This window comes from Anolis sagrei, chromosome 1 (genome assembly GCF_037176765.1).
Source record: "Anolis sagrei isolate rAnoSag1 chromosome 1, rAnoSag1.mat, whole genome shotgun sequence".
In the NCBI taxonomy this organism is placed as follows: domain Eukaryota; kingdom Metazoa; phylum Chordata; class Lepidosauria; order Squamata; family Dactyloidae; genus Anolis; species Anolis sagrei.
The window spans coordinates 229,469,322-229,594,333 of record NC_090021.1 but is presented as its reverse complement, the minus strand read 5'-3'; the positions used below and the strand labels follow the sequence as shown (position 1 = coordinate 229,594,333).

At 44.2% G+C, this 125,012-nt stretch overlaps 2 protein-coding genes across 2 annotated transcripts; both read right to left on the bottom strand.

Annotated features, from left to right (window-relative positions):
* Nucleotides 1–8,893: 8,893 nt before the first annotated feature.
* LOC132765441 (motor neuron and pancreas homeobox protein 1-like) lies at nucleotides 8,894–28,511 on the bottom strand. The gene is made up of 3 exons (XM_060759755.2): nucleotides 28,151–28,511; nucleotides 11,047–11,207; nucleotides 8,894–9,205 (listed from the first exon to the last, which is right to left on the bottom strand). Exons 1-3 carry the CDS (start codon nucleotides 28,509–28,511, stop codon nucleotides 8,894–8,896), a joined length of 834 nt encoding a protein of 277 aa, XP_060615738.2.
* A 36,658-nt stretch (nucleotides 28,512–65,169) lies between these two features.
* On the bottom strand, nucleotides 65,170–100,774 carry IHH (Indian hedgehog signaling molecule). Its single transcript, XM_060773281.2, has 3 exons — nucleotides 100,201–100,774; nucleotides 77,437–77,698; nucleotides 65,170–69,191 (listed from the first exon to the last, which is right to left on the bottom strand). The coding sequence occupies exons 1-3, from the start codon at nucleotides 100,534–100,536 to the stop codon at nucleotides 68,542–68,544; spliced, it is 1,248 nt and encodes a 415-aa protein (XP_060629264.2). The 5' UTR covers nucleotides 100,537–100,774; the 3' UTR covers nucleotides 65,170–68,541.
* Between the last annotated feature and the right edge of the window lie 24,238 nt (nucleotides 100,775–125,012).

Sequence of the window (125,012 nt, the reverse complement as noted above, 5' to 3'; positions counted from 1 at the left end):
ATTCGAACCGTCGACCTTTCGGTCAGCAAGGTCAGCAGCTCAGCAGTTTAACCCACTATGCCACCAGTGGGCCACCCAGTAAACAATTCCTAATTTTCGAGCATTTCGGGAATTCTGAATAAGTATTGTTGAAGGCTTTCATGGCTGGAATCACTGGGTGGTTGTAGGTTTTTTGGGCTGTATGGCCATGTTATAGAAGCATTCTCTCCTGAAGTTTCGCCTGCATCTATGGCAAGCATCCTCAGAAGTTGTTCTAGAAGCATTCTCTCCTGACGTTTCACCTGCATCTATGGCAAGCATCCTCAGAAGTTGTGAGGTCTTACAACTTCTGAGGATGCTTGCCGTAGATGCAGGCGAAACGTCAAGAGAGAATGCTTCTAGAACATGGCCATATAGCCCGAAAAACCTACAACCACCCAATTCCGAATAAGGTATTCTCCACTTGTATCTATTTTCTACAGAAGGTCAATAAAGACTTTTAGTAAAATAAACACACACTAAAACCTTAATACTCCTCCTCCTCTCACCAGCGGCGTCGCTGCTATGGAAACCGGACTTGGAAGCCGCGAGGACGGTTCCCCCAGCAACCAACTACGGCTCTCCCAGAGAGACATTCTTTTCACGATTGCGAAAGAAAACGGGCATGAAAGGGGCGGAGTCCACAGGAGGAGAAATAATCCAGGGAGCTGTGTTGCAGGCTGTGCATCTCCACCATAGAATTAATACAGTTTGTTACCAGTTTAACTGCCATGGCTGTATGCGGTGGAATTATGGAGTTGTAGTTTTACAAGGTCTTTAGACTTCTTTGCCAAAGAGTGCTGGGGCCTCACCAATCTACAACTCCTAGAGTTCAATGAGCCTGGCAATTAAAGTGTCAAACTGCAATAATTCTATAGTGTAGTTTAGGCATGGGCAAACTTGGGCCCTCCAGGTGTTTTGGACTACAACTCCCACCATTCCTAACAGCCTCAGGCCCCTTCCTTTTCCCCCTCAGCCGCTTAAGTGGGAGTTGTAGTCCAAAACACCTGGAGGGCCCAAGTTTGCCCATGCCTAATGTAGATGCATCCTTCTTCTCTATGCCTTGCATGGGAGGAGTAAGAGAGAGAGAGAGAATAAACAGATACATTGACAGTCAGCCTTCCCTCAGCCTAGCCTAATACTAACTAATTGGTCCTTATTGAGGACTGCAGTCTTGAACAGTGTGAAGTTGACTTCCAACAGTTATAGTGCAAATAACAGCTCAATCCGTACCTTTGAACATCACTATTCAAGCACCTTTATTGTGTGATCTCTCCACGACTTCCCTGCAATGTTACTTTTTAACATTTTAAAAAACATTTTATATAGTATTCGCCATTACTATTACGGTACAATGGCATAATAATTATTTTTTTAAAAAAAATTAAATTAATTAAGTAATTAATTAAAAAGAAATCAATCGTGATAGGGGTTCCATAAAAAATTGAAATCAAATTTAAAATGGATTTTAAAATAAAACCACACAAGACGAATTAATGTAAAGTCTCTGTAGTAGCTATTTTGTGCTACAACTATTTTTATCAGGTAGTTATTAGCTACACATTTCAAAATTTTACAAGAGTGATTCACACACAGTCAATCTTTATTTGTATTTATTTAACCAGTCCATACTTCAGGAAATAAAGCCCGACTGCTTATTGGAGGGAAGGATAGTAGAGACAAAGTTGAAGTACTTTGGCCACATCATGAGAAGACAGGAAAGCTTGGAGAAGAGAATGATGCTGGGGAAAATGGAAGGAAAAAGGAAGAGGGGCCGACCAAGGGCAAGATGGATGGATGGCATCCTTGAAGTGACTGGCTTGACTCTGAAGGAGCTGGGGGAGGTGACGGCTGACAGGGAGCTCTGGCGTGGACTTATCCATGAGGTCACGAAGAGTTGGAAATGACAGAACGAATGAACAACAACAACAAACAACAACTGCTTTTCTCACCCCACTGGAGCCCCCAGTGGCGCAGAGGGTTAAAGCACTCAGCTGCTGAACTTGTGAGTTCAAATCCAAGGAGCGGGGTGAGCTTCCGCTGTCAGTCCCAGCTACTGCCAACCTAGCAGTTCAAAGATATGCAAATGTGAGTAGATCAATAGGTACCGCTTCTGCGGGAAGATAACGGCACTCCATGCAATCATGCTAGCCACTTGACCTTGGAGGCGTCTATGGGCAGCACCGGCTCTTCGACTTAGACATAGAGGTGAGAACCAGCCCCCAGAGTGAGACACGACTGGACTTAATGTCAGGGCAAAACCTTTACCTTTACCTTACTCACCCCTGGGGGGACTCAAAGCAGTTCACATCAAATAAATAGCAAAAATTCATTGCCTCACATACCATAAAAACAGTATATCACACTATAAATTAAACCATTAAAAACTAAAAAAAAATTAACATTGCACTGATCCCGAGGTTGTCACCCATCTGCTACATTATTGTTGTCAACAAATGCTTGTTTGTATAACCAAGTTTTTTGTTGTTTTCTAAATGCCAGGAGGGAGGGAACCAATCTAATTTTGCTGTGGAAGGAGTTCCATAGCCGAGGGGCCACCACTGAGAAGATGACCGTGTCTCTCATCCCTACCAATCGTACCTGCGACGGCAGTGGGACCAAGAGCAGGACTTTCCTAGCTGGTCTTAATCGTCTAACTGGCTTATAAAGAGAGATCCCTTCAGACAGGTAAGCTGGACCAGCGTCTAGGGATTTATAGGCTAAAGCCAGCACTTTGAATTGTGCTCAGTAGCAGACTGGCAGCCAGTGGAGCTGACACAATGAGGGGTTGTATGCTCCCTGTATGCTGCCAGTGAGGAATCTGGGTACCGCCCGTTGGACCTCCTGAAGCTTCTGAACAATCTTCATAGGCAAACGCACATAGAGTGCATTGCAGTAGTTCAAGATGTAACAAGAGCGTGGACCACCGTGGCCAAGTCTGACTTCCCAAGGTACAGGTGCAACTGGCACACAAGTTTTAATTGTGTGAATGCTCCCCTGGCCACCGCTGACACCTGAGTTTCCATGCTTAGCAATGAGTCCAGGAGAACTCACAAGCTGCAAACCTGCACCTTCAGGGGGAGTGTAACCCCGTCTAACACAGGCTGTAACCCTATACCCTGATCTTTCATGTTAATTTCTTTTTCATTCTTATTGCAATTTTTTAGTCCATGTAGGTCTATTGAAGGAAGAATCAACACTAGAAGGAAGGATTAACACATCTGAGAAAAGGGAAGTCTATTGGAGGAGTACAAAGGGAAGCAAAATCATGGTCAAGAACAGCAGCATTTTGCTGTTAGAAAGGAAGCCTACAGGGAAAAGTGCATTGGAGACGGGACAGTTTGGGGAGCAGATTGAATGCAGGGAATAAATTTGAATTCGACACTGTGAAACAATCAGACTCTTGACTATAATTTTCTAATCACAATTAAACATGCCTACAATGGTGTGATTTAGGGCCCATCTACACTGACAGTTAATATAGCTTCAAAATGGTATTGAAGAAAGTGGATTTGCTGTGCAGGTGATTATATAGGAAATCCGGGAGCCAATTTGAAGCCCGGATAGTGAATACACAACACACAGAGTATGGATGTACATGTAGGGCTTTTTTTTTTGTGCAATTTTGTGGGAGTTTGTTGCCTGGCCACTGCTGTTTGAAGCAACTTTGAAGTGTATTGAATGGTCAGTGTACGTGGAGCCTTTGTCTTCCATGTATCAAAGCTGTGATGCTTTTTGCTTTTTTGAGATGCTCCTGGAAAGTGGAATTTCTTTAAATGGCTCATAGTTTGACACTCCATAGCAATTTCCTACTAGGTTTCCTGCTATGATGGCAAATACCGAAACCACGTTGCTTAGTCCCCTGTCTGAGAGAGAAGGAAAAATGGATTCTGGAAATGTCCTTGACGTGCCCTTCGTGTTGTAAAATGGCACTAGTTCTGAGATAGGCAAAGAAGAGAAAGAAATGTATCCTTAATGCAGTATGTCTGTTTACATTCTGAATCATGTTGCTAAATGACTGTAAATCATCTCCATTTCCTCTCTCTCCTACTATCGCTCCTTCCTCAAAACTGGGCAGATGCCCAGATGCAGCAGGAAAAATAATCTCATAAATACAAGCCACTAAATAACATGCTTGCTCAATGGCAAGGAGCCACAAACAGATTCTGCATGCGCCAAATGCCACCATCCATCACTTTAATGGGTGTACTCTGGAAATTAAACCTGTCATGGCCTATCAATGAGAATGTTTCGACCTGTGACACCCTGATATACTCACTTCTTGCATCTTTTTCTCTGCCACATGCCACTTACCCCATATGCTTCTACTTAGGTTGCAACTTTTTATATCCTGGGACTCTGGTGGTAGGGTTTTTTTTTTCTAACCAAGGATGTGATAAGCCAGGGATTTCCATCAAAATGCAGTATGGGGTTCCTGAGACCCCAATTCTTTGCTACCTGTCTTGTATAAATACAAAGCTAGAGAATTGGTTTATGCTAAAGAGGGCAGGTTGATTGTGCCAATTTCGTAAGAACAAGGCCTATCCACCTTAAGAATACCAAGGAACCATGGCTCCGATTTTTTCTGTGTGCCCAATGATGATAAATAAAGGACGTAAAGCACACGGCTTCAAGGAATCTCAACTGCAAGCTTGTTTACCGCTGCTCAGGAGACTAGGCTCCTTCCACACAGCTGAATAAAATTCCACATTTTCTGCTTTGAACTGGGATATATAGCAGTATGGATTCATATCCCAGTTCAAAGAAGATATTGTGGGATTTTCTGCTTTGATATTCTGGGATGTATGGCTATGTAGAAGGGCCCTGGGACATGGAGCAACAGATTCAAATTGCAGGAAAAAAAGATTCCACCTAAACATTAGTAAGAACTTACTGATGGTAAGAGCTGTTCATCCAGCCTCTGCTTAAAAACTTCCAGAGGAGACTCCATCATGCTCTGAAGTTGAAGGCCAGAACATCTGGGGACCCACAGGTTGAGAACCACTGACCTAAAGTCTTATGGGAGGTATTTTTCTAAATCTTTTTAAAATTATGTTAGCATCCAACCTGGCAAACATGAGATATAAATCTAATCCCACAATATATGGCATATTCAGTGAAACTCTGCATTCTACAAAACATTTTAATTATCTTTTAGGCTGCAGAGAAAGGTCGGATATAGATGGCCCTGCAGATGTTGTTAGATATCTAATACAGAGCTTCACTAAGAGAATTTCCTCTGTTAGAACTCTGAAGTAATGGTTTAACGACACTGAGCTATGTGTGACAGCCAAGATTTCAGGGGCATTTTATTTTAATAAATGTTATTCTAAGGTCTTGAAAGAAAGCCAGAAAATAAAGATGAAATTGCAGAAATGTATTTTTAATATAGAGCCAGTGTGGTGCAATGGTCTGAATGTTGGAGAACATGGTTTGAATCCCCACTCAGCCATGGAAATCCTCTGATTGACCTTAGGCAAGTCACACACTCTCAGCCTCAGAGGAGCCCCTGGTGGCGCAGTGGGTTAAACCCCTGTGCCAGCAGGACTGAAGGTCACAGGTTCGAATCCGGGGAGAGGCGGATGAGCTCCCTCTATCAACTCCAGCTCCTCATGCGGGGACATGAGAGAAGCCTCCCACAAGGATGATAAAAACATCAACTCATCCGGGCATCCCCTGGGCAACGTCCTTGCAGACGGCCAATTCTCTCACACCAGAAGTTTCTCAAGTCGCTGCTGACATGACCAAAAAAAAAGCCTCAGAGGAAGAAAATTGCAAACCACCTCTGAACAAATGTCGCCAATGACAGGGTCATCTTTGGACCACCATAAAGCCAGAAATGACTTGAAGGAACACAACAAGCATTATTTGAGCCCATACCTCTAACACACCACTTTAATACACATTGAGCTGCAGTTGCTCTCTGCAGTCTCTGTGTGTCACTCTCGTTCTTCAGAACTTCTGTGTGTTGCTACTTGGAGCAGGTGGCCAACAAGTGTGTAATAAATTCATGTCATGCGATTTTAGGGTAGGAAACTGAAGATATTCATAAGGAAGGTTCTTCCCACTTTTTTCATGTCCCTATTATACTACATGGCTCCCTCACCAAGTTCCACATCATTTGCTCATTCAAATGAAAAGATAACATAATCATAATAGTGTTAGGAAGACACAAACTGGGTTATGGAAGAGAACTGGAAAGGTTTCCACTGAATCAAGTTCTGTATCAAGCTGGATCTACACTGCCCTATATCCGAGGATCTCATCCCAGATTATCTGGTAGTATAGACTCATATAATCTGGGATAAGAAGATAATCTGGGATATAAGGCAGTGTAGATCCGGCCAGTCCCATTGAATCAGTTCCCCCTCTGCCCCACTCAATATGCTCACCAGCCGTTTATACTGTACAATATTTCAATGTTAGGTCTCCATTTTACTTGAGGTCTTATAGCATTGAAGATCTCTTCTTTTGATATGCTGAATTTTTTGCATCCCTTCTGAGAAATGCAGCATTCACCTTCACCAGTATGAATACAGAATACATATCAGGATTCTTTGAGGCACAACTGTCTGTGCTCAGGACCTTGGGGTCAAACTACATGTGTTTTAAATGTGACAGTGTAGATCCAAATTTATTCAAAGGTTTGTCTGCCTTCCTTTTTGAATGAGAGAATCAGACATACCCAAGTTTGCCCCCATGGGTATCATGGCACACCTCTTATCATATTAACAGCAAAATCAGTCTGAAATCTACTTTTTATCAGGTTGATATTAACAACCAAGTTTCTGGATGCCACACCGAGAAAGAAGCAGTGTGTTAAACAATACTGGCTCCTTCCTTTTGTGCAGCCTGATCTGATGTATGTTTACAGTGTCATGTTTAGGTTACTGCCTTTGTTTGGAAACTGGAAAGCTGGTCCAGAGAGCTGTTGACAGACTGTTAATGGGCTGGCTACAAGGAGCACACAACTTCCTGGATGGAGCAGCTCCCTTGGCTGCTGATCTGTTTCTGGACACAACTCAAAATGCTGCTTGCAATTGATAAAGCCAGGATATGTTTAGGATTATTTACCCATAAGAATCTGCCTGTATTCTGAGATCTTCTGGGTGGCTCTTTTCTCTGTCCTAACATTGTCACTGATACAACTGGTAGGAACATGGGACAGGGCCTTCTGAGGCCCCATCAACACTGCCACACACCTGCTTTAAATTGGATTATTTGGCAGAACAGACATATAATCCAATTCAAAACAGATAATCTGGATTATCTACTTTGATAATCTGGATTATGTGGCAGTGTGGAGCCAGCATCAGCAGCTGCTCCCAGGGTTTGGAATTCCTTTCTGAGGTCCCTTCTACACTGCCAAATCCAGATTATCTGTTTTGAACTGGATTATATGGCAGTGTAGACCCATATAATCCAGTTCACAGCAGATAATGTGGATTATATGGCAGTGTATAATGGGTCCTAGAGAGAATAGAATAATCCTTACCTCAGCAGGTGACAATCTGTTTGATTCAGCTGGAATTTGAATGCTCAGTGGTGAAGGGGTTATCATCATGTGTTGTGTTGCTTATATTTGTTGTTTTTGTTTTCAGTCTGCATCCTTTTCATTGCTTTTAATTCTGTTGAGTTTTTATTTTTATATGATGCCAAACTCACTTTGTTTTAATTTTTGTAAGACACCAAGAAAAAACTAAAATTAAAAGAAATAGAATAGTAGTAAATCTGGCTGTTGTGGCTTGCTCTCTGGGATATGTGTACAACACTGTTGTGTGGTTCATCATGGAAGTCGTCCTAACAATATCATGCAGACAACTGAGTACATAGAGTTTAATCCACTCCTATTACAGCTGTTCATAGCCATGATTTGATAATACCTATTCCCAGATTACTGTTGCCACCTTACAGGCTGAAATATCATAGCCATTCTATACCCAATGTGTGAACATGTCTGGTTCTGGAATGTCTTTCCACTACCTGTGACTCTACCTGGGGTTTTTTTCCCCCTGCTTTTGAAAAAGATACTACCCAGAAGGGTGGAAACTGCCATGGTTCATACCAACTGGCATAAACAAAGATTGATCTTCATCAATAATGGCTGAAGAGCTAGACTGGATCTACACTGCCGTATATCCCAAGATCTGATCCCAGATTATCTGGTTATGGCAGTTGTTGTTGTTGTTGTTTTTTTCGTGTCAGGAGTGACTTGAGAAACTGCAAGTCATTTCTGGTGTGAGACAATTGGCTGTCTGCAAAGACATTGCCCAGGGGACGCCTGGATGTTTTGATGTTTTCCCATCCTTATGGGAGGCTTCTCTCATGTCCCCACATGGGGAGCTGGAGCTGACAGAGGGAGCTCATCCATGCTCTCCCTGGATTCAAACCTGTGACCTATCTCAGATTATTTGGCAGTGTAGACTCATATTCAAAAGCAGATGATGTTCAAAGCAGATAATTTGAGATTGGATCCTGGGATATAGGGCAGTGTAGACCCAGCCCTAGAGAACTGGTATTATATTGCAAGGTGCATGGCTTTTGATGCTGATTCCTCAAGAATCAGTTAATAACTTTGACCCAAAATACCTTGAGGCTATTGTCAGCCAAGCAATTCACAGCCTGCTGATATTCTGTAGTACATGTCTTTATACCAATGTAAGGGGAATGCCGGGATAGGTTTCCACCTCAGTACAATAACAATTACAAGATAAATATATTCCAAACACACATAAATTAATTGGCACAGTTTCAGCAGGGCATCAGCCCAGGAAGTGTCTCTTTAAAAGTCTGTTAGCAGGACATGGAAACAAAACGGCTTTTTGATAGGTTGAAGCTGATTTCCAGATGCTCTTGCTGCTCTGCTTTTGAGGTCTCATAACAGCTGGCTCCTCTCCCTGTGAGTGGTGCTTTGCATTTCTTCTTCCACTTCCGACTCTGAGAGATCAGGACTGTAGCTGAAAGTCTCGGCTTTGTGGTGCAGGAAGCGTGTGCTGGCCCTTTGCCTTGTACATTCGTCATCAATGTCCCCTTCTTCATTTTCTTGCCCTCGCACTTCTCCAGGGAGTAGTTTCTCTGAGCCCTTGCTGACTCCCCTCTGTTTCTCAGCCTCAGCTCCCATCACCTGCTCCTTGGCCTTCCGACTCCGCTTCCATTTCATTCTGCGATTCTGAAACCAGATCTTCACCTGTGAGAGATGGACCAACAGATGGTGACTCAGATCATGTGGGATTTTCTGCCTTGATATTCTGGGATATGGGGCTGTGTGGAAGGGCCTGTAGACTCATAATCCAGTTCAAAGCAGATGATGTGGGTTATCTGCTTTGATGAACTGGATTATATGGCAGTGTAGAAAGGACCTGAATCTGTCATATTTCTTATAACCCCTAGATCAGTGACTCTCAAATGTTGGTCCTCCACAGTTCTTGGACTTCAGCTCCTAGGAAGCTCAGGGCCCTTCCACACAGGCCTATATCCCAGAATATCAAGGCTGAAAATCCCACATTATCTGAGTGTGGACTCAAATAACCCACTTCAAAGCAGATATTGTGGGATTTACTGCCTTGATATTTGGGGATATAGGCCTGTGTAGGAGGGCCCTCTATTAATTGGCTCTTATTCAGAAATGTGGAGTTGGCCAGTGGAGGACAGCCAGGGGTTTAGTATAGTCCTAGTGGTAGCAAGAGAGCAGGGGTTTGCATTATCATTGGCTATTCCCAGGCATAACAGGTGAGTAGGAGTCTGTGTTACTGGTTAGGATGAGATGCCACAGGGCTCTCCTCTTAGCCAGATTGTCACGCTTTGACTGTGGTCTCTTGTTCTTATCCTTTGACCATTACCATGACCTGCAGGTGTCCCAACCCCTTTCAGACTCACAGGGTCTTTCTGGCTGATGGGAAGAAGGTGCCTTGACCCAGCCTTGACCTTACAGTTCCTGGCCTAGCAGCCAAACCACAACCTATCTCACAATGGCACATAAGGAATGAACAGTGCTGGAGAACGAGGTTGGCACAGACAGAGCACAGCAGAGCACAGTCCCTGCCCCTTCGGGCATTAATGTGGACTGTGCTGCTTTGTAATCTCCTGAACAGTGCTTTGTAGCCAAGTAATTAAAAGGTACTAGGCTCACCGCTTCTAGCTCCCTCAGCCAGTCGAGCCAAAGGTTAACACTTCTGGGAGATGAAGTCCTAAACATCTGAAGCATCAACTTTCTTCCAGGGCATGTTATTAACTTTGCCTTATTTGTGCAAATTGACCCATTATGTTCCATTCAAGGACAGAAGGCCGAGAAACGGAACTTTGTACAGAACTTTGCTATTGTTTATCAAGCAAAAGAACAACATCTACACTTCTGCATGTGTTAGGTTCTCATCACACCACTGTTTTAATTTTGAATCCTGATAAGTTTCAACTATGGTGGACTATGTAAGAAAAAAGGACACTCCCCCCCCCCCCCCCCACTCCCCGCCAGTCAAATCAGTGCTGGGAAAAACTACTTTATGGACCACAACTTCCATAATCCCTTAGCCTGTATTGTCAGTAGAGAATTCTGCTGGAGAATCCTAAGCAGCCAGTGGCCTTTAGGGTCCTTCTACACAGCCAATAAACCAGAATATCAAGGCAGATAATCCACAATATCTGCTTTGAACTGGGTTATCTGAGTCCACGCTGCCATATAATCCAGTTCAATGTGGATTTTATATAGCTGTGTGGAAGGGGCCCAGAAAATCTACCGTACATTTTCTTATATCCCGAATGCTTTTTATAACTGCATACCTATTGTTCCCACTTGGACCAAACCTGCCCCCATTATTAACAATATGCATGGCAGTGAAGCTATTTTCTCACTTTAGCCCTTAATAGTTCTCTGCAAGAATCCCTGCCATTTTCATCAGGGAATACTGACAGATACAGGTCTTCAGTTTATTTAAATAGCTACATGCATGGTTGATTAAAAGCCATGGCAGCTTGACCTCATTCTCTTGAGATTTCTGAAGTTCATTCTCAATGTCTCCCATTGGACTGTACCTGTGTCTCGGTAAGCATCAGTGCTGTGGCCACCTCAAAACGCTTGGGCCGTGATAAGTACTTGTTGATCTTGAACTGGTTCTCCAGCTCCAGAAGTTGCTGGCTGGTGAAGGCGGTCCGAGGGCGACGACATTTGCCCATCAGGCCAGACTGTGGGCCAGCTGAAAGGGAAAGCAAGAGTCACACAAATGGCTCAGAAGGATGAAACTACATTTAACTGGCAGCATAATATGTACCTACCTGCACTGGAGCATTTGCCTGAGATAGAATTCATGTGCACAATTTTGTAAAAAAACAACCCTTTGCCATCAGAGACAAAGGGTATGAAACAGCATTTATTCTACAGTGTAGATACCCAAAGTGCATAACTGTAGGGTGCAAATTAGCACTGAATAAAACAAGCAAATTTACACTGAGGCCCCTTCTACACAGTTGCATAAAATCTAGATTATATGCTTTGAACTGGACTATATGGCAGCGTAGACTCAGATAATCCAGTTCAAAGCAGATAATCTGGATGCCCCCAGATGTTTTGGTCTTAAACTTCCAGAAATCCTAATAGATGGTAAATTGGCTGGGATTTCTGGAAGCTGTATGCCAAAATACCTGGGGACCCACAGATTGAGAACCACTGGTTTATGGTTATGTGAAATAGGAAAGGTGAGCAGCTTTAAATATAACTCAACTTGTACTAAATATCTTCAATTTTTTTGCAATCAAAGTCATGTTTTTAATGGAGAAATGTATCCACCAACCCTCCTAGGCCCCCTCCACACAGCTGTATAAAATCCACATTGAACTGGATTATACGGCAGTGTGAACTCAGATAACCCAGTTCAAAGCAGATATTGTGGATTATCTGCCTTGATATTCTGGGTTATATGACTGTATGGAAGGGCCCTACTCACTTTCATCTTTCATCCTTGTTCAATTCCTGTTTGCTACCTATTTGACATTTGATTTATTGCAGTTTTAAATGCAACAGACACACTTCTTCCCAGCTAGTCAGAGATCACATCACCAACCTGAGGACATTATGCCAGGTATCCCCTTCAGTTCCAATGGGAACTTTTACATCTGTGTATAGACAACCCCAAACCCTAAATACCCTAAAGTCATCAGATCCCTTCAGATCCCCCTTTAAGCCTTCCTTGCCTAAGAAAACCCCACAAAATCCATGAGGTCACAATGTCAATAGGTTATTTGAAGGCACACACACACACAAATGCATGAGAAGATCATGCATTTTGTAGAGTGATAGCTTTCCAAGAGGAAATTGTTATTTTGGGTCATCCATAAATGCCTGCATCTGTCTTTAAGTCATCTGTCAATTATTGCTGACCCCATGGTTTGCATAGCATTCAAAGATTAATTAAGCAAGGAACATTCAAAAATACTTTGCATGACCTTCCACTGATAGCCTATAGCATCTGGTGTTTGTTGTTGTTTATCCATTCAGTCACTTCCGACTCTTTGTGACCTCATGGACCAGACCACGCCAGAGCTCCCTGTTGGCCATCACGACCCCCAACTCCTTTAAGGTCAATCCAGTCACTTCAAGGGTCCCTTCCATACATCTTACCCTTGGTTGGCCCCTCTTCCTTTTTCCTTCCATTTTCCCCAGCATCATTCTCTTCTCCAAGCTTTTCTGTCTTCTCATGATGTGGCCAAAGTACTTCACCTTGGCCTCTACTATTCTTCCCTCCAGTGAGCAGTCAGGCTTTATTTCTTGGAGTTTGGACTGGTTGGATCTTCTTGCAGTCCAAGGCACTCTCAGAACTTTCCTCCAGCACCACAGTTCAAAAGCATCTATCTTCCTTCGCTCAGCATTCCCTAAGGTCCAGCTCTCACATCCGTAGGTGACTATGGGGAATACCATTGCTTTAACTATGCGGATCTTGGTTGCCAGTGTGATGTCTCTACTGTTCACTATTTTATCGAGATTGGTCATTGCTCTCCTCCCAAGAAGTAAACGTCTTCTGATTTCCTGGCTGTATCTGCAGTAATCTTTGCACCTAGAAATACAAAGTCTGTCACTGCCTCCACATTTTCTCCCTCTATTTGCCAGTTATCAATTGGTCTGGTTGCCATAATCTTGGGTTTTTTAACTGCACCCCAGCTTTTGCACTTTCTTCTCTCACCTTGATTAGAAGGCTCCTCAGCTCCTCCTCGCTTTCAGCCATCAAAGTGGCATCATCTCCATATCTAAGTTTGTTAATGTTTCTTCCAGCAATTTTAACTCCAACTTTGGATTTTTCAAGTCCCGCACATCACATGATGTGTTTCGTGTACAAGTTGAATAGGTAGGGTGAGAGTATACAGCCCTTTCCCAATCTTGAACCAGTCTGTTGTTCCGTGGTCTGTTCTTACTGTTGCTACTTGGTCATTATACAGATTCCTCAGGAAACAGACAAGGTGATTTGGTATGCCCATACCACCAAGAACCTGCCACAATTTATTATGATCCACACAGTCAAAGGCTTTAGAATAGTCTACAAAACAGAAATAGATGTTTTTCTGAAACTCCCTGTCTTTTTCCATTATCCAGTGGATATTGGCAATTTGGTCTCTCGTTCCTCTGCCTTTTCTAAACCCAGCTTGTATATCTCTCTCTCTCCATATATTGCTGGAGTCTTCCTTGCAGGATCTTGAGCATGACCTTACTGGCATGTGAAATAAGTGCCACTGTACGGAAGTTTGAGCATTCTTTAGCATTTCCCTTTTTTGGTATGGGGATACAAGTTGATTTTCCCCCCAATCTGATGGCCATTCTTGTGATTTCTATATTTGCTGGCATATGGCATGCATCACCTTGACAGCATCCTCTTTCAAGATTTTAAACAGTTCAGCTGGGATCCTGTCATCTCCTGCTGCCTTTTTATTCTCGTATCTCTTGGCAAACCCCAGTCGATTTGCTATCTAGGACTGACCTTGATTAGTTTCCAAAATGAGATGGGACCTGGCACCTTGAGAGTATTTTGGTTTGGCACAAATGGCTACTCCTCTCATTCATTCCTCAGGAAATGTCCACCCAGCAAAAAGGATCATGTCCAGTCAGGGATGTGAATCTTCTGCCCACCCCCACGCCCACATCCAGTTTTGCTGGACCCCAACTCCTGTCAGCCTAGCCCATGGCAAAGGAGGCTGGGAGTTAAAGTTCAATAACACTTAGGTGCTGTGTATGTTCCACCCCAATCTATGATCATATTCCCTTTCTAGCACTGCGGTATTTGATTATGTACATGAAGCCAAAGAAATTGCAAAGAAACATAAGCTAGACACACTGAGCCTGTTGCCTTCCCTCCAGATAATGATTTTATTGCCCGGTTGATATTAGCTTGCTTGATACCTTATCAGTGCTCATTTTAACCATCACAATCAATTCCGTTGGTGAAATTAAACCTCCTTTATTAGCCTAAGGTGTATTTAATTACCTCCAGCTGTTTCATGCCATGATAAAGGCAGCCCTCCTTCAGAGGGGCTTAGGTGCTCCTATCTCTCTAATGAGCCTTTATCGAGCAACTGCCAACTCTGGGAGAGAGAGAACAAAAGGAGCTTTGAGGGAGAGGGTGGAGCAGGGAGGGTGCCCCTTGATTCCCCAATTATCCTCAACTTTATGGGATGCCTCCAGGATTAACTTTTACTGCCCTTGACTAAATAGAGAACAGACATTTAGTGGTGAAAGTAGGCAGGGACAGGTAGATACAGAATACCACAAACAAATAAAAAATAACATTATGAGAGTGCTTGACAAACATGTAATCTACATGGCTCACAGCACACATTCTAAACAACACATATGGGCCTAGAGAACTGACCAATGATATGGCATAATAAATAAAATGCTGGATCAGAATTTGAAAGATTCAGAATCAAGACCCCAATGAGCCCTGAAATTCATAGGTTAGCCTTGGGCATGTCTCTCTTGCTATCTGTCTATCTGTCTGTCTGTCTGTCTATCTATCTATCTATCTATCTATCTATCTATCTGTTGAGGAAAATGAAAGCCACATGTGCCACTTAAGCTGAAAGGAAGAAAAGCTGGAAGACATATGTAACCGATCAGTCACCATAAGTGGATTGCTGTGAGTTTTCCGGGCTGTATGGCCATGTTCCAGAAGCATTCCCTCCTGACATTTCAGTTAAACCCTTGTGCTGGCAGAAGTTCAAATCCGGTGAGAGTGCAGGTGAGCTCCCTCTATCAGCTCCAGCTCCCCATATGGGAGCATGAGAGAAGCCTCCCACAAGGATGGTAAAACATCAAAACATCCAGGCATCCCCTGGACAATGTCCTTGCAGACACCCAATTCCCTCACACCAGAAGCGACCTGCAGTTTCTCAAGTTGCACCTGACACAAAAAAAAAACCTCACATCTATGGCAGGTAACCTCAGAGGTTGACCCCTCATAGTTGTGGGCAAAACGACAGGAGAGAATGCTTCTGGAACATGGCCATACAACCTGGAAAACTCACAGCAACCCAGTGATTTCGGCCATGAAAGCCTTCAACAACACAATCACCATAAGTCTCATCTCACTGTAACTGTCACACATTTCATTAAACCGGATGTCAAAGATGAAGTCTTCATTTGCAGGGTCTGGTCTAAATTCATCCAGGTGTTCAGTCTTGCCAAGGCAGCAAAAGGATGCATCCAGAAGCAGACAACAAAGGGACTGACTACTTGGCATCTAGTCATTCTTTTAATTCTTAGGCATCAAGCATGTAAACTCCGTACAGTTACATCACAGATCGGAATTACCAAAGCATGTTGTCAACAACAGTTCAGTACTAAATATTACCTCATGTCTAATGTAAAATGTTTCCAAATAATAAATAAGAGGGCCACGGTAGCACAGCGCTTAAAACTGCTAGCTGCAGGAAAAGCTGCTGACCAGAGAGTTAGCAGTTTGAAGCCGTGAGTCACTGTGAGCTCCCGACTGTCAGCCCTAGCTTCTGCCAACCTAGCAGTTCGAAAGCAAGCAGTGCAAGTAAATCAATAGGAACCATCTTGGTGGGAAGGTAAAAGGGCACCCCATGCAGACATGCCAGCAAAAAGATCAGGACAGCAGGCTCCTCGGCATGTAAAATGGAACAAGAGCACCTCCCCATGGCCAGAGTTGAGCATCGCCACCAGGTGCCAGAGATGAAAAAGGGGAAGGCCTTTACCTTATCCCTGTATTATATGTCATTGTTTGTTGTGTAAAAGGCATAGAACGTTTGTCTTATATGTGTACTTTAATCCACTCTGAATCCCTCCAGGGAGATAAAGCAGAATTTAAATAAAGTGTATTATTATTATTATTATTATTATTATTATTATTATTATAACATATTGTCATTGACTAAGTACTGTAAAATACCTTGTACTTTCCTTGTGTTTTGCCAGCTCAGATGCTTTCAATGTCAGCTCTGGAAGCCTCAGATAGCATGGCCAATGGTGAGGGATTGGGGTGTTATAATCCCAAATCTCTTGAGGTTTTTCACCCACTATGGGATAAACCTACCTACTAATTCTTGCCATACATTAATCCACCTCTTCATTCAAGTGCTAGAGAAAGTCAGCAGTGCATGAGGCCATCAGTTCCTCAGCAACTGCTAGCTAGTGATAAGATGTGCAAGATATTATCGGGACTCCACTTTGGAAGAAAATGAATTGGCACTTCTCATCTGATCTTCATGGGCTTAATTGCAGAAGACAGTAGTCATTTCATTTTGAAGTGTATAAGTCTTCCTGGTTTTTTTCTCTTTCAATTAACTGAAGGTACATCTACAGCAATAGTTCCCAATCTGTGTTTTGTGGACCACCAGTGGTGTGCAAGAAGTAAAATATGGTACACGGCCTCACCATTACTACACCATTGCAAAACTCTCATATAGTGCCAAGCATTAACAAGATCCATGGATAATAACACAACACAACAAAAAAATGTCTTGGTGTCTTCATTTTTAGGCTTGTTCCTGGGGTTATTTGGGGTACTGATTCAGAAAATTACATTGGACCACATCAGCTCTAAATTTATAAATATGGTTTTCTGTGGGTGAGCAGATGGCGACTACTGGATGACATATGTTCTGTATCGGAAACATGAGCTGATGTGGTCTATTCAATCCAATTTCCTGAATCAGCACCCCAAATAACCAAATTGAATCTAAAGTTGACCAAAAACTGATTCATAACCCTTTTGATCCTAATGTTGGAGAGTGTCCATGGTCAAAGTGGTCCCTGGTAAAAACAAAAGGGGGGGGGGATTGGGGACCACTGATCTACAGTGTAGAATTAATGCAATATGACACAACAAACTGTAATAACTCCATGCTATGAAATGGTGAGAGCTGTAGTTTGACAAGGCCTTTAGCCTTCTTTGCCAAAGGGTACTGGTGTCTCACCATACTACAACTCCCAGAGTTCCATAACATTGAACCATGGCAGTTGAAATGGTGTCTACACTGTAGATGCACCCTTAAACACCCTGCTTTATGCCCTTTAAAATGGGGTTTAAAGCAATTAAAGCACTATTACCAACTAAAACTGAGTATTTAATGGTCACACAGACAAGAGAGTTGTTTGAGTATCTGAATAAATGGCACCTCAGCTTGTTGAATGCCTGTAGGTTTTGTCAGTTGTCATGGAGAAGTGTACACACCTTGCCATAATAATTAGAAAACACAGCTCTGGGTGTGCCAACATAATGCCATATAAATCAGCTGGGATGTGAACTTTTACAACAAAGTTCACATGTAAGGTAGATGCAAATCTATTGGCAGATTGGATTTAATCCTTTCTGGGTGATTTGCAGCAAATCAGCAAGGATTTCTGACTAGAAGTTGTTGAAAGATGACAACCACAAATTATATTGCTGAGATAAAGAAAAGCTGAGAAACTCAAGGGTAGACACTGACAGTGGTATGGAGGAGTTCTGGAGCTCTTTTAAGTTTTCAGTTTCTATGATTGTTTGATCCTATGTCTAAAACAAATTCCTGGTATCAAGGTCATTGGGACTAAATCCAACTGTTGATCCCTACCAAGCAGACCCATTGAAGCAATTGGGATTTCAACTATTGCTCAATATTTTTAATCCAGATGAGACTTGCAATTGAACTAGAGCAGAGTTTTTCTAACTGCTCCTCCAGATATTATGGACTTCACCTCCCACAATTCCTAACAGCTGGTAAACTGGATGGGATTTGGGGATCTGAAGTGCAAAACACCTGGAGGAGCACGGTTTGGGAAACACTGATCCAGAGTATTACCTACTAAAACCTCCAAATCTTTCTCTTTGCCAATATAAATTACTGTAAAGAGAAGTCATGCTTGTGTCTATGAAGAAATCGCCAAAGAGTTAGTTTCCTGAAAATGGTCAATAGGTGTGAAGAATGTATTGTTTCTGCATGTCTTGAAGTCGACTTGGAGTGATAGCTTTCCTTTCACGGAACATTCTTGACATCATTGCCTTCCTGGGAAGCCGGGAGGGCATGTCACCACTGGATTTCCATGACCAATGCTCCCATTTTGCCCACTCCGCAAAAAAAGAAGAAGAAGAAAAGAAACACTCTTTTCTACATATTTTCTTGCATATGGATTTGAAAATGAAAAATTAAAAAGACTATTATTGGGAGGTCAAAGAGAAGAAAATATTAAAAAATTGTAAAGTCAGGAAAACATGCTACTTTCTTCCTTTCTTTTCCACTTCTGAAAAACATATCTCAGGAATGATAAGGATGTATTAGCATCCTGGTGTTGTTTGTCTATCATCCCCAAACATCTTGGCTTATAGCAGACTGGGCAAACTTCGGTGCTCCAGGTGTTTTGGACTCCAACTCCCACAATTCCTAACAGCCGGTTTTGGATTTCAACTCCTCCAATTCCATCCAATTGGCAGTGTGGGCTCAGATAACCCAGTTCAAAGCAGATTTGTGGGGTTTCCTGCCTGGATATTCTGGGTTATATGACTGTGTGGAAAGGCCCTTGGATAGAGGAATAGTGAGACTGATTCTGCAGTTCAAGAACACGATGTAATAAAATTTGAAAATATTCCTGTTCCTGGCTTGAAAACGTTATTTCCTGTTTAATTGTGCGGCAATTGCTTTGAAAGCAGTTGTTCTACCCCAGAAACTTCCCACAAACTACATTGAATTGGATCAGATGAGGTGAGATAGTCATTGAAAAACTAGAGCCAGGGTCCTCAAACTTTTTAAACAGAGGGCCAGGTCACACAGTCCCTGAAACTGTTGGAGGGCTGGATTATAATTTGAAAATAACATGAATGAATTCCTATGCATGCTGCACATATCTTATTTTTAGTGCAAAAAAACCCTACTTTAAAACAATACAATAATTAAAATGAAGAACACTTTTAAGAAATATAAACTTATTAGTATTTCAATGGGAAGTGTGGGCCTGCTTTTAGCTGATGAGATATGATTGTTGTTGTTATTGTGTGCTTTCAAGTCGTTTCAGACTTGACCCTGCGCGAGGGCTGGGTAAATTACCTTGGAGGGCCCCGTATCTGGCCCTCGGGCCTTAGTTTGAAGACCCCTGAACTACAGCAACATGTGCTGCAGGATGTCCTGCAAAAGCAAAGTTTTTGCCTTTCAATAAACTTTTGCCATGTTTTTCTGATAGCACCAATTAGGAAATGACATTTATTACCCAGGCTCAAAAGTAGTGTAAAAGTAGTGTAGTATTTCCTTTCAGTCCAGTAGCAGTGGCGATTCTGGGCTATTCTGGCATGGGGATGCTGTACAAAACTTTTTGAGAGGAAAGGAGATTTGGGGCCCTTCCACACAGCCCTAAATCCCAGAATATCAAGGCAGAAAATCCTACATTATCTGAGTATGGAAGACAGGAGAGAATGCTTCTGAAACATGGCCATACAGCCTGGAAAACTCACAGCTGAATAAAATCTCGCATTTTCTGCTTTGAACTGGGATATAGGGCTGTGTGGAAGGGCCCTGGGTCTCCAAAGATGGAAATGAATTCCTACACTTTTTTCCGGTATCAGGAGCGACTTGAGAAACTGCAAGTCGCTTCTGGTGTGAGAGAATCGGCCTCCTGCGGAGACGTTGGCCAGAGGACGCCCGGATGTGTTACAATCCTGTGGGAGGCTTCTCTCATGTCCCCGCATGGGAAGCTGGAGCTGACAGACGGGAGCTCACCCCGCTCCCCATTGGAATTACCAAGCAGCCCATTGTGCTACGGGAGGAGGGGGGCTCTTTTCATATGATTTGAAGGCCTGGCAACGGGAAATGTCCTCTATTCCCACACATCATGAACTTGAAACAAAAGTCACCCCCGTTTACTGAATGCTCTCGGCAACCGAGTCACCAACGACCATGGCGTGAACGGAAGGGAGCTGTCAAGGAGTTTATTATTCTGCTCAGGGCTAAGTTTGTCTAGGCTTGCGGATTAATACCTATCGGCTGGTTACAGGAGCAGAAACAATTAGGTGTTTTTGTTTCAGATGAGATGAAATGAAATCCTCCTCATTATTATAAGGGCCCTTCCACACAGCCCTATATTTCAGAATATCAGGGCAGAAAATCCCACACAATATCTGCTTTGAACTGGGATATATGGCAGTGTGGATTCAGGGCTGTGTGGAAGGACCTAGGCCGCAAACTTGGTGGAGTTTCACACATTGTCTTGCAATTTTGGAAATGAGGAGGCTCTGCTGAATTTTGGTGTCAGGCGTGCTGGAACCGGAATGTTGCAAACATTCAACTGCTTGGGTTGCTGTGAGTTTTCCGGGCTGTATGGCCATGTTCTAGAAGCATTCTCGCCTGACGTTTCGCCCCCATCTATGGCAGGCATCCTCAGTGGTTGTGAGGATTGCTCCGAGTGGAGCCCCATTGCACTCAGGGGGATTTTTAAAAAGCTGGGTGTGATATTCCTGCCTCCGTCAGAATATACTCCGTTAATTCGGAAGATTTCAGCCTTCCTTGATGCAAAACTGTTAAGACTCAAAACCTGGAGACTGCTGCGAAAAACACACAATTGGAATAAAAAGGATTCTAAAGTCTTGCTAAGGTCCCATCTACACTGGCCATTTAATTCAGTTCGAAACTACCTTCAAATTGCATCAGCCAGGCAACTGAGGATGGATCAACACTGGCATATATAATGTTTTTTATAACATTCAACGCTGTTCCAACTGCATTATATGCGTCTAGGTAAAGATAAAGGTTTTCCCCTTGACATGAAGTCCAGTCGTGTCCGACTATAGGGATTGGTGCTCATCTCCGTTTCTAAGCGGAAGAGCCGGCGTTGTCTGTAGACACCTCCAAGGTCATGTGGCCGGCATGACTGCATGGAGCGCCGTTACCTTCCCGCCGGAGCGGTACCTATTGACTTACTCACATTTGCATGTTTTCGAACTGCTAGGTTGAGAGAAGCTGGGGCTGATAGCGAAAGTTCACTCCGCTTCCCGGAATCGAACCTGCGACCTTTCAGTCAACAAGCTCAGCAGCTCAGCACTTTAACCCACTGCGCCACCGGGGACTCCTTATATGCGTCTACACTTACTATCTAGTTCCAAACTGCATTATTTGGCAGGGTAGAGCCAGCCTGTGAAAGAAAGCCCTTAATCCGCAGCAGGGCTCTGTGGTTTGTACAATCTCCATCCGGGCCTCAGGATTTCCTATGGAATCATTTGCATAGCAAAACCACTTCCTTTAATACTGATTTGAAAATGTGTTAATAGGTGGGGTTAAGGTAGTGTCGAAGTTCGCATTGCTTGCTTCGCTCATCCATGCATTCCCGGAGTGCATCTACACTATGGAATGAATACAGCTTGCCTCAATCTTCTTCTACGTTGCCCTATATCCCTGTTGCCCTATATCCCTGGATCCGATCCCAGATTATCTGTTTATCCCAGATTATATGACAGGTTTTTGTTGTTTATTCATTCAGTCGCTTCTCTTCGTGACTTCGTGGACCAGCCCACGCCAGAGCTCCCTGTTGGCCGTGGCCACCCCCAGCTCCTTCAAGGTCAAACCAGTCACTTCAAGGATATCACCCATTCATCTTGCTCTTGGTCGGCCCCTCTTCCTTTTTCCTTCCTTTTCCCCAGCATCACTGTCTTCTCTAAGTTTTCCTATCTTATTTCATGACAGGTAGATTCATATAATCCAATTCGAAACTGATAATCTGGGATGAGATCCTGGGAGCCCTTCCACACAGCCCTATATCCCAGAATATCAAGGCAGAAAATCCCACATTATCTCAGTCTACTCAGATAACCCAGTTCAAAGCAGATAGTGTGGGATTGTCTACCTTGATATTGTGGGATATAGGGCTGTGTGGATGGACCCTGGGATGCAGAGCAGTCTAAAAGGGGCCTCAGTGAATGCCATGAAGTCCTGCAGTTGTCATTTCCCAAAGCCTTTCTTTAGCCTTCTCTGCCACTAGTTGACAACTCCAGGATCCCATCGCGTTGAGCCAAGGCAATTCAGGTGGTGTCAAACCGCATTCATTTCGCAGTGTAGATGCAATCCTACTCAGTCAAGGAAACCACAACCCTCAGGGCCCCTATATCCCAGAATATCAAAGTAGGAAATCCCACATTATCTGCTTTGAACCAGTATGGACTCAGATATCCCAGTTCAAAGCAGATATGGTGGGATTTTCTGCCTTGATATTCTGGGATATAGGGCTGTGATATAGTTTGCAAGACCTGAGCCGGGCTGCTGATGCAGACCGTCTTAAAGACCAACAACAACCAAGTTGACAATTCTGGCCATCCTGATGCCCAAGTTGAAGCCGGAGGGATTCTGCCGCTGCGAAGCCTTTTCGTCTAGAGGCAAACCGATGCCAGGCTCCCTGCTTGCCTGCCTGCCTTTCTCCCATGGTGAGCCATTAACCGGGCCCTCCCTCGGCAGAAGGGCCCCGAGGCCTTGGGCAGATTAAAGTACAAACCCTTTTACAACTTCCCCTGGCCCCGCAGGGTGATTGATGTGGGAATAGGCCGCCAGGGGAAGCGGAGTGGGGGGTGGGGGTGCGTGCATGCCAGGCATGGGCCAACTTGGGCCCTCCCTCCAGGTGTTTTGGACGCCAACTCCCACCATTCCTCACAGCCTCAGGCCCCTTCATCCCCCCCCCCCCCCTCAGCCGCTCAAGCCAACTTGGGCCCTCTTATGTCTGTTTAATTTAATTTTAGTTGTTAAGTCATAACTCTTGTTTATTATATTCAGGCCCGTAGCCAGGATTTCGTTTGGGGGGGGGGGGCTAAATTTTTTTCAGGGGGGGTTCGGGGGGGGGGCTGAGTCTGAGTGAAAGAGGGTCTACCCTAGCAAACCTTTTGTATCATTACCCCAATACCCCCATACATATGGGATATATTGAGTAAGGTGATCAGATCATGATATGAATAAACATAACAGTTTAAATAATGCACCAGTAAGGCCTTTTCGCGAACCACCATGAGAATTTCGGGGGGGGGGGGGCTGAAGCCCCTCAAGCCCCCCTCCCCCCCCCCCCCTCCCGCTACATGCCTGTTGTCGAAGGCTTTCATGGCTGGAATTACTGAGTTGTTGTAGGTTTTTCCGGGTTATATGGCCATGTTATAGAGGCATAGATGCAGGCGAAACGTCAGGAGAAAATGCCTCTAGAACATGGCCATATAACCCGGAAAAACCTACAACAACCCAAAGTATTATTATTATTATTATTATTATTATTATTATTATTATTATTTGAATCACAACAAGCAGAAAAGATCACTCTGCTGACTGCTGTATTGGATCACAAGTCGGACACTCCCCAAGTGTCTAGGACTGATGTATCTGCGAATAATGCGTGCAGATCTCAGTAAGGTGGCCTTTTGCAGCTGGCAGATGGTAATTTTGTCAGCGCCAATTGTGTTTAAGTGCAGACCAAGGTCTTTAGGCACTGCACCCAGTGTGCCGATCACCACTGGGACCACCTTGACTGCCTTTTGCCAGAGTTTTTGCAGTTCAATCTTTAAATCCTCATATCGTGCCAGCTTTTCCACTTGTTTCTCTTCAATCCTGCTGTCACCTGGGATTGCAACATCGACTATCTATACTTTGTTTTTTTAACACAATCGTGAGGTCAGGAGTATTGTGCTCCAAAACTGTCTGTCTGAATTCAGAAGTCCCAGAATATTATTATTATTATTATTATTATTATTATTATTATTATTCTGTCACCTACCTACCGTCAGGACCTCACAACTTCTGAGGGTGTTTGCCATAGATGCAGGCGAAACGTCAGGAGAGAATGCCTCTAGGACATGGCCATATAGCACAAAAAACCTACAACAACCCAGTGATTCCAGCCATGAAAGCCTTCGACAATACTTTGCCTTTTATGTTAGGAATCTGCCCTGAGTCCCTTTGGGGATAGGGTGGAATATAAATACATTATTGTTGTTGTCGTTGTTGTTGTTGTTATTATTATTATTATTATTAAAGCCAGATTAGGGTTAGTAGTGTCTAGTAGAGATTTAAAGATAGGCTCAAACAAAGCTAACCTTAAAATCTGTGGCATAGACACCAATAACTGGGAACCCTTGAGCACTCTAGCTGGAGGTCAGCTGTGACCTGCAGTGCTGTAGAATTTGAAGAGGCACGAATGGAGGGCGACCCTGATTAGGACTGCCTTCCACCTGGAAATCTATGCAGGGCTCCACAGTCACCTACCTACCGCCGAACTTGGAGGACAACCTTACTCAGACAGGGAAGGATGCCTAAGTAAGTAAGCAAGTCAGGTTTGGAGAGACAATATTGCCTAGCTAAGGAAGGAAGCTCGCCCTCCAAAAGGTGATCGTTTTGAAACACACAGAACTTCTTCAAACTATGGCCCTGATTCTATTAGTTTAACCTAATATTTGGGGCAGTTTCCCTGCAATTTCAGAAACCCACCTGCAAACGTTGACTGGGTTGCCTTTCGAAGAAAACCCCTTCCATATTACCACAGTATATATCTCTTTTCATTCCCGATTCGCAGTAACAGACAGAAGGCATTGAAACCGAGGTGGGCATCAAATTCACCAGATTACATCCGCCCATATCTCACCCCTCATTTGGACGCACAACTAATACTTTTACTTTGAAATATTTTGCCTGAATGAAGGTCGAGAGAAATCTATATAAATCAAAATGTAATGTTCGTTTGTGGGATTAACGTAACTCAAAAACCACTGGACGAATTGACACCACATTTGGACACAATACACCTGTCAGGCCAACGAGTGATCACCACTCATGAAAACACTGAACAACACAGCTAAAAAGACTTAAAAAGCTAAAAAACAAAACACAGAAAACACCCCTTCCCACACACACACACACAAAAATACACAGAAAACAACCCCCCCCCCCCCCCCACACACACAAATACACAGATATATATATAGACACAAAACACATATACACAGACTGGGCCACAACAACGCTTGGCAGGGGAAAAATAAATATATTTTCTAGTGGTAAAATAAATATATACACAAATAAAAGATGCATCATTTACAACAGTCACACCTGCCCCCAACAATCGAAAGCTTTCATGGCTGGAATCACTGGGTTGCTGTGAATTTTCCAGGCTGTATATCCATGTTCCAGAAGCATTCTCCCCCGACCTTTCTCCCACATCTATGGCAGGCATCCTCAGAGGTTGGTGGAATAATGTCCAGGGTGGGAGAAAGAACTCTTGTCTGTGGGTTGTTGTAGGTTTTTCGGGCTGTATGACCATGTTCCAGAAGTATTCTCTCCTGACGTTTTTCCTACATCTATGGCAGGCATATTCAGAGGTTGAAGGGTCTGTTGGAAACTAGGCAAGTGGGGTTCATAGATCTATGGAATAATATTTAGTGTGGGAGAAAGAACTCTTGTCTGTAGGTCGTTGTAGGTTTTTCAGGCTGTATAGCCATGTTCTAGAAGCATTCTCTTCTGACGTTTCGCCTGCATCTATGGCAGGCATCCTCAGAGGTTGTGAGGTCCAGAGGATGCCTGCCATAGATGCAGGCGAAAGGTCAGGAGAGAATGCTTCTAGAACATGGCCGTACAGCTCGAAAAAAACTACAACAACCCAGTGATTCCGGCCATGAAAGCCATCGACAATACATTAACCGCTTGTCTGCTTGAGGCAAGTGTGAATGTTGCAATGGGCCGCCTTGATTAGCATTGAATGGGAGAGCTCTTTCTCCCACCCTGGACAATATTTCACAGATATATCAATCTCATTTGCCAAGTTTCCAACAGACCTCACAACCTCTGCCATAGATGTGGGCGAAATGTCGGGAGAATATGCTTCTGGAACATGGGTATTCGATCCAAGCTCCAGTGTCGAGGGTCCCATTGAGGTCCAAAGAGCTATCTATCTGCCATGGAAGTGTCCCTAAACTCCCTCTCAAGCGACTTCTGTGCATAGGTCTAATTCGCAGCCACAAAATAGAGAGGACAGGTGTGTCGACAACAGTTTGACCCCTCGGACACTGCCATGGCTCAATGTTATTTAATCCTGGGAGTTGGAGTTTCAGAAGGTCTTTCTCCTGGTGTTGTGGAAGGCTTTCATAGCCGGAATCACTGGGTTCATGTGAGTTTTCCCGGGCTGTATGGCGATGTTACAGAAGCATTCTCTCCTGACGTTTCGCCCAGCCAGGTTTTGACGCTGCAAGGCTATTCAATGCTAATCAACGTGGCCAACTGCAACATTCAAACAGACAAGAGTTCTTTCTCCCACCCTGGCCATCCCGCAGATACATGTAGTTTCCAACAGACCGCACAACCTCTGAGGTTGCCTGCCATAGATGTGGGCGAAACGTCAGGAGAGAATGCTTCTGGAACATGGCCATACAGTCTGGAAAACTCACAGGAATCCAGTCTTTCTCCTTCTCTGTCAAAGAGTGCCGGTACCTTCTTTACCACATGACAGCGCCCAGCATTCTATACCATCAAGCCATAGCAGAGGGGTTTTTTGTGTCAGGAGCAACTTGAGAAACTGCAAGTATCTTTTGGTGTGAGAGAATTGACCGTCTGCAAAGACGTTGTCCGGATGTTTTGATTTTTTTTCTGTTTCACCATCCTTGTGGGAAGCTTCTCTCGTGTCCCCGCAAGGGGAGCTGGAGCTGACAGAGGGAGCTCACCCGCACTCTCCCCGGATTCGAACCTCCGACCTGCCGATACAAGAGTTTAACCCAGGCATCCTCAAACTGTGGCCCTCCAGCTGTTTGGGCCTCCAACTCCCAGAAGTTTTAACGAGCTTGTTCAATTGTCAGGAATTATTTGTTTGTTGTTAAATGCAATACAACTGTTTTGTTTCGGCCCTGACATTATAAATAAATATAAATGAAATTGTCAGGAATTCTGGGAGTTGAAGGCCCAAAGAGCTGGAGGGCCACATCCGCCCACGTCTCACTCCCATTTGGATGCACAACTAATACTATTACCTCGAAATATTTTGCCTGAATGAAAGTCGAGAGAAATGGTTTTCTGATGCATCATTTGCAACATTCACACTTGCTTCCAACAATGAGGCTTTCATGGCCGGAATCATTGGGTTGCTGTGACTTTTCCAGGCTGTATATCCATGTTCCAGAAGCATTCTCTCCCGACGTTTCTCCCAAATCTATGACAGGCATCCTCAGAGGTTGAGGTCTTTGTCGGAAACTAGGCAAGTGAGGTTGATCTATCTGTGGAATAATGTCCAGGGTGGGAGAAAGAACTCTCCCATTCAATGCTAATCCAGGTGGCCCATTGCAACATTCACCCTTGCCTCAAGCAGACAAGAGTTCTTTCTCCCACCTTGGACATTATTTCACAGATATATAACGGCGTTTCATGCAGCCATGCCGGCCAAATGAACTTGGAGGTGTCTACGGACAACGCCGGCTCTTCGGCTGAGAAATGGAGATGAGCACAACACCCCAGAGTCGGACACGACTGGACTTAAGGTCAGGGGAAAACCCCACTTCCCTGGTAAATACTACAAATCAGTGTTTCCCAAACTGTGCTCCTCCAGGTGTTTTGGGTTTAGCTCCCAGAAATCCCAGCTGCTCGGAATTGTGGGAGCGAAAGTCCAAAACATCTGGAGGAGCAGAGTTGGAGAAGCATATCATGCAGTCCAAACTTTGCCGCCGCGACTCACCGTGGAAGTCGGGGAAGCGCGGGGCGAGGATCCCGGCTCGGACCCACTGCTCCAGCGGGAAGGAGGCGCCCAGCTTGAAGGGCTCGGCCACGGGCGGCGGAGGGAGGTGCGGGAAAGCAGCGGCGAAGGCGAGGGCCGGGTGGGCCTGCCCCGTCAAGGCCGGCAGCGGGAAGAGCGCGGGCGCGTAGAGGCCCGGCGGGGAGAGGCTCAGCAAGCCCGGCTTGGGCACGAAGGCGGCAGCGGTGGGAGGAGGAGGAGGAGGAGGAGGAGGAGGGGGGCTCTGCGGGCAGGCGCGGGGCTCTTCTTCGGCGAGCAGGGCGTCGATGCGGAAGTTCTGGGACTTCTCCATGGCCTTCGGCATCTCAGCCCCCTTTCTCTCTCCTCCACTCACTCCCTTCTCCTCCCTTTGACGCCCGAAGAAGCCAGCACGGCTCTCCTCAGTCTCCTCCTTCCCCGGCTTGGTTTCTCCTTCTCCATCCCCCGCCCCGTCGGGAGTGACGCGCGCTCGCTGCTCAGGGCTGGAGAGAGGCTGAGTTCACACTGGGCACGGGCCAACTTGGGCCCTCCAGGCGTTTTGGATGCCAACTCCCACCATTCCTAACAGCCTCAGGTCCTTTCCTTTCCGCTTAAGCGGCTGAGGGGGAAAAGGAAGGGACCTGAGGCTGTTAGGAATGGCGGGAGTTGACGTCCAAAACACTTAGAGGGCCCAAGTTAGCCCCTGTCTACTATAAATTCAACTCTAGGTTAAACGAATAGAATCAGGGCCATAGTTTGAAGAAGTTCTGTGTGTTTCAAAACGATCACCTTTTGGAGGGCAAGCTTCCTTCCTCAGATAGGCAATATTGTCTCTAGTCTCTCCAAACTAGACTTACTTACTTAGGCACCCCTCCTTGTCTGAGTAAGATTGTCCTCCAAGTTCGGTGTGCTGGCGGTTGTAGGTGACTGTGGAGCCTTGCATAGGTTTCCAGGTGGAAGGCGCTCTTGGTCAGGGTCGCCCTCCATTTGCGCTTCTTCGAATTCTACAGCACTGCTGGTCACAGCTGACCTCCAGCTAGAGTGCTTGAAGAGCCAGGGCTTCCTAGTTCTTGGTGTCTATGTCACAGTGTTTTAAGGTTGGGTTTAAGCCCATCTTTAAATCTCTACTAGACACTACTAACCCAAATCTGGTTTAAATAATAATAATAATAATAATTTATTTATTTATTTCTATTCCACCCTATCTCCCAAAGGGACTCGGGGCAGAGTCCAAACATAAAAGGCAAAGTATTGTCGAAGGCTTTCATTGCTGGAATCTCTGGGTTGTTGTAGGTTTTTTTGGGCTATATGGCCATGTTCTAATCCAGAGGCATTTTCTCCTGACGTTTCGCCTGCATCTACGGCAAGCATCCTCACAGGTTGTGAGGCAGGGCTCCACAGTTACCTACCTACCGCCAGGACCTCACAACCTCTGAAGATGCTTGCCGTAGATGCAGGCGAAACGTCAGGAGAGAACGCCTCTAGAACATGGCCATATAGCCCGAAAAAACCTACAACAACCCATAAAAGGCAATCATTCACTGCCGGAATACAACAACATGATGGCTTTGAGCCCATCTTTAAATCTCTACTAGACACTACTAACCCAAATCTGGCTTAAATAACAACAACAACAACAACAATAATACATTTATAGGTTCTTGTAGGTTTTTTCGGGCTATAGGGCCATGTTCTAGAGGCATTTCTCCCGACGTTTCGCCTGCATCTATGGCAAGCATCCTCAGAGGTAGTGAGGTCTGTTGGAAATAGGAAAATGGGTTTATATATCTGAATAGAAATAAATAAATAAAATACATTTATATTCCACCCTATCTCCCCAAAGCGACTCAAGACAGATTCCAAACACAAAAGGCAAACATTCAATGCGGAATACAACAACAATACATCAATGTATAAACATAAACAACATTTATACAACCCAACATATAAATACGAATTATACGAATTATAAGTTAATAAAATAAAATTAAATAAAAAGCACAGCCTGTTATAAAGACATAAAACAAAACATCAGCTGGTGGAGTGAGCTTGGCATGGTAACTATTAATCAGAGGTATAATGGTAGTATTACCTACTATTACTACTACTATTACTACTCCACAGGTAGGTCTTCAGCAATGGTTGTCCCAGCCCTTCCAAACAGCCCTATATCCCAGAATCTCAAGGCAGAAAATCCCACAATATCTGCTTTGAACTGGGTTATCTGAGTCCACACTCAGATAATGTCGGATTTTCTGCCTTAATATTCTGGGTTTTATGGCTGTGCGGAAGGACCTTCTGACCCCCTTGCAACCCCAGAGTTCCTTTTGCATCTGCCTTTCGATGAAAAAGTCTGTTGAAGTTTGTGGCTGAATTCGGACCCTTTCTATACTGCCATATAATTCAGATTACCAACGCAGATAATCCACATTGAACTGGATTATATGAATCTATACTGCCATATCTAGTTCAAAGCAGATAATCTGGATGGCAGTGTCGAAAACCTTTAGTTCAGTAGAAACCAGTGCTTTACTGGATCAGAGGTGTATCTGTACTGTGGAATTAATGTGGTTTGATACCGTTTTAACTGCTCTAGTACCATGGGAAATGTAGATTGGTGAGATTGGACAGAGAAGCTTCTATGCCATTGAGCCGTGACTATTGAAGTGGGGTCAAACTGCATTAATTCTACAGTGTAGATGCGTCCTCGAGGACACTCAAACCCTAAGCAAAGCGGAACAAGGTTCGTCTGACCTTTGCTTGGGGACCCTGCCATTCCCGACCAATCCGAGGATGGAAAAGGTGCTCTTTCAGGGAACAAAAATTTAAAAGGTCTATTTCTAAACATAGATCGAGAGCCTGTCAATTGAAAACACTCTTTGGTGAATGCCTTGTAGGATGTCCGTGGGGATTTAGCCATCCTAGAATTCACCACTTTTGGAAAATAATGCTGGCAAGAAAGACTCAGAGGTGGTTTTGCCAGTCCCTCCCTGGCCTTGGCCAGTCCCTCCCAGTCCCTCCCTAGCCTACAGCTCTCGGTATTCGTTGATGGTCTCCCATCCACGTATTAAACCAGAGCAGCAGAGCAGACCCTGCTTACTTTCCGGTACCTTGTAAAGCCGGCATGTAGCGGGGGAAGGGGGGGGGGCTTGAGGGGCTTCAGCCCGCCCCCCCCCCCCAATTCTCAGGATGGTCTTACTGGTATATTATTAAATTGTTATGTTTATTCATATCATGATCTGATCACCATGCTCAATATATCCCATATGCATGGCGTATTGGGATAACGATACAAAAGGTTTGCTAGGATAGTTCCTGAACCACCCCCCCCCCCCCCCCAAATCAAAATCCTGGCTACGGGCCTATTGTAAAGTATTTAGTTACATGCCTTGAAGTCAAATCCGATTTAGGATGAGCCTATCATGAGGTTTCCTTGGCAATATTTGTTAGGAGGGAATTTTCCCTGTACTTCCTCTGAGACTGAGGGCCCTTCCACACAGCCATATAACCCAAAATATCAAGGCAGAAAATCCCACAAAACGTATCTGCTTTGAACTGGGTTATCTGAGTCCACACTGCCATATATTCCAGTTCAAAGCAGATAATGTGGGGTTGGATTCAGCTGTGTGGAAAGGGCCTTAGAGAGAGTGGCTCGCTCAAGATCACTCAATGGATTTACAAGACTGAGGGAAGGTTTGAACCCTGGTTTCCTGGAAACCTAGACCACCTTTCCAACTCATTTGATCCTCCAACTACAAATTCTAGTATTTCGGAAGATACAGTCATGGCACTTAGGTTAGATCTACTCTACCCTATATCCCAGATTATCTGCTTTGAACTGGATTATATGAGTCTCCATTTCTAGATAATATGGGACCAGATCCTGGGGTATAAAGCAGCGTGGGAGGGGCTTTAAAGTGGGATCAAAGTGCTATGAAACCCCTATCCAAGCCCCACCATCTCCCCTCTGGACCCCAAACATGTAGAGGATCTCCCCACCTTGGAGAGCTGTAATGTCGCCTTTAAGAGACCAAAAAGAGCTTTTGTTTTCCTGGAGTACCCTTTCTCTTCTCTTCTTTTAGGCCCCTTCCACACAGCTGAATAAAATGCCACATTTTCTGCTTTGAACTGGAATATATGGCAGTGTGAACCCAGTTCAAAGCAGTTATTGTAGGATTTTCTGCCTTGATATTCTGGGTTATATGGCTGCGTGGAAAGGCCCTTAACCCTCGGGAAGACGATTGTTTGTTTGGGTCCCACTCTGGAAGAAAGGCGGCATACAAAGGCAGCCAGTAAATAAAGGAACACACGATAAATATATGCAGAGGATCTTGGGTTGGTTTGTCCTTCTGAGGGACATCCTTCTTTTTGGAGGGAGGTTATCTCTGCTGTGGCGCAGAATTCAGAGGACGGGGTGAGCTCCTGTCCTTAGCCCCAGCTCCTGACAACCTAGCATTTCATTCAAGACTTGAATGAAATCTTATATTTTGATTTGGCACCCAAAATCACCAATTTGGGTCTTAGAGAAGCGTATTTCACAACTGGCGTATTACCAAAGATAAGATCCTCTTCCTTGTCTTCCCATAATGTCTTCTCCTGGTGCCCCAATGGTACAGCTGGGTAAACCACAGGGCTGCTGAACTTGCTGACCAAAAGGTCGGCGGATCAAATTCGATGAATGGGAGTGAGCTCCTGCTGTTAGCCCCAGCTTCTGCCGACCTAGCAGTTCGAAAACATACAAAAGTGAGTAGATCAATAGGTATCGCTTTAGCGGGAAGGTAAAGGTGCTCCATGCAGTCGTGCCGGTCACATGAACTTGGAGGCGTCTAGGGACAACACCGGCGCTTTGGCTTAGAACTGGAGATGAGCACCACCCCCACAGGGTCAGACACGACTGGACTTAATGTCTAGGGAAAACTTGTATCTTTTTATCTCTGGCAAATAGAAAAAAGGCAAAAGAGAAGGGAAAGGAACAAACACAGGTCTCCTTGTGGAAAGAAAAGGCGTGTTGTTAATAATAATAATAATAATAATAATAATAATAATAATAACAATAGGAGGAGGAAGATGAAGAAGAAGAGGAAGAGGAAGAGGAAGACGAAGAGGACTCTGCCACAAGCCAGTCAAGGTGGTCCCAGTGGTGATCGGCACACTGGGTGCAGTGCCTAAAGACCTTGGCCTGCACTTAAACACAATTAGCGCTGACAAGATTACCATCTGCCAGCTGCAAAAGGCCACCTTACTGGGATCTGCACGCATTATTCTCCGATACATCACACAGTCCTAGACACTTGGGAAGTGTCCGACGTGTGATCCAATACAATAGCCAGCAGAGTGATCTTGTTTGCTGTGGACTCATCTTGTTGTGTTTCTAATAATAATAATAATAATAATAATAATAATAATAATAATGATGATGATATCTTTTGATGACATGCGGTCAATAACGGACTGAAACGAATATTGTTCTCTCGTATTTTTGAAAGTCTTGTCCTGAACGGGTGGCAGCTCCTTGTTCGTTTGTTTCCTTTATCATTTGTTGTAAACTCCAATAATCCCCGCAGGCCTCATCTCCTAAGCAAGGGTGCCTATAAGCTTGAGGCAGGCGAAAACGGAACTGGTAGCTTGAAATAATAAAAAAAGAGCTCTACACAAACATGCAAAACAAAATAAAATATGGTTCAAACGGGGAAAGATTCCGAAATCTACCCCTGGACCTTGCCAAACTGTGGAGTGGAATAGAAGTCATGGTGGTTGGAAGGACTCCTCCACTGAAAAATTAGGAATGGTGATGATTCTGGAGTCCAAGCTGGGCGTGGAGGTCGTGTTTAATGCCAGAGCTGAGGTAAGGGACGGTAGATCAGCAAGGACTTCTGACTCTTAAGACGGGCAGGGAGCTGTTGTTGCTGCTGTGGTTGTTTTTAAAGAGGCAGGGTCCTAAATTAGGCTGAGAGAGCTATCAAAACGGATGGGTACTAAGCCTCTCCTGTGCTCATCAGTTTTGATCGTTTTCTCAGCATAATTTAGGACTCTGCCCACAAGAATAACCACAACAACAATATTTATTTATTTATTTACATTTATATGCCGCCCTTCTCACTCCGAAGGGGACTCAGAGCGGCTTACAAGATATATATACATACAATATATTATATTATTAGCATAGTACAATATCAGTAGTATATATGACTATATTGTTCTATACCATTATATTGTAATATTACATGTAATATAAAATCTATAATATATTATTAGTATTATACTGTATTCCATTATAATATTATAAATATTATATGTTTATACAATATATTACATTACATTATATAATACCTCCCTGCCCCTCTCGGGATTCAGAAGGCCTTGCTGAGCTACCGTCAGTTACCCAGATATTCGCCAATAAATCCTTAGGACCTCATCACACGAGACCAGACTTCCTCAAACTGCGGCCCTTCAGCTGTTTGGGCCTCCAGCTCCCAGAATCCCTAACGAGCTTGTTCAATTGTCAGGAATTCTGGGAGTTGAAGGCCCAAAGGCTGGAGGGGCGCAATTTGAGGATGCCTGCACTAGAGAATGAATCCACATTAAATCCGGTTTCTGCCTCCTGCAGAATTCTGGGGTTTGTAGTTTACTTAGGCTGTTAAAGGCTCCTCCCTAAATTACAAACCCCAGAATTCTGCAGGAGGCAGCAATCGGATTTTAAGTGGATTCATTCTCTGGTTTGATAAAGTCAATAGTTTTTGTCCATCCGCATTGTGCAGTTATAGTGTGATGATTCCATTTTAAGTGCTATGGCTTCGCCTTGTGGACTGCTGGGGTTGGTGTGCTGATGAAACACCAGTGGATAGAGTCAGAGAACTGGGGGAAGCCTCATAAGCCATTCAGTCTAATGCAAGATCTGTGTGTAAGCCATTCCAAGCAAGGAGCTGTCCAGCCATTTTTGAAGGCCTCTGGAGATAGTGATCCCACACTTAGGCAATTGGTTCCATTGCTGAACGGATCATGGTCAAGAATATCTTTAAAATGCAGTCTCTAAAAGACATTAGGACAAGCATGGGCAAACTTTGGCCCTCCAGGTGTTTTGGACTTCAACTCCCACAAGCCGGCTGTTAGGACTTGTGGGAGTTGAAGTCCAAAACACCTGGAGGGCCAAAGTTTGCCCATGCCTGCATTAACAGGTTGAGTGAAAACTTGTTGGAAGGAGGGATATCACTGCTAGAGATTGAGGAACCTTTTGTACTGCAACTCGCAGAATCCCACAGCCATGTGGATTCTGGAAGCTGCAATCCAAAAAGAGAGAAACATTCCCAAGCTCCACACTTAACTGGGATTCAATCAATAAGGTTGTTGCCATGAGCCTTCAAATCAGTTTTGACATAGAGACCCTATCCAAGGGATTTCTTGACCAGTTTGCTCAGGGGGGATCTACAATTGCCATCCTTGGAGTGTGACCCGTCCAGGCTTTGAACTCCAGTCTCCCCAAATCTTAATTCAACATTCAAACCACTATACCATGTTAGTTCTCAGCCTATGTAAGATTAGCAAATCTATTTTATCAAAAAGCATGGGAGGTGTCTTTAGCAACCTGCCCTCCCTATCTCTTCCTCCTTCCTGCCATCAGCAAGGTCATAAACGTTTAGTGGAAATAAGCTCTTCATTACACCAGGACAAACAATTAATTTTATCCTTATCTTTCTTGGAGATAGTTTAGTGTTTCATGTACATTTTTTTCTGAGTGAAAGAAGTGTCAGCCTCAGCTGAAAGTCAACAGTTTGCTCTGTATGAGGAGTCTCTCTCAATAGACCAGGTAGATTTGGGTTGTTACACAAGGCCAACAATTGGCTACTAATTTGATTTTGTCATTTTTGTGCCAAAAGAATTTGAATTCTGACCCTGTAGCCTTTACATTCCATGAGTGATTTCATCATTATTATTATTATCAAACAGTGGAGGATGTCCTGAGCTGTCTAAGTCATTTTTCTATTATTATTATTATTATTATTATTATTATTATTATTATTATTATTGGACAGTGGAGAAAGACCTGAGACATCTAAGTCTATTATTATTATTATTATTATTATTATTATTATCCTGAGATGTCTAACTCCTTTCTCTATTGTTATTTTACTGACACACAAAAAAAGTTTGTCACAGCAAATGAGATTTATATGCTGGATTTCATAACACATAAGTTGAACACTTCCTAAGTGTCTAGGACTGTGTGATGTATTTTCAAATAATGCGCGCACATCCAAGTAAGGTGGCCTTTTGTAGTTGACAGATCATGATTTTGTCAATGTTTATTGTTTCCAAATGTCGGCTGAGATCTTTTTTCATGGCACCCAGTGTGCCAATGACTACTGGGACCACCTCTACTGGTTTCTGCCAGAGCCTTTGCAGTTTGATTTTGAGGTCCTGATAATGGCTTTTTCCTGTTGTTTTTCCTCAATGCAACTGTCACCTGGTATGGCGGCATTAGTTTTTCCTGTTGTTTTTCCTCAATGTGACTGTCACCTAGTATGGCAACATCAATAATCCAAACTTTTTTCTTTTCCACAATCATGGTGTCTGGTGTATTGTGTTCCAAAACTTTGTCAGTCTGGATTTTAAAGTCCCACAGCATTTTTGTGTGTTAATTTTCCACTAGTTTTGCAGGTTTATGATCCCAATTCTTTACTGCTGGTAGGTGGTTCTTGTGACATAAGTTACAGTGAATCATTTGGGCCACAGAGTTGTACCTTTGTTTGTAGTCCATCTGTGCGATTTTCTTTCAACAGCTTAGGATATGATCCATGGTTTCATCAGCTTGCTTGCACAGTCTGCATTTTGGGTCAACAGCTGATTTTTCAATCCTGGCCTTAATTGCATTTGTTCTGATTATCATCATCATCATCATCAGACAATGGAGAAAGTCTTGAGATGTCTAACTCCTGTTGTTGTTGTTGTTGTTGTTGCTGTTGTTGTTGTTAGACAGTGGAGAAAGTCCTGAGACATCTAACTCCTTTCTCCGTTGTCCAAATTGTTCAGTCTGATTTCCCCAAAGCCAGTTTCAATTCATTTTTTCCATGCCTAGCTGACAAAGGAATTGCCCAGAGAGGTTGAGTGAGTTGAATACAGAGGAAGATTAGCCTGCTTCAGACAACCCTTTCAACAGGGCTGCTCCTGTCAGTAGGCAAAGGCAGTTAGTCACCCTGAGCAGAAAGGTGCTGGACAGAGGGTCCTGCCCTGTTCTCCTGAAACTAGGTCTCTGCCTTAGGTCTGATGGAGAGTCCTACCCCTTAAGTGCCTTCAGGGCAACTTTCTTGTAGCTTGATACTCTCTGAAAGAACTGGACTATAATTCCCATCACCCTCAGCCAGCATAGTCAGCGGCTTCTCACATCTTCAAGACAGAAAGGACTTGATTCTACAACTGCTCTCCACCAAGGTCAGTATCCCTCCACTTGATCTTTAAGCATAACTTATTGTGAATAATGTAGAGAAAGTGAGAATGTAGTGGATGGGGAAGGCCACAAATCCTAAAGCCAAACTTCAAATGGGAAGAAGGCTCAAAGTATTGATGGATTAAACATGTTGTACTCCGATCTGAGAAATGAGCAAACCTACCCAACCTTAGCATTCAATTCCAATTAAGATTCCTTTAGTAGGTCTTGAAGTGGGAATGATGGTGAATCTACAGGGCATGGGCAACTAAATTTACTACTGCTTTCTCATTTTTTCAATTGCCAAAGACCAAGTTCATGGAACCTCCATAGTTGGAACCAACCATAAAATTCTTCTTGAGGTCTCTAATGATGGTTATCTAAAACTAGCTCCCCAAAAGCCTTCTTAGTGACCTTGTCAGAAACAACAGCTATCATGGCCATGGTGATGATTCTGCTGAGCAGTATCTGTGGAGACCTGAGATGGGGAACCTAGAGGTCAAAGGGAATAACCCAAGAAATCCTGAGCCCAAGACCAGGAGGAAGGGCACAAAGAGGAGGGAAAGGCTTTGGCCTGCATCAAGGAGCTGGCTGGAAGGGGCGGGCACCAAGACGTGATTGATGCTGGCAACCTTGATGAGTTCAGAGTCTGTGGGTCATCAATCAGGTCTGAGTCAGATTAAGGTGTCCAGGCTCTGATTAGCTTCATTTCCCATTGAAGGAAGGTGGGAGTCCATACCAATCCATCACCGCTGGACTGACAGCACACTTGACCAGCAGCATGGATGCACGGGTGATTGGAGTCAACAACAGAGCAAATGTAATAGCCTCCTTCTCTGCACACCCAATCAATGAAACAGAAAGTGAATTAGAAGAGAATTCACCTAAATGTGCATGGCACGGGACCCTGGGAGATAGAATAACTGGCAATTTGCAAATATTATAAAAAGGAGGGGCCAGAAAGTAAAAGGGAGTTCCCTGCCACATGAGAGCAGTTGAAGGAAAACCAAAAGAGGACAGGGACAATACAGGAGAATGAGAACACTATTTATTTTTCATTCTATAGCTTTTCTTTCTGAATCCTCAAAGCAATTAAAAGCAAAGCATACTTTAAAGCAGCCCCTGGGGGGTCACGAGAGGGTGTCAGAGGGGTTACCAAAGACCATCAGACAACACAGTATTTTCTGTTGGTCATGGGGGTTGGGTTCTGTGTGGACCAATTCTATCATTAGTGTGGTTTAGAATCCTCTTTGATTGTAGGTGAACTATACATCCCAGCAACTACAACTCCCAAATGTCAAGGTCTATTTTCCCCAATCTCCACAAGTGTTCACATTTGGGCATATTGGGTATTTGTGCCAAGTTTGGTCTAGATCCATAATTGTTAAGTCTACAGTGGTCACTGGATGTAGGTGAACTACAACTCCAAAACTCAAGGTCAATGCCCACCAAACCCTTCCAGTATTTTCTGTTGGTTGTGGGAGTTCTGTGTGCCAAGTTTGGTTCAATTCCATTATTATTGGAGTTCAAAACGCTCTTTGATTGTAGGTTAACTATAAATCCCAGCAACTACAACTCCCAAATGACAAAACCACACACACACCCCAACAACCCCACCAGTATTTAAATTTGGTTGTATCAAGTATTTGTGCCAAATTTGGTCCAGTGAATGAAAATACATCCTGCGTATCAGATATTTGCACGATGATTCAAACAGTTCCAAATTACAGTTATGAAGTAGCAACAAAAATAATGTTATGGTTGGAGGTCACCACAACATGAGGAACTGTATTAAGGGGTTGTGGCATTAGGAAGGTTGAAAACCACTGCTTTAAAGCAACATAGATGATAATCTGCTAAAAATCCAGTTTGAGATATATTTTACAGTGTTGGCAATTGTATTGGTTGTGCAACCTTGAAGATTAGTCAATTTTCTCTTGGCATATGCTGTCATGGTCTGCAGCCCCAAAAGCTAATTTTGCCCATCTGCTGTGCATTACAAGAAAGTGGGCTGCAGTCTTTAAGGTGCCACAAGACTGTTGAATTTGACAACAAATGTTCATAATTTCCCCTTCCCATTTGATAGCAAGACAAGAAATGAGGGTACAGGGAGAAATGTTTGATTTTACTATGTACAGAGCTCTAGGGAGTTTCTGTATGGGTCAAAGCTACCAGAATCCACCAGCTAGTACAGCTACTTTGTTGTCTCATCAAGGCTTTTTGCAATATAGCTGAGCAGGTTTTCTTGACAGGATAGGAATCTGGCTTGGAATGAGCCCCAAACCCCTGGGAAGGAGCTGCTGAAGCAATCTCCCAGCTCCTCATCTTTGCCACGAACCTGACTGCCTCCCTCCCTCCCTCCCCCTTCCCACCACCTTCTCGGGAGAAGCTTTTCATTAACACATTTTTCCACTTGGCCTAGCAGCTCATTAAAAGCAGGGGGGCTTGTTTGAAGAGTAGCTTCATTAAATAAACAGCATCTTGGAAGGGGGAACTGGTGAGGAGGAAGTCTGCCCTGTTTGCTTTCCCCATTAAAGGAGTGTGTGTTGCTAGAAAGAGGAGATCCTCGCTCTCCCACTTTCACAAACAGCTTTGCCAAAATGTTCTGTACATCTAAGACACATGGTTCCTTTGCCTGCTGTTCCAGCCCATATGATGTGTAGGAACTGTGTGGCCTTCCAGGTGGTAAATAGTAATTCCCAGCTGCCAGAGTCACCACAGGCAATGGAGAAGAATGCTGGGAGCTGCAGTTCCACCACGTCTGGAGAGCCACACATCCCATCCCTGCCTTTTCTCCCTCCTCCTTTCAGATCCCTGCTAATCCCTATTATCAAGCAAATAGGAGAAGACATTATGGGAAGACAAGGGAGAGGGTCTTCTCTTTGGCTGTATAGATTTCCCCTTGACATTAAGTCTAGTCATCCTCCGACTCTGGGGAGTGGTGCTCACCTCTGTTTCTAAGCCAAAGAGCCGGCGTTGTCCATAAATACCTCCAAGTTCATGTGGCCAACTGCATGGAGTGCCCTTACCTTCCTGCAGAGGTGGTACCTATTGATCTACTCACATTTGCATGTTTTCAAACTGCTAGGTTGGCAGAAGCTGGGACTAACAGCAGGAGCTCACCCCGTTCCTTGAATTTGATCTGCTGACCTTTCAGTCAGCAAGTTCAGCAGTTTAACATGCTGCACCACTGGGTGCACCAGGAGAAGATATTACGGGAAGACAAGATATCTTTGGGAGTATGACAGTTGTGAAATACCCTTCCCTTGGACACCCAAATTGGTGATATTTGGTGCTAAATCAAAATATGACATTTTATTCAAGTCTTTGGGCATAACTGATTTTATCCAGTATGTAGATATCATATGACTGCACTATTTTAAATTAGATTAAGAGGTTTTTAATTGTCTGACTTTTGACTGACCATGTAATCTATAAAGCAAAGACTGGTTTTCTTTGAAAATTCTTTGGCATACTCCATTGCTCAATTATTGTTTTCAGTGTTATTCCTTCCACTTCTGAACCCAACTTGGACATTTGGTATTTCCCACTCCATATATCTTTAAAGTATTTGGAATAATGGGAAATATACAGAACCAGTAGGAATTCTGGAAGACAAAGTTTTGAATCCTTGCTCAGCTGTGGAAATCCACTGGGTGATATTGGGCAAGTCATAGTCTCAGCCTAAGAAGAAGGCCAAGGTAAATCCTTGAACAAAATTGGAAAAGGAAATCACGTGATAGGATCCCCATAAATAGGAGTTGACTTGAAAGCACACAACAATAGCAACAACAACAACAACAACATATAGACTTCTGTTTCAAATAAGGAACAGGGGAAGTAGTGATTAACTTCAGCTTTCTATGGCAGCCCCTGATGGGGCAATGGGTTAAACTCTTGTGGCTGCAGGACTGCTGACTGACAGGTTAGGTCAGTGGTTCAAATCTGGGGAGAGTGGGTTGAACTCGCTCTGTCAGCTCCAGCTCTCTAGGAGGGGACATAAGAGAAGTCTCCCACAAGGATGGTAAAACATCAAACATCCGGGCATCTCCTGGGCAATGTCTTTGCAGACAGCCAATTCTCTCACACCAGAAGCAACTTGCAGTTTCTCAAGTCACTCCTGATATGAAAAAAATTGAAAAAGGTTATCTGTCTCCCACACACATAAACATTATTTTCTGCTAAGGTACACACACTTAGCAGAAAATAATGGTTTAGATTACAAAACAGGATTTCACTTCCTATGCATTCTCTTGCTTGCTTTCCCCTAACCTGGCACACTCCAGATGTGCTGAATGACAACTCCCATCATCCTGGTCTATACCCATTGTTCATCTTGATCCTAGTCATCCTGGCCCAATACATATTATGGGTGCCAGGCTGAAAAGACAGGAAGCCTTATTCCTACCTAACATTTTGTTAAACATGCCCTCCTTCCTCATTACTCAATGACCTTTTCATTGGGGGGGAGGGGAGAAGGGGCTGGGTAAATCAGTCCCCTTTTCCCAGGACCTTGGGCTCTAATTAATGTCAGCTCATTAAGGAGATAGTGGTCATTTATTACTGTTTCTCTGGCTGCTGATTAACCACCTCTCCAGTGCTGTCCAGGAAGTCAATGAATCAAGGCTTGTCCATGCTAACCCTGACACAGGAAAGAAGTGTGACCCCCTGGGAGTCCCTAGCAGCAAAAGGGGAGGGAGGCCATGCCAGGGGACCTGTGCCAACCTTTGTGTGATGGATAAAGCTTGGAAGCTTGGCAGGGTTCCTATCAATGACAGAAAGAAAACCTACAGGTGAGGAGGATCTCCATATCCATGGAGAACAGAGCTTTACACTGGTGAATAATACATCTATAATTATGTGGAGGGCACCTCTTGATAGGTTCATCTTAGGGTCACCATAAGCTGGAAACAACTTGAAGGCCCACAACAGCAACAACAAACACAAAATTCACCAAGGAAGATTTCAAAGCTCCACTGACCTCTCCATAGTAAGACAGAGTAAAAATGTTGATGTTAGAGTCCTAGTCCTACATCTTACATCAGGTGTCGTTTCTATTGGGAAGAAATCCAAGGGCAGGGCTAGAAGTGAAAGGTAGCTATCCAGACCAGGTAGGCTTCCAAGACATCAAGTGAATGGGCAAAGACCAGAACTCTTCAATGGACCCCACTCAATTAGTCAACTATCGGCCTGTTTCCAATCTCCCCTTTTTGGGCAAAGTCATGGAACGTGTGGTGGCCTCACAACTCCAGGCATTCTTGGTAGACACGGATTATCTGGACCCGGCACAGTCTGGCTTTAGACTGGGGCATGGTACCGAGACAGCCTTGGTCGCCTTAGTGGATGATCTGCGTCGGGAGCTCGACAGGGGAAGTGTGTCCCTGTTGGTGCTGCTTGACCTCTCAGCGGCCTTCGATACCGTCGACCACGGTATCCTTCTGGGACGCCTCGCGGGGATGGGTCTTGGAGGTACTGTTCTGCAGTGGCTCCGCTCATTCCTTGAGGGTCGGCCTCAGAAGGTGTTACTGGGAGACTCCTGTTCAACCCCACAAACTTTGTCTTGTGGGGTTCCTCAGGGTTCAATACTGTCTCCCATGTTGTTTAACATCTACATGAAGCCGCTGGGTGAGATCATCCGGAGTTTCGGATTGCGATGTCATCTGTACGCAGATGATGTCCAACTCTGTCACTCCTTCCCACCTGCTACTAAGGAGGCTGTTGAGGTCCTGAACCGGTGCTTGGCCGCTGTGACTGTCTGGATGGGGGCGAACAAATTGAAATTGAATCCAGACAAGACAGAGGTACTCCTGGTTAGTCGCAGGGCCGAACAGGGTATAGGGTTACAGCCTGTGTTAGACGGGGTCGCACTCCCCCTGAAGACGCAGGTTCGCAGTTTGGGTGTGATCCTGGACTCATCGCTGAGCCTGGAACCCCAGGTTTCGGCGGTGACCAGGGGAGCATTCGCACAGTTAAAACTTGTGCGCCAACTGCGACCGTACCTTGGGAAGTCTGACTTGGCCACGGTAGTCCATGCTCTGGTTACATCCCGTCTTGACTACTGCAACACTCTCTACGTGGGGTTGCCTTTGAAGACGGCTCGGAAGCTCCAATTAGTCCAACAGGCGGCAGCCATGATACTAACCGGAGCGGGGCGCAGGGAGCATACAATTCCTCTGCTGTACCAGCTCCACTGGCTGCCGATTTGCTACCGGGCCCAATTCAAAGTGCTGGCGCTGGCCTTTAAAGCCCTAAACGGTTCTGGCCCAACTTATCTATCCGAACGTATCTCGGCCTATCAGCCCACCAGGACCCTAAGATCTTCTGGGGAGCCCCTGCTCTCTATCCCGCCTGCTTTACAGGTGCGACTGGCGGGAACGAGAGACAGGGCCTTTTCTGTGGTGGCCCCTCGGCTTTGGAATGCCCTCCCTATAGAGGTGAGATCAGCCCCTTCGCTGATGGTATTTCAAAAAAGGTTGAAGACATGGATGTTTAAACAAGCATTCGATTAATCTGGTGCAACAAAACTAATGAACAAAGGATTGGTTAATCACAGACGACGAAATTGGATTGCGATTACAATTAAGAGATGCATTGGATTGTTATTGGTGGCCCAATAATATTGTGTATTGTGTATGTGTTTTATGCTTTTTTAATGGAATATTGCTGCTTGTCGTTGTGTTGTAAACCGCGATGAGTCGCCGATTTAGGCTGAGAAACGGCGGTATATAAGCACAGTAATAAATAAATAAATAAATGTCAACAGCCTCAATGGAATCCACAGCAAAGTAGACACACAGAATAAGTGGGGATTACTATATTCAATGCATTTGGAAATCTAGAAAAAAGTCATGCTGGTGCCAGTTTTTTTCCCCTCAACACCAGTTTTGTTCTTATCTGTGACCTCAGAAGAGTAGTTCCAGACTGTGTGGGTCTGTGCCTTGGTATCTCCTGTCTTCTTATGGTGACTCCATAAACTTCATAGGATTTTCTTGGGCAAGGAAGACCGAGGCCTTTCTACACTGCAATAAAATCCAGATTATCGAAGCTGTTGGGGAATCTGAGCTGTTAGATTCAAAAATAGCTCACCAATTGAGGTGATTCCACAATAAATATAGCAGAGTACCAGAAGCAAATTTTATAACCAGCAGAAACGTACACGTGGTAAGCTAGGATAAGCTCCATAGGATTGCAGAGTCAGAACTTTAGGTTCAAAAAATATTTGTTGAAGTAAAATACATTCTTGATAGAAAACGGAGCTAACTAGCTTGCTAAGCTTACTAAGTCTCATCTTCTAAGAAAGGTAAAAAGGTAAAAAGTAAAAAAAAAATCAGTGCAGCTACATTTTGCCTAAAGAGAGAGGCAAAATGTACATCCTCACTAGAAAGAAGAAAAAAGGCAGAAGAAAAATGCTAGTGAATGGCCACATGACCAAGCCCAGGGCAATGAAAATACCTTTAAAAAGGAAGTTACCTCACAGAAATCCCATTGCTACATCTTCAAAGGGGGAGGAGACAGTGGCAAAGAGGAAGAGTAAAAACAAAGCCCTTTCTGTGAAAACATACATAGGAATATGAGGGGGAGGAATCCCTCGCTCTAATCCTATTTCTAGTCTATCTACTCATTGAGGTCTGGAGACTTGATGACACATGAGACTTGTGCAGTCCAGGGATGAAACCCAACAAAAGCAGATAATCCACATTATCATTTTGAACTGGATTATATGAGTCTGCACTGCCATATAATCCAATTCAAAGCAAATAATCTGAATTTTATATGGCAGTGTAGGAGGAGCCTGAGAGGTAGTTTTGCCAGCTCCTTCCTCTGAAATACAGCTTCTGCACCTGGTATTGGTTGGTGGTCTCCCATTGAAGTATTAATCAGGATTGATACTGCCTAACTTCAGAGACCAGACAGGTATGGAGTCATGCTCAGGTCTTCCTCCAAAGCAGAGGTTCTGGATTGTTGTAGGTTTTTTTGGGCTATATGGCTATGTTCTCGAAGTATTCTCTCCTGATGTTTCGCCTGCATCTATGGCAAGCATCCCCAGAGGTTGTGAGGTCTCAGAGGTTGTGAGGAAGAGCTTCTGCAGTGGAGTCTTGCTCAAGATGAGACCAACCCTGGAGACTTTGGAGGGGAGCAATGGAGGACTTTGTCCTTCGCCTGGGCTTTTCCTCCAGGAGGAGACCCTCAAACGACCTTCTTCCCGGCGGAGTCCAGGTGCCACAGCGCTGTGGCGGGAGGGTGGGCGGGCGGGTGGGCGGTGGTGCTGGGAATCAATTGCCTTGCCCTTCCTTTCCTCTCCTCCCCGCAGCCTTTAAGGCTAATGAGCCCATTAGATCAATCACTCGGCTTCGTGGGCTCCTATTAGCCGGAGCGGTGGCGGATCAATCAGGCGGAAGACTTCACCTCCTCGGGCTGACACCTCCGGGCCCAAGGCGAGCCTCCCCCTCCCTCCGCCGATGCCTTATTGACTCCCTCGCCTGCCCAGGGAATAGATTAAACCAACTGAATTAAATGCCTGGGCCGGGAAGGGAAAGGGGAGAAGGCTCCGGCCTGCCTGGGTTGGCTCTCCTCACATTCGGGGAAGCGGGGCATCACCGGTTGCATTCCCGCCTGCTAGAACCAGCAGAGTGAAGTGGTTTGAAGCAATGCTCCAAGACGCTTTTCTCCTGCAGAATTCTGGGGTTTGTAGTTTAGGGAGGAGCCTTTAACAGCATCACTGAACTACAAATCCCAGAATACTGCAGGAGGCAGAATAAAAGGCGGTGGAAAGAGGAAAGAGGGAGAACCGAAGGCAACTAAGGAGAAAGGATCTCAGGCGATGTTTCCAGCATCTTGCACCTACCCATAGAGGTATACCCAGGAGATCTGTAGTTCTTAGAGGGAAATCCAGTACAGGGCAGGTTGTTCCTTCCCTCGTTTCTAAGGGCCCTTCCACACAGCCCTATATCCCAGAATATCAAGGCAGAAAATCCCGCATTATCTGAGCGTGGACTCAGATAGCCCAGCTCAAAGCAGATACTGCGGGATTTTCTGCCTTGATATTCTGAGATATAGGGCTGTGTGGAAGGGCCTCCAGAAGTGGAGAGAAAAACTGGGAGATTAGTTTAGGCTAGGGCAATATATATATGACGGAGGACTTTAATGCTCAATCCAGCCTGGTCCCAATGACTGGGGACAAGCATATTGGTCCTTGGGCAGTTTTGAACTTCAGTTTCCAGAATTCCTGGCAGATGGTCAAACTAGCTGTGGCTTCTTGGAGTTGAATTCTGAAACATTTTAGACAGCCAAAGGTTGGATGACCAAAGGTTGCCCTGTTGTTGTTCATTAATTCACGTTCATTCGTTTCTGACTCTTCGTGACCTCATGGACCAGCCCACGCCAGATCTCCCTGTTGGCCGTCACCACCCCCAGCTCCTTCAAGGTCAATCCAGTTACTTCAAGGATCCCATTCATACATCTTGCCCTTGGTCGGCTCCTCTTCCTTTTCCCTTCCATTTTCCCCAGCATAATTGTCTTCTCTAAGCTTTCCTTTTTTCTCATGATGTGGCCAAAGTACTTCATCTCTGCCTCTACTATCCTTCCCTCCAGTGAGCCATAGGGCTTTATTTCCTGAAGTATGGACTGCTCGCTGTCCAAGGCACTCTCAGAATTTTCCTCCATCACCACAGTTCAAAAGCGTCAATCTTCCTTTGCTCAGTCTTCCTTATGGTCCAGCTCTCACATCCATAGGTGTCTATGGGGAATACCATTGCTTTAACTATGCAAATCTTCGTTGCCAGTGTGATGTCCCTACTCTTCACTATTTTATCGAGATTGGACATTGCTCTCCTCCCAAGAAGTAAGCGTCTCCTGATTTCCTGGCTGCAGTCTGGTTGCCCTCGCCTAGAAGAAAGGGAAAGGATGCATGGCGCCTCAAGAATGTTGGACAGCTCCTTGCTTCTCCTGAAATGTCCTGCATGCAAGAGACCCCAAGAGGTTAGTCACCCTTTTCTTCTCTCAGGGTCATAGCCTGCAGTGGGAAGGATTGATGACTGCAAGGGTTGGGGAGGGTGGGGGGTCCATCCAAATTGGTGCCATGTGGTGTGGCTCCTTTTTCTCTCCCTCTCCTGCTATTTTCCCCCTGCCCAACAAGAATCTCAAAATCCTCCAGCTTGACTCTATGACAGTCATGGGCAAACTCCAGGTATTTTGGATTTAACAGAGCCTGAAGTCTAAAATGGAGTCTGAGCTCAGAGTAGTCCCAGATCTGATCATGTGGTCTGCAGGCCCTCCCACAACCTCAAGAAACATAGAGTAAAGAGAAAGCTGCATACAAAACATACATATATAGAATACAGTAAGCAAACGGAATCATATACAAACAAATTACTAGTGGAGGCTTGAAGAAGGTTGCTATTTCCAACAAAAAGAAGAAATGAAGTATTGCTGCTAGAGGAGAGAAGGGGATAGTCAAACTAAATTGATAAATTCAAACATCTGCTTGCTGCTTTCACACATATTTGGGTATTATAGCTTGCAAGAAGAGCTGGGTTCATTTGGCGGTCTGTTCCCGCCTGCACCCTCTGCCCAGCCTTTATGCTTCGGAGTTGCTCAAGTGAAGCTCAGCAGGCTTTTTAATACACTCCTGCCTGAGCAGGTAATGGTGCGTTCCCGTCCAGTCCTTCAGTTGCTTGTTTATTTAAAGCAATGCTCCCACCTTTCCCCAGTGGAAGAGTGACTCCTGGGAGGTTAGTGGGGAATTAGAAATAATTTAATTTCCGTCTCTTGACAGGCGCTTTGAGCTGAAAAGCCTCTTGTCATGCATCAAATCCATCTTGCTGTAGACTTACATCAAATTTCATTCGCTAATTAGAAAGGCCTGCTCCTTCCACTCACCTCTCCAAGCCCGTACAGGGCCTGCCTGCCCCTTCTCCCCACTTGCGGCAAACCCAGCACCATTATGAAAATAAATTGTTCCATTAGCCACATTGTTGCTGCAGTTGGGTCCCTGATGCCATGAGTTATTATCTGGGGAGGGTGGGCATTTGATTAAGACAAATGATTTATTAAGGGAAAGGGCACTGATTAGATTTGACTGCCCCCTCCCTACTCCACCGTGTCGGCTGTCAACCAATTCCAGAGGTGTGCTCTCTCCCCCTCCCTCCACGCTCCCCAAGGAGTCATCCACTCGAAGGTCACAGGACGATGGTTGTTATTAGCACTGCAAGCCTGTAGCAGGCACATTGCACTTCATGCCCTGGAGAATGAGCCACTTGTTGATTCCACCAGGTATACCCCAAATCAGAAAACCCAGGTCTCAGAAAGCCTTTTCTATTGGCCTATGTTCTGACTATCATTAGGAGAAGGTGATTTTGGGTTACACAGGATACACTCCTCTCATTTCAAGCTTCAACCAGGACACTAAATTATCAATTCTGTGAGACCATCTGTTTGTTGCATCAAGAAGAAAATGTGGTGTCCATCATGTCCAGGTAGCTGCAGACTAACTCTAACCCAGGTATGGACAGCTGTGACTGTTCCTGGAGAAAATATTGGTTAGCACACTGTTAGTGACATTTGAGACTTCAGGTTGCCTGTTGATTTATAGTTATTGTTGAGAATCAGAGTTGATAACCTCAAAAATAACCCTCACTTGGGGTGATTCCACAAAAAATATAGTAGAGTGCCGGAAGCACAGTTCATAACCAGCAGAAACTAACGTGTGGTGAGCCAGGTTAAGCTTCCATTCAACAGGATGGATCAGAATTGCAGAGTCACAACTTTAGGTTCCATATATATAGTGAGAGGGGGGTGGGTAAAAAAGGAATTCATTCTAGATAGAAAAGCATCTTGGAGCTAACTAGCTTACTAAGCTGTCTTCTAAGGAAGGTAAAGGATAAAAATAACAAAAGTATCCATGCAGCTACATTTTGTCTGGAGAAAGACAAAATGCCTCCTCACTCAAAGGAAGACAAAAGGCAAAGAAGGAGGAAGGGCCAAAATGAAGAAAAGACCACATGGACAAACCTAGGGCAATAAAAATACCTTTAAAGAGGAAGTTACCTCATCCCTCACAGAGATCACATTGCTACATCTTCAAAGCTGGGAGGACACAGTGGCATGAGAAGAAGAGTAAAGACAGAGCCCCTTCAGGAATAAGCATGCATAGCAATGTGGGGAAGGAATCCCTCACTCTAATCCTATCTAGTCAAGCTACTCATTGAGGACTTGAGACTTGTGCAGTCAGGGATGAACCCTAACAGTGACTCCATATGCTTTTGCCGATTCCTATCTCTGAAATATAACGTACACTACCTGTTATTACTTGGTGGTCTCCCTGTTGCACCTCAGGCCTGGAACCACCTATGACCACAGTACCACACAAGAGTCCAGCGTATAAGCAAATAGTTTATTGTAAAAAAAAAAACAACACAAAAAATTTACGAAAAAGCAGGAAACAAGAAAGAAGAGGGATAATCCCAAAAGGTTTAGCAATAGGTGATAACCATACAGGAATCCAAATGTCTCATAAAAATCCAAAGGTAACACAGTCCAGGGATAACCAAAACCCACAAGAACAGGATAAATTCATAAACAAAAGATATACATAGGAAAATCTGAGCAAGATTCATAAAACAAGAAGATAGGAAACTTCCAGGATACTTTAATCCAAAACCAGAACTTGACTTGACACAAGAACTCAGGCCTAACTTCTCACTCGAAAGCCAACGTTGCCTGAACAAGCTATAAGGTGAACAAGGGGTTGTTAATAAGCACTCATGAAATCATGTCATTTCCCACTATTCTCTATCTCTTTCCCACAAACTCTCTCAGATCTACAGAGCTGATTCTCTGCTCTGAACTGTAAATGAAGACTTTTGCTTATCTCTGTGACACCAGGAGAGTTTTCAGTTGCACTTAATTCATCTTCGCTCAACCCTTTATTTAATGATGTTTCTGACTCCTGTGATTGACCTTGGAACACAGCACTGTCTGAGCCCATTTCATTTCCCTGGTGTGAATTTTCAACATGTTGAATTTGGCCTAAATTTGCATCACTTTGAACCCCAGAAAATTTATACATAGGCATAAATTGTCCTATTCCCATGGAGTGTTGTTATTGTTGTTTTCTGACAATATATAACTTTTATATCCAGCTTGATAGAGGCATAAATTGAGTTGTGTATGTGGACCTTTACACATGTGGTGCAATATTAAAGTGCACCAAGTAGTATGAGACTGCCTCCATGTACATTCTGCATTGAAACCGAATAATGGGGGTCTCATGCATGCACACATTGAGCAATGATCCATCTACTTTGTACTATGGTGAAATTCAGTGCAGGGGTTGTGTAATGCAACCTTGCTAGTGGGTAAATTGATGTAGGACCTCAGCCACAGTGTCCCCATGGCCCCTTGGAAGGAAGTCACACAACGTTCCAAAAACTTTCAGTAAACCAAAGCTAGAAATGGCCAGAAACTGAAATTCATTCTTTAAAAAACAATTTAAAGAGGCAAAAGCTCCCTCTTACATGTTTAAGAATTGAATGGCTATTCTTGGCAGCTCCCAAAAGGGGCCACTCAGAAAATAAGGGAGACTGGGGATTTTGACGGGGCCAAGGACCATAAAAGGGGCTCCAGTGACACATTTTGCCCACACCTTCCCGAAGCAGTTGAAGTCTCAATATTAGAGACTGACTCTTTTTCCCAGGTGAAGGCTTATAAGTCATTCTAGCTATGTCTCACCTGTCCAGAGAAAGGAGGTGAAAAGTTCCTGTAACCAAGAGGAATTCTCACCTCTTGAGCCACACTCACAGCAGGTGTTGTTCAAGGGATGGCAGGCTTAAAATGATTAAGATGGGGAACCCATCTTTTCTGGATATGGTCAGAATATAATTTCTACCATTCCTGATCATCAGTCATATTGTGGGGGCTGATAACAGTAAAGTTCAATAATACAGAAAGTGCTGAAGGAATAAGGAACCAACTTCATCAGTGTGATAAATGAGCCAATTCTATCTATAAGGGGCTGTCCATGGTCCTGCACAAGAGCCAGGGTATAAAGAAAGTTCTGGGAAAGGGATAGATGAGGTTAAAGGGGGTTACTAATTGGTAGTTCCAAGGTTTGCATTTGAAATAAAGCTTGCATGAGCAACCTGGATAAGGAATATATAGGCCTCTGCACCACGAGTGTAAACCCCGGACCATGACATAGTAAACATCCTCATAGCAACCAAAAATAACCTGCCTCTCTGAACTCTGATAGTTATGCACACTTCCCCAAATATACATTATTACTGTACACATTTTTATTGGACAACTTTATTATGAAACTGGAAGGAAAATAATTTTTTAAATAAATACATTGATGTTTATATTGTTTTAAAACAGACAATTAAAACCTCTGAACATGATTTGAATGGATTCCATTGCAAACTCTCACAATTGCCTCTCTAAGCCAAGACCCCCAGTTACCCATCAATATCAATTAGGTAATTAAACTATTTGCATATGTCATCATCATCAGCTGGGGAGGCAGAAGGATCCCTCTTTCAGCATTTTCTGATCCATCTGTTGGAGTTGAGAGTGAGCCGGTCGGGGTATGTACAAAGCTGGCCAGCCCAGCCCCTTTGCCCCTTCTGCTTCCTCTCTCCTCCTCCCTCTCCTAAAGCATATTAAAACACAGAAATAGCCAAGCTCAGCCAGAGTTTAAGAAAAGGTCTGTCATTATGTGGCCAAAAGTACTTGTTTCATCAGTCCCTTTACTCAGAACAAGGGAAGAGTAATCTAGAAAGTTACACGTCAATGCTGACCCTTCTATTGGGCAAAATAAGACAACTGAATTAATTTTTATTTTATTTTTACATCAAAAGAGAGAAGGTGCTGGAAATTTCTATTCCAAGTGTCAAATCTGGCCTTGGATCTCACTTGTATAAACTGTGTGCATGAAACCCCATTTCATGCTCCAGTTTACACAGCAAAATTTATTTGAATGGTCCCAGCAGTCATATTTATTTATTTTTAATTTACAGTATGTATTCCTCATCCTTCTCACCCCGCAAGGGACTCAGAGTGGCTTTACCGAACATACATATGGCAAACATTCAGTGCTGGTTGTACAATTAAAAAGGACACACAACGCAAACAGTTTTTCCCATCTTATTTCCAGCATCTTGGAAGCTATACCTGTCTCTGGCCATGGGCATGGGGGGGTGCTGTCGATGCATCTTCCATGCCAAGGAGCCTTCCTCTGGTCTGTGTCCTTAAGGGCATCTTTATTACCTCCCCGCTAAAAGTAGTACCCATTTTATCTACTTGCATTTCTGTTTTTGACCTTTTAGGTGGGCAGGTGAGCTGGGGCTAACAGCGGGTGCTCAACCTGACTCGGGTTTGAACTGCTGACCTTCGAATCTGCAGGATTTTTCTTCATCACAGCCATTTAACCTGCTGTGCTATGCTATGTTTAGCCAACTGTGCTATGAGTTCAAATCAAAGTTCCCATATTTCAGGACATTTTGAAGCAGGCAAAAGCGATGCTTCAAAATCCCTATTATTATTATTATTATTATTATTATTATTATTACTACTACTACTACTACTACTACTACTACTACTACTACTATTATGGATGACCATTCATGGCCAAGTACGATTGTCTTTCAGAGATAGAGTCTTGGTGGTGAGTCTGTAAATGACTGTGAAACCCTATTCTGAATCTGTATGGTGTTTCACACTGAAGACATAAGTTTCCAGAACATTTGCATTCCTCTAAGCAGGTTTCTCCCTTTCACCCTCCATTTGTGCCTCTTCAAAATCCACAGCACCAATGGTGACAGCTGACCTCCAGTTATGACACTTGATTATCAGAGTCTCCCAGTTCTTGATGTTTATACCACACGTTTTTAGGTAAACTTTAAGATCATCTTTAAATTTCTTTTGTTGTCCACTGACATTCCATTTCCGTTCTTAAGTTGAGAATAAAGTAACTGCTTTGGAAGATGGCAAGAAGTGGTGCTTCAAAATCCCCATTAGGTCACAGGGAACTAAGTACATGAATTAGGTGACAGATGGGAATGTGGTCATCAAAGATTTAGTGGGCTGACCAGCCCCTACTGCATTATGGAGAATATTGAAGTCCAAGTTCTCATATGAAGCCTCTATTATCATTTTTTTTAAAAAAAAAAAATTACTTCAGGAGAGCAGCAGTTTCAACAGATAATGCCAGAAAGGTCTGAAATCCAATTGTGAATATAAAAGGGCAAAGGAGTGAGTCCTATTTGTATTAGCATATTCCTAACAGGAAAGATAAATGGCCTGCCAAGTCAGTGCACACCCAAAAGTTTCCTGTCAGAACTCACTGCAAACATTTTGACATTTTTGTACAATTGTGTTCACTCTAGATTTCAGGACTTCTGCATCCCATGAATCAAACTAACTGAGAACAGAGAAAAGTCACAAACAGAAGGAGGCTGTTCAGCATCTGATGTGCTTAAAATATATGGTTGGCCAAATGGAAAAACTAAACTGAGAGCAACTGTTGTGTAGTAGCTTGATAGTTTGAGCAATTTGATCTGGGAATCCAGGATTCAAATCTTCCCCACAGCCTTTGAAATTAACTCAGTGATTTTGAGCAAGTCAACAGCAAATCCCCTCTAAACAAATCTTGCAAAAAACAAAGCAAAACAAAACAACTGTGATAGTATCACCTTACAGTTGTCATAAGTCAAAATTATTAGAAGACACACATCAACAACAAAACTGCAAATAATCCACATGCTTCCTTGCTCATCTACATCATGGTCAAGGCAATAACAGTATCTTTATTCCAAGAACTCCAGCTTGCTGAGTAAAAAGAAAGGATATAACGGATATAATAATGGAATAACTATATGGCGGAACTGGACATTGTTTTAATGATTATCGATTGAAGTATGTTTCATTATAATGTTTGATTTTATTGTTGCTGATGTTTTTTGTATTGTATATTGTAATTGTGTCCTTGGTGGCATTGAATTCTTGCCTCGGGTTGCCGGAAGGCTGAGAGGGGGGTATAGAAATGTACTAAATAATAAATAAATAAATAAATAAATAAATAAATAAATAATAAAGGCACATAACACACTTACCTGCCCGATTAATTGGCCTTCCTAATCAATTGCAAGAGCCTTTCCCTAACAGGCCCACTGCCCAGTTCCAGTCTTCTTCTTCTTTGTTTTCTGGGGCTTCAATTAATATAGACTATGACTGAAACCAGCTCTCTACTCATCATCCACTGGGCACACAATTTGCTGTGCTAGCTCTCCCAAACAGCCATTCTGTGGCTGATGAGCTGTGTGAAAAGGATTGGAAAAGCAGCTGGGCCAGTATAGCATAGTGGATAGAGCATTGGGTTAGAGCTTTGGAGACCTGGGTTCAAATCCCTAATTGGCCATGAATACACACTAGATGACCCTGGACAAGTCTCACTGTCTCATCCCTAGAGGGAGGCAATGGCCAACTCTCTATGAAAAGAGCCCATGATAGGTCTGTCTTAGTGTCACCATGAATCAGAAATGACTTGAAGACACAACAACAAACAACAATGCCACTAGCAGGGTGCTGGTTTATAGGGGCCAGGTTTCACTATAATTGAGGCATCGTGAGAGTTGAAAAAACCACATGGGTCCAATGTGCTCCTGGCCTCATTTCAAAGAGCTTGCATTACCTAGTAAAGTCATAAGATGACTTGGTTCCATGGGATGAAAAGGAAGAACGAATAATCAGATGGTTTTTCTGAAGTGCCCAGTGCCTTGGTCTTCATGTTTAGGGACCAAATAAAAATGAATATTTTTTTCCTGGTTTTTCCTGATTGAAGTCTGTTCCTGGGTTTTACACTTGTGCTCCTTTGACCTAAGTTGTGCTTCTTTATTGGATACTTTATTAGATGTTGTTTTGATGGTTTTATGGGTAGTTTTATGGATGTTTTCATATAAGCTGTCTTGCACAGCTGATTGGAAAGGCAAGCAATGAATATATTAAATCAATCCATTTCCTGCTCATTAATATGTCTGCTCTTTGCTGCTCCCATTCGTTTGCTTTTAGAGCGCCTCAAACACAAGGTGGGCAAAATACAGTTCTGGATCACCTCGTTGATCTGGAGTGATCTGCCAAAAACTATTTCTATCATGTGTGTGTGTGTTTTTTAATACTGTGACAAAAATGATACACACATGTCCAAATTACACTGCTGAAAGAAAGAAATTACACTGCTGGAAAAAAGAACATGGATAAGCAGGCATGGATTCTTGTTTAGAAGTGGCATCTTCAGTTTAGTCCCATTCTGCCATTCAAAACAGATCCTAGGCTCATAATTTTCAAACTCGCCATGAATGAATTGATTTTGTGCCAGGCTTCATAGCTTGTGTCTCAGGGCCAGCATAATCAATGGAAGTTGCAGGTCAGAAACAGCAGGACACTTTCATAGTTCCCATCCCTATTTCAGAAAAATATGAAAATGTGTTATCCCTGACTGCACAAGTCTCCAGCTCTCAATGAGTAGTTAGCCAAAGATAGACTGAGGGATTCCCCCCCAATTTCCTCTAGCAAGCTGACTTTTAAGAAGGGGTTAAGAAGGGGGTTGTCTTACTCATCTTTGCACGCTACTATCTCTCCCTGCCCCCTTTGAATACTTAGGAATGTGGTCTCTTCAGGGAAACATAAGTTCCTCTTTTAAAGGTATTTTTATTGCCCTGGGCTGGCCATGTGGCTTGTCTCCATTTTCTGGCCTCTTATTTTGTCTTCTCTAGAGCGAGGAGGCATCTAGCCATTGTCTAAGGCAAGATGTAATAGATATACTGTTTGTTGTTGTTCATTCGTTCAGTCGTTTCCGACTCTTCGTGACCTCATGGACCAGCCCATGCCAGAGCTCCCTGTTGGCCGTCACCACCCCCAGCTCCTTCAAGGTCAATCCAGTCACTTCAAGGATGCCATCCATCCATCTTGCCTTTGGTCGGCCCCTCTTCCTTTTTCCTTCCATTTTCCCCAGCATAATTGTCTTTCCTAAGCTTTAATTTCTTCTCATGATGTGGCCAAAGTACTTCATCCTTACTTCTACTATCCTTCCCTCCAATGAGCAGTCGGGCTTTATTTCCTGAAGTATGAACTAGTTGGATCTTCTCGCGGTCCAAGGCACTCTCTGAACATTTCTCCAACACCACAGTTCAAAACTACAGATATATTGTAGTTACTTTTATTATTTTTTCCTTTTCCTTAGAAGATAACTCAGTGAAGCTAGTTAGCTCCAAGAACCTTTCCTATCTAGAATTGATTTCTTTTATCTTTAATAAACATATTATTTTTGATCCTATGAAGTTGTGGATCTGCAATGCTGTTCCATCCTGTTGAATGGAAGCCAATACTTGCTCACTACATGTAAGTTTCTGCTGCTTATGAACTGTGCATCCCACACTCTGCTATATTTTGGTGGAATCAACCCCAGAGAGGGGTATTTTTGAGCCTAACAGCTCCTAATTCCAAACATGGATTAAATGACATTGGCTGTCCTGAGAGCTCAATGAGCCAAGTTGGGAAAGCTGTCTATGTTTAAGCTACTGCCAGTCAGAAAGTAGTGTCAGCTGATGGTCTCTACATCAGTGCCTTAGGCTGTGTCACCGCATTAACCGCCATGGCCGAATGCTATGGAATTATGGGATTTATAGTTTTGTGTGCCAAGACAAACTAAAATTCCCAAGATTCCATTGGATGGAGCCATGACAGTTAAAGTGGCATCAAACTGCTATAATTACATATAGACCAGAACATTAAAAGAGGTGGTGCACAGGAATCACCATCACCTTGTTTAAAGTTCAAGCTAAAATAAAGTGTGTTCTTCCCTGTCCATTTAATGTTAATCTCTAGCCAGAATCATGAATGGAAGCTGGAATCCAGTATCCAGAAGCTGGCTTTGTTCTAACACAGCTTTGAAGGAACATAAAGTAATATGAACTTGCATTTTCACACTTGCTTTTCTGTTCTTCCCACTGCTGCCGTGCATGAGTTCCCAGAGGAAAGTTGTCTGTGTCTCTCATGCCTGTGTAAAAAAATGGTTTCTCAAAGGAACCCACCCTCTCTTCTTTCCTCTTGACTTTGCATGACTAACTCAGCGTACAGTGATGACTTTGGGGTTACAATGAAAGGTCAGGGAACACTTAATCAAACAGAGGGGATGACATGACAGCAGGACAGAAGGGAAGGGAAGACTCCCCCTCCTGAACAACTCTGAGCTAATGAACCTTTTCTCCTTGCCTAAATGGTCATAAATACATGCATTCTCTGAAGGATTAGAGGAGGAGGGGAGTCAAGAACTAGTTAAAAGAAACAGTGCCAATGCACAGAATGAGGAAAGGAGCAACAGGCCCCTTTGAAAGGAAAGAGGCACAGCAACAACCCCAGATGGGACCAGAGGGTCCTGCCCCCACAGCTGCCCCTCCTTGGCTACTCCATTGAGATGGAAATGGGGACAAATTGGTGGAGACAATTCCATTGTGGTGGTTGCTTTACAAGCAGGTCAGCCCACCCATCCTGCCACCCACTGCCAGCCTCATCCATCCTCCTCCTTGACTGTGACTGTCTGAGTGTGAGCATGGCTTTCCATGGACTGCAGCACCAAGCTCTGGCTAATGAGAGGAAATGGGGCATAATCAGCCCTTAATTGAGTGCAGCAGTCCCTCAGCATGGTGGCACAATGGGTTAAACTCTTGAAGGTTGCAAGTCCAAATCTGGAGAGAGTGAAGATGAGCTCCCTCTGTCAGCTCCAGCTGACAGAGGACATGAGAGAAGCCTCCCACAAGGATGGTAAAATATCAAAACATCCGGGTGTCCCCAGGACAATGTCCTTGCAGACGGCTAATTCTCTCACACCAGAAGTGACTTGTAGTTTCTCAAGTTGATCCTGACATACAAAAAAGCATGGGATGGTGGTTTGAGCTTTGGACTATGACTCTGGAGACCAGAAGATGAATCCTTGTCTGGCCATGGAAACCCACTGGGTAAGTCTGGGCAAGTCACAGTCACTCAGTTGCAGAGGAAGGCCAACTCCCTCTGAACAAATATTCTCAAGAAAACCTTGAGCTAGCCAAACATACACACACTTATTGAGGGATTGCAACTGTAGGGAATAGGATAGTCTTCTAGAGAAGAGCCTGCAGTCTCATTCAAGAAGGCTTGCCTTCACTTCTGACATAATCTCTCACCTCACCAGACTCCCTCCTGCCACTTACATTCATTTTTCAAAGTGGCCCATTTGCACCTTCCCAAAATGCCATGCCTTCTGACACCATGAAGTATATTGACATCACGGAGTTCCTTCTTTGGAGGCTTTTAAGCAGAGGCTGGGTGGCCACCTGTCAGGGGTGCTTTGAATGCAATTTTCCTGCTTCTTGGCAGGGGGTTGGACAGGATGGCTCACAAGGTATCTTCCAACTCTAGGATTCTATGATTCTATAATTATCTGCTATTCCAACCAGCTTCAGTGCATATGTTTCTGACTCCCCACCTTTGAGGTCCCTAGAAAGTCTTGTCTTGATATGTCCCAGCTCACCCTGCCCCAGAATCATAGCAGCTGCCTTTCCTATTTCCAGCCTGACTCCATAGGGTTTCCCAGGCATGTTTCCCATTGCTAACCTCCTAAAGCCCAATTCTAGGCTGTCTGTAATGGAAAGCTAATTAAATTAAGGAAACATCTCCTGCATCCCTCTCAGTCACTAGAGATGGGCATTCTGGCTTATACACTGGAATATATAAAGCTACCACTATGGAAGGGAAGGTCCTGGTGGTATCCAGCTCAAGCAGCACATATGATTGGGCCACTTACCTATATGTATACCTCAAAGGACACCACAGAGAAGCATAAAATGTGCAAGTACTAGTTGATACTTATAGATACAAGTTTGGAAAAAAAATGACTACTATAATTGAAACTAAGGTCAAGACTCTGCATCAAAGAGATATCATGTAAGTTCGCACTCATTGAATAAGGCTGTGGTTGTGCTATGATACCTCATGGCACAATTCCAGTGTTACACAACCAAATGTGCATTGTGTATTGATGCACAATGTGGCACCATACAATCAATACTCACTGAGAAACAATGTACTATGTGCAATTCACAATAATGTGAAATGGCATCACATGCATAATTGTTTTGCAATATTTAACTGAGTATGAAGGCTTTCCACATGGACTCCCTTGGATCCCAACTCTGTGGATGCTCAAGCCCTGTGTTCCTTACACAAAATGGCAAAATTAAGCTTTTTTGAACATTCACATTTATTGGACATGTGTGTGTTTTTGTTGTTTATTCGTTCAGTTGCTTCAAACTCTTCCTGGCCTCATGGAACAACCCACACCAAAGCTTCCTGTCAGCCCGTTGCCATCCCCAGCTCCTTCAAGGTTGAGTCAGTCACTTCAAGGATGACATCTATCCGTTTTGTTCTTGGTTGGCCCCTCTTTCAAACCAGTTTCAAACACATTCCATATTCATCAGAGAGAACAAGTGCATCTACATTGTAGAATTAATGCAGTTTGACTGCTACATCTCAATGCTATAAAATCATGGCAGTTGCAATTTTACAAAACTGCAGCTCCCAGGATTCCATAGCGTTGGGTTAAGCAGTTAAATGGTGTCAAACTGTATTGATTCTACAGTGTAGATCAGGAATGTACAACCTGATCCTCCAGGGGTTTTGGATATCAGCTCCCAGAATATTGGACAAGTTGGCTAGGGCTTCTGGGAATTGGAGTCCTAAACACCTGGAGGCCCAAAGTTTGTGCAGATGCAACTGAGCTGTTCTTCAGCAGACCTGCACTGCATCTGCTTCAGCCAGCCAAGTGGGGAGGGAACTGGTCCCTTTTCCTTGGAAGCATCTGCTGTGAGGCAGCACCCTCTGGTGGACATCGGAGGAAGTCCACTGACTGGCTGGAAATAAAGATGTGGATCACCTACCCTATACAAGGTTTTTGGTCTTGCATCTAGAATGGAAAGCTACTATTCCTTCACTGCAGTCTCTCACTGCATTTTCCCCCAAGTGAATGACTCTTCACCTTTGCCTAAATATCCTAAAAGTCGGATCTTGTCAGATCTTGGACGCTAAACAAGATTATCTCTGGTTAATACTTGAACAAGAAGCCACCAATGAATACCAGGGGCTGTAGGCTCTATTCCAGAGAAAGGACCTGGGCAAAACCATCTCTGAGTAATCCCTACCCCTAGGCTTTCCCCTATGAAATCAGTGCAGCCCTAATGGTATGCCCCACTGAGTTCCACTGATCTTATGCTCAAATAAGTATGAATAGGGGTTCAACTTTCATTTCATATTTTAAGTGGAGAGTCTATAGCTCTTATAATCTGGCGGTGCAGTGGATTAAATCACTGAGCTGCTGAACTTGCTGACCAAAAGGTTGGTGGATCAAATCTGGGGAGTGGGGTGAGCTCCTGCTGTTAGCCCCAGCTTCTGCCAACCTAGCAGTTCAAAAACATGCAAATGTGATTAGACCAATAGGTACCTCTTTGGTGGGGAGGTAACAGCACTCCATACAGTCATGTTGGCCACATGACCTTGGAGACATCTATGGACAACACCTGCTCTTCAGCTTAGAAATGGAGATGAGCACCACCCCCCAGAGTCGGACATGACTAGACTTAATGTCAGGGGAAATCTTTACCTTTTGCTGTAACCCTTTCAGCAGTCAGTCTGACCAGTATCCTAAGTTGTATTGAAAGTTGTGCAGTCCTCCTGTCTAGTCTACAATTCTCTGCTGTCAGTTGGCATACACTGAAAGTTTATGGCAACTGACAGCAATCCAATTCTCCATACATCCAAAGAATGCATTCTGTTCTGTTTCATTTGAGGATGTTTGTGCTGAGATAGGACGCCTGACTTTAAAATGTTCTTTCACCTTTCTCTAAAAAACAAACAAACCAGGAAATCCCAACTGGATGGTCCCCCACGAGAGTCTTCCTCCAAGGACAAACCAAGAATGGGCAACTTGGAAGTTCCTGATCAGACTCAGAAGTGGAGTGGGCAGGTCAAAAGACAACCTGGCAAAATGGCACCACCTAGAAGAATCCTCCACCTTGTGCAATTGTGGAGCAGAACAGGCACCTTTGCATCTGTATGCTTGTCCACTATGTCCTGTCTTGTGTACAGAGGAAGAATTGTTGGAGGTTACAGACAACGCCATTGCTGTTGCCTGTTTTTGTTCAAAAGATATTTAGCCACCTGTGCTCCTTCTAATTTTTATCAGTTTTATACTAATTTATGCAATGCTTTTGATATGAAATAAATAACTTTTCTCGAACCTCAGGGGCACAAGTGCTGTTTGTGTTGCAATTCCCATCATCTCCAGTCCACATGGTGGATAATTAAAAGTGATGGGAGACGTTCTACAATAATATCTGGGGGCCCGAATTGGGGGGAAATGAAAGAGTGCCAACTACTATGTAAACAAATTATAGTTGTCTTTCTGTATCCAATGGATTCTTGGTCCATGGATTCAATGGCCCTTTGAAAACAACCCTAAGGCTGATGTGTCCTTTGGTGAAAATGAGTTGGGCATTCCTGTTCTAGTGCATTTACCCAAACCATTGCAATCATTAGCCACCAGGTGGTACGCTGGTCCTTCCAACAGTTGGTCACCTGGTGGTAGTGCCAGGTACAGGAACCGCCAAGAATGCTTCCAGGTGAAGCTTTTAAGATACAATTGCTTTTCAGGAGTGGATGTCCAGAGATTGTTATATTTGAACTTTAACCCACCTATAGTGTACCACCACATCTTTCATCTGCTTTGTCATTTTTTGAGATGCTTGGGATGCTCTGTCAACTGTAATGACAGGAGAACACAAAACCGTGGAAATGTGCCATATTTTTTTTGTCAGACACATCTCCATGGGCCACTCCATCATGTTTTGGATGCACCCAAAGTTTTAAGCCACTTCATTTCTGGCCATTACTTTGGCTGTTTTTCATGTCAGAAGTGACTAGAGAAACTGCAAGTCACTTCAGGTGTGAGAGAATTGGCCGTCTGGAAGGACGTTGCCTATGGGAGGCCCAGATGTTTCATGTTTTACCATCCTTGTGGGAGGCTTCTCTAATGTTCCCACATGAGGAGCTGGAGCTGACAGAGGGAACTCAACCCGCTCTCCCAGGATTCAAACTGCTGACCTGTTGGTCAGAGGTCCTGCTGGCACAAAGGTTTAACCCATTGCACCACCGGGGGCTCCAGTGTAAATCATTACTTTGACTGATTTGGGGGCATTTTTCATGTTTTGAAGGTTGAAAAAAAACATGGGGTTGGAAAAATAAACTGCACAATTCCTACCGGCTGTTAGGAATTGTGGGAGTTGAAGTCCAAAACACCTGGAGAGCCAAAGTTTGCCCATGCCTGCTCTACAGTATTCTTGAGACAGTGAGGCCCACTGAAATTTTTCATTTCAGTGGGTCTCACTGTTATTCATGGTTTCATGTATCTACAGAAAACCTGGGAATGTATATGAAGGTTGTACTGTAGTGTGTGCTAGATCCAACACACTTGGAAGCTGCCAAATTGTGGAAAGCTAGACTAAATGTGAAGCAGATGTTCTATGTATATGTAGTATATGTAGTTTCAAGTCACCTGTCAACTTATGGCCACCCCATAAACTTCATAGTGTTTTCTTAGACAATAAATATTTGGTGGTGGTTTTGCCAGTTCCTTCCTCTTGAAAGTTAAGGAACGTCAGGCTGCTGCATAAGAGCCAGCACCATGGCAGTTCCCACCCAACAAAGGAGGCAATGACGACAAGATTTGCTGACTTTATAAGATACCTCAGGGTTCCTTGTTTTTGTTTCAAGAGATGGCCATGAAGCCTCAACTGGAATTTGTCCAAATTATATTGTCGGTGGTTATGTCTGAAAGAAGACGAATGAGTTGGCACGTCCTGCCTTATAGGAAAGCCATGGAAGGCACACCCATCCTCCCATGCCTTCATCCCATGCTGGGTGAATGAGAGAGGGAGGTTACCATTTAGGTTGGTTCATTGCAGAGAGAATGAACTAACCTCAATGGCTAGTTCATTCTCTCACATATGCATGTGTTTATGTGTGTGGAACATCTGGAGTTCTATGATAGACATCTCATGAATCCCGAGGCCCTTCCACACAGCCACAGAATATCAAGGCAGATAAACCACAATATCTGCTTTGAACTGGATTATCTGAGTCCACACTGCCATAAAATCCAGTTCAAAGCAGATAATGTGGGATTTTATTCAGCTGTGTGGAAGGGACCCTAGATGTAATAAAGTAGGTACCAGTGCTAGTCCCCTCTCACCAATATGATGAGGAGACATTATTTGAAAGATATTCCCAAGGATGTAACTGCGGGAAAGCAAAAAGTCCCCTCAAATTAAGAATATACCTTTCAAGTGAAATTTTGCTTCTCCCTCCAAATTTTTAGCATTGCAATTACTTAAAAATTGAGCTAAAATTTTAGAATTAGTTTAAACACTCAGAGAAAAGGGGAAAATAACCTTATCAAGAAAACACAGTACATAAAAGACGAGCATGATTTTGAGTGTATTTTACTCACTGCAACACTAGAAATTTGGGGAATGAAGGAAAATTTCATTGGGAAGGCAAAATTATTTGGGAGCATTACCCACATTTTGTCCTCTTCTCCACCCCCTCTACCTGCTGTTCCAACACACCAACACCATAGCTTTTTTTTTTTTTTTTGGTCATGTCAGGAGCAGCTTGAGAACCTGCAAGTCGTTTCTGGTGTGAGAGAATTGGCTGTTTGCAAGGATGTTGCCCAGGGGATGCCCAGATGATTTGATGTTTTTATCAACCTTGTGGAAGGCTTCTCTCATGTCCCCGCATGAGGAGCTGGAGTCGATAGAAGGAGCTCATCCGCCTCTCCCTGGATTCGAACCTGCAACCTGTCAGTTTTCAGTCTTGCCGGCACAGGGGTTTAACCCACTGCGCCACCGGGGGCTCCTAACACCATAGCTAAACCTTTGGATACTTGGTTATTCCTGAGTACTCCTAGTGTGTATTACAGTTCCATAATAGATGTTTCTGCTGGAATTATTTGGGCTTGGCCTCATGTTAACTGCCCCGACACCCTTTGGGGAGATGATAGCAGGGTATAAATAATAATAATAATAATAATAATAATAATAATTATTATTATTATTATTATTATTATTTACAGTGGAGTCTCACTTATCCAACCTTCACTCATCCAACGTTCATCTGCTCTCACCCAGATCCACAGCTGTTTCAATACATTGCAATGTTTTGCTGCTAAATTAGTAAATAGTCATTACTACATAATGTTATAGTGCATTGAACTGCTTTTTCTGTCAATTTGTTGTAAAACATAATGTTTTGGTGCTTAATTTGTAAAATCATAATGTAATTTGATGTTTAATATTATTTTCCTTAATCCCTCCTTATCCAACATTTCTGCTTATCCAATGTTCTGCCGGCCCCTTTTATGTTGGACAAGTGAGACTCTACTGTTGTGTGTGTGGCGGGAGGAGTATTTTTTCAAGTAGAAAAGAACAGAGCCACAAGCTGACACTCAGGATGGATCAAGAGATTTATTGGCTTTCTCACCTGTTTGGGAAATGTACATCCAGTGAAGAGACAAACGTTTGCGATTCCCTCTTGCCACCGCCCCACTCCCCCCCCCCCCCGCCCTTCCCCATGGTCCCGCAATAGCTGTGCTTTTCTGAAACAATTCTTAAATACTTTCATTAAAAGAGAAAAATATATCCCACCCCACTCACATTTGGTCTCGTATTGCTGACGTCTCCCCACCAGGGCAATGTTTCTGAGCACCCTGCCAAGGGCAGGTAAATAAATAAATGCAATCTGATGGGGGAGGGAGGTACACTGCAAACACTTCCCCCATCCTGCACACATCTTCCATAACTAAGCATTAGGTTTGTGCAGGAGGCCTCGTGAGCAATGCAGCTAGCAAAGGGTAGTCATAGTTCCCAGTCATTTTGTCCTGGGTGACTGAACTGAGAAACAAATGCTGGTGTTGGCTTGAGAGGGAGTGAAGGTCCCGGTAGAAAGTGCTCTAGATATACACATTATAGCTTTAAGGAAAGGCCTGACATAAGGACATCTTTGGCTCCGCTATGGGTTGCTTTGCATGTGAATATTTTCAACCTGGACATTACTAACATGTAGAGAAACATTGCATATATCTCAAAATAAAGACACATTGGATGGTCCACCTGCCGAAAATGTCTAATAGTCACTTTTGGCACACTGAGACTCCGAGAGAGAGAATAACAACAAACTCTTTTCTGCCTGGACATCTAGAAGAAATTCTTGTTCACCACAGGCAATCAACTGCAGGGCTATTTATAAACCTGATGTACACTAATGGGTGGGGTGAAAACACAGGTAGATTTTTCCCCATGTACACATAGCACAAAGGCACCATTTTCCAATGCAGCAAAGAGATTTGGCAGTGCTCCAGAAATATAAGTGAGGACATAGTGACATAATTGCCTTCTTTTTCTATACAGAAGTCGTATCCTTGAAGGAATCTTTTGAACGTATAAAATTCCCTGTTATTTTGGCAACAGAGTCTTCCCAATCTCATATTTACCCAGTAATGCTAATGCTGGAGGTGGGATGGAAGAATGTGTGAGAGTGAAATGTGGATAGTTCCACTCTGGGATGGTAGTTGAACTGCAGGAACAGTATTTCCACCTAAAATACCATGCTATTTACTAGAATATCCACGATGGCTCTAGCGATGCTATCATGGTTTTGCGGGCAGTGCTTGAAAAAAGGATTCTTTTTTAATGTCACAACCCTCAAAACTCACCAGCCAGCATAGCAATTGGATACTTGAGTTCCAAAAAAGTAACATTTCCAAGCTCTAGCTGTGAATATTGAAAATAAGAACTCAGTAGGACATCCACCTTCAAGAAGCAAAGGGTGGGTTTAGGAAAGACAAAAGAACAAGCCTTGTCCAGGTTGTCTCCTTCCCAAACAGTTGTTCAACCATGATCAGGGCCATCCTAGTTTTGTGCCTTTGGCACCCACCCTGTCCACCTTCTGTAAAGATCTAAAAACGTGGATGTTCCACTGTGCTTTGGATTAGACAGTTCCCCAGATAAATTTGGCCCCAGCCATGACCCAAAATCTAGTCCTTACACTTCACTAAGAAACACTGTTTTCTAACCAGAGATATAATGTTCTACTTCATATTGCCCTCCATTTCTAATTTTGTCATCTGGCTCTGCACTTTACCCATCAGCCCTGTCCTTGCAACTGATTTTAGATTAGAAACTATTTACTACTCAGATCATTGGTGGTTTGATCAATGGTTGTTTTATACTGTTTTATGATGTTGTTTTATGAACTTTAGTGTGTTATAGTTTAACTATGTTGAACAGGCTTTCCCCCATGTAAGCCACCCGAGTCCCTTCGGGGAGATGGAGGCAGGATACAAAAATAAAGTTCTCATTATTAGCTATTATTTGGGTGATTTCCCCCATTAAAAAACACTTCAGATGGGTGAGTTCTAGCTAGTTAAATTGATTTTATATTGTCAACCCAGTAAACTGATATTATTACCCACCCAGGATTCAGAGTTATTACCCTTTTTGGTCTACAGCAGCCATCCTGACTCGGGAGAGTTGTAGTCCAAAATGGTAACTTTCCAAGTTCTGTTAGTCACCCATTGGTAAACATAGTCCAGAATGGTCACATTCACACTACACAATTACAGGGCTGTATTCCATTTAAACTACCACATATAGTTTTATGAGCACTAGAGATCACTGGCTGAAGAGTCTAAATCCCCCCCTTTCCTTCAATACTCTGAGGGCCCTTCCACACAGCCCTATATCCCAGAATATCAAGGCAGAAAATCCCACATTATCTAAGTGTGGACTGAAATAACCCAGTTCAAAGCAGGTATTGTGGGATTTTTTGCCTTGATATATGGCTGTATGGAAGGGCCTTGAATCTAGGGATTTCACAGAATATTGCTATGGCAATTAAAGTGGAATACAGCACTATAAGTAAAAAATGGTCAGGCTGGTGAAGCTAGGTAATAGGAGAGCATTTTCGCCTCTCATGTGTTATTCATTTTCCTTTATTTGTTCAGTGCATGTGCATAAACTGAGCTATACTTTTAATCTGTGTCATCATTAGAGGAGAAGTACTCCAAGAGAAATACAGTAATCCAGACAAAATGACACTGTTTTAGAAACAACCCTCACTCCCCTCCTGTCTCCTTAGAATTGGTGCTGCTTCCTCCCTAGGCCAGTTGGCTTACTCCAGGCCCAGCTGATTGCCTGTAAAAAGGATGCTGTCTTCTCTTATTCTCACAATGAAAACATCCTACCAGGGACGACCTTCCAGTGGCTTTGCTTTCCACAACTCTATTGGCCATTTTGAAATAGCAGAGGCCCTAAAGAAGGCACTTTCCTGGGCTGAGACCTAGAGAATGTCCCACTGAAGTCTCATGCGCATCTCCTCCCAGGAGCCTCTTGCAGGTGCCTTCTGCATGCCCTCCTCCTCTACTCTGCCCGTGGTGAGGCAGAATTTCTTGCCCTCCTTGTTCATCCAGGCTTCAAGACCACCACATCCTATCTCCATCCACCTGGCTAACTTTCCTCTCACTGCCCTGCTTTGCATCAGAGGCTCGTGAACTAAAATAGCAGCATGGGACCCCGTTGCTGGGCTTCCCCTTCTGTCGCCAAAAGAAATAATTAAAAAGGCCCTCTCAGATTCAAAGAAGGAGTCACCAAAAACTCTTCTCAGCCCTTGTACTGAGGAAGGTTAGAAGACATGGGCAGCCCCAACCTTTTCCTCACAACTGGCCGATACTGGTTTCCATACAGTCCCTCCCTAGAACCATGGGAGAGCAATCTGGTTCCTCTCTCTTCCAGAAGGTACGGGGAGCATTTGGTGCATCAGCTCAGCTCTCAAACTGTGCTGCAGCCAAGGGGTGAAAGCTGTCCGAGGCAAGAAGCATGCGGCCCAAGTGATAGAGCAGCATAGAGTACCAATGCACGCCTTCCGGTTGGGTCCATTCACCCCCAGCCAGGCTGTAATAGAGTCTAAGGGGCCAGAAGGCTAGCTGAGCCAGGCGCTGCTCCTGCACCAAAGCAAAACAAGAGGCCACCACTTCGTCCACCACCAGAGTCCCGTGGCGGGTGAGGGGAGCATAGGCCCCAACGTCCATCTGCACAGAAACCATCGCCACTCTGGCTGCTTGGACCTTGTCCCCCTCCATCACCAGCACGTAGTGTCCTGGCTGCACAAGGCTGGCAAAAACAGCCCTGGTGGGTGCTGTGGCATTCTCCCCCACAAAAAGGAGGTGCGCAGCAGTGAGGGCAAGGCGGCGTGGGGGATCCTGAGTCTCAATGACATGAAAAGCAGTGCGTGCTGAAGGCGCCTTGTCCAGAAAGATCAAGAATTCACTGTATGTGTGGTGGCCCTGCTCGTCCATGGCTCGGACCCTCTGCCCAGGCTTCAGTGCCCACACTGGAACCTTGGTCCCGTTTTCGAGCGTCGCCAGTGCCCGGGCTGGGAAACAGCCTCCTGTCTTTGCTGCTGCTGAATGCTCTAGACAGAAAAGAGAGAAGGAGAAATAGAGAGAAATGCCTAGTTACTAGACGGAGGAAGAATCAAACAGCGGCAGATAGCATTACACAAAGATGCAGCCTGGTATCAAGATTAATGAGTTGTTTTCAACAAGAATAGAGACATATCTTTTTCTGGAGTCTTGTGTCAAGAAAAGGCAACCCATAGGACTTGTTTAGGAGCCCCCAGTGGCGCAGTGGGTTAAAGCACTGAGCTGCTGAACTTGTTGACCAAAAGGTCACAGGTTGGAATCCGGGGAGCGGCGTAAGCTCCCGCTGTCAGCCCCAGCTTCTACCAACCTAGCAGTTTGAAAACATGCAAACGTGAGTAAATCAATAGGTACCGCTCCGGTGGGAAGGTAACACCGCTCCATGCAGACATGCCGGCCACATGACCTTGGAGGTGCCTATGGACAATGTCGGCTCTTTAGCTTAGAAATGGAGATGGGCACCAACCTCCTAAGTCGGACACGACTGGACTTAATATCAGGGGAAAACCTTTATTTTAGCTTAGAAGTTGTTTATTCATATGGCTCTAAGGCCACACAATCCTATTCCCTTTACAGGGCCCTTCCACACAGCCATATAACCCAGAATATCAAGGCAGATGATCGACAATACCTGCTTAGAACTGGATTATATGGCAGTCCACACTGCCATATAATCCAGTTCAATGTGGATTTTATATAACTGTGTGGAAGGGGTCATACGTCTTTCTGTGGCTTAGTAATAAAGGTATATCCAATACAGAAACACCTGTGCCCAGTTTTACAAAGGAGGAGTAGCAGTTTTTTCTGCTTACCTAATGATATGCAAGGAGGATGTTCTTTTCCATGAGGAAACAGCACACAGCCATGCTTACTTGTGGATCTAGCATGGCCCCATGCTTAAAGATATCTAAAAAGTCACCCAGGATTAGCTGCCACTCAATTTGGTCTACTTTAGCCATTTAGGGCTAAAATGCCTTTTGACTGATCAAACTAGGAGCCAACGCTCTAATTGGGTGCATCCTGAGGCTGCTTTCATATGGGGCCTTCAAAGGGTGCTTATGCGTTTTGTGAATCATAGAATCATAGAGTTGGAAGAGACCTTGTGGGCCATCCAGTCCAACCCCCTGCCAAGAAGCAGGAAAATCACATTCAAAGGACCCCCAACAGATGGCTATCCAGCCTCTGTTTAAAAGCATCTAAATAAGGAGCCTCCACCACACTCTGGGGCAGAGAGTTCCACTGTTGAACAGCTCTCACAGTTAGGAAGTTCTTCCTCATGATCAGGTGTTGATGGACAATAGACCACAGAAGTGATACCAAATGTATGTTCCAGCCAATTTACTTTTATTTGGAAGTAGACTAATTTAGGTTACATAGGCAAGGTTGAGCAAACTGTTTAGCAGTTTGAGTATTGGATTATGATTCTGGAAATCCCTGCTGGGCCGTGGAAACCCATTGGTGACCTTAGGAAAATTACACTCTCTTGGTCTCAGAAGAAGGCAAAGACAAATCTTGCCAAGAAAACTTCATGATAGAATCACCTTAGGATCACCATAAGAAAGAATGACTTCCAGTTTCACAGCCAAAAAACAAAAAAATACCCTTAATATATTTTGGAAGACCTTTTGTCATATAACTGTGCTAAATGTGTTGGAACTGGAGTTGTGGTTAAACACAGAAATGAGCAAGTTTAGTAGCATAAACCAATTTAAGGAGCATTGGGGGACTAAGTTGGTAAGAAATGAGACACACACATACACACACACACAGACCTGACCACACACTCAAAGAAAAATAGAAGCCATTTAATAAAAGGTACTTTTGACAGGTCAGCTGCCCAGGGTACACAGCATTTCTAGCCACATGAGATACTTCATGAAATCAATGAGACACATTCCCATCTCCCTCATCTAACACAGGCCAGGGCATCCTGTATGTACTCAGAGGAATCCCCAGGATCATGCTCCACACAGCACTCATCTCCTCCAGCACAGGCTATAGCTAAATGTCTCTTCCCAGCAAACCTGACATAGACCTCAATGTTGGCTCTTGTTCTATCTTTATCCTTAGCCTCTCTAGAAATATTTAATATCTATATCAGTGGTTCCCAACCTTTTTTTGACCAGAGACCACTTGACTAGGGATCGCTTTGACCAGGGACCGCTCTGCAACATTAGTACCAAAAGGGTTACAAATCAGTTTTTGGCCAACTTTAGATTTGGTTTGGTTATTTGGGGTGCTGATTCAGAAAAATGCATTGGATAGATCATGTCAGCTCTAGTTTCTGATACAGAACATATACCACCCAGTAGTCAGCATTTGCTCACCCACAGAAAACTATAATTAATAAGCCTCGGTACTATAAGAGGGTTTCATGAGACCAGTCACTCTTGTTGCAACGGTGTAGTAATGATGAGGCCGTGGATCAATTTTTAGTTCTTATAGACCACAGACCACAGGTTGGGAACCACTGATCTATATCAAGCAGTCCCTGAAGCTGACTCTCATGTGTGGATGTAAACTATTCTGAGATAGGAGTCTCATGGATTCCCTCTTCTCAGGTAAAGGGACATAAAAGACTAAGTAACTTTTGGAAGAAAGGGAAAATGACCTCTGCAAGCTGGAAGGAAGCACACATAGATCAAGGAGAGAAACAGAAAGTGAAGCAAAAGGGCAGGCACCTCTCTAACTAATTACTTTACAAGCATTCATGGCTTTTCACCTCCAACATTAATTCTTGGTGATTTAGATCCACAGGATTCACCTTTTCTTTCTGGAACTGTAAATGGCTTGGTGGGAAAGTCTGTAATCATCTCTTTTGATGGAAAATGCTTCATCTCAATAGGCTTCTTGTCTTGCAGATTTCTCAAAAGGTGGTATTTCACATCAGTGTACTTGATGTGTGAATTGACCCTCCCAGTCTATGAGAGTTTTATGTAGATGTGGTTGTCCTTTAAAACTTTATAGGCTTTGATTTATCTATTCCAGGTGCCTCTAGGAACTGGCACAACCACATAGGTTCCTTGCATACTTGAGCCGCTGATGCATATTCTGCTTGAGTAAAAGAAAGCTTTACAGCATCTTGTCTGTATGTTCATTTTCCCCCTCCACTTCCACAGAACCAGTGGTAGATATGCATTCTGCTGAGTCTCCAGGTCAAACTGTATCTGTGTATGATACTAGTCAGGGACCACGACAGGCTTGTAGCTGTATGCATCTGCCTACTCTTTTCACTGCATTCCCATACCTTTTCCTTGATAAGTTAGTTTTTCTACAAAGAATTGCTGCTGTTGGTACAATGTATGGTCTTGTGGTGACAGCTAGGTGTAGCAGCTTTCCTATCATTTCTGTGTTGATTATTATTTGGTGGAAGCTCGCCATTTTCATTTGTCTCTAGGTTGACTATCTCCATGAGAGTTTGGCCTCCTTGAGTTCTATATGTTCTATAAGTTTGTGAATCTTTTCTTCTCAACTGATTCCTACTTCCTCTCTTCCAATTAGTATTTCCTGATAATAAGGGATGCCCCATAGCCTTTTGACTTCCTTTTTTCATTTAGATTGCTTATGATTTCTTCACAATCAGTTTTATCTTGATAAGCCTAAATGAAATCATCAACATAAATTGAACGTTAAGTTTATTTGTCATTTTTGTATTGTATGTAGACACAGGGATTAGTTTGACCTTGACTTTTTAGTTTCTAATTCCTGCATTTTGTTTTAAACCATTTTGCAAGTTGCAATTGCAAGGCCTGGCCTTTCCCTTTGAGCAGATGGGTCACATAGGACCAGGAGTAATAATCTATAAAGAATTTCCTGATTTAGACAAATTTTGAATTAGCTCACACAAACCACTATGGACCAGTCCTAGTGGTGGCTTTCATTTTTCACTTTTCTTGAAAATGAGTGGCATTGTGACTTTCTCTTTTATAAAGTTTTACATGTTGTGCTATTATTATTGCACACTTTATCTTGATGATATTTCAAATCATTTTTTCCAGATCTAGTATGGTATTTGTGTTACAGTGTCCAAATGCATCTATGCCATAACTCTAGAGAGCCAGTACTTGCACAGCATCTTATTGCATTTGCTTGTTGTCTTGCACAATCCAGTTCTTGCTCTGGCATATAATTCTCGATCTTGGGTTACTGTACATATCCTGAAACACACATCAAAGCCCTCGTCTGGTAAAATAGAGTTGGGTTTCATCCCTGGACTGCACAAATCTCTTGTGTCATCAAGTTCCAGATCTCAATGAGTAGCTAAACTAGAGATTCCTGCCCCCCACCCCACCCCACCCCAATTCCTATGTATTTTTCCCAAAAGGGCTTTGTCTTTAGTCTTCCTCCTTGCCACTGTCTCCTCCCCTTTGGTGATGAAGGAATGGAATTCTGTGAAGGAACTTCCTTTCTAAAGGTATTTTTATTGCCCTGGGCTAGCCATTCTCTTCTGCTTTTTCTTTCTACCTATGAGGATGCACATTTTGCCTCTCTCGAGGCAAAATGTAGCTGCATCTACTTTTTACCCTTTTACCTCTTTAGAAGATGAGATTTAGTAAGCTAGTTAGCTCCAAGACCTTTTCCATCAAGAATGTATTTCTTTTACTTCAATAAATATTTTTGAGCCTAAAGTTCTGACTCTGCAATCCTCAGCCATCCTAAGATATAGAAGTTTATCCCAGCACATGTAAGTTTCCGCTGGTTATGAAGTTTACTTCTGGTACTCTGCTATATTTATGGCGGAATCACCCCAACTGAGGGTTATTTTTGAACCTAATAGCTCAGATTCCCCAATAAACAGAAACACTTAGAACATTTCCATCCGACTCTGAAATATTTAAGACATCTATTTTTTAATTGGTTATTGCCATATTCTGTATTACAATGTAGGACACAATCTCTTAGTCTCCTTATAGCCACAATCTCTTAGTCTCCTTATAGCCATTGTGCATCCATCGGCTACATTAATTTCTTCATTTGAATTCAGATTAATGAAGAAGTGTCTCAAGATCTTATGTTTTGTTGTCACTGAGTCTATAATGATGGCCTCAACATAAGGCTTATCCTGGATTGCTATAAAGTTTTGATGATTACCCTTTGACTTAAAGTGGGTTGAATTATTTTTTTTCTTCTGTTCCTCTTTTGGGCTGTTTGTAAACATTCTTTGTTTGGAACAAGAGCTACAATTCGCTAGTTTTTAAAATATCTTATTGGCTAAGCAATCTCTTTGAAAATGTCCTTTCTCAACAATGGTGTAGTATTCAAGTCCTCCCCTCCTTGACAAATGGCATCTAGGTGCTTTATATTCATCTCCTCTATTCTTCTTTAGCAGCGTAATTTGTGCCAGTGTGATAGGCATCTAAAAGTTATTCCTCTTCCCTTGGAGCCTGAATTCTGTTCAGCCACATATGGAAGTTGCATGGCTGCAGTTTTGGAATTAAAGCATGCCCATGTGCATTGGCTTCAAGCATATCTGCTCACTTTAAAACAATGTTGAAAACGGGGGGGGGGGGGGGGTACTAGCACCGTATCAGGAACTAATGAGCAGTATGAATATTTAGTGTGTAAATCAAGCAGAGTGCAGTGCAGCGTAACCAGTGCAACATGAGTTTGTAACAGAAAACAAGAGAGAAATATTTGGGCTGCTCTTGTAAGGTTAGAAAGGTACAGCTTACATTAATTGTTCCAGCAAATGCATCTGGGATAGAAAAGGTAACAGACAAACAAAGATTGGCTATATTTCAGCAAAAGAACACCTAAAGCTGACTCTCATGTATGGGTGTAAGCTATCCTGAGGTAGGAGCATTGTGAGTATTCCCCATCCCCAAAAGACTAACTTTGGAGGAATGGGGACGTGCCTTCTGCAGTCACAAAAGAAGCAAACATGCTTGAGTACATAGGTCAAAGAAGGAAGGGTTGCAAGTAATTGTGCTCTCTAGAATGTCACCTTAGTAATCACTTTTTTGACTCTTCGCTTCCAACAGCCTCTAACCAATGAGCTGTCGAATCCCCACAAGCCACTGCGCATTCCTTCAATCCTCAACAGGGCTGCATTTCTTCTTTTGTTCTTCTCTACCAGGGCAAGAATCTAGCCCTTGGACACTTGGGGAAGTCGTAACATCCTTTTTGAAATGTTGGTCATCCAGAAGCAGACAGAGCATCTCAAATGTGTGCCTGTTTTCATGCACAGCAATGATGCAACTAGCAAAAGCCATTTTCTTGTTCCTGCTATTGACTCATAGAGGAACGCAGTTCAGAACACAGTCCAAAGAAATCACTGGCACACTCAGAATCCCAGCCTAATGGGGACTAGCCACAGTACCCAGTGCCAGCATTCAATCACAACTGGATCCACATGATTTTGCAGATATATCAAGGCTTTAGTACCCAAAGTCCAAGGGAGCTAGAAGCGGTGAGCCTAATGCCTTTTGGTTACTTGGCTAGCAAAGCACTGTTCAGGAGATTACCAAGCAGCACAGTCCACATTAATGCCAGTAGGGGAGGGGACTGTGCTCTGCTCTGTCTGTGCCAACCTCTTTCTCCAGCGCCGTTCATTCCAGATGTGCCATTGTCCAGTAGGTGGTGGTTCGGCTGCTAGGCCAGGAACTGTAAGGTCAAGGCTGGGTCAAGGCACCTTCTTCTCATCAGCCAGAAAGACCCTATGGGTCTGGAAGGGGCTAGGACACCTGCAGGTCATGCTAATGGTCAAAGGATAGGAACAAGAGGCCACAGTCAAAGCGTGGTAATCTGGCCAAGAGGAGAGCACTGTGGCATCTCATCCCAACCAAGAACTCAGACCTCTACTCACTTGTTATCCCTGGGATTACCAACTGATAACTCAAACCCCTGCTCTCTTGCTATCACTGGGCCTGCAACTAAACCCCTGGCTGCTCTCCACTGGCCAACTCGACATTTCTGGATAAGAGTCATTTGAGAGAGAAGCATCATCCAGTTAAAGGAGGTGCTGATGAGGAACCTTGGGAGGTTAAAGTCTGTTGTAGCTTCTGCAGCTTTTCCTAGTTTCTGCTCCAATAGTGGGAGACACCGAGGCCCCTTCTACACTGCCATATAAAATCCAGGTGATTTGCTTTGAACTGGATTAAATTACAGTGTAGACTCATATAATCCAGTTCAAAGCAGTTAATGTGGATTATCTTCTTTGATAATCAGGATTATATGGCAGTGTAGAAGGGGCCTGAGCAGGAACCAGGATGAACCAAGGTCTCTTCTTCACTTCCACATGATCCATATTATCAAGATGGATAATCCACATTATCTGCTTTGAACTGAATTATCTGAGTCTACACTGCCATATAATCCAGTTCAAAGCTGATAATTTGGATTTTATATGGCAATGTAGAAGGGGTCTACGACTGCCTGAATCCCAAGATAATGACTTGCATACAGTATGGCAGAGAGGAACATTTTTTGCTCCTTATTTTTTATATTTCTCCAATTTATTGATTGGTTGGATGAATTTACACCAAACCTTACTCCCAGAATGAGAGCCAAGGTAGCATAATGCATCATTTGCCATACTTCCCCAGGGGGTGAGATATAGTGACAGCAATAGCTAAAACTGCCCACTCTCCTCCTGTTCATTGGTGGAGGCCACAAGTAGATCAATACCCCTTCCACAATTGAGGGACAAGCTAAACTGGGTGAAACCTAGCCGGCAATACTCTTCTCCTATACACAAATAAACACACAGAGAGAGAGAGACAGAGACAGAGAGGCAGAGACAACATAACATTGCAATGCACAAAGTAGTGTAAATGGTCCACAGGAAGAATTATACTATGTCTCTCCTCTCAGCTCCCCATCTATTTAACTGCTATAGCCCCCGTATTCAACCAATCAATGCCTGATGGGAGGAGATATGGGAATGCCTGGCTATGTCCCCATAGCCAGACACAGATTGATGGCATTAGCCACTGAGATCTGTCAGGATCTTCCAGAGGGCTCAGTAGATGAGACCATCATTCAGAATCTGGGTACAATAACACAGCCAGACACATCACCAATTCCACAATCACTCACCAATAGACCAAGGATGAGGATGAGGGAGAGAGTTGGTCTTGCAGAGGGAAAAAGAGAATACCAAACTCTGCAATGCCCGTTCCCCAAAAAAGACATATGCAGACATGTGTTGGACGTATGCCTGGGTAACAGGATGCTAGATATATTCTCCTCCAATTCCTGCTGATAACCCTCAACCCACTTCAGAGCTCAAAACCTTACCAGATTTCACAGAACAGTGGATGTGAGCCTTTGATTCATAGTAGACCCAGTCAAATCCAGCTTCCACAGCCAAACGTGCCAGCATCCCATACTTGTTCCGGTCGCGGTCGGATGTGGTGATGTCAACAGCACGGCCCTCATAATGCAGCGATTCTTCTGAGTGATGTCCATCTTCGTCCCAGCCCTCTGTCACCCGCAGCTTCACCCCAGGCCATTGGTTCATGACCGAGATGGCCAGAGAGTTGAGGCGATCCTTGCAGCGCTAGAGTGGACAGGAACGGACAGAAGAGGAACACATCAGCATTGCAGAACAGCACCATCAAGAAACAGAGACCTCAAATTATTCTGATTAATTTTATTTATATTCCACCTTCACACACATTTTAATACTGAGACGCAATAGTGCCTGAAAACTAAAAGAAATACAATACAGTTGACCCTCTAAATATACAGATTGAACCAGACATGCCTATAAGGGTGGCCTCTTCTGAGAATCTCTGGGCCCTTCCACACAGCTCTATATCCCAGAATACCAAGGCAGAAAATCCCACATTATCTGAGTCTGGGCTCAGATAACCCAGTTCAAAGAAGATATTGTGGGATGTTCTGCCTCGATATTCTAGGATATAGGGCTGTGTGGAAGGGCCCTCAGTGTCTGGGTAAAATAATCTGAGATAGCCCAGATTAGGCGGGGTTTAGAGAAGTCACTTTTTTTTGGAACATAATTCCTCCTGGCTATGTTGTCTGGTAGATTTCGGGAATTCGAATCCAAAATTGTCATTTTTCAAGATCTCCAATTAGGTCTTTCATCAACACAGGAACAGTATAGTCACAACCCCAACCAGGGACAGTCTGAGGCATCCCACTACCTCAGGCAAAGGATAAAATGTCACTTTTCCCAGGTCACATCTAAAAATTGTGAGACCCCAGTGGCGTAATGGGTTAAACCCTTGTGCCAGCAGGACTGAAGATTGACAGGTGGAAGGTTCGAATCTGGGGAGAGTGAGGATGAGCTCCCTCTGTCAGCTCCAGCTCTCCATGCGGGGACATGAGAGAAGCCTCCTACAAGGATGGTAAAACATCAAAGCATCTTGTCACCCCTGGGCAATGTCATTGCAGATGACCAATTCTCTCACACCAGAAGCAGCTTACAATTTCTCAAGTCGCTCCTGGCATGGAAAAAAAATCTAAAATTCAACAGGAGTTGCAAATAAATATTACTTCCACGGTGACAATATGACAGTATCCTCCACTAGACAGTAAGCTTAGAAGGTGCGATGCAGAGTATATAAAATGTACAATTCTGTCTCCCAACACCTCATTGCTGTCCCATCTTTCCCCCACTACCTCCCACCAGTCAGCTGCTATCTGGTTAATGGTAGGGCTGCCCTATTATTATTTGTAGAACTGAATGTCATTTCCGATCAATATATGTGCCATTGAATGATGTGATGTAATTCTGGAGCAGTAGAATGGACTATAGTATTTTAGGCTCTTTGTGAATTGAATATTCTCCATGTTTGTTTGTTTGACCATACTTGCAGTAATAAAGCTTCCACATCAGAAGGAAATGATTGCAGGAGACCAATAATTAAAAAATGTTTTGCCCTCCAGTCTTCTAAAGTGGTGCCATCTACTTGGTGAATCTTCCACCTTGTGCAACTGTGCAGGAGAACAGACAACTCCGTATCTGTATGCTTGTCTAAAATGTCCTGCTTCATGTACAGAGGAAGAATTGTTGGAGGCTAGAGAGAATGTGGTCGCTGTTGCCCGTTTTTGGTTAAAGATATTTAGCCACTTGTGCTCCTTCTATTTTTATCTGTTTTATACTATAATTTATGCAATGCTTTCGATACGAAATAAAAAAATCTACTTGGGTCCTTCAGGACTCCTCCGTATCATTCTGGCTGGGCTCACCACACAAGGAGAGAATTTGCATCTGAGAAAAAACTGATGTTCTTTACCAGATTTATCAGAAGCCAAGACACCAAACGTTTTCCTCTCTTTAAATCTAAGTTTCATTCCTGTGCATTCCTCTCAACCCAGTTGGCAGTTCTGTTATCAGTTCTCAAATGCTTGACTCTATTTCTCATCTCAAGTACCAAGAGCAAATTTTGATGCCAGGCTCTATCCCAAATAGGATGGGACCAACTTCATTTTCTCAAAGATCGACAATGTTGTTATTGTTTTTGTTGTTATTGGGAACCATACAGTCAACCCTGCACATTTGGGGCTTTAACTTTTTGTGATTATTCACAGATCTGATTAATGTGTTCTCTCTAGGAATGTTTAGGTTTCTCTAATGCAATACTATGGTCAACTTCCACATAGACTCATACTGGAGGACCAAGAGATTCCTAAAGTGAAACTTTCCCCAAGAATTAGTAGGTCTTCCAATGTGATGATATAGTCAACTTCTGGAGGACCTAGAGATTCCCAGAGAGATGTCCTCTCAGGTTAAAAAAAAACAATGTTCTAGAGCATGACCATATAGCTTGAAAAACCTACAACAATCCAGTGATTCCAGCCATGAAAGCCTTCAACAAAACAATGTTTTAATTTGTGGCTTTTCCACTTTCATGGGAGTCCTGTGCCTCCAACCTGCACAAAAGTGGAGGGCTTCATTCGATCTTTTTGCCCCATTTCAAACCGTATCCTCGGGAAAATTATAGTACTCATAAAGAAACAATCCCAAATTTCTCAAGAATTTTATCTCAGCTCCCAAAAGACACCTGATACATGAAACAACAAGAAAATTCACAAAACCCAAAGTTTTAAAACAGCAGAAAGCCAGTCAGTCCATAATATTCTGAGTCCTATGAATTCTCCCTTGGAACACTCCACTTCTAAGTCATTCTCAATCAGATGAAAATTTGCATTTAAATATACATTTTGACATTTCTAAATTGCATGTTTACATTTCTAAATTTGCAGAGGGTAGGCTGTGCTAGTCTGTTATAATCTGTGGCATCTTCAAGACTAAGAAAATTATGCTGGCATAAAACTTCACAGACCACTCCATCAGGCACATGATACGTAAATGGGTAAGGATCGACACAGAAGCGGTTAGAGGGAGGGACAGAAAAGAATAATGTCAGAAGGACATGACAGGCAACGGGCACAAACATTACAAAGCAGCAAAATAGTTACAGGGAGAATTAGACTATGTTTTAGGTAAGGCTAATCTTCTGGCAATTTACACTACTTAACATGTGAATATTTTGAATTAATGTAAACCTCAGCACCATATGACCTCATAGACTGAGCAAATCCTACCCTTAAAAGCCTTTTAAAATAATTCTTAAAAAAAGAGAAAATATGCTTCTTGTGCTCCAATCTTTATTTCCTTGGTAATAAGCACTATTTTGTGAATGAAGAGCAAATATATTTAAAGTAAGAAGGATAAAATGATCATCTATAACCAGATACATGCCCAACTGCCCAGCTGTATCTCAAAAAGAAAAAGAAATACTGGGTGATGCTGACCAAGCATTCTCTAGAGGTGTTTAATTATATCAAGTTCTGTCACCCCTAGACAGCATGGATAAAGTCCTGGCAGCTGGCAATGAAGTTAGCTGGCATCCAGGCTGGCAGAAACTCAATTAGAAATGACAGCAATGAGGCATTAGGAAGTCTAAGAGTAGATTTCATTGAGATCATAGACCAGCGTTTCTCAACCTGGGGGTCGGGACTCCTGGAGGGGTCGCCAGGGGGTGAAAAATCATGGACCTCAAAGTCCAAGAACATCAGGACAGCACATGGATCCCCACTCCTATATTAGAAGAATGCTGTGTATGGATGCTCTTGTTCTTGTTCTGGACAAAGTTGTTTGACAAACACTTTTTGCCAAATGCTGTGCTTTAAGAGATTCCACTTTTGACTCTCCTTAGACCACCAGATTGTTGTGGTTTCAGCGTACAGTGTATCTTTCTTCCATTGATCTTTTAGCCCAGCCTCTCCATAATCACACCAAGGGGACATGTAGATCGAGGAGTGCTGGGCAGTGAAATCCAAAAATAACATTCTCAAATTCAGACTTCAGGGCTTGGGAGTCCAACATAAAAAAACTCATCACAGTCAGAAGAGTTGCAAATAACTCTGGCCAAAGGCAACCAATTCTATTAATATTCACAATTTATAGATGAGCAGCACCTGAGTCTATGAGATAAGGGGATTAGCACAAGGTCAGCAATCAGCACAAGGCCACTTTCGGTTTTCCCTGAAGCTTAAGGAACTGGGAGTCAGAATTTTCTCCAGATCTACAATAAATCACCCAGACATCTCAGAAGAAGTTCTACCTTTTGTTCATCCCAGCCTTGGGTAAAAGGGTTGAGAGCCACAGCTTCAGCTGCCATTCTAGGTTTGTCAAGTGAAGGAAGACCCATTCTCATGTCATTCTTGTGTTATTTCACACATTTTCAGGGTTCTCTAAATAGTTGGGGTGCTTTGAATGCAATTTTCCTGCTTCTTGGCAGGGGGTTGGACTGGATGGCCCACAAGGTCTCTTGCAACTCAAGGATTCTATGATTCTATAATTTTAGCTCTACTGTTAAGAAGACTATAGCAACAGATCTGAAGCTCCATTAATGGGCATCACTAAGCTCATTATTGTCTCCATAAGTTTGTAGTTCACATGTTTTGATTTTTGGGGAGGGGGGGGATTTGCATAGAGGGAATACAATGATATCTTCACTCAACTGACATTCCTGCTGATGTCAGATTTATTTTTTTATCACTTTGTAAAATTTTATTTTATTGGAATTCACAAATGTTTTATAGCAGGATCTATAGAAAATTTCACGATCTACATATTTCCACAGGATCCTGTTAAGTCTGTCTTGATATCTGGAGCTTTTTACAGCATGACCCCTGTATCTGCAAGGGATATGTTCCTAATTTACTGTGGAAACAAGGAATTGTGGATAACAGGGAACCCTATTGAAATGAATGAAGGTTGTCATAAAGTAGTACTGAAGGACTTAGACTGAAAAGCTGAAGAGAAGTTTCATGAAAAGTCAGAATTCTTATAGTGAGGAGGTTCCCCCCCCCCCGTACACTCCTGGTGGCACAGTGGGTTAAACCACTGAGCCAGGCCTGTAGCGAGGGGGGGGGGGGGTTAGGGGTTCAAACCCCCCGAAATGTTTCAGATTTTTTTAAAAACCTGGTTTACTCATGAATTTTAACAAATCCCCATGCTAAGTCTATGAGATGCAAAAAATTAAGAGTCCCTCCAGAACTGCAAGCACTATCTCAGGCAAATATTGACAATTTATTCACACTGTCATTACTTGCAGCAATAGCCGATGTAGTGAAGCAACAAAGTTGTGTGTGTGTGTGTTGAATGTTCTCATTAAGGAGGCCAGACTTGGTGGAGGTGGTTGACAGGGGCGGAGCTGCAGGCTATGGAAGGCTGCTCTGCCCTCTGCTGTGCTCTTTGCTTCAGCGCGAGCTAGGAGGTAGGTTTCAACCCCACACACCCCGTGAAATTTTCGACCCCCCCCCCCCCGAAAATTTAAACCCCTCCTGAAATTTTTTCTAGCTACGGCCCTGCACTGAGCTGCTAAACTTGTTAACCGAAAGATCGCAGGTTCAAATCTGGGGAGCGGCATGAGCTTCCACTGTCAGCCCCAGCTTCTGCCAACCCAGCAGTTTGAAAACATGTTCCGGCGGGAAGATAACGGTGTGCCATGCAGTCATGATGGCCACATGACCTTGAAGGTGTCTACGGACAACACTGGCTCTTCAGCTTAGAAATGGAGATGAGCACCAGCCCCCAAAGTTGGCACAACTGGACTTAATGTCAGGGGAAAACCTTTACCTTTACCTATACCCCTCTCAACCTCCCTGCAGTGCTGCCCCATATCCATTACCCATGATCCTGTTCTGAACCTAATTAGGTTGGTGTATAAATGAATGGATCCTGAAACATATCACTTGTGGGTGGAGTTCTATGTAGACTTCTACTGGAGAATGAGAGTGGGGAGGATATAGCATGTTTCCAAAACAACAATAGCACAGACATGACTGTATCCATCTGCGTGAGACCTTGGTATGGGGCCAGCAATTGTCTGCAAAGGATGGAAGGCCCAGCTTCCCACTTGTCAGGTCAGCCTGTGTGATCAGCAGAGCACCAAGCCAAGATGAGGCAGAACCTGCATTCAGAGGAAAGGTCAGGAGGCCAGGAGGACCGGCCTTTGTCCCTAGGCGAACAGGGCAGGCTCAGCACACAGGGCCACTCCAGTTTCTACAACTCCACACCATTGTTTGTTCTAGGCCTCCGAGATAAGGACAGATAGAAAGCAACAAACAAACTACAGAAGTACTTTAAATGTGTGGCTGGGGGATGGGAAAGGATGTTTATCCCCTCCAAATGCTCAGTCTTGGTTGCTAGACAGTGAGGTTCCTTGCTTCTTCCCTTTAGGATAACAAGTCATAAAACTTTGCCATAACTTTGCATCTATAGTAGAAAGCAAATAGTTTGGGTGAGACCCAAGGGTGGACTGGGCCATATGCTTCAGTTTTCATGGGCCTCTTACGAGCCCTGGTTGCGAAATCCAGTCAGCCAGTCATTCTTAGGTTGTTAGGGCTGCAAGATCTCAGGCAAATATTGTCCCTGAGACAATAAATCCAGACACACAGCCTCTTTCTTCCATTGATGACTTTCATCCAGTAAACACGCATGCACATGCACACGCAGCTATTTCATTTCCCAGTTCAAAGGACAGAAGCCTTAATCATTCATCTCAACCAGGTCCTGGGGGACGTGGCACTGCATGCGCCAATGCCAAAAGGCCATAAGTGCATCAAAATATCTGAGGGAAGGTGTCTCCTGCCTTTGGACTCAGGTATGGTCGATCCATGACAAGTTCCAGCTGGGGCCAGCAGGTGTCAGTGTGGAGTTGCAAAGGGAAAGCTCATGCACAGCACAGGAGGAAGGGGCTTGAATCCCTCCCTCCATAAAGACTCAAAGAATTTCAGAGAGGACAGGGCCACGTACTCCCTTTGACCACTAAAACATAGGGAGAGATATGCTCCTACACAGAAGGTCTGCCTTTGCTGGAAGACTAGGCAAACAGCTATGGATGCCCTAGTGTTCAGTGTTGTGTTCCTTCAAGTTGTTTTGAACTTACGATATCTCTAAAGTGAACAGATCACAGGGGAGTTCCCATTGCTTTCCTCTGAGGTTGAGAGAGTGTTACTTGCTCAAGATCACCCAGTGGGTTTCCATGGCTGAATGAGAATTTGAACTCTGCTCTCCAAGCGCAATATCATGCTGTCTCTTCGTGTCATATAATGTTCCAAAATTTAATAGTGTAGGGCCTGCTTGTGAAGAGAAAGAACATGACTTTCTGGTGGAATCTAGAACTCTGAAATGTACTATACTTCATTTGGGCAGAAAAAAAACTGTAAATAAATAGATACAGGATGGGTGATGCCTGACTCGTCAACACCACATGTGAAAAAGAATTTGGAGTCTTCATGGACAACAAGTTGAACATGAGCCAACACTGTGATGCAGCAGCTGAAAAAGCCAACAGGATTTTGGGCTGCATCAAAAGCAGTATAGTGCCTAGATCAAGGGAAGTCATGGTGCCTCTCTATTTTGCTTTGGTAAGACCTCACCTGGAATATTGTGTCCAATTCTGGGCACTACAGTTCAAAAGAGATATCAACAAGCTAGAAGGTGTCCAGAGAAAGGTGACTAAAATGATTAAAGGTCTGGAGACCAGGCCCAATGAGGAGTGTCTTAAAGAACTGGGGCTGTTTAAGCTGCAGAAGAGAAGGCTGAGGAGACATGATGACCATGCTTAAATATGTGAAGGGATGTCATAAGAAAGAGGGAGCAGACTTGTTTTCTGCTGCCCTGAAGACTAGGACTTGGAGCCATACATTCAAATTACAGGAAAGGTGATTCCACCTGAACATCAGGAAAAAATTCCAGATCATAAGAGCTGTTCAACAGTGGAGTTCTCTGCCTTGAAGTGTGGTGGAGTCTCCTCTTTGAAGGCTTTTAAATAGAGACTGTATGGCCATCTGTTGGAGTTGTTTTGATTGTGCTTTTTCTGCATGGCAGAGAGTTGGACTAGATGACCCATGTGGTCTCTTCTAACTCTATTATTTTATGGTTCTATGGAGTCATGCACAGCACATATGCTTCCTCCCTTCATCCAAAGAACAATCATAATACAGAGAGGGACAAGCCCAGCACATGTAACTCATGGCCCAGGTTGGTCCTAAGGTGGATGAGAAGCATATGGTGTTTTATATGTCCTTGAATTGAAGCTTCCATGGTTCCTCATTTTCATTATCATGTATGCTAACAAGGTGTGAACTGCTGCCCAGCGACTCTACCATAGAGTAAGATAATCATGATGAGAGTGGGCATATGACAATGGTTGTTCTCCTTGGACCTCCCACCTTTCCCCACCTATTCTGTGGACTATGCAGGTTTCCATCCAGCCTTTAAACTCTCCACTGTCTCAGGAGGCCAGTGCTGATCAAAGAGAAAATTCCTGGACTGATGCTGATCCACAAGCCATTGGCTGCCAGTCCATGGAGAATTTCCAGGAGGGAAAAAGAAACAGTTGTAGTCAATGTGTATAAGTAGGGTAGCAGTCACTGGATAGTAAGAAAAAAAAGGTAAAGTCTGGCATTCAATACCTGAGAAATAGTGCAGTAGACCACAATGTTTTGTCACCAGTGTTCAAGAAAAATTCACCAGAGTGGATTCTCCAGCCCATTTATACTACCCACTCCAACTGCAAGTACTTGTGAGCCACAATCTATGGGGTGTCACTGCTAAAAAGACTCTCTGGAATTGTGATGGTGCTTCTTGAATCACTCCTAGCCTACCAGGGTGGTTATCTTTGGGGGGGGGGGGCTGAGAGGCGAACCCCCTCTTTATTGAGTCAGGAATGACTTGAGAAACTGCAAGACACTTGTGGTGTGAGAATTGGTAAGGGATGCCGGGATGTTTGATGTTTTACCATCCTGTGGGAAGCTTCTCTCATGTATCTGCATGGGAAGCTGGAGCTGAGATGTGAAGTCACCCCACTCCCCGGATTCAAACCGCCCACCTGTAGGTCAGCAGTCCTGCTGGCACAAGGGTTTAACCCATTATGCCACTCCCAACCACATTACCAAAGAGGAAGCTGCTGTGTGTTTTAGCTGTAGGTCTTAAGAAGCTAGCTTAAGGGGTTCAAGGAAGATTTGGTCCTCCACCATGTTGCCACTGCTCTCTATGCCCAATATCTGCTGCCTATGCCTGCGGCCTCCCTCTGTGCCGTGCCATAGTAGCCCTGGTAGTCTTTTCTTGCTTGCAATTCTGTTACCAATCATTCACTAACACCTGGTTTCCCACATATCACCATCATCAGGAAATATAACATGTAAATCTGTATTATAACAGGCTCTTGCAAAGGGTGCACTCCAGTTGGACTACAATTCCCATCACTCCTGGCCATTTGATCGGGACTGGTGGGAGCTATAGTTGTAAACACCAGGCTGAAGAAGGGAGCTATTTACAATATGACTTGAGGCAGAGTTTATACCAGGGAGATCTGAATTTAGTCTCTGAGGCTCACCTGGCTCCCTGGGTTATTGTGAGAGGGAAAATGGACAGGGGAAAACCCGAGCTCCTTGGTGGAAGGAGCTCAGGTTTTCAAAATCATCCAAAATTATCTTTTAAAAAGAGGTAAGAAAATGACAAGCAGCAGACACCTCATCACAGTAAATAATTAATCCACTTTAAATCCAATTTCTGCCTCCTGCAGAATTCTGGGGTTTGTAGTTTAGGGAGGAGCCTTTAACAGCCTCAATAAACTACAAACCCCACAATTCTGCAAGAGGCAGAAACTGGATTTAAAGTGGATACATTCTCTAGTGTGATGAAGTAGCTAAGAGAGGGACTTTATTTGTTTTGTTTTTTCATACCAACCCATGCAGACTGTCTGTGGTAAGTAAATATTAATGCAATGCAAAGTAATATTGTAGCGAGAAATCAAAGTTTGTATCACTCAAACTCTTGAAGAACATATTCTCAGGGCTCCATCAATAGCAGGCCTTAGATGGCCCATGAGAAGTCTTCAACTTATTACCTAGAAAAGGAAGAGAGACCAGTTCCACTGCCATAACATGGGATGGGGATGTCCCCATCCCATGGTTCAGAAAGCCAAACTTGGCATTTAACCCTTCAGAAGCATGGGACATTGTGGGGAAACCCCAAAAGCAAGCACTAAGTATACTCCAGGAGCTTTGAAGTGCTTGGAGGATCTGTGTCATCTCTGGGATGGATGATGAGGTCTAAATCTGAGCATAAACAGCATGCGGGAGTGTTTCAGCATTACACCCTTAAGAGCACTGATGGCGTATTCCTTATCCACCATGCTTAAGACCACCATGTTTTTGGAACACCTGCATTTGCATATCTTTGAGATAGAATCCAAATCTAAACATGCAGTTTATTGTTGTTTCATATACACCTTGTACACTTAGCCGTGTACACTTACACACAATATTTTAAAATAATGTTGGGAACGAAACAAAGTTTGTGTACATCGAACCATCAGAAAACATCTGTTGCAGCCCATCATGTGGACAATTTTTAATTTTGGAGTATTTTGGAATTCAAGATAAGGGATGCTCAATCTGTAGTAAGACTCCACTTCACTTGCCCTGGGTCCCTCATCTGGAACTGTTAGATTGACAGGCTGGTGAGTACTAGCAATTCACTATAAACCAGGAGTAGAATGGGGTTCAGATATAGTTTAAACTGCAACGTGCAGCATTTCTCACTATTACTTCTAATGGCCACGGATGATGAAAAATGCAGTAGAACAATATCAGGAAGGTTGCATGATTCCCATCCTCACTGTCCAGGCATTAGAGCTCCCCAAAACAGAATACTCCAAATGTCTCAATAAACTAGAAATCCCCTCACAATCGAATCACTACAATTAAAACCTGGATGCTATAGTCAATTTTGTCTCTGGAATATCAGAACTAGAACACTTTCAATGTCTGCTGGCAGGGATAGAGGTGGAAATAAAGATCAACAGCAGACAAAACATAAGCTATACTTGTTGCCAAGCCTTGAAGGAAGCCACAGTGGGTAGGGAAAGGTGAGGCTGGGCCTTATTGGTGCTCAGGGACCCCAAGCAAACAGACTGAAATTCTTGAAGCAGATGGAACGATAAGGGCAAGTGGGTTGAATCCCGTTGCCTAGGGGATTTCAACCTCTGAGGTTGAAAAAGTGTGGCTTGCTCAAGGTCACCTAGTGACTTTCTTAGGCTGAGAAGATACTCAGATCCTTTTCTCCTGCGGCCCTTGCACACAGCACTATATCCCAGAATATCAAGGCAGAAAATCCCACATTATCTGAATGTGGACTCAGATATCCCAGTTCAAAGCAGATATTGTGGTATTTTCTGCCTTGATATTCCAGGATATAGGCTGTGTGGAAGGGTCCCGGGAATCCTAGTCAAATCTAACCTGACCTTTACACAAGTGGTTCTCAACCTGTGGGTCCTCAGGTGTTTTGGCCTACAACTCCCAGAAATCTCAGCTGGTTTGTCAGCTGTTAGGATATCTGGGAATTGAAGGCCAAAACATCTGGGGACCCACAGGTTGAGAACCACTGCTCTACACTATGCGACATCTGGTAACAGCACAAGTTAAAGAATCTGTGGGGATAAGAGCATAGAAGTGGCAACTGATATTTCTAGGTGAGTCGTTACATCCCACATTGGCATCAAACTGCCCTCTAATGCTTTTTGAAAAGTAACCTGGAGGCTATGCAAAGGAGTTTGGGGAACACATGCAGTCCACAGTTTGCATTTTGTATCCCTGAACTACTTGTAGCATAATATAAGGATACAATATATAAAACATTCTTGTCCTGCAAGAAATTGCGTGTCCAGAAATCAGGAAGAAAGAAGTGGAAGGCAATTTCCTTACTGGAATGTCCCTGGCCTTCCCCTCTGGAGCTACTTCTGATATGAACAACCTCTCTCTCTGTCTGTCTCATTCACTTATAGAGGCACATCTAGAATGCCTGGGGAAAAAAAGAGACAGCATGCAATAGAATGAACAATATCCTCTGATGGAGAAAATAGTAAAAGTTGACACCCTTCATCATAAACCCACAGTGATGCAATGGGAAAGTACTTTTTTTGAACTACACCTTCCATAATTTCCCATCCAGCATGACCACCAGGAACATTCTGGAAGTTGCAAGTCACCTTTCAGGGACTTTCTTAAGCTCTTGATACAAAGAAAAAAGCAATGCACCACAAAGAAGCCATAGCTGTTCCTTTTATCATATGTGCATACCACTATGAAGCCTTCAGTTCTGAAGTGCCATGATACTCCTTTGATTGACTGATTGATTATTAATTATAACTTGTTAGTTGTACCTCTGGCAGGCTATCTACAATGGGCTTCAGGTTGGGAGTCACAGAGATCCCAAGGGCAATAATGGAGTATATATATTTTAGAGGAATTCCTGGCAGATGTTCCCCTGTGGGCCTTGGGCAGGCCCTGCTGTTGGGAAAAGACACTCCTGGCTCAGAAACCAGATTTTGCACACTTTGGGTAGCAAACTATTATTATTATTATTATTATTTATATTATTATTCCATTTCACAGTCTACCAGATGTTACTGACTAGAGTTTTGAGTCACTAATTACAGTGGCCCCTTGGTATCTGCTGGGATTTGTTTTTGACACCTTGCATGGATACCAAAATGCACGAAGGTTCAAGTCCCATTATATATAATGACATAGTAAAATTGTGTCTTTTATATAAAATGGCAAAATCAAACCATGCTTTTTGGATCATTTTTGGAATATTTCCAAGCTATAGGTTGAATCCAGTAAGGTCTGACCTTATTCAGATTCTTACTCAGATTCTATGCAAGGATGGCAAGAGGAAATTGTGAACCCGTGGCTGGCCTGACCTTATTCAGATTCTATGCAAGGGTGGCAAGAGGAAATCATGGACCCATGGGCTGGACTTGGGGAAAGTGTGCATTGACATAAGTGGGTGGAGAGCACCATATACCATACTGCCTTAGGTGACAAAATATCTTGCTCAGACTCTGACACACAACCCTAAGCGGCCGAGAGCCTGCCATGGATAAAGCTCAGCTGTGCCCTGCTTGATTTGGCTCATCTTGTCACCCTTTAGCCAGACAGAGACCACAATGACCCCAGGTGAGGCCTCTGATTTTGTCCTGGAGCCACACCTGGACCATAACCCACTGGCAGGCAAGCATGCAGGCAGACAGACTGACCGACCTTTCGACCAAGGAGGACAGAGAGCCTCCTCCTTATCTGCATTCCTGGCGCCCACAGGCATTTCCCCGGTGATACCAAAGAGCCCTACATAACTTGAGGTCCCACACCACCCCTCCTCCTCTCCGCCCCGAGTGTCACCATCCCAGTTTCCTGCTCCAGCAGCGGGCAAGCCTTGTGGAATTTACAAGAGGGAATCGTCCACTGTGTAAGCATCTCAGTCATGCTTGTGTCAACATCTCCACAATGTTTCTCAGCAGCACTCACCTTGCTCAAATACCCTCCCAACGACCCTGGCCTGCAGGGAGAAGGGGGAAACTGAGGAATGGCGGTTGTGGTTGGGGGAAGGGTGGGGGATAGAGAAAATAAGGAGCTCTATCCAGTAGAAGAGCTGAGAGAAGTTATACATCTTGGGACAGGTATCCACAGAGTATTCCATACAACTGGCTGAGAGGCTCTGGGAATTGTAGTTTACAGAACAGTTCCAAGCGCTGATCCAGTTTGCTGGTGTCATAATCAGAATCTGCAAGTTGGCAGAGTGATCAACCTATCCCAGACCTGTTTCAGATCACTGTTATTCCAAAAGATACCTCACCAACTAGTAGTACCAAGTGCTCCTTCCAAAACATTAAATGGACCCAGATCTCCTAGGACTCCCCAGCTCCTACATCTTCAACAATGTAATCTTCAACTATGGATTCAACTAGGTTGTTTTTGAAGGCTTAGCTTCAGACGTGATGATGTCTTAAAACAAATGTGGATGATCCTGCTCTTTTATTCCAGGAATAAAATACCAGCTAAGTTCCTATTGATAAATACATATAAGGTACCTTCACTGAAATGTCCACATTTCATTCTGCCATGAGTACAACAAAGTAATGAAGGTTAGAATCCAATCCTGGGACTAAACAATATTTGAACACAGTGAGACTTAGATTTTTTAGTATGTATGTTGACGTTTTTGCTATACGGCTGTAATTTTAAACATACTTCCTAGAGAGCACGACCCTTCTTGAGAGTAGAAATGGCATGCTATGGTGGCAAATCTAATGTTTGCCTAATACAATGGGCATACAGTGATAATATATCAGTAGAAACTTTTGCAAGAGAGAATCAGTGAGCAGCAGGGAGAATATTTAACTCTTCCCTACCTATCTGAGTGGCCCTTGCAATTCCTTAATCCAGGTCATTTTTTTTCTCCTGGTTGTGCCTAACTCTATATGAAGCAGGGGATGGATACTACATAACCTCTAGAATTGTTGCTCTGCAAATCCCAGCAACCACAGCCAAAATAATCACAGGGGAGGAATGCTAGGTGTTATAGTGCAATAGCACCTGAAGAGCAATGTGACTCCCACCCTAATCACAAGACAGAAAAGGAAACAACTAGGCGATGGAGTTCAATGTTCCCATCCCCTCAGGGTGTAGCCACACTGCAGCAGTTTGACACCACTTTAAAATGGGATGTGTGGTTTGTTTCGGCACCAGAACACTCCAAAGAAGATGACATATCTCATCAAACTACAAATCCCAGAATCCCAAAGCATTGAGCCGTGGCAGTTAAAATGATGTCAATCTGCTATAATTTTCTAATGTGGCTACATCCTTAGCAATTCTCATCCCTGAGTAAAAAAAGGAGCCCCTGGTGGCACAGTGGGTTAAACCCCTGTGCCGGCAGGACTGAAGACCGACAGGTTGCAGGTTCGAATCCGGGGAGAGGCGGATGAGCTCCCTCTATCTGCTCCAGCTCCTCATGCGGGTACATGAGAGAAGCCTCCCACAAGGATGATTAAAAAACATCAAATCGTCCTGGCGTCCCCTGGGCAATGTCCTTGCAGATGGCCAATTCTCTCACACCAGAAGCAACTTGCAGTTTCTCAAGTCGCTCCTGACACGACAAAAAAAAAAAATCCTTGAGTACTATCCTGGACCATAAATTAATATTGTATGCAAACACAACACTGGAAGGCCCTTACGTTAGGTTGTCCCAGTCTCCGTGGAATGGTGTTAGTCCAGAGTGACTTTGTACAAGATTGCAGTTGTATAAGCATGCCCAAGGCAAATGTTTCCCTCATCCTGGAGGTGAATGACTAAAAATTAAACACATGAGTGAGATGTAATGAAAGTCCTAAATCCAAGTTTAGAAAAGTTATTTTGGGGCCTAGAGGTTGTAGTCCACAGTAGTGTCTCTAGCAAAAGAGAAGTTAGCAATGTTTCCAAACAGATATTTTTTTTCTGCCTATGACTGCTCACACTGAAATCTCATGAGGCTCTGTGCAATTTACTTCCAAGTAAACATTCATGAGATTGGACTTTGAGAGTTTAAACATGCATCCATCTTTGTCTTATCATGTCACCCAATTGGCAAATGTTTCTGAGGCCTCATGCAGTCTTGATAACTGAAAAGAGTAAATAACTAAGAGAGTAATATAGTTAATTAAAAATGTAAACTATTAAAAGGTCAATATTGAGACTCACAATACAAGAAACTGAAGTTAAATAAGAAGGTCTTTGCCAGATGCCAAGATGCCCACAATATTCCAGGTTAATTCTGTGTAATGGGACTGAAATGGGATGGTTCTAGTCAGGCATGTAGCCGGGGGGGGGGCTTTGGGGGCTTCACTCCCCCCCCCCCCGAAATTCTCATGGTGGTCCGCGAGAAGGCCTTACTGGTACATTATTTTAACTGTTATGTTTATTCATATCATGATCTGATCACCATGCTCAATATATCCCATATGCATGGGGGTATTGGGTAACGATACAAAAGGTTTGCTAGGGTAGACCCCCTTTCACTCAGACTCAGCCTCCCTCCCGAATCAAACTCAGCTGCCCCCGAAAAAAGTCGTGGCTACGGGCCTGGTTCTAGTGAACAGTTTCACTGATGTCTACTCCACTAAGGTAAAGTTTTTGGACTGCTTTCAAAGAACATCATATACATGATACACATTGCAATAATGCAGGTCTGAGAGTGCCACCGTAAGGGGAGTTACAGTCGAGCTGTCCCTGCCCAGATGGACTACACAGCTGATTTACCAACCATATGCGAGTATTTTTGGGCTATCAAAGCACTGCTATCAACTCTACCTGACCTACATGGGACAGAATAGGATCTATGAGAATGTCATAGTTCCTTCCAGGAAAGTATGTTCAATCCCACTTAGAACAAATTGAACCCCATTTTTCAACCACAGAGGAACCCCACCCCCACCCTCCAAAAGAGAGTGCCTCTTCTTTCTAAGGATTGGCTCTCATATTGGACCTCATCCAGCTCATTACAGGGTCCAAGCACCAGTTCAGGACAATCTCCATCTCAACTACTTCCAATGAACTGGAAAGACTGCCACATACTGACACCACCTTACTCCAATCTGTCCAGTCCACATTTCCCAGTGGGTCTGTGTGGTGGATGATGGTGTGAGAGACCTAAAGAAGTCTTCAGAGAGAAAAACAAGCACCCCCAGCATCACCTTCAGGATTCAGAAGTCAACAGAGCAGAAGATTTACTATAAAAATAATGCCTAACTCTGAGGTCAGATAATGTCCAGAAAAGGATTTAATGATCAATAATATTGAAAGCCACCAAAAGAACCACAGGGATACATGCACAGCCACCTTTCTTCTTGCAACGGTCACTCTAAACATGATCTCCCTCCCAAAACTAGGTCTGAAACTCCACTGAATTGCTTCAAAATACTTAGTATCATCAACTGAAGCGATCATTAATTTTTTGCTCAATCACCACAGGACAGACCACAGATCTAAAATGATTACAGTCCTCTAGTACCATATTCTTCAGGAGACACTAAATCACATTCTCTTTTTTTAGAGAATGGTATCATTATTGTTATTATTATTATTACTATCCACTTTCTCCCAAGTAATGGTTCTCCATGCAGTCATGCCAGCCAAATGACCTGGGAGGTGTCTACAGGCAATGCCGGCTCTTTGGCTTAGAAATGGAGATGAGCACCAACCCACAAAGTCGGACATGACTAGACTTAATGTCAAGGGGAAAACCTTTTCTTTTTTTTTACCTTCTCCCTAGAACTATGATTCAACATGGTACAAACACATACACTTAGAAATTGAGAGGCAATGTAGAGGCAGCCTTCTATGTTTGCTAGAGTTAGTGAAAGCAAAAAGCTGCAAAGAAATTGCTATTTTTTTGACCTGAGTGAATATATCTCTAGGAATTTCTAGGTCTTCTAGCATGACGGCGTGATCAGCTTTTGATGGAAGCTGATCATAAAATCGCATTGAAGGACCTAGAGAATCCTAGACAGTTGCTCTCTAGGTCAAGCCGTATGACTGGGAGAAATTGACTGTAAAGTCACACTGGAGGACCTAGAAATTCCTAGAGAGAACATTTTAAGTCAAATTCATGAATAATCAAATCTGCAAAAGTCAAAAGATCAATTTTTGTCGTGTCAGGAGCAACTTGAGAAATTGCAAGTCGCTTCTGGTGTGAGAGAATAATTTGATGTTTTTATCATCCTTGTGGGAGGCTTCTCTCATGTCCCTGCATGAGGAGCTGGAGCTGATAGAGGGAGCTCATCCGCCTCTCCCTGGATTTGAACCTGCGACCTGTCGGTCTGGTCTTCAGTCCTGCCAGCTCAGGAGTTTAACCCATTGCCCCACTGGGGGTTCAAAAGATGAAATGTGGAGGGACAACTGTAGTGTATTGGTTTGAATGCTGGACTATGAATCTGCAGAACAGGGTTCGAACCCCTTCACAGCCATGTAACCCACTGGGTGACCTTGGGCCAGTCACAAACTCTTGGCCTCAGAGGAAGGCACTGGAAAACCTTTCCTGAATAAACCTTGCCAGGAAAACCTTGCTGTAGGTTTGCCTTAGGGTCACTATAGGTTGGAAACAACTTGAAAGCACACAACAACAAGGTAATAAAGCTTTTGGATTGTATGGTTTTAATTATTAGTTTTAAGGTTGAAGTGGTTTTAACTTTTTGGTTTTAATGTATATGTTTTGTTTTATTGCATGTTTGTATATGCAGCATCAAATTGTGCCTACGTGTAAGCCGTTCTGAGTCCCCTTCGGGTGCAAAGGGTGGCGTATAAGTATAGTAAATAAATACATAAATAAATAACCAGCATTTTGGATTGTGCTTGCAAACAGGCTGGTAAGCCAGCAGAGTCAGTATTATTTGCTTCCTTTAAGCAGCCCTGCTCAATAGTCAGGCTGCAGCTCTTTCAGCGCTCTTCAAAACCAACCCTCTTCCTCCTGCATAATACACATTATATATAGTCCTCCAAATAGGATGTAACAACCTAGTCGGACGCTACTCAGGGACTGGATCCACATCCTTAGTACAGTTCTCCTAACTCTAAGAAGCTACACTGGACAAGGATCAAGAGCACAGCTGTTGGGCTTGGGACGTTGTTTTCCCTTCCCAAGGTCAGGCTGGCAGGGGACTCCCAGAGTGGAGTTTCAGCTTCTGTTTGAGTTGTGTTGCAGTATGCTTGGCTTGCCTGAGTCCTCAGGGCGTGTTTTCCAGGGCCATGCCTATTCCTGGTCCTGCAGGCACTTCTGGCACAGTACCCTTTGAACACTCCTGCTCTCTTGGCACACAGGCTTCATCGTGTCACCTGACCTGACGCTGCACTTTTCTTTTATCACAGGTTCACTGGGTAAGAATGGCATTACAATGGCTGTGGGCAATACATCTCCCTCCATAGGTTGGTAAATAGCAACTATCCCATCATCTTGCAGAGTCAATGGCTGTGGGTGATGGGATCTGCAGTCTATTCACTGGTCACAAAGACCCAATGTTGCCCTTTCAGAGTAAACACCTCAAGGAAGTATGAAAAATTCATGGGGTCACTAGCTAGTTGAAAGCACAGAGAGAGAGAGGGAGTTCACAAACAATGAACAGCAAAAACTATCCACTGAAAACTCTTGACAATACATATGATGATTGTTGCTAATCTGATAGTCAGAGATACAAACTGTCTTTCTAATCCAAAATTAAGAGCTTTCCACAGTGATGGCCAGTGCTTACCACTGGCCACAATGTATCCATAGGCCACTGACAATTTCTGCCAGACTAGCCATCTAGCCTTGCTGTCAGCTCAGCTTGATCAGTTTTCGTTTGATCCAGCTGGGCATTTCTTGCATATGTCTCTCTTTAAAAAAAATTTTTTTTAACTTTTATTATCCTGTCTTTTTGGTTGGAAGTCCATGCTGCAGGCATATCCAGTTCTTTTCACCAGAGATTCAATATGGATGAGTTAAAAATAAGGAAAGGAACTGTTTTTTGATTTAGAGATCATCTTCAAATTTCCTTTCAGGTCAACAAGCCAAAATGTTGATTTCTTCCATTCTGAAATCCAGCATCTGAGTCTGATTATTTCCCCCCTCTCCTCAAAATCCTAATCTGAAGGTCCCCCTCAAAGTCTCCCTAGGACCTCACAACCTCTGAGATAGATGCAGGTGAAACGTCAGGAGAAAATGCTTCTAGAACATGGCCATACAGCCTGAAAAACCTACAACAACCCAATGATTCTGGCCACGAAAAGCTTCGACAATACATTCTTCCTAGGAACCATGGGATCCTAACGGAAAATCACCTGTACTTCATTTGACTTACTTGTGAATAGCACTATATAGAATCACACTGCAAGGTCCTGCCCTGAAAACACTAAATAGAGATCAAATCCCATTGACTATAATGGAACTTACATCTGAGTAGACAGATATAAGATGGTATTGCAGGTCCATAAATCTACCTACTCTAGGTGTTCTTTGCGGGGAATAAGTTAAGAAGAAGAAGAAAAATGCAAACAGCTCTCTGAATAAATGCACTCTCCCAGTGAAAGTCAGTATGGCATCATGGTTTGAGTGTTGGACTACAACTCTGGGGACCAGGGTTTGAATTCCCATTCAGTTTTTCTCAGCTCCAGAAAAAAAATTTGGGCCTCCATAACTCCATGAGTCAAAAATAACTTGGGGGCATGCAACATCAAATGAGAGGATGGAAGACCCTGCTCCCATCTAAGGCAACCATGCAATTCCTGAGCACAAACTGGAACAGTGAAATACTGCCTAATACATTGTCGAAGGTTTTCATGGCTGGAATCACTGAGTTGCTATGGGTTTTCCAGGCTGTATGGCCACGTTTCAGAAGCATTCTCTCCCATGGTTTTGCCCACATCTATGGCAGGCGCCCTCAGAATTTGAGAGGTGTTGGAAACCAGACCTCTATATATCTGCTTATATACTGCCGAATATGTTATTCAATTTTAAATAGTAATGAGTTGCTCTGACATAGCCCTGCTCAGAATCATAATTGTATGAAGTCCCCAAGGCAGGATGTTTTCATCCTTAGGCTTGTCACAGCTAGAAATGAAATATCAGAGTAAACAGGGAGTCTGAGCTTGGAAAAGTTACTTTTTTGGAATACAACTCCCAGAATCCTCCTACCAGCATGCTGATTTGGGGGTGGGAGTGGGGGTTGTGATAGTCTTGAAAACAGAACTTTTCAAAGCTCTGCCCTTGAGATGGGCACAGCAGGCATCCCAGGCACTGGTTGTTCTTGGCAGCAGGAAGATGGTGCACCTCCTCTTCTCTCCTTCTTTTCCAAATCCAAATGCATTTTCTATCTCCCAGAGCATGCCCTCAATGTATGACCAATGAACAGACAGCTAGGACAGAATAGAGGAAGATCCCAGTATGAAATCCACTCTCAGTCCCCAAGTTCCTCTGGGTAGTTTTACTCCAGAGAAAAGGATCTGTGGTAACCCAGAATCCCAGGTAAAGACCATGGTGTCTTTGTTATACTAAGTCCAACAATGTCACTATTTGTTCCCCAGCTGGATTTCTAACCAACTTTGCCCGAGGAAGATGTGCTCTGAAACCTGGCATAATGTTGGGTGGTTTTTTGTGCCTTCTGATTGGCCTAATAAAGAAATCCTCACAGTATAAATTTTGGATTTGGGTTTTTGTCAACAGAGCTACCTGACTCCATGGGTTCATGCGTTGGTAAAGTCATGGGTGTTGGTGCTGGTCATTGACCATAATATATACATATCATGGGTGCCTCCTTCTTGCTTTGCCAAGACAGAGAGAGAAGTCCATACCAGGCCTGGGCCAACTTGGGTCCTCCAGGTGTTTTGGAGTCCAACTCCCAGCCAAACCTCAGGCCCCTTCCTTTTCCCCCTCAGCTGCTGAAGCAGAAAGGAAAGAAAGGAAGGGGGCTGAGGCTGTTAGGAATTGTGGGAGTTGGACTCCAAAACATCTGGAGGGCCAAAGTTGGGCCAGGCTTGCTCTAGATGCACGTGGAGAGGGAGAAGGTGACGGAGATGATTTGAAGGGGGAAATGGGTATTAAAAGCAGACTCTATTCTTATTCTAAGCAGGTTGTGCTGTGCACCGCAATGGGATGCATACCCACGCAGGTGTCAGTCCTATTCAACTCCATGGAGCTTCCTTCCAATTGCAGCCCAAGAAGAAAAGGTATATAGCATGGCGGCTTAAAGCAGTGGTTCCTAACCTGTGGGTCCCCAGACGTTTAGGCCTTCAGCTCCCAGAAATCCTAACAGCTGGCGAACTGGCTGGGATTTCTGGGAGTTCTATGCCAAAAGACCCGGGGAGCCACAGGTTGAGACCCACGAAAGAGAGGAAACTTCCCATCTTAGAACATCTTTGGGTGTCTTATACATTGACCGGGATTGCGAGATAGAAAGAAGCAGAGATGAAACTGGGAGGTGCTTCTTGTCCCTTGCCGGGCCAGGAGGTGAGTCCCCATCCTGGGCAGCCTTGACACCCCCTCGGATCCAGAGGCTTGGCCCGCCTCGGCGACATGGGGACCAGCCGCGCAGGGACGGAGAGGAAGCGCCCGTCGCGCTGGTGCGTCAAAGGATGCTGGGGAAGAGGGTGAAGACGGACAGAGGGAGGGAAGGAGGGAGGTGTGGGCGCTATGAAGGCACCCCCCTCGCCAAGGTGGACTTCTCCCCACAAGAAGAGCCTCACCTCGGTATTAAGCAATGCGCCCCGATATACCAAGGGTCCCTCACCTTCTGTCTGCGCCTTCCTTGACTCCAAAAGCGGAGAACCCAAAAGGAAAGCCCAGACCTCACAACCTCTGCCACAAACACAGGCGAAACGTCAGGAGAGAATGCTTCTAGAACATTGCCATTCAGCCCGGAAAACTTACAGCAACCCAAAGCCCAGAAGGAAAGCAAGAGGCAGGTGCTGCCCAGAGCTGGGGATGGTCACAGTTGCCCAGGAGCAGGTGCCTGGCGCCAAGGAAGGGAGGCGAGAAGAGACAGCTCCCCTTCCTACCTTCTTCCCTTCCTTGCTTCCCTCCTACATGGAATCCCAGAGTTGGAAGAGACCTCGTGGGCCATCCAGTCCAACCCCCTGCCAAGAAGCAGGAAAATCGCATTCAGAGCACCAGTCCTTCCTTCCTTCTTTCCTTCGCGGCCCCTTCTCTCTCTCCCCGCCTCCTCCTACCTGGGTCATGAGGCGGTCGGCGCCGGTGTTTTCCTCGTCCTTGAAGATGATGTCCGGGTTGTAGTTGGGCGTGAGCTCCTTGAAGCGCTCGGAGTTGCGGGCGATCTTGCCCTCGTACCTCCCGCTGGCGCCCAGCGTCTTCTCGGGCACGTTGGGGCTGAACTGCTTGTAGGCCAGCGGGACCAGCTTCCGCGGGGGGCGCCGCCGGCTCCCCACCACGCGCCCCGGCCCGCACCCGCGCGCCCACGACGGCGCCTCCACCAACAGCAGCAGCAGCACCGGGAGCAGCCGCAGCGCGCGCCCGCTCAGCAGCAGCAGGCGCCGCGACGCCTTCATGGCTCCCGGGCAGCCAGCGAGAGAAGGGCGCGCGGACGGAGGGAGAGAGCGCGAGGGAGGGCGCGAGCGAGAAAGAGAGAGAGAGGTGGGGAGCAGCGGGCGGCAGGGCTCAGCGCCCGTCCATCCAGCAGGTGCGCACTGAGCCGGACCGCGCCGGGCGCCGCCAATAAGTAGCCAGTCCCCCGTTTGTTTTGGCCGCCGCGCTCCGGCGCTCGGGGGGGGGGGGGCTGCTCCCTGGCTCCCTGGCTCCCTCTTGCTCGCTCTCCACTGCCACGCTCGCCCGCACTTTGCTGCGGCTACTGCGACTCCTTCTCCTTCCCTCGCTCTTTCTTCCTCCTTCTCTTTCCCGTGATACGTCTTTCCCTCGATTTCCCCTCTCTCCTTCTTTCCTTTTCTACTCCTACTCCTCCTCCCTCTCTCCTTCTTTCCTTCTGTCTCTCTCTCCTGCTATTCCTTCTTCTTCCCTCTCTCCTTCTTCTTCCCTCTCTCCCGTGATACTTGTTTCCCTCTCTCCCTCTTTCCTTCTTTCTCTCCTTACTTTTACTCCTTCTTCCTTTTCCCTCTATTCCTCCTTTCCGCCTCTCCCCTTCTCTCTTTCTTTCTCTACCTCTTTTAATCTCTACTGCTCCTCCTTCTCTTTCCCTCTCTCCTTTCCTTCTCTGTCTCTCTACTGCTCCTCCTTTTCCCTCTCCCCTTCTCTCTTTCCTTCTCTCCCTCTTTCAATCTCTGCTGCTCCTCCTCCTTTTCCCCTCTCTTTCTATTTCCCTTCCTCCTTCTTGCTACTCCTGCTCCTTCTCCCTCCTTCCCTCGATTTCCTTCTCTCCTTTCCTAATCTCCCTCTCTTTGGACTGCTACTCCTCCCTCTCTCCTTCTCTCTTTCCTCCTTTCTCTACCTCTTTGAATCTCTCTACTGCGACTCCTGCTCCCTCTCTCTCTCCCTCTCTCTCCTCTCTCTCTCTCTGGCTCGCCCTTTGCCTCCCTGCGCCTCCGCTCCCGGCGCGCGAGTGAGCCACGGCGAGGGGAAATTGAAGAGATCCGGGATCGGGGACCCGACAGGACCGCACCCAGCCCGGGCCGCGCCTCCCTCCTCCTCCCTCCCTCCCTGGCCGCCTCCTCCTCCTCCTCCTCCGCTGCCACTGAAGGAAGGCAGGCAGGGAGGGGGGCAGGGAGCCTGTGGGGACGGAGGAAGGAGGGCAGGGCCCACCCCCCGCGCCTGGCTCACCTGCTGCCATCGCGGGAGGGAGGGAGGGAGATAGGGAGGCGTGCCCTCCTCCTCCTCCTCCTCCCGCAACCCCTCCCCTCGCCCACTTCCCAATTCTCCCCCTCCCTCGTCCAACATCCACGTGTTGCGGGGAGAAAGAGCCCGCGGGGGTTGAACCACAGAATCCCAGACTTGGAAGAGACCCCAAGTGAAGGGACAACCAGGGCACCACCAAAGCACCCCCGACAGATGACCTGGAAGAGACCTCGTGGACCATCCAGTCCAACCCCCTGCCAAGAAGCACCCCCGACAGATGGCCACCCAGCCATCACACTCCTATCCTTACCGCCAGCGAGGTCTTCCCGATGCCATGCGGGGTGGGTCCCCTCCTCCGAGCCCCCTTCCCTGCCTGCTGCCTCTCTCGGGGCGCCCCTTAGCCGCTCCCTGGGCTCCGACGGGGAAGGAGGGTAGGAGGAAGGGAGGCCCACGCGAGGAAAGTGGAGGGGGAGCTGGTTGAAGTTTAACCACCTCCTCCTCCTCCTCCTCCTCCTCCCCGCACCCCACCCCACCCCCGCGCCCGGGGGGCCTATTGTTCGGCCTTTTCCAGCGCGGCTCGTAGGATCTGATTAAGCGGCTGAGACAACAATGCCGCCTGGGCCGGGCTTCCCCTCGGCGCTGCCAGCGGGCAAAGTCAACACAACGCCCGGCAGCGCTCTCCGGACGGGCTGCGAGGGGAAAGGGGTTCGCCTCAGGCCTCTTTGGGGACCCCCCGAGGGACAGGGAGCCCCGGAGCACGTGCAGAGAGCGAGCCCTGTCCTCCTTCCCGGCCAGAGAGAGAGAGAGAGAGAGAGGCGGGGCAGGGCTTCCCAGGCCTGAAGGAAGGAATCCCCTCCGGAGAAAGGAAGGAAGGAAGGAAAGGAAGGCAGGAGCGGCTTCTCTTGGACGCGACGGCTCTCTTTGCCGCTTCCCGCCTTCTGGGCAAATCCCTGTCCACTGCACCTCCCATCGGCCCCTTCCCGGCTCGTGCGGGCGGGGATGAGGGGAGGTGTAGTCCGGCGCCTTGCGGGTCACCCCGCTCACCTCTTTGATTTACCTGAGGAGGGTCAAGGAGAAGGCGCTCGTCCCTCCAGCGTAACTGCATTACACGAGTGGCCTCATCACACTAAATCCACTTAAAATCCGGGTTCTGCCTCCTACAGAATTCTGGGGTTTGTAGTTTAGGGAGGAGCCTTTAACAGCCTCACTAAACTACAAACCCCAGAATTCTGCAGGAGGCAGAAATCGGATTTAAAGTGGATTTTCTCTCTCTAGTGTGATGAAGTCTATCAGGCATGGGCCAACTTGGGCTCTCCAGGGGCTTTGGATTCCAATTCCCACCATTCATAACAGACTCAGGCCCTTTCCTTTTCCCCCTCAGCCGTTTAAGTGGCTGAGGGGGGAAAGGAAAGGGCTTGAGGCTGTTAGGAATGGTGTGAGTTGGAGTCCAAACCCCTTAGAGGGCCCAAGTTGGCCCAAGCCTGCTGTAGATGCATCATCTGACCTTATCACAATATACAGTTCTAGGGCTGGGATTCCACCTGAACAGCTAAGAGCCTGCTGTAGTGATTTGAGTGTTGGACCATAGCTGGAAGCCCCTCTTGGCCATAATAGACACCCACTGGGTGATCTTGGGGAGATCACACTTTCTCAGCCTCAGAGGGAGGCCCAAGCTAACCCAGCTGAAGGGGGAGACACCTTGAGACAATGTCAGTCCATGTGCTAGCTACCCCACCTCATGGGACATCTGCCCCCCAAAGAAGCCAAATATAGGTTGTTCCTCTTCCCCAAATGACTCGGAGACAGCAGCACTCAGGTTGGCCTAATGCGTTTTGCTACCCAGAACAGCAAAGTCTGCCTCAGCTCCAACTGAATCAAGATGGATCCCAAACCAAGTAAATTAGTTTGGTTTAAAAAGGCAGAAAATCCCACCTTTCCTCTGTTCTGGCATTAGAAATAGGATTGATTTCAAATTTAATGATCAGTCATTCACTGCTCTTTTGTGGCACCAATAATCTGTTCCCTGGGACAGTAACTTCATTGATGTTAGGGATGTCTTGCAGCAATCGAGTTGGAAGAGACCCCTAGAGACATCAAATCCAATCCTATTCTACCATGCAGGGGCACACAATTCAAGCACTCCTGACAGATGTGCAAAAACCTTCAAAGAAGGAGACTCCACTATATTCTGAGATAGTATATTGCACTGTCAGTAGCCCAGTGCAAAGAGGGAAAAGATCAGTGGCATTGGCACCATACTTAGGAGATAATGAAGTAGAAACCTGGGGTGGTCCTCCAGTCTCATCCCCATCATCATCACAAAGGTGAAACCTTTGTGCCAGCAGGACTGAAGACCGATAGGTCAGAGGTTCAAATCCAGGAAGAGTGCAAGTGAGCTCTTTCTGTCAGCTCCAGCTCCCCATGTGGGGACATGAGAGAAGTCTTCCACAAGGATGGTGAAACATCTGGGCATGCCCTGGGCAACGTCCTTGCAGACGGCCAATTCTCTCACACCAGAAGCAACTTGCAGTTTCTCAAGTCATTCCTGACACACCCAAAAATCCCCTTCATTGGATTCTGGACACTACTTCCCAAACTAAAAATGCCTCATAACATGGCTGAAGTTGCAGCGTGCCACACAGCCAATGTAGTGCAGCAGGCAGAGTTTTAGACTGACAACTTTGAAGATCTGGCCTCTAGCTACCAGCTCAGCCATGGAAATCCTTTAGATCCAACTACCTTGCAGAACTGTTTTGAGGATCATGTGAAGGAGGAGAGCCACGTGTTTGTCCAGCTTGAGCTCAGCTCAAGAATAGTAGGATACACATAAAACTATATTTTAGCTCAATTACTCAACACATCATGTTTATACCATCTGTACATGTATTTAACTTGCTAATATTTTAGAAGGGAAATATATCTTATAATGTTTTCTGAATTCCGTTCCCAAGACTCAATTTTAAAAGCAGCAATAAAAATCAGTTGACAACATGAGTCTAAAAATGTACACAAGACTGAATCGCTGGTTTGCTGTGAGTTTTCCAGACTGTATGGCCATGTTCCAGAAGCATTCTCTCCTGATGTTTTACCCACATCTATGGCAGGCATCCTCACAACCTCTGAGGATACCTGCCATAGATGTGGGTGAAATATGAGAAAATGTTTCTGGAATATAGCCATACAACCCGGAAAACTCACAGCAACCCAGCAATTTCAGCCATTAAAGCCTTCGACAAGACTGAATTGGTTTCTTTAGCAGTCTTCATCACTGTAGACAGCAGGGACAGCTATTTTAACTGCAAAAAACTGGGATGGTGAGTAACATACACATTTCAAAAACATTGCCACGTTAGTCTGGAATATCAGTGCGCAATATCCGTGCACCTTAGAAAATGAGATTGCCAGCATAAGCTTTCATAGACAAAATCTACTCCCTTTATTTGTTCTTCTTAATAGGAAAATTTTCTCCTCATTCATTTTCAAATGCTTTATTTACCAAGGATTGTAGTTTTTAATAGTTATTAAAATCTCAGTATGCAGGTCAAATGGCTGGCCCCAATACCCTAAAGGGGCCAGATCCCATCTGATCTTTGAAGCTAAGCAAGGTCAGATCTGGCTAGTACTTGGATGGGAGATAATCAACAAACAGCAAGTACAATTTCAAAGGAAGGAAGTGGCAAAACCACCTCTGTGTAATCCCTGCCTAAGAAAACTCAATGCAATCTTTGGGGGCCATCATGAATAAACAAGTGACTTGATGCCACATATACAGAGTGAACCTGGCATTTAAGAATACTATTAGGCAACCGGTCTGATGTTGCAGCCCCACATATACAGAAAAACATACAGGCTAAAGTAGGCATGGGCAAACTTCGGCCCTCCGGGGTTTTTGCACTTCAACTCCCACAATTCCTAACATCCTACCTGCTGAAAAAAGTGAATGCACAAACTTCATTTCCTGAATATACTAAAGCTATCAAATATTAGAAGAACTGGGGAAGGCAAACTACTGGCTATTAGGAATTGTGGGAGTTGAAGTCCAAGACACTTGGAGGGCTTGAGTTTGCCCATGTCTGAGCTAGAGAATTGTAGTACATTTCCTGAGTGACTGTACCACAAAGAGTAACTGATTTGATCCTCAATCCTCTGCATCTCAGGCTACCTTCTTGATTGTAGTTCAGGGGCATCGCAATGAATTCTAAGTCCAAGTTGAGCATCTGAATTGCTTGGGACAAGATCTATTTTGCATTTCAGAATACCTGTATCTGCATGTATGTACACAATGTGATATCCTGGAAATGAGAGCCAAATCTAAACATTATATTCACTTAAGTTTCAAAGATCTCAGACAGGCCCCCACTCTAGCCGTTTTCAGAAGGAACTTAAAAACTTGGCTGTTCCGTTGTGCCTTCCCAGACTAGGAATCCCCACCCCAAGTCCTAGTAGCACCTTAGCATAACAAATTGTCGCTGCACATCGCACTTTTAACCCTACGTGCCTCCTGCCATTCAGCACTTTTAACCCTTGTACCCCAGTGCGCCGGCCGAACCAGTTTTTAATAATGTCCTGATGTACTGCCATTGTTGTTATTGCTTATTATGTGCTTATTGTTTGATTTGTTTAGTATTGCGGTGTTATGTTATTTTGCTTATTGTTTGATTTGCCTTGTTGTTGTGATGTTATATTCTCTATTGTATTGTGTTTTGAGGCTTCAGCCTGTGTAAGCCGCATCGAGTCCTCCGGGAGATGCTAGCGGGGTACAAATAAAGTTAATAATAATAATAATAATAATAATAATAATAATAATGTACATCTTATATACACAATCTTAAGGCAGTTTTACACAATACTTTAAATCCTTTTGCGCATGAAGCAGAGTGTGAGCACACTGAATGATCAGAAAGCAAATGTGTCACTATCATAGCCATTCATGTGGACAATTTTGGAGTACTCCCCATTTTGGAATTCCAGGTAAGTCCCATTTCTGTAAAGGAGCCATGGTGGTACAATGGGTTAAACCCTTGTGCTGGCTGAATTGTTCGCCTGAAGACGTGAAGGTTGGCAGTTTGGATCCACAAGACGTCGTGAGCTCCCATCTGTCAGCCCCAGCTTTCCATGTGGGCACATGAGAGAAGCCTCCCACAGGCATCCCCCTGCCAATTCTCTCACACCAGATGCAACTTGCAGTATATTTTTAATTTGTTTCTGACATGATAAAATTGTTTCTGTACCTCCTGCACAAACAATTAATCCCAGGGCCCGCAGTTCAAATTGCTCTGGTGCAGAAGAGACCCAGAGCTTTGTATGTTCTCTTGAGTATCAAGGGCTCATCCCTTACACACAGGTGCAATCCACACTGAAATTTGTAACTATATGCTCAGTCTAGACCAGGCATGGGCAAACTTTGGACCTCCAGGTGTTTTGGATATTACTCCCACAATTTCTAACAGCCTCAGGCCCCTTCTTTTTCTCTTTTTCCTTTCCCACATAAGTAGCTGAGGGGGGAAATGAAAGGGCCTGAGGCTGTTGGAAATTGTGGGAGTTGAAATCCAAAACATCAGGAGGGCTGAAGTTTGCCAATGCCTGGTCTAGACTCATATAATGCAGCTTAACTGCACTGAACTACATTTTATGACTCTACAATGAGCATATCATGCAGTTTCAAACTACATAATATGGCAGTGTGGCTGGGGCCTCCATCATTAACTTGCAAGTCCTTCAACATCTTTGGGTTCAAACCAAGAGTAACCTACTTGGAGGGACGTCCACTCTCCTTCAACAGTGTTTCAGAGAGGACTCAATAGCTTTAGACACAGGACCATCTACACTATGGAGTTAGTACACTTGGACACTCCTTTAATTGCCAATGCTCAATGCTATGGAATCCTGGGAGTTGTAATTGTTGAGGTGCCAGCAAAAGCTGAAGACAATGCAAACCTACAGCACCTACGTTTGATTCCATAGCATTGATCCAAAGTGGTATTAAACTGCGTTAGTTCTACAGTGTAGCTGCACCCTCTGTCAAGGGTGGTAGGAAAGAGTTACTTTGCGAAACTGATGCAGGCTTTCCCCAATTCGTTGCTGCAGTGGAAGGGAAATCCTGGTCTCCGCCAGTACTGCATCCCAGGGGGCGCTCTTTCCTTATTTTTCAACCCAGGTTGTCTCTGGTGGGAGGCTGGGCGAGGGAGCTCCCTCCTCGCGCCACAGGCTGGGATGAAACCCAAGGGCCACGCGAGTTGGGCTCCACGTATCAAAGAACCTCGCGCTCCCAGCACACAAGGCTCCAACGCGCATGCGCAGAGCAAGCCTGTCCTTCTCTCGCCTTGTTAGCTGCTCATGCACCTTTGAGACCTTGCTTCACTTGGAAGGTAAACATCTTCAAGTAAAACCCACTTCAGCTCCCAGAATTCCTGCAGCCCACAAACTACATTTCTTGCCCCATTTTTATGCCGGCTTAGTTAGAGGTTAGTAGTCGCACTCTGCTCCCTTGGTAGTATTTACTCCCTTGGACATTTAGTTGCAACTATAAGATCGGAAAAACAGTGTAGCAGAAGAAAATCTGGGACATGTTTACTCTTTGTTATTGTTTATCATTCAGTCAGCTTCTGCTTCTTTGGCAACATAAGGCTGGATCTACACTGCCCTGTAACCTAGTTTCAGAATCCAGATTTGAACTGGATTATATGAGTCTGCACTGCTTTGTAATCCAGTTCAAACAGATAATCTGGATTCAGAACCTGGATTATATGGCAGGGTACATGGGGCTTGAGAATGAGAGACCTCCCAGGATCCTGATCTTCAGCAATCATGTTCAGTTTTGTAAACTTGAAGCTGTGGCTTCCTTGACTGAATCCTGTGTCATGTGATCTTCTTAGTGGCTTTAAAGTAAAGGTTTTCCCTGACATTAAGTCTAGTCATGTCCTACTCTAGGATGGTGGTGCACATCTCCATCTCTAAACCGAAGAGCCAGTGTTCTCCATAGACACCTCCAAGGTTATGTGGCCAGCATGACTGTATGGAGCACCGTTATATTCCTGCAGAAGCGGTTCCTATTGATCTACTCACATTTGCATGTGAGTAGATCACAAGCTGGACCTAACAGCAGGAGCTCACCCCACTCCCCAGATTCAAACCTCCAACCTTTTGGCCAGCAAGTTCAACAGCTCAGTGGTTTATTTATTTATTTATTTATTTGCTGCATTTATTAACCGCCGCTCTCAGCCCTGGGGCGACTTGCGGCGGTGTACAACACATAGAAAAAACAGTTTACAAAAAGCCAACATGACAGTAACCAACATATCACTACTACACAAACATCTAATTACACTAAAATGATCCGCTTCGCCTTATCGTAGAATCATAATCAGTCTCGTAGTCATATTCCATTCCGGTTGTCATTTCCAGTTACTGTAGCACTTAATTAAATGCCTTCTCAAAAAGCCATGTCTTCAGGCTCCTGCGGAAGGACATAAGGGAGGGCGCCTGTCTGATGTCAACAGGGAGGGTGTTCCACAGCCGGGGGGCCACCACCGAGAAGGCCCTCTCTCTCGTCCCCGCCAGACGTGCCTGTGAGGCAGGCGGGATCGAGAGAAGGGCCTCCCCAGACGATCTCAAGGTCCTCGTAGGCTCATAGGCCGAGATGCGGTCCGAAAGGTATTTTGGGCCGGAACCGTTTAGGGCTTTGTAGGATAACACCAGCACCTTAAATTGGGCCCGTTAGCAGATCGGCAGCCAGTGGAGCTGGAACAGCAAGGGCGTTGTATGCTCCCTGCGTCCTGCTCCTGTTAGTAACATGGCTGCCGCGCGCTGGACTAGCTGAAGTTTCCGGGCCGTCTTCAAGGGCAGCCCCACGTAGAGAGCGTTGCAGTAGTCAAGGCGGGATGTGACCAGAGCGTGTACCACCGTGGCCAAGTCAGACTTCCCAAGGTACGGGCGCAGCTGGCGCACAAGCCGAAGCTGTGCAAATGCTCCCCTGGTCACCGCTGAAACCTGGGGATCCAGGCTCAACGATGAATCCAGGATCACACCCAAGCTGCGAACCTGCGCCTTCAAGGGGAGTGCGACCCCATCCAGCACAGGCTGTAACCCTATACCCTGCTCGGCCTTGCGACTGACCAGGAGTACCTCTGTCTTGTCTGGATTTAATTTCAGTTTGTTCGCCCTCATCCAGACCATTACAGCGGCCAGGCACGGGTTCAGGACCTCGACAGCCTCCTTAGTAGCAGGTGGAAAGGAGTGACAGAGTTGGACATCATCTGCGTACAGATGACACCGCACCCCGAAACTCCGGATGATCTCACCCAGCGGCTTCATGTAGATATTAAACAGCATGGGGGACAATATACAGCCCTGTGGAACCCCACAGGTCAAAGGCTGTGGTGTTGAACAGGAGTCCCCCAATAACACCTTCTGGGTACGGCCCTCCAGAAATGACTGGAGCCACTGCAAAGCAGTGCCCCCAAGACCCATTTCCGCAAGGCGCCCCAGAAGGATACCGTGGTCGACGGTATCGAAGGCCGCTGAGAGGTCCAGGAGCACCAACAGGGACACACTCCCCCTGTCTAGCTCCCGGCGCAGATCATCCACTAAGGCGACCAAGACCGTCTCGGTACCATGTCCCGGTCTGAAACCAGACTGTGCCGGATCCAGATAATCCGTGTCTCTCAAGAATACCTGGAGTTGTGAGGCCACCACGCTTTCCATGACTTTGCCCAAGAAGGGAAGATTGGAAACAGGCCGAAAGTTGTCAAATTTAGTGGGGTCCAGTGATGGTTTCTTCAACAGCGGTTTTATAATAGCCTGTTTTAGGCTCGCTGGAATTTTGCCTTCCCGGAGGGAGGCGTTAACCACCACCGTTACCCACTCAGCCAATGGTTTAACCCACTGCGCCACCAGGGGGCCCATCTTAGTGGCTCTAATGAGCTTTAATATTCAATGCCATATCGTCTCATGATGTGTTCACAGTATGACAGCCTTGGTTCAGTCATTTGGACTTCTAGGTAGAGTTCAGGCTTGCTTTACTTTTGAACCTGCTTCTCTTTTCAGTGGGCAACAGTATCATTTCTTCCTTCACATTCCATCTTTTAATAAGCCAAGTTATAGAAAAGCTTTAATTTTTTGATGGCTTCATCATTCAACATTTTTGTTTTCTTAATATGCAGCTGTAACCTGCATTTGCACTTTCTTCCATCAATAAACACTCCAATCTTTGACATTTTCTGCTTGTAATATGGTGTCATTTGCATATTTTCAGCTGTTATTTATTATTTGCAATATTTATATACCATCCTTCTCAACCCTGAAGGTACTACTGGTGTTGATGGTTCATCCCTCAATGCTCGTACATCCTTCCTCCTAATGTAATCCTGCTTTGATGGCCCCATCTACACTGCCATAAAATGCATTATACGGGGCCGATATGATCTAGTTTGTTTATAAAGAGATTGGGTGAAAAAAATACACTTTTGTCTGATCTCTCTGTGAGCTAGACACTATTCCATTTGTCCACATTCTATCCTGATGCTTGTCCAGAATATAGGTTATACATCAGAACAATCTAATGTTGTGGTATGTGCATTTCTTCTTGAGTAATCCATAGATTTCCATGATGCACACATTGATTTAAAAGCACAAAGGGAAATATAAAACATTTCTACAGGTAACAGGATGTTTGCTCAACTTAGAAAAGTTTATCAGAAAACCTGGGAAAACCTACAGGTTTGGGTCAAAAGGTGGAGGAGCTACATCCCTCCAGATGTTGTTGAAGTCCACCTCACAGCATTCGTCATCACTGGCTATGCTGGGTAGGGTTGCTGGGAGTTGCAGTCCTATGGCCGCGGTGGCACACCTTTGTGCTGCTGAACTGCTGACCTGAAGGTTGGTAGTTCAAATCTGCAGGACAGGGTGAGCTCCCACTGTTAGCCCTAGCTCCTGTCAACCTAGCAGTTCAAAAACCTGCAAATGTGAGTAGATAAGAGGTATCACTTAAGCAGGAAAATGCAAAAAGATGCTCCAAGCAGTCTTGCAAGCCACTCAACCAGGAGGTGACAACGCAGGCTCCTCGGCTTGGAAATTGAGAAAAAGCACCTCCCCTAGAGCCAGAGATGAGCACCACCTCCAGTAGCCGGAAGTGAAAGGAGAAGCCTGTGTTTGTGTGTTTCATTGTATGTGATTGTAAGGCATTGAATGTTTGCCTATGTCTGCTATATATACTGTGAGTCCCCTGGGGGAGAAGGGCGGAATAGAAATAAAGTATGTTGTTGTTGTTGTTGTTGTTATATCTAAAGACTCCTGTCAGTACCACCCTTAAATTCAAATTTCATAGAACAAACCAAAAATGGAAAAAGTATAGTTGACTCTCCATATCCATCTGTATTCATGGATTCAACTATCCATGGCTTGGAAATATATGCATTTAAAATTATCTAAATAACACATACTTTACTATGCCATTGTATATAATTTGGCTTGGATCGATTAATTTTGGTACCCATGTGAAGGGGCCAGTGGAAGCAAACCCCAGCAGATACCAAGGACTTACAGTACGTGTAACTGTAGTTTGAAAAGAACCGTGTTACTTTGGATTGGAACAGGTATATCTCATAATAATTAATTATTACTTGGAAAATCCATTTCTCTTCCAGACACTGTGGGGGTTGAACCTAAACACAGAGGTAACAAGAGAGTCCTTGGCACAATTGATGATGCCCTGACCCTGGTTAAGACAACTTCCTGTGTTCCTGTCTGAAGCCTAAATATATTAGCAAGAACTCCATCTTAACAACAACACTCCAAGTCCTAATTGGGATGGCAGGTTTGGGACCATTGCCTGTGTCCCTTGCAACCCAATTTCCTAGCAGGAAATGCTGTGTCTATGGGTGAAAGTGGCTCAGCCAGGAGCAACCTCTGAACAGGAATGCTGGGCCCCTCAGAGCTAGACTTGTGCCTTTCCTTTTGCTAATGATGGCCTTTAATGGCAAATGCAGATGCTTGCCTGGAGTGTGCCACTTGGGCAGGGACATACAGTGGTCAGGGAACGTGTTCTGCAGATGGAGCACACGCCCACTCTGCCTGCATGGAATGACAGCATTAGGACACATTCAGACTGGGGCAGGTAATGGATTTAAGGAGAGGATGAAGCAATTCAAGGAAGGCTTTGCGGTCTATGAGCATGAACTGTCCCACTGGCTTCGCTGAGTAAACAGGTTGTGCAGTGTTTTGGAATATATATATATATATAGCCTGCCAAACATGTTGGACCAAAGGTAAGAGTAGAATGACAAAGATCCTGCTTTCAAATATCCTTCCATTGGAAGGTGACAAAGAGGAAAAAGTATTTGCCTCTAGTCTAAGTAAATAGTTTGCATCCACACTGAAGAATGAATGCAGTTTGACACCACTTGTACTGCTGTGGCTCAATGCTATGGATTCCTTGAATTTATAGTTTGGCGAGGTACCAGCACTCTTTTGCAGAGAAGGTTATAGACTTTGTAAAACCACAATTCCCATGGTAACATAGCATTAAAGACAGTGAATTCTCTGAATGCAGGACTACTATTATTGCAAGAGAGCTGGGATGCTTTAATATCAACATAGTAGCACTTCAGAAGAGCAGGAGAGAGACTGCTGAAGAAAGAAAAAGGAGGCTACACCTTCTGAAAGGGACTACAGTGCTCCCTCACTTATCACGGGTGATCCATTCCAAGACCACCCGTGATAAGTGAAAATCCACGAAGTAGGGACGCTCCGCCCACTCGGCAGCAGCCTCGTCCTCTTCGCAGAGTCTGCTGCTCCCCGCCTTGGAGGCCCCATGGACACCATTGATTGTACTGCCAGGCTGGGCTGAGGCCTGGCAGTGTTGTGCAATGGAGCCCAAGGGGCCTCTGAGGTGGCGAGCAGCAGACTGGGTGAAGAGGAGGCCGCTGCTGAGTGGGCAGATTGTCCCCACTCGGCAGCAGCCTCCTCTTCTCCGAGTCTGCTGCTTGCCACTTCAGAGAACCCATGGGCGACACTGATGGCACTGCCAGGCATTAACGAACGACTCTCAACCTTCCAAATAAACCTTGCCAAAAACCAACAGGTAATCATAATAAGTGCCTATACACCAACACTAGATGCTGATGAAGACATAAAGGGAAAAAAATATTGTCAGCTGGACACCATCCTATCGGAAATACTTAAGGACAAAATCATCCTTTAGGAGACTTTAATGAGAGAGATGGACGAGACTTCGACCTGTGGCCAGGGACCATAGGAACAGATGGGGTTGGAAAAAGCAACCTGAATGGCATCCTGCTTCTCACCAAATGAGCGGAACACAAGCTTGTCATCACAAACATACTCTTCCTCCAGAAAAACAAGCTTAAAACATCATGGAAGCACTCCCGGTTAATTGATAAGAAAAGGAAAGCCTTGTAAACATGGCAGAGAGACACCAATTGTGCTGCTAAGAAAAAGATCTATGCCAGTCCAAAAACTGAGGTCCAAAGAAGGACCAGAGAACTCAAGAACATCTGGTGGATAAAAAAGGTTCAAGAAATCTAACACCTTGCCTATGTCCATGATGCATGGGCATTCTTTAATGCCACAAAGGTCATCTATGGACCAAGAAATCATGGCATACACCCTCTACCCTCATCAGATGGAACTAACCTTCTGAAGGATAACAAATCAATCACACTTTGTTGAAAAGAGCACTACCACAACCTCCTTAACCTAAGCCAAAGAGGAGATCATTCCTATTTACTGGAAGAAATAAAGAAACCTTTCAGATAGAAATACATACCCAGAATCTTTTTAATATTCCTCTTATTGATCTGCTTACACTCTCTAAATATTATTTAGTTGCTGTTCCTATCAGCTTTAGTCAGTTTAGCTAATGGCGAGGAATGATGGCAGTTGCAATTTAGTATCTAGAGAACCATATGTTCCCCATTCATGTTTTATAATAACTTTCAATCCAGTGTTTGTCTTATATATAAAAAGTTTGCTATCTTTTTTTATGTAGAGCAGCATTCAGTATGAAAAATGACAATCTCATCCTATGCATATCAGGAAGTCTTCCTTATATCATTAGTTTGCCATTGTTTTCAAACTTTCTTTGGTTGGGGAAAACAATGTGCTGGCAGTATGTGTGAGCCACTTTCCTGTCTCTATTAACATATTTTTTGCTTGACCCTGTTCCCTCTTACTCTTGTTGTCTGTGTCTTGCTAGGAGATCGAAAGCTCTTGCCAGCCACCTGAACTGGCCATTTGCAGAGACTTTGGGTTTATTTCTTATTATTTGCCATCAAGTTGACTCCAGCTTTGATGACCTTATGAATGAAAAACCTTGAAGAGCTTTCAACCATCAACTGCCTTCTCAGGTCTCGTGAACTATGGTATCGTTAATTGATCCTCCACCTTTAGTGTGGTCTCCCTCATTTATGACTGCCTTCTGTTTTACCAAGCACTTAGTTTTGTTCCACCCCCCCCCCCCCCCCAATGAGTCATTGTCTCATATGTCTACAGTATGACAGTCTCAGTTTTGTCATCTTTTCTTCTAGTGAGGAGGTTTAATTGCTCCTAAAACTCACTCATTTATCTTTTGACTTCTCATCTATAGTTACTGGTAAACCAGCTGATTCCTAATGCATCTAAAACACAGACATATCCTTTTCATCTTAAGAACAGACAAGCATCTCAAGCTCTGAGGATTACCTGGAAAGGAATCCCACTGGAGCATTGCAGCACACCCAAATACCTGGGAGTTACCTTGGACTGTTCTCTAACCTACAAGAAGCACTGCCTGAATACCAAACAAAAAGTGGGTGCTAGAAATAATATCATACAAAAACTGACTGGCACAACCTGGGGATCACAACCAGACACAGTGAAGACATCTGCTCTTGTGCTTTGCTACTCTGCTGCTGAATACACATGCCCAGTATGTAATACATCTGTCCATGCTATAACAGTAGATGTGGCTCTTAATAAGATACACCGCTTTATCACAGGATGCCTGCGCCCAACACCGCTGGAGAAAGTAGCGGCCTGTAAGGAAAGGACTAAAGCATTGACATCTCCAGACCATCTCTATTTGGATACCAGCCAGCATCTTAAATTAAGAAATAGCTTCTACAGAGACACACGTAGCAACACATCAGCAAGCGAGAGTCCAAAAGTGACAGGCTAAAACCCGGAACCTCAATCAGTGGCTGATTCCAGATGAGAGACTCCCTTCTGATCACACAGAAGATTGGGTGACCTGAAAGGTGCTGAACAGGCTGTGCTCTGGCACCCTGAGATGCAGAGCCAACCTTAAGAAATGGGGCTACAAAGTGGAGTCCACAACATGTGAGTGCGGAGAAGAGCAAACCACAGACCACTTAGTACAATGCAGTCTGAGCCCTGCCACATGCACAATGGAGGACCTTCTCACAGCAACACCAAAGGCACTCCAAGTGGCCAGCTTCTGGTCAAAGGACATTAAGCATAATGTCAAGTTTTTTAAACTTTGTGTTTTTAAATATATTATAACTGTACCCTCAATTTGCTATTGACACGATAAATAAATATAGTAGAGTCTCACTTACCCAACATAAATGGGCCGGCAGAACGTTGGATAAGCAAAAATGTTGGTTAATAAGGAGGGATTAAGGAAAAGCTTATTAAACATCAAATTACATTATGATTTTACAAATTAAGCACCAAAACATCATGTTTTATAACAAATCGACAGAAAAAGCAGTTCAATACACGGTAATGTTATGTAGTAATTACTGCATTTATGAATTTAGCATCAACATATTGCAATGTATTGAAACAGCTGTGGATCCAGGCAGGAGGCAGACTGCGTTGGATAATACAGAACGCTGGAGGAGTGAAGGTTGGATAAGCGAGACTCTATTGTACTGGTAAAAGCACTCTGGTTTTTGGAAATGAATTGTTTCCTGGCCTGTTTTGAAATGTGAAGGATTCATCTTCAGACTTTCTTCAGTTTGACTATCTGCTCTATCACTGCCTCAGAAACCATGTTGCATACTAAAAGTTATCTTTTGGACTACAGTCTTAAAGTATAACAGGTGCTCTCTATGCCTCTTTTATGTCTTGTCTTACCCGTTTGGACTTGATAAATTTTTTTTAAAAAATACCTGGAAAAGAGCACAAGGGAGAATGTCCTCCACATCTGAGAATTGAGCATTAAGCTAAGAAGCTTTGCTCAGATCTAGACTCCCTGGCATTAGATGATGTTGCAAGAAAGCAGATTGTTAGTCTGGACAAACATATCACATCCTGACTGAATACCTATATTTTCTGAGGTGGAAGGGTATCTTCCAGGGTGTTTGTTTGTCCAATGGGAAGCATCACTAATATGTTGTTTGTGGTGTATAATTTTTTATCCATTTAAGATAAGACGGGAGCTTAAGCTTCACTCCTCATATTCCTTAGACAAACCATGCGAGTAAGAACTAGAAAATTCCCTCTCCTCAGACCTAGAAATCCTTGTTCCAACAGTCACCATAATCTAATCCCCAAATCCAAAACGTGACCCAGTCTATAAAATTAGGTCAGGGACTTGCATATATTCAGCTGCTTAACAATCATATGTTAAAGGCAAAAGCACCAAGGTACTCCTTAGTGGAATATTTCAAGGCTGAGCAGTAAACTTGTTTTGGCTGTAGCCTACTGGCAACATAACTGTTATCTGGCTTCTTGCGAACTTTTATCTTGCCTACCTTAACATTCAGAAGAGCCAAACAGTTGCCAAGGAGCTCTGATGGAATCTGTCAGAACAGTTCTTGCAAAGTTTATCTTGTTTACATATCACAGTCAATAGTAGTTTGGAAAACTACAGGATCCATATTCCTTTACCAATGGAAAACAATGAGAAGCTGAATAATTGTTATATTCATAGAATTACAGGTACATTGGACTAAAACCAGTAGACACCAAATGAAGTGGCTTTACCTAGTGATTGGAAAAAACAAAATGTCAGAGAATAAAATCCATTTTCTGGTTATGTAAAATCCTTTCATTCTAGTGCAGTGTCCTAGGACCGAACAGCTCAAATACAAATAGCAGTGTATAAAAAATAGCATCTTAGAGGACCCTTAAGGGCTATGAAGTTTACTTTCTGCCATGCAGGAACAGACAATTAACTGAAAGATGCCCATTCAGCTTATAATAATAATAATAATAATAATAATAATAATAATAATAATAATAATCCACCTTTATTTGTACCCCGCTACCATCTCCCGAAGGACTTGGTGCGGCTGACATGAGGCCGAGCCCAAATACAACAGTAAAAACAATAACAACAACAGCAACAAAATAACTCAAAAAAACAGAGCAATAACATTAACAACACACAATGACACAATTAAAAACAATGGCAGGGCCAAATGTAATAATTAAAATTAAAAAGTGCTGGGCGTGACCAGGAGGAGTGTTTGGAGGGGGGTGGGCATGCAGATATCCTAGATCTCTGATAAAGTGCATTGGGACATAATGCTAGGAGTTCCTTATTCTGGGAAGGCACACTGGAACAACCACGTTTTCCCAAAGATTGCTAGCTTCTGTTGCTGCTGCTGTGTGCCCTCATTTCAGAATTACTATGAACTAATTACAGTGAAGACATCTGGCCTTGCGCTTTGCTACTCTGCTGCTGAGTATGCATGCCCAGTGTGGAACCACGCTAACACACTGGATGTGGCTTTTAATGAGATATGCCACATTATCACAGGATGTCTGCACTCTACACTGCTGGAGAAATTACACTGTTTAGATGGTATTGCACCACCATCCACCAAGAAGTAGCAGCCAATAGTGAAAGGACCAAGGTAGCAACATCTCCGGCCCATCCCCTGTTTGGATATCAGCCAGCATGCCAACACCTTAAATCAAGAAATAGTTTTTGAAGATCTACAGAGATACTCGCATGAACACTCAGCAAGCGAGAGTCCAAATGTGGCAGGATAAAACCTAGACCTAAACCAATGGCTGATACCAAATGAGAGACTCCCTCCTGGGCACACAGAAGACAGGGTGACTTGGAAGGCACTGAACAGACTGCCCTCTGGCACAACGAGATGTAGAGCCAACCTTAAGAAATGGGGCTACAAAGTGGAGTCCACGACATGTGAGTGTGGAGAAGAGCAGACCACAGACCACCTATTACAATATCTTAGCCTTGCCACATGCACAATGGAGGCCCTCCTTACAGCAACACCAAAAACACAAACGGCCAGCTACTGGTCAAAGGACATTTAGTATAATGCCAAGGTTTTTTTTTTAAAATGTGTTTTTAAAATACAGTACAACTGTACTTCTGATTCGCTCCTGAAATGATAAATAAAATAATGAACTAGGTGAGACTATACCATAATTTTAGTGGCATTTTTTTCAGAGGGATTTGCCTTTGCATTCCTCTGAGGCTGACTTGCCCAAAGTCACCCAGTGAGTGTGGATTCATTCCCTGACCTGCAGAGTTATAGTCCAGTGCTAAAATCTTACATAATTATTCTATTCCCGGTAATTCATTCCCTTTTCTGTACATTCAGATGTGGTAAAATAAGTCCAGTTACTTAAAAATATGCAGAGCAGTGGAAAGAAAAAGATTCCATAGCCATAGCACAAATGGTAGGGCAAAGTGTTCTGAGTATACAGAGAAATAGAGAAAGGAACCTGGGGTTCTCTCATCTGGATAGGTGCTAGGTACACACCTTTCTAATGAAAGGGAGACTCTGTACTACATGGATCAACACAGCAGAAATAGTTTAAGACAGGCTTGAAACTGCATTTACAATTTGTTTGGCTATGCAGTAATTTTCTTTCCCTTGCATCATCCCATTTGGTTCCAATCATAATGAACACCTTTTTCGTTTACTATAACTGGACCTCAAGTAGCTTGTCTGTGGCTATCAGTTTAGACACAGAGACGAACTGTTTGGCTTTGAAGATTTTGACACTTCTGTAGTCACAATTGTCCTTCCCCAATCCTCATCCCTATTCCAAATTCTCAAGGTACTGCAATTGGTTTGAAAATTAAAAGTTTTAAGGAAAGAGGCAGGAATGGCGAGCATGGAAACATCATAAGACACCACAATGGACAAAGGCAATCTTTCTGAAACCAGGCGATGCTATTCAAATCTTGCAAGCTGAGAACATAGAGAGAAGGATTTAATGAAGTGCATTATTATCTTAGGAGTTGTATCATATGAAACAAGCAAACCAGCAGTGCATCATTGTGCATCCTACTACTGGTTTGCTAAGCCTGTCAATAGTCCCCACTCTCACAATTCACTATCAGCTCAAGATTCTGCATCAGCCTTATCTAACTCACAGAGTGGGGAAGGGGGATAAGGGGAAGAGGAGAAGATTTATGCCCTGCTTTGAGCTGATTCAAGAATTAAATCAAACAATATTTAGTCCAATGGTGTTCTTTCCTGGTTCATCTCACAAGCCCAGTGAGCTACATGGCCCAGCCAGACCTACATAGATAGACTCATATGGTACTGAACATTGATCCAAATACTGCATTTTTTAAATTCTAAGACACACTATTCCCCACATAAATATCTCTAAAAACATCAAAACATCCGGGCAACCCCTGGGCAATGTACTTGCAGACGGCCAGTTCTCTCACACCAGAAGCGACTTGCGGTTGCTCCTGACATGAAAAAAAAAATCTACAAATTTGACATATCTTAGAATGTATGTGCTTTCTTATAAAAAGTTGAACTGGTGAATCTAAGGACAACAGGCTCCTCGGCTTGGACATCGAACAAGAGGGCCTCCCCATGGCCAGAGTTTAGCATGGCCTCCAGAAAGCCGGAGATGAAAGGGGAAGCCTTGACCTTTGTTCTGTGTATTTGTATGTCATTGTTATTCCACTGTATTAAAGGCATTGAACGTTTGCCTATCTGTATATGTTGTGATCCGCTCTGAGTCCCCTTGGGGTACTCAGAGCAGGGTATAAATAAAATGTTGTTGTTGTTATATAAAAATAAGTTTTTTTCTGTTGCTAGTACTGAAATTAGTGTTTGTCATACAATCAATAGTATCACTGAAGAGGCATTGAACGTTGAAGAAATACAGTAGTGAAGATATTGTACATTACTCATAAACAGGTTTCAAATGGATAGTGGGGTAGTCAGAAGGGCCCATGGCTCCCGACCCTTGGCTCTCTCTTCCTAAGGCCCACTCCGCCACATGTGATTCTGGCAGAGGAAATATAAAAGGCAGCAGCCTTGCTCTTTCCTTGGCTTTGGGACAGACGGGCCGAGCCGTGCAAAGGCCTTTTCATCCCCTACACAAACAGCAAGCGGGAAGGACTGAGGTGGGATGTTTTTGTTTCCCTCATTACAACACGTTAAAGAGAAAGGTGAGAATAACAGGCCACTCCATCCCTGGCTGACGGAGATTGGGGCTTTCTGTACTGGATGAGTTTACAGTACAGAACCCGAGCTTCATGGAGAAACACCCTGTGGGGAAAACGGGGGCCAATGGGATCCAGCTCTTCAGGACTGGTCTTCCTGTACACATCAAGGGCCAGCGAAATACCCGGAAAGTCAGGGAAACTGAAGCCATATAAGGGTTCTAGAATGCAAGGGGTAGAGAGAAAAATGGGAGTTTGGGGAGAAAAAAATCAAATAAGGCATCAAGACTGAAAGACACAGGATTGCAAGCCTTAAGATGACTTTCAGTAAGCATAAATGAAGTATATTTACATATAGAACTATACATTGAAAAATATATTTCTCCAAGAATTAGACTTTTCAATAGGTTGCTGGGACAGGAGAAAACAAAACTATGTATGGTACAGCTCTCAAACCGCATTGTCAAACAGCAAATATAGCCAGCTCCTTTGTACTCATCAGAGATTTTGCTGGTGGCGGCCTGCATGTGTCTAGAAAGCTTTTTTAAAAGATAAATTATTGAGGCAGGCTTTTAATGATGATTAATACTGTTTTAATACTTGTATGTTGTATAATGTAAGTTACATTACAATGCTTTTAGTTGTGAGCCGCTTTGAGTCTCTGTATGGAGAGAAAAAGTGGAATATAAATAAACATAATAATAATAATATGGATCATCGATGTTGCAACTGTCAATTCTGCAGCAGCAGAACTGACGAGAAGCAACTGCAAAGACTCTGGCACAAGCCAGTTAAGGTGGTCCCAATGGTAATCGACACACTGGGTGCAGTGCCTAAAGACCTTGGCCTGCACTTAAAAAGAATTGGCGCTGACAAAATTACTATCTATCAGCTGCAAAAGACCACTCTACTCAGATTTGCACACATTATTCCCTGATATATCACACAGTCCTAGACACTTGGGAAGTGCCTGACGTGTGATCAAACACAAAAACTAGCACAATAATCTTGTTTGCTCTGTACTAATATTGTTATATATCTAAGAAGAAGAAGAAGAAGAAGAAGAAGAAGAAGAAGAAGAAGAAGAAGAAGAAGAAGAAGAAGAAGAAGAAGAAGAAGCAGCAGCAGCAGCAGCAGCAGCAGCAGAGGACAATTGCAGGTTATGGAAAAGTATCAAATTTCGGTGATATGTAAAGCCTTGGAGAAGTGTTGGGTGCTGTGAAGTTCAAGTTGCTAAAGTCAATATATTTCTGTCCTCCTCTAATAGGGGAAAACACGGAAATGCAGTTTGTTACATTTGTTGTCAAATTTCTCAGTATTCCTAAACTTCTATTGTGACACAGCCCAAAACTTAAGGTTCTGAAACATGCATCAAAACTATCAATGTGGTCAGACCATGTGTTTACAATCTATAAAGCATGTTTTAAAAATATGTAGTAGCTAAACTTTTTTTGTTGAAAGGATTACTTAGCAAATGATCTGCCCAAGTACAATGGTTAAGATATTTCTGCCAAGAACAATTAGGTCAATGGGCCAAGGATACAAATATTGTATTGTGAAAACCTAGCTGCCGATTCTCTTTTTGAAAACAGGGAGGTGGAGCTGTTCCAGGAAGAGTACAAAACTTGAAATTCCACTGCAAGTAACTTGGTTGGGAAGAAACCAGAGGTATGTGTGTAGATATATTTGGAAATTGTAGGATTACAGTAACTGGCTGGTGAAACTGGTTCAGAGAAGCAGCCTTAAAGTAACAAGACTGAACATAGGAAACTGCCTCATACTAAGTCAGAGGAGCTGCGTGTGTTTAATCATTAATACTGTCTGGTGACTGTTTTGAGTTTTGGATTGTTTTTCTCCAGATCTGTCCGGAGATGATAGGAATTTACTTGGGATCTTGTGTAAAACAAGTGCTCCCATAGGTACGTCTCTGCTGAGAAGTAATTCACTTCAGGTGATTCAGAATGCTTTGTTTCAATTCTGTCCTGCTCTGCAATGACATAGAGTAAGACTTATGATTTGTTGGTCAATACAGCAAATTCAAGTGTACCATTTTGCCCTTCCCTCAGTGACATGCTTAGCTCAATTAGGACCGACAACCCACAACATGTTAGGATAAAAAAGAAAATATGTAAAGATAAATCTTGAATTTTGTCAAAGGCTTTCATGGCAGGAATCACTGGGTTGTTGTAGGTTTTTCGGGTTGTATGGCCATGTTTTAGAAGCATTCTCTCCTGACATTTCACCTGCATCTATGGCAGGCATCCTCAGAGGTTTTTCCAACAGACCTCACAACCTCTGAGGATGGCTGCCATAAATGCAGACGAAATGTCAGGACAGAATGATTCTAGAACATGGTCATATAGCCCGAAAAATCTACAACGCAAATCTAGAATTTCATGATAGATGTCTTTGATTTCTTTGTGCTGGACTGTTGTTAGCAAGCAGCAGAGTTGTTCTATTCCAGTCGAACTGGACAGGAAAAGGGAAGGAATCTTCTCAGTCGGTTCCCTCTCTGAAGTAAGAGGAGTTAATTTCATGGTGAATGGTTCTGTGGCTACTGGGAGTGGCTTAGCAGGGCAGCCTCGACATTTGACTGTCAGCCAAAGTGGGCAGGGCAGCGTTTGAGGGATAGGGAGAGCCTTAGCATCACTTGTCATAGAAGCCGCTTTTGGGTTTTTTTGCCTTAGGATGTGGTTTTCCAACTGCAATGACAGCATGCAATTCCTTTGGTCAAGAGCCGACGTTCTTTATTTGGCTTTGGATTCTTGAAGCAGGTACAAGGGGCAGATGCATTCTCTGCAGTTACAGTTAAGTGGCCCCTGAATGTTGCCAGTTTATGTCTAGTAAGCATGGTTTTGCTTTCTTAACCATGAATCTAAACATTCTGAAGGTCTGGCAAACCGAGGCGTTCATAAAGTACCAAATGATAAAATGTACGCTAGAGAAAAACTGAAGCCGTGATACATTCTGTAGCGTAATGAGGATCCCAGAGTGGAATGAAATTCAGGGCAGAGAGAGGACTCTACTTTACTTGACATGAGGGCTTATATGCAGCAAAGAGCTCTATGATTAGGAAGGGTGTTGTTAGCAAAGCCGTGTAAATCAACAGATCCTATTTATTTCCCATACTTGTAGCCCGCCCTTTTCATCCCAAAGGGGACTCGGTAGCCTCACAATCAAAAACAAGTCAATGCCCAACAAACAAACAGATCCCCAAAAATAATAATTACAATTAAAACCAGCAATAAAACACAAATTGTTAAAGCAGCAATTAAAATCCTACCAGCCAAATGGACAGGAGAAATATAACTGGCAAACACTGATGCCTGGGCACTAGGTATTTATGACATGGCATATTATTTGCTCAGAGAGTAAAGGTTAGCAAAAAAACAAACAACAATACTTTATCTATAGGTTGCTCTGTCTCCCTGAGGGGACTCAAGGTGGCTGCCACCCTAAGTCCAAATAGCACTAGATAATAAGGTTGTGTTTTTGGGGTAAACCTTGCCCCGCTTCATGTTCCGGCTTTCGTGGGGACCCCGATCCATTTTTTTGAAGTTTCCCAAAATTGGGAGGATTGTTTATGGTTTGGGGCCCCAAATATCGGATCATTATGGGGAGGGGGGGGGGGCTTACCATCCATTGTCTCCCCTTGAGTAATCCTTTCTTCTTACCTGGCACCTACTGTTTCTACTCTAGAGTAAGAGGCGCTCCTGGCTGTAGGCACTGGCAGACGTGTGCGCATTCCAGGCCTGCTTGCATGGCACTCCACACACGCACTCACCTTGGAAGTGTTTGGCAGGGTGTGAAGACAGGCCCTGGAAAGCGTGCGCACCTGCCAGTGTCTGCAGCTGAGTGCCTCTTACTCTAGAGGTGCTC

Excerpts from the sequence above, each read along its gene's own strand:
- LOC132765441 (XM_060759755.2), bottom strand. The coding sequence starts at position 28,511 with ATGCCGAAGGCCATGGAGAAGTCCCAGAACTTCCGCATCGACGCCCTG. Across the intron at positions 11,208-28,150 it reads GCGCTTCCCCGACTTCCACG|CTGGCCCACAGTCTGGCCTG; the intron begins GTGAGTCGCGGC and ends TTTCCCTTTCAG. Across the intron at positions 9,206-11,046 it reads TGATGCTTACCGAGACACAG|GTGAAGATCTGGTTTCAGAA; the intron begins GTACAGTCCAAT and ends CATCTCTCACAG.
- IHH (XM_060773281.2), bottom strand. The coding sequence starts at position 100,536 with ATGAAGGCGTCGCGGCGCCTGCTGCTGCTGAGCGGGCGCGCGCTGCGG. Across the intron at positions 77,699-100,200 it reads CCGACCGCCTCATGACCCAG|CGCTGCAAGGATCGCCTCAA; the intron begins GTAGGAGGAGGC and ends TGTCCACTCTAG. Across the intron at positions 69,192-77,436 it reads CCACTGTTCTGTGAAATCTG|AGCATTCAGCAGCAGCAAAG; the intron begins GTAAGGTTTTGA and ends TTTTCTGTCTAG.